Source organism: Herpailurus yagouaroundi, unplaced genomic scaffold, assembly GCF_014898765.1.
Source record: "Herpailurus yagouaroundi ecotype Mexico unplaced genomic scaffold, PumYag 161, whole genome shotgun sequence".
Taxonomy (NCBI): domain Eukaryota; kingdom Metazoa; phylum Chordata; class Mammalia; order Carnivora; family Felidae; genus Herpailurus; species Herpailurus yagouaroundi.
Window position 1 is genome coordinate 9559231 of NW_024412402.1, and position 140923 is coordinate 9700153.

The window sequence follows — 140923 nt, forward strand, 5'->3', positions numbered from 1 at the left end:
CGGACCACTCCCCTTCTCATATACTCAGAGGGACTCCCGACTGCCTGCAAAGCACAACCCAACCTCCACTCAGCCTCCCAGCACCCCTGCCATACAACTTTCAGCTTCTCGGCCCAGCTCATCGCCTCTCTCCATGAAGCGTCCCCCCCACCCACCCCTCGCCACCCCATCTCCAAATAGCAAAGCTTTCTCATCTTTCTAGGCCATACTCAAATGCTCCCTTTTCCAGCAAGCCTTTCCCAACACCCTGTCAGTAGTAGCCGCTTCTTCCTTTGCACCTTCTATGCCTCCCTGTTCTTCTCTTTGTACCAAATGCGTTCAGTCTCATATGCTGTTCAGCTGTTTATATGTCTGTGTCTCACACTGGATTGCAAGTTCTCCAAGGGCTAAGACCATGACATTATTTTTCTCTCCTGCTCACAGTAGGTGCTCAAGAAACATTTGTTAAACTGCACCGACTACCACCAGATCTCAATCCTCACAAGTATTATCCTGGGCTTGGACACTGATGCTCATCCCATTGTAATGAGATGATATCCTTTCACTTAAGCGAAAAGGATGAATGGGCTTCTTTCTCCACAGGCTCCTGTTCTGCACTTATAAGCACCCATCGAGAGTTCTATTAGTCTGTCCTACACTTTATTCACTCACTCAATGTTTTTTAGGTGCGTGTTCTGAATCTGGCACTATCATAGATATTAGATAAGAGAAATAAGACATTGCAAAAAAAAAATTTTTTTTTCCAGAAGACCTTGTCCTCAAGAGCTTGATGTTCTGAGAGGGAAACAAACACAAAAACGCCATAATATGTTCTTATAAGTGTAACTAGGGAGACAGGAGAGGGTGTCCCGGCAGAATGAAAAGAAATGGTTGGCTAAGCCCTCTCTTCTCCCCCAGGATACCCGGCCAGGTGGCATGGCAGAGTAGAAAGATCCAGGTGAGAGAGGGTCTCAGCTTACTGGCCTGTCTTCTGGCCAATTGTTTAAATTTTCAGTCCCCATTTCTTTTGCTGGAACTTGTGAGTGAGAGGACCATTTTTATATATTGCCGGAAGGACTGTCAAGAAGAAAATAACCTATACAGAATATATTTGAAAACTTTACATAAACGACAACCATAAAGACAAGTGTACATTTGTCCACCATTACTGAATAAACCAGCCCCTCCTGCCCACCTTCCTGGTCCCTCAAATGGTCTCGTATCCTCCCAGATCAGAATCCTGAAATCACCCCTGATGTCTTCTTCCTCACCCTTCATGCCAGTGTCACCAAGTCCTGTCCGGCTGTCCTGGAATGTCCCTGCATCCTGGTCTTCTCTTCCCTTTCCACCTTATCATGGCCACATGCTGCCCTTGCCACAGTGCCTCACACCCAGACTGTTGTGACAGAGCCTCCTGCCCTTGTACCTCTCAGTTCTATTCTTCCTAAAATTCAGATGTCTCTTCCTAAAAGATTGCTTTTTCTATGTCATTCCCCTGTACAAATAAACTCAAGCTTCCCTCTATACCTGCAGACTGAAGTCTGAACCTTATAGCTTCATGTTGAAGGCTTTTGGCAATTCGGCTCTATCCTGTTTACCCAAACCTGTAGCATTAACCAGACTGGCTTTCTCACTGCCTACTGAACAAACATGCATGAGCCCAGACACACGTCTCATTTTCTCATTCGTTGCGGCTTCTTCTGGTCTCAGGGACCCAGGCTAAGGATGGGAAGAAGTGGACATTCAAGTTAAGTGCAGTTACAGTTGTGTGGGACAGGTACCATTTCCCCACCGGGAACAGCTTCCCCTCTCCTAGCCATCCTTCAAGACCATGCTCACAGCACACCTCCTCCAGGAGGCTTTCCTTGATTTTACCTCCTGAACACCTAAAGCACTCACTCTTCGAACTGCTGCGGATCAGTGCTTCTCGAGCTTGAGCCAGGGCCCCTGAAATTCCAACTCAGTAAGTCTGGGGTGGGACCCGAGAAGTTATGTTTGTAATAGGCTCTGGTGGCAAAGGTGTCAGTGCTGCTTTGAATTACCTTGTACTGGCACTTAACGCTTTTACGCTCTATACTCCTCGTGGGCAGCAAACCTAATCCCCTGTCTCCCTGAGGATCAGCTCTCAACCCCCCCACCTAATCACCTGGCATACGGAAAGTGCTCCCCAAGTCCCACTTCTCCTTGTTCAGAGCACCCCGCCAACCACATTCTCATCTGCTCACAACAGCCCCACCAGGCGAGGGGAAAGGGCCTCCTTCTCGAAACTGCCGGGGAGGGAATCAAAGTCCCCACAGAGCACAGACCGGCTGGCATTGGCTCGTGTTCACAGCCATAGGGCAACCCAGAGTGTCTCTAACTGTGGGCTCCCCGGCAATGGTTCCTTGGGCCGGTGTTCAACTGTAGGCCCACCTTCCCTTTCTAGGAAGGAGCGGGAAGGAACTGACATTCGTCGGGCAATTACTCTCTGCCAATTTCTGGACTGGGGGATGTACACACTATCTCAGGGGGCCGGGGAAGTACAGTAACTGGTCCCTCAGTCCTATGTGTGTAAAAGATGGTGGCCCAGAGCTCCCAAGTTCTTGTGCTTCCTTGCATAGCACAGAAGAGAGAGATGTGGCCAGAGAGGTTAGCAGAAAGTGACTTCTATTTACTGGAGGTCACCTGGGTCTGCGTGCATTGTCCAGGGTGATTTCCCCTACAAGGTCCCATGTAACCCTTGCAAAGGGGATCTCCTTTCACCCGTTTTGAAGAACAAGGCAATAGCCTCAGAGAGGTTGCTTAATTTGCCCCAGGACACACAGCTGAGGAAAGGAAAGGCTGCAGGCTGTACAGCTGGAATTCCTGGTCTGTCTGGTGGATCCAAAGCCCCCTCCGTCGTGTGTCCATGCCCCAGGCTGTAACAGGGCTTGCACAGCGTATCAGTAGCAGATCAGGGAGTGGGTTGCAGGTCTCTACACCCCCCCTGCTACCTGAGAGTACCTGCCCAGGCTGCTAGGGGCCTATCCTCACACGGATTTGAGACTGTTTCTGGGGAAGTTATCATGCACCGGAAAGAGAAGGGGTCCGTAGGGGAGACCGGAGCCTTGGATGAGCTGGGGAGGTAGGAGGTAGGCCTGGGTGGCAGGGACCTAGGAAGAATTGCTTCCATCAGGTAACTGGGGGGCAGAGGTTTGCGTCTCTCCCAGATCCAGTGTAAGAGCTGTCTGAGAAGTTCAAGAGAAGTGTGGCTGTTCCCTCTAAACACACTCCCACCTTCACGGACCCTCCCAAGGACAGGCCTCCCGACAGCGGATCTCACAGATCCGTGGCGGGGGTGGGGGGGGGGGGTTGCCTCACAGAAATGTGCAGGCTCGGGTTCAAGGTGACACACACCAGCACATGCAGAACCATCCCGCCACCCGTGCCCAGGCCCACCCCCGGAGGAGGCAAATGTGCACAGAGGGCAGCAGCCACGACACCCCACCCACACAGGCACAGAGGGTGCAACCTCCCCCAGCCACCTTGGAGGTGCCGCGAAGGACTGGAAGGATGGGGAGAGCTGGCAGTGTTTTCTCCACCGCCGCCGGGCTGCCTTCACCCCTCCTCCCGCGCCTATCAGCTTGTGGAAGGAGTGTCATTCTTAGAAGGGGGCTCTGGCTCCAGGGCTGCGGTTTGTCCTTTCCCCTGGCTCGGTTCAGTCCCCTCTGGCCTGTGCTGCACGCGTGGCTTTAGGGGGAGGAGGAGGGACCGGAGTGCAGGAAGCACAGGGGGAAGGGGAGGGAGGGCCCGGGGAAGCCAGAGTCTGTCTGGGGCTTCTGAGCTGGAGTGGCAGTCAGGAGGAGCTGGGAAACCCCGCTTTGCTGTCCCTGTGGCTGCCCAGACTTTGGGAGCAAGGGGTTTATTCAGCTCGTGTCAGGGTTCCTGGGTCCTCAAGGTGCTGGGAATCATGATCAGAACCCCAGGTTCCCAGAACACCAGAGGAGGGGAGAGGGTTGGGTGACCAAGATCCAGAGTGCCGGGGTGGGGAGACTCAGGCTTGGCAGGGCTGACACCTGTTCACAGCGTCCCTATTGCCTGGACCCTTCCCCGGGCCAGCCCCCCCTCCCCGCCCCCGAGTCTTTCTCTTGCCCCACATCCTTACTGAGGGGTGTGCATGTGGGATTGGGGGCGAGGGGAAGACAGTCAGATGAGGGAGCCCGGGGAAGCCTGTGAGGGGAAGGGAGGTGGGAAAGGGGAACTTCGGGGTGACTGCTGCCAATAGGATCCCAGAGGGAATATCTGGGGGGAGGTCCCTCCTGCCCACACCATCCGGCCCATTTTAGCGGGGCCCAGCATGCTGCACCCCCCTCTCTCCCCTCTGCTCCTGCAGGGGTGGGGGGAGGGCTGGCCTGGAGACCTTACCGTCTGTGGGGGGCTGCCCACGGTCATCTCCACGTAGTAGCCCTGACCGGACTTGCCCCTCAGGTTGTCCACCATCTCCACAAAGCTGCCCCTCCGGCCCGGCTCCTCTTGTTCCTCGTCGGTCTCCCGGGGCAGCCGCAGCCCCAGGGGGGCCCCCCCTAGCCCGCTTCGCAGGGGCAGCCGGATGCCAGGCTGGGTGCAGTGGGCAGGCAGCATTCCCGAGCTCATCCACAGCAGGAGCCAGGGCAGTGTTTGGGCCATGGTGGGCCTGGCCTTTGGGGCCCTCTGGGCTCACCCTGGGACCACGTCCGGCTCTGTTGCCTGCCCCCAACTCTGGGTGCTGGTGGTGGCTGCTCAGGAGAGTGAGCTGCGAGGCATCGGGGCTCCAGAGCCTGCAGGCCCCTCGGCCGGCCCCCCCGGTGCCGTGTGTGTGGGGGGATCGGGCAGGAGAAATCCGCAGACGGAGAGAGGAGGAGACGGATCCGAAGCCGGCTACATCTGGCCAGCGGCGCCCAGCCTCAGCAGAGGTCTGGGAGAGGACGGCTCAGGCTCGGCGGGAGGCGGGGAGGGGCGGGCATGGCAGGTCGGCGGCCGCTGGCTTCTCGATCCTCCCCCTGGGTGGGCGGCGGGGCAAGGCTCAGGGGGCTCCGGGGGCGCCCGCAGCTGCGTGTGCTGCTCAGGCCACCATAATCCGGCTCTCAGCTCCCAGGCAGCCCGGGGAGGCGGAAAGACTTGTGGCGGCGGCTGTCAAAGCCAAAGGGTTTTCACTCTTCCCTGGGACCGCTGGGAAGTGTAGTCTTCCCATGGCTGGCAGCCCAGCTTCCGGGGTTGGTGAGGGGTCTGGGATGCCCTCTGCCGAGATGGAGTCCACCCTGCAGGACCCTGGCAGGGCGGGCCGGGCCATCTCGAGAGAGCGAGAGCGGCGGCAGACTTCGCAGTCCGTCAGTCCTTCATTCTGCATTTATTGAGCGCCCACTGCATGCCAGACGTTCTTCCAGGCACTGGGGCTACACAGAGAAATAAAATGCACGTGCACCATACAAACTGATGTGGCATTAATGAATAGGGATTTGGGGGGTACCTCTGGGGGATCTGGGTGACTCAGTGGGAGGAGGTGGAGTTTGATTCGCACTGTAAAGAACGGGTGGGATTTCCACAGGCAGATATTGCGGGAGAAAGAGGAAGGGGGGCAGACGGATATTCTAGGCAGCCAGCTGCATAAACAAGGTCCAAAGGGGAAAGCCCAGGGGCACTTTGTCCCCACTGGAGCCTGCAGTCTGTGGTCTTCTCTCACCTGAATCTTGTTGTGCCTTTGATACTCTACCTGCCCTCACCTCCACCCCAGAGGCTGTGAGTCCCCAAGATCCTCCTCATTTCTGTGCTGTCAGTCAGACTCAGGGTAAATGGCCACTGTCAGCTTCCAAGTGTTACCGCTCCAAGGGGTGTCTGTATACTGACTGGTCAGAGCCGAAAACAAAAATCTTCATAGCCCTGATAGCTTCATGGAGAAAAGCTATGTGATTACATCAACATATTATTTAACAAGTGTGGAAAGCTGTTGTTAAAATTCAGTAGTTCTGATAAAAGCGAAGGTGGAACTGCTTAAACACGATGACAGAAAATCGTAGAAAACATGAGAGGGACGGGCTGAAACTATCCGCGTCAAAGGCAGGTGTAGCAAAGGGAAGGTCCCTATCACTATTCTTCTCCCGCATAGTTTTAGATCAGCCTAGCTAATTGAATAAGATGAGAACATGAAACACATTCTGTAAATATGAGAAAGCAGGCAGGGTGCAGCAGTCCCCGGAGACGCCTGATGGTCTGTTTGATCGAGTGTGCCAGGGACAGCTTACACCTGGGATGGACTGCAGAAGAGCAGGTACCCGACTTGGAAGTCCAAGTCGCACGTAGAAGGACAGCCTTACTGAGCAACCAAGAGTCAGCTGTGTCCAAGGCGATCTCAGCAGCAGCAAGTCCCTGTGATGGTTTTCCAGGGGGAACCGAGACTGGCATTCTTAGCCGAGACACCAAGAGGTGGTTAAACCAGTGCTGGAAAATCCAGGGAGCTGATTTCCAAGTGAAAAGCCAGGCTCCATCTACTGTTTGAAGCTTCCGCCCCAAGCTTGCGTTGTTTGTAAGAGGACCTGCATCACACCTTAATCCGTAGCCTTCCTTTAGGTCTTAGGGATCCTGAAACGCTACCACAGACATTGGATTTGGTGGAACAGCAGCCACGACTGAGGGGAAGAGCAGCAAGATGCTGCAGCACATTGACTATGGAACGAGACGTATCCCGCAAGGTGGCCAAATCCTCGCTGGCACCTGTAAGGCTTTTGACGAGCATATGAACTTGATCCTCTGTGATTGTGATGAATTCAGGAAGATCAAGCCAAGGAATGTGAGGCAGCCAGACCATGAAGACAAGCGGGTTTGGGGTCCAGTTTTGCTCCAGGGGGACAACTTGGTTTCCATGGCTGCGGAAAGACCCGAAGATACTGGCATTGCTCGGGTACCACATGCTGGGCTTGCAGGAGGCCCTGGGGTTGGCAGGGCAGCGGGCAGAAGAGTGCCAGCTGGTGTTCCAATTCCCCGGGGCTCCTGCTGGATTAGCAGGCGCTGTCCGAGGGGTTGGGGGGCCATCCCAACAGGAAATGGCCCCACAGGGAAGAGGTGCTGTGGCAGCTTCCACAGTTGCTGCTGCTGCCAGCATCGCTGGAGCCTCAACTCCATGCCCACCAAGATGAGGGACCCCACCCACGCGTGTGGGCTGAACACCACCCCCTCCAGGGATTGAGGCTCCTCCTCCTGGTGTGACGCCACCTGTGGGCCCACCGGTTGGGTCTCCCCCCCGCTTGAAGGTTGCCAACAGGCATGCCTTGTCCAGGAAGGAGACCCCCCTCTACCAGAAATTAGAGGTGCACCCCCCCCCCAGGAATGTATCCGCCAAGATCCTGGGATGCCATTGACCCTTCTTAAGTCACTTTTCTCCCTGCAGTTCGTCTTGTGAAACCGTGTATAGTGTTTTGGGAGATTTGTTCCCTTGTTGCTGCATTAATATTGGTTAATAAAATCACAGAGCAATTTAAAAACATATAGGAAAGCAAAGGAATGTTTGTTTGCAGATTATATGATATGAACAGGGAATCCTAACCAACAGGGTCATTGGACGCATGTTTGAAAAGAAAAGTCAATTTAGGGGCATCTGAATGCCTCAGTCGGTTAGATTGAGTGTTTGACTTCAGCTCAAACCATGATCTCCCTGTTTGTGAATTCGAACCCACCTCAGACTCACTGCTGTCAGCGCCGAGCCTGCTTCAGATCCTCTGCCCCCTCTCCCTCCCCCTCCCCCACTTGCGCTCTATCAAAAATAAACAACTATTAAAAAATAAGTAAATAAAAATCAATTAAAAATCAGGAGATCAATGCATGTGTGGGAATTCTGTATATGATAAAGATGACATTCATCTCAAAAGGAGATAGATCTATTATTCAATAACTGTTTGGGGGACAATTGGCTATCCATTTAGAAGGAAAGAAAACTAAATCTCTATCTCATGTAAAAATTAACTTCAGATAGATCAAATGGCTTAACATGAAAAATAAAACTACAGAAAAAAATAGAGGAGTATTTAATAATTTTATGTTAGCAAAGGTCTCTCTAACAAAACTCAGTTTTGTTTTATTTTAATGGGGAGGCTTGGCTACTTAAATTTGTTTTTTTCGTGTTTATTTTTGAAAGACAGAGAGAGGGAGACAATGAGAACTAGTAGTAGAGGGGAAGAGGGAGAGGGAGACACAGAACCTGAAGCAGGGGCCAGGCTCTGCACTGTCAGTACAGAGCCCAACGTGGGGCTTGAACTCACGAACCACGAGATCATGGCCCGAGCTGAAGTCAGATGCTTCGCTGACTGAACCACCCAGGCGACCCTTGACTGCTTAAATTTTTAAATCTTCTACAGAGTCAGACTGGTGGTATTTCAAGTGTGGTTCTTCCGCTTAGAAACTGGGAGACTCCAGGTTAGTTACTTATCCTTTCTAGTCGTCAGTTTTCTCATTTGTAAAATGGGGATAGCAGTAGTACATTCCTTGTGATGTAAGATTTATTTATTTATTTATTTTAAGATATTTTATTTTTAAGGGCCCCTGGGTGGCTCAGTTGGTTAAGCGTTTGACTTTGGCTCAAGTCATGATCTCACGGTGCTAACAACCTCAGAGCCTGGAACCTGCTTTGGATTCTGTGTCTCCCTCTCTCTGCCCCTCCCCACTTGTACTCTGTCCGTCTCTCTCTTAACATGAATAAACATTAAAAAGTAATAAAATATTTTATTTTTAAGTATTCTCCATACCTAACATGGGGCTTGAACTCACAACCCTGGAATCAAGAGTCACTTGCTCTACTGACTGAGCCAGCCAAGGGCCCCTTATAGCATGAGATTTAAATGAGATAATTCACATAAAGCCCTTAGAATGGCATCTGGTATATTGTATATGCTTAATAAAGCCTAGCTATTAGTGTTATCACTGCACCATTTACAAAATTAAAAATAACATTTATAAAGTTAAAACATAAGTTACAGACTAGGAAACAACATTTGTCACATAATAAAGAAACAAAGGCTTAATGTCTATAATATACAAAGAGCTTCTACAAGTCAATAAACCCCCCAGTCAACCTAGTAGAAAAATGAACAAAGAATGTGAATAGATAACTAAGAGAAGAAATTCAATGGCCGGTGAACACGTGGAAAAAAGTTCAACTTCATTAACAGTGAAAGAATGCAGTCACAGCAATATTTAGATACCATCACCATTTTTTTTTTTTTTTTTTGCCTCACATTGGAAATATTTGGTGTTGGTGAAAGTGTTGGTTGGATTAAAATTATTCTATTTTAAATTTTTTTTCAACGTTTATTTATTTTTGGGACAGAGAGAGACAGAGCATGAATGGGGGAGGGGCAGAGAGAGAGGGAGAGAGAGAGGGAAACAGGCTCCAGGCTCTGAGCCATCAGCCCAGAGCCCGACGCGGGGCTCGAACTCACGGACCGCGAGATCGTGACCTGGCTGAAGTCAGACGCTTAACCGACTGCGCCACCCAGGCGCCCCAAAAATTATTCTATTTTAGAGAGAAATTTGGCAATTTCTATTGAAATGTAAAAAATGTAAACTCTTTGAGCAATGTCACTTCTAGGATCCTATCCAACAAATGTAACTGTATTTCAGCATGTGTCCAACACAAACACTTTGGAAACAAAAATAAACGGTTATCAGTAGGGGAAGGAGACACTCATTTAATGGACTCCTACTGAACCTTTATAAAGAATGAAGTAACTCATTATGAACTCACCTTGAAAGATGTTAAGTGAAAAAAGCACATTGTAGAATAACATATACATTATGATCTCATTTATGCAAAAATTAAAAAGTATGCACATGTGCATATATATGTATGCATATACATTTACATCTGCATAAACATTAAAAAGTCTGGAAGGTAGGAACCCAAATGTCAACAGTGGTTTCCTCCGAAGTGTGAAATTCCCTCCTTCATTCAGCTTATTTATTCATTCAGCAAATGTGTATTGAGAACTTACTACATGTTAAGCACTGTTTTAGGCACTGTGGATACAGCAATGCTAAAATGGACAAAATCCCTGTCCTCATGCACTTTACATTCTATACAGGGAGAATGATGGTAAAGAAATAAAATATACAGTATTACAGATGGTGATATATACTATGGGGGAAGGTAAAGCAGAGGAGGGAGAAAGAAGGGAAGTTTGCAATTTTAAATATGGTGGATTAAGGGGCTCCTGGGTGGCTCAGTTGGTTAAATGTCTGACTCTTGGTTTCTGCTAGGGTCATGACCTTGCAGTTTCTTGAGATGGAGCCCCGTGTTGGGCTCTGTGCTTATAGCTTGAAACCTGCTTGAGATTCTCTCTCTCTCTCCCCCGCTCATGCTTTCTCTCTCTCTCAAAATAAATAAATAAACATTTTTTAAAAATATGTGGTGGATTCAAAGAGTAGAGGGAACATTTCACATCTTTATATACTTAAAAAATGGTAGGATTAACAAATGTTGTTACTTCTTATTATGTGGGTGATTTTCTGTATATTACAAGTAAACAGTATGAAAAGAGAAGAAAAAGTTCTAACTGAAATTTCTGACTTGGGGGTATGGCATAAATTTGGGGCCAGTTTAGCTTTATTCCTCCCACATCTTTGAGTACAGAAGATAACATATGCGTATGAACTTCTCAGTCTCTCTTCCTTATTCACTGGGTATATTACTGGCATATCAATTGGTGTGTCATTTTTGTTATTTCCCCCCAAAGATTTGTTTTCTTAATTATGTTTGCCTAAGGGTATTTTATAAATTGGTTTGCACTTTGAAGAACAAACCAACAGGGAAACCTGATAAAATGCAAATTGTTTATCTGTGCGGGGTAATCCCATTAGTCCCTTGGTGACCCTGATTTTATTAGCTCTCCCCACGAGACAGAAAGGGATTCATGCTAAGGAATGAAAGTTAAGAATTTTGACGGCAATCGAAGTCAACCAGATTGATTACAAGTTCTTGGACACAGGGACCAAGTCTGCCAATAGTTTTTTGAATATTGTTTTGTATGAGGTCTGTGGAGGATGAGCTTGTGAACCCTTGGAGTCCCATCCCAGTCTGTCCCCCTGACCCCTCAGTGAGACTTTTAAGGAGTGTGAGGAGGAAGGGGGAGCACGGTTGGGTCGGCTGCAGGCAGAATAAAGGAAGTACAGGCAGAGCTGCCGCAGAAAGAGCCGGACTTAAACAAGAGGAATACATTCTAGCTATCTGGTTTGGATCTACAGAGACAACAATCTGAGTTTTGCATTCTGCGATCGGGGGCACTGGTACTCGTTTTGGGAGATGGTAGGAGCCAGATCCACCTCTACAACAGAACCAGTCAGCAGCTGCTCCAGGGGACTCAATGTCTTCAACCCCTAAGTTCACTTTTCAGTCCCCCAGTTCCGCAAGGATGTAAACTGGCCCTGAGGTTGAGGACACTTGAGAGAAAAGAAGATTTGCCTTCCACGTAAGCAAAATGAAGCTCTTTGGAATTATATTAGTAGCAACCTTTCTGCCAGACAGAGCTTGTAGAACGGCTCTACATTGCATCACTTGTTTCTTCTTAAACAGACTCTTTGAAACAGGTATGACAGATGTTATCCTCACCGATGTTGCAAACTGAGCCCTGTGCTCTGGTTGAAAAGACAAACAACGGAAACCAGGGTTCTTAAGTCCTGGTCAGGCGCTATTTAATCATAGCACGGGAAAGCCAGTTCTTTTGCAGGGGGTGGGGGTGGGGTGGTCTCCTCTCCCCTTACATTCACGTTTCTTTTGTTTATTAAAGCCTTAATGGGTTACTGATGATCAATGTATTATTCACCTGCCATTAATCACACTACTTAAAAAATGATGACGGGTTGTGGGGGGAGCACCTGGGTGGCTCAGTCAGTTGAGCATTGACTTTAGCTCAGGTCATGATCTCACGGTTCGTGAATTTGAGCCCCACTGCTCACTGCTGAGCAGTGCAGAGCCTGCTTCTGATCCTCTGTTCCCCTCTCTCTGCCCCTCCCCCTTTTGCTCTCTCTCTCAAAAAAAAAAAAAAAAAAGTGATGACAGGGTGGCAGGGTGCCTGGCTGGCTCGGTGGGTGTACCATCCGACTCTTGATCTCAGGGTGGGGAGTTCAAGCCCCACGTGGGCGTGGAGCCTATGTTAAAAAATGATGAGGGATAGATTGCCTTAGTTAATTCACCTTACTATTAATACTGTGAATGCCCCTTTCCTGCCCAGGAAGAAATTCCCCTCATAACCAAATTCAGAGCTCTCTTATGACCCCTTGTGGCCCCGCTATCAACTATCTTGGACTACATCTCCCATCGTGCAACGGGAAACGTGCTGCACTCCTCCGTTACCCGACGGGACCTCTAACCAATCCAGTGTCACAGCCCTTGTTCAGCGACCTATTGGCTCTGTGTAGAGGCGGGACTCTTAGTTGCTAGGTTGGTACTCTTTCCGGAAGTGGTTGTTGGCTGCTGCAGAGCAACACCCCGGCGTCCCTGGAAGCGGGGAGCCGGGGTGGTACTGCGGAAGCTGAGCGGACCCGGGAGCGGTCGTCCAGTGCCTCCCGGGGCGGGGGGGGCAGGTGAGGACCTCCTCGAGGGAGGGGGCAGGGGAAAGAGGGAAGCCGGAGAGTTGGGGCACACTCGTGTGCCCGCGAGCGGGATGAGCACGAGTGTGGGCGGGAACTGGAGGGAGAAGTGAAGAAGGAGCGGCCGGACTAGAGTGCATCCATCCAGAATCTCCCCGAGTGGCGGAAGGGACGCCGGGCTGGGCCGGGGTGCGGGCGAGGGGCGAGCGCGAGTGACAGCGGGCGCCGGGCTACGCCTGTCAGCTGGCCGGGGCGCCCCTTCACTTGTCCTGTCTGTGGTTGGAGTGTGAGGCCCGGCCTCCGAAGCCCGCTCGGATATCTGTCTTCTGGGGAGGCTTCCCCGGTGTCCGAATCCAGGGCTAGCCCGACCTTCTGACGTCTTTGGGTCAGCTGGGGAAGTCAGGAAGTTTTGGGGTTTTGTTTTTTTCCTTTCCTTGCATTGATTGAAAAATCTACCTCCTCCACTTGGAACCGCAGCCCTCACTTGGCTTCCACGACTCCTCGCTCCTGGGTCTCCTAACTGAGCTGTCTGTGCAGGCCTCTCCCCTTTCTACTCACCGTAGCCCATCTCTGGGTGATTTCGCCCAGACGTTCATTTAACTAGAGTGGGCTCAAGTCCAGACCTCTTTCCTGAGCTCAGGCCTGCCTACTGACCATCTCCACCTACATGCCTCCCCCACCGTCCTGGCGCCCCTGATCTGTGCCTCCTCCTTGTATTCCTGTGTCAGTGAAGGACTCCCCTGTTCACTCAGCCAGGTCTGCACCTGGAATTCATTCAGCTGCTATAGGCAGCAGACATTTGATGGGCATTTCCTATATTCTAGGGAGCATGCTAGGTGGGGCTGTTGGGCAAGGCATGGAAGAGTACAGATAATCAGACCGGCGGAAGTGCCCTGATTTCCCTCCTCCCTGCCCTTCACTTGCTGCAGACTTCAGGTCCTCTAATTCCGCCTCCTAATACCCTGAGCGTCTGGTCCTTCCTTTCCATTCTCACAGCCGCTGGCTTCGTTCGTAATTTCTTGCCTGTGCTTTCAGGAAAGCTTCCTAACTGGTCCCTCCGCTTCTATTCTTGCCCTCCTCGAAGTAGTTCCTATGCAGCGGTCAGAGTATCTTTCTAAACTGCAGATCTGACCATGCCAGTCTCCTTTGTGAAGTCCTGTGATGGCTTCTCACCATGTGCAGGATACAACCTCAGTCCTTCCCAGCCCTTTAGACTGTGCTGCTTGCCTTCCACTGTAGATCTCTCTCCTGCCGCTCCTCCCTTTGCCCCTTGTGTTCTGGTCACGTCCGAGTGGTTAAGAGCTCACGCTTTGGGGTCCCACAGACGCGGGCGCATGCATGTTCTGCTGTGCCTTTAACCTTTGGAAACTTGCCAAGTTCTTTTTTATTTAACCTTGCAGAGCTTCACTTTCCTTATTTGAAAATGGGGAAAATAATTTCCTTTTTTTATTTTTAAACTTTTTTTTTTAAAAAAAAGTTCATTTTGAGAGAGGGAGAGAATCTCAAGCAGGCTCTGACCTGCCAGCACAGAGCCCGATGAGGGGCTTGAACTCAGACACCGCGGATCACGACCTGAGCCGAAACGAGTCGGGCGCTTAACTGACTGAGCCACCGAGGCGCCCCTGGGAAAACAATTTCTACCTATTTGAGAGGAGGAGGTGAGATGATGTATGTGCTGTATTAGTACAGTTCTTGGAACGTAGGAAGTGTTCAGTGAATCTAAGCTTTTGTTGCAAAATGAATTCTCTGCACCCACCACATTCTTTCCTGCCTCTTTACCTTTGTCCAGGCTGTTTCTTCTGCCTTATATTCCCTTATTCCCTCGTCTTGGTGAGCTCCTGCTTATTCTTTAAGAGCCATCTCGTTGGTCCTGGACTCTGTGATGCTTTCCCTGATCTTCCAAAGTAACATTTGCAATCCTTACCTTAGTTTCCCGTTGTATTCCCTGTTACTTCCCTTAATGTGCTTAACACATTATATAATCATGTTTGGCTTCTCAGCTAGGGTCAGCTGGAGTTCAGGACCTTGTGTAATCACGTCTGTAGCCCCTAATAGCACAGTGCCAGCCCATGGTAGGTGTTCAGTAAGTGGTCCTTGAATGTCCGAATGGCTTTCACTTATGTTCCCTGGTATTAGATCTGTCCTCTGGAACGATGTAGAATAAGCCTTTCACGTATGTAAATAGTAATAACAACAGCAACTCACATTTATTGAGATTATACTGTGTTTTAAGTATTTTACATATACTGGATAATTTAATTCTCCCGTCAATGGCGGTAGACATCATTCTCTCCATTTTACAGGTGAGAAAACTGAGGTGCCTTGCCCAGCCGGTAAGTGGCAGAGCTGGGATTCAAAGCCAGTAATGTTCCCAAACCTATGCTCAGTTCCCACTACCTAATCACTTACAGTGTCTTCCACCTTCTCCCCAGTGCCATCTCCAGGAAATCTTTTCTTTCCTTTATACTTTCTTTATAACTGTTGAGGCAGACTGGAAGCAGTAATTATACAGGGAACCCTAATTGTGCAAATGTGCATGTATGTGTGCTCTGCTAGTGTGCAGGTGTTTTTACTCTTCATTGCATCCCTAGTGCCCAGCCAAAGGTACACTTAGAGGCATCTGGGTGGCTCAGTCGGTTGAGTGTCAGACTTCGGCTCAGGTCGTGATCTTGTGGTTCGTGAGTTCAAGCCCAACATCAGGCTCGCTGCTGTCAGCACGGAGCCCACCTCAGATCCTCTGTCCGCCTCTCTCTCTGCACCTCCTCCACTCTCTCTCTCTCTCAAAAATAAATGAACATTTGAAAAAAGGTAAACTTAGGTGCTCAATAAACATTTCTCGAATGAATAAATGATCTCTAGTAGCCACTAAATGCAAATGATTTCTCTTCCCACCACCTCCTCCTTCCTGTGGTTCCTGCCCTTTTGGTCCTGTCCTTACCCACAGAAGATCTTTTTCGGTGGAAGATTTGTGTGAAATTCGAGTGACCCATGATTCTGGGTTTTCCAGATTCTTCCTGACATTTCGATATAGCTAAGTGGGCATCCTGCCACAGAGAGATTTCACCTGCCCGATGCTTTCCGGAGACGGGGTGTATCTAGGGATGTGAAACATTTCTCGAATGCTCCGGGATGGTTGCTACAGTGCCTTGTGACAGGTCGCAGCCTGTTGGACTGAACATCGGCTAGCTCCGGTGTTCAGGCCGCTAGGGATTCCTCCTTCCCCAGGGATTCTTTCCCTTTCTCCTTCCCTCTCCTCCCTAACTTAGAGAATTCAAGATTCCTGTGGCTCATTAAGCCACATCAGCTGCCCTGGTTCCTGGTGCTTCTCTGCTCTGCTTTTTAAGAGTCTGTGGCCCTGCTTATCTCTGTGTGTGTGGAGGAAACATTATGGGCTCCTAGGGTGTTAGCGGTTCTTAGGGTAGGGCACAGATCCCCACTTGGGTTTACGTACCGTAGAGGAGAATGCTTCTTCCATTAGCCTTTCTTCTTAAGGCATGAAATTGCTGCTTGGAGGTGTCATGGTGGGAATGAGAGGGGGCATAGCCTCACTCCCTTGGCTCCGTTGGACTGACAGAGGGAGCCGTTCCTTGTGAGTCGTAAGGCAAGATACCTTCCTGGCCCATCTGTCAATTCTCAGGGTACAGAGAGGGCCACAGTAACGATCCCTCATATATCCTTTGCTGTTTATCAGGCAACAGCAATCTTGGAACAGATTCAGAGCCACCGGACCTGGCCATTTCCTGAGCACTCATTACAGGACACATCCCAACTTCCTTTAACAAAAATTTTTTTTCAACGTTTATTTATTTTTTTGAGAGATAGACAGAGCCTGAGCAGCGGAGGGGCAGAGAGAGAGGGAGACAGAATCCGAAGCAGGCTCCGGGCTCTGAGCTGTCAGCACAGAGCCCAACACGGAGCTCGAACTCAGGGACCGCGAGATCATGACCTGAGTGGAAGTCGGCCGCCAACCCAACTGAGCCACCCAGGCACCCTCCCCCCCGCAACCTCCTTTTTTGATGACAGGGTCTTTCTGTTCACTTCCCCTGCTGTAAGAGGGCTGTATTTCGCTTGCTGTTCCAGGTGGAACAGTGACAGCTTCTGAAGAGGTCAGGCTTGTTTCTCTAGACTCCCGTCAGTCATACCAGCGAGGTGATGCCTTCTCAGGTGGGGCACGCACTCCAGCAGCCACCTTACAGGGGGACCTTCCTCTGCGTCACTGGGAGCCTCAGTGTGGGAGGTGCAAGAACGGGAGAGTTGTGACCTGGGAGGGAGGAGCAGGGAACGGCATGAGCTTGTCAGTTGAAGAATTTGAATTCGACGCTGTGCCATCCCCGGAGCTAGAAACCTTGGACTCAAGTTGGACTCTTTTCCACCCTGCATCCCATCCCGCTCCTATTAACCCTGCCATCACAGCATCTGCCCCTTCTCCATTCTCTCTGCTTCTGCCCTAGTTTAAGCCCTCATCGTCTTTCACCTGGATGGCAGCCGCCTCCGTGGTTTTCCTGACACCAGTCTTACTTCTCCCGTCCTGACATCCATCCCTGCCGGAGTTCACATCCTGAAAAAAGGCCGCCGTGTGCCACTTTCTCTCACCAAAGCCCTCAGTGGCTCCCCTTTGCCGCAGGGGAGAGTGGAGACTCTTTCACACGGTCTACAAGGCTCTCCGTGACCTAGCTTTCCACGCCAGCCCCTGCCCCGCGTTCTGTATCCCGTACTCCAGAGCGCCTTGTCTGCACCCGACATCCCCTCTGCCAGCTTCGCTCTCTCCACCAACGTGACTCTTGTCTGCCTTTGGTACCCAGCTCCGTACAAAGCCTTCCTTCCCCCTTCAGCGGGAATATATTTCTTCTCTCTTAGTACTTCTGGAGCAGGATGGTTATTTTTCCCCTTCTGCCTTCTGCTGTTGAAGTTGTGTGTGCTACTTCCCCTAGACTGTAAGCTCCTTGAGGGCATCATTGGGTGTAAACAGGGACGTGTGTTGAAGGTAGTGTGGCTGCACTGGGATACGTTGCCATCAGGGGGGATGAGGGTGTGCCGCCCTTTTGGTGTCACTAGGGTTTTCTTGCTGGGGGTCCTATACTGTGAGTTGTTTCTCCCCTGGTGGTGGGGGGCGGGATATGAGGTCACACTCTTGAGAGAGAGACCTGGGTTTCCAGCTCTTTTGTGACACGCTGAGTACTCAGCAAGCGTTTGGGAGATGCGTCTCAGGGAACTTTATGAGGTGCAGAGTCTGTGAGGCCTGAGTTCTGAGCCATTGTTCCAGCCTCCGCTGTCCCTGGAGTCTGGAAGATTTGCTAAGTTGGCTTGCAGGGTCTGGTCTGACCCAGGGGCTCCGTGACCGGGCTCCAGTTTTTCTCCTTTTAAGGTGGGTCATTGATTGTCTCTTTGGATGGGGGTCTCCAGGACGTAGGTGTTCGAGCCCATACCAGTCATGGCCGGGAGACCCATCCGCATAGGAGACCAGCTGGTTCTGGAGGAGGATTATGATGAGACCTACATCCCCAGTGAGCAAGGTAAGAGGCCTGGGGTGTACTATAATAGTTCTTTGAGGGCAGGAATGGTCTCTGATTTAATTTTGTTCTGATACAAATCTGGTACATGTACAGGGCTGTTTGGTATATTTGGTTGGATCAGGGGTTGGGAAACTAACTCATGGGCCTCCCCTGGCCTGTTGCCTTCTTGTAAATAAGGTTTGATTGGAAAATAGCCATGCTTATTTGCTTATGTATTGTCTGTGGCCGCTTTCGTGGTACAAGGGCAGTGCTGAGTAGTTGTGAGAGAAACCGTATCACCCACAAAGCCTAAAATATTTACTGTCTGGCCCTTTACAGAGAAAGCTTGCTGGCCTTGGGTTAGATCAATGATTTATTTATTTATTTATTTATTTATTTTTAACGTTTATTTATTTTTGAGACAGAGAGAGACAGAGCATGAACGGGGGAGGGGCAGAGAGAGAGGGAGACACAGAATCGGAAGCAGGCTCCAGGCTCTGAGCCATCAGCCCATAGCCCGACGCGGGGCTCGAACTCGCGGACTGCGAGATCGTGACCTGAGCTGAAGTCGGACGCTCAACCGACTGAGCCACCCAGGCGCCCCGTATTTTTAAATGTTTATCTATGTTGAGAGAGAGAAAGAGAGAGCGCGTGTGTGTGCATGCGGGAGGGACAGAGAGAGGGAGAGAGAGAATTCCAAGCAGGCTCCTCACTGTCAGTGCAGAGCCGGACATGGGGCTTAATCCCACGAACTGTGAGATTGTGACCTGAGCTGAAATCAAGAGACAGATGCTTAACTGACTGAGCCACCCAGGCACCCCGATGATTAACTTTAAATGAAAATATAGCGGCTTCAGGCTGGCTCAGTTGGTGGAGCGTGTGACTCTTGATCTCAGGGTTGTGAGTTCGAGCTCCATGTTAGGTATAGAGATGACTCAGAAATAAAATCTTAAAAAAAGGTCCGTCTTTAAAAAATATACACGAAAATATGTTAGAAGATACCATGAAATACATTGTGTCCTGAGGCCAGGGGTAACCCAGTGTCTTAAGAAAAAATACCTAAAGCAGTGTTTTTTTTAAACAACAACAATAACTTTATTAACAATAATAACGGAATTTATTGAGTGCTCCTACGTGCCATTCTCTGTGCTAAGAACTTCACCCGTATTTCCTTTTCAACCTCACGGCAACTCCATGAGTTAGGTACTATTATCATTCCCGTTCTACAGATGAGGAAACTGAGGCACAGAAAGGTTAAATCATTTCCCTCCAGTCACAGGTGTACTGAGTGGCACAGCTGGGACCCACACCTAGGTATCCTGACAAAAGGGCCTGCACTTTGAAGCTCTGTGCTGTGTTGAGGGGTGAAGATTCCTCTGAAATTGTCATGTGTCAGGGACCTGGGCACATAATTCAGGAGGTTTGCAGGCCTGTTAGAGAGAGGGAAGGAATCTTGCACTCCCAGAGCCCCCGCACTTTGTATAAAGCATAGGATTTTTATTTGTTTGCTGTATGAAAATTCAACATTTTTACATTAAATGTATCAGTCCGTTCTCACATGACCTCGGAATGTTGTACCATAGTCAGAAAAGCATTCCTTCGCTACTGCACAGATAAATACTTCTCTCATGTTTTCCTCTGGGTTTGTCCCCACACCATGCACGGTTCGGCCATCTTTCCCCCACTGAGTAGGTGCCAGCGTGTGTATTTTGCCTACTTATCTCCCATAGTACTGTCCGTTCACACGTCAGCACCATACTCTTAATTACTGAGGCTCGGTAATAAATTCTCTTTTTCAGGAGGGCTGATATGCCCTTGTGGCTTTCCCCACACCTCCTACCCAAGTTTTCGTGCTTATCTTGTCTTACCTCCCTGGGAACTTGCGAATCACCTTGTCTGGTTCTGGGGAGGGCTCTGTGTGGGAGAACGGTTGGCATTTTGGAGAAAATTGTGTTCAGTTTATGAAAGAACCTAGGGAGGATTGGCATCTTTATGAAGTCTCCCCCTGCCCAAGAACATGGTATTCCTTCCCATTTGTGTTTTGTTTGTGTTTTTCAGGAGTGACTTAAAGTTTTCTTCACGCAGGTTTTTACACATTTCTTGCTCAGTGTATTTCTTAATTTTTTTTTTTTTGTTTTCTCTTGTGAATGGGGACCTAATGATCTAAGGATGTTTAGAAAAACTCTCTTCTGCTCAGTTCAGGGTTAGACGGTCTAAGCTCAAGCCACCATCTCTCTCCTGAGACTGTCAGTAGCTTCCTATTAGCCTCCCTGTGTACACCCTTGCCCTTCGCAGGGGTGCTCCATCTCGCACCGGAGTGTTCTTCTTACAGCGTAAAGCAGATCACATCAGGACTCTGCTTTTAGTAGTATTCGTTATACTCAGCATAACACTCTTAATGGGGTGTGCAGGGCTCTGCGTGACTCTGCCCTGTCACCTGGCCAGGTTCACGTGGTGCCACTCTCCCTTCCTTGCTGCCAGTCCCATGGCGTTTCTGACAGTCCCCAGATGGGCCAAGCTGTTGCTTGCCACAGGCCCTTTGCACCTGCTTTTCTGCCTCAGTGCTCTTTCCTCAGTGCTCTGCATGGCCAGATCCCTTGTCTCCTACAGGTTTCAGTTGTGTTCCGTTCTGAGAGTTTTCCCTTGACCCTTTCTAAACGAGTGCCCCCTTCACCTTGAGGTTCTCTCTCTTATATGTCATTTACTTCCTTTATTGCCTTTATCAGAAGCTATCATTTTTTGTATATTTATCTGTTCTTTTTTTTTTTTTTTTTTTGAGAGAGAGCGAGCAAGAGAGTATGGGGGAGAGGGAGAGAGGGAATCTCAAGCAGGCTCCATGCCCAGCACAGAGCCTGATGCAGGGCTTGATCTCACCACCTTGAGATCGTGACCTGAGCCAAAATCAAGAGTCAGACGCTTAACCGTTTACAGGTGCCCTGTTTACTTCTTTACTGGTTGTTCTACTAGAAGAGACCATTTCTCTTACTCACAGCACATAGGAAGCACTCAAGAACTATTTGTGAAATCAGTGAATAAGTCTCTGGCTAGCCAAATTTCAGCTGGTCCTTTGAAAAAGTGCTTTTTCTTTTCTAGTCCCCAGGTATGCCAGCCTCCACATTCTCTATTGAGAGAACCCATACTGGTTTTGCCTTTCTGGCCAGGGGTATTATCAGCTGGAGCATTGATGCCCCTGGGGTATTTATTTCGTTATTCCTGGTGGCTCTGGTGACCTATTCCAGCAGTTAGCTCATCTGCCTTTTCCCCTGTAGGTGAGGTTGCTCTTAGCTCAGTATGTATCTCTCCTCTGTTCCTCCAGATCTCTGGCGAAAGAGCTTTCTATGCTTGGTTCCCAGAGAGTATTAGAGTCCATAGGACGTCACAGAAGTGGAAAAGAAACAAATCCCTTCATGGAGTAGAGTCTTCAGAGAGTGGAGAACAAGGCTGATGGAGTATCATCTCACTTTCTCAGCTCAGCTCTCCCCTCGCCTCGGGCGCTTTCCCTCTGCTCCCGGGGCGCACAGTGCACATCTCCATTAAAAGCACATATCCCTCGGTTTGTACTCTGTTCATGTGTTGGTAAGGTCCCCGAGGGGCTTAGTGTTCTCTGGTTGTTCAGTCCATGCTTGTTGACTGAGTGACGGGCACTTTTGCACCAGGGTTTTGGAGCTTGTGTCCTGGTAAGGCTGCCCTCATTCAGGATGCTTCTGGCTGCGGCCGTGGGGGGTCTTCCTGAGGCCCCTGCCACACGGACGTCTTGGTCTTATTGTTTTGCCTTTGTCATACTCCGCTTCGCATTACGTTCTTGGAGTATGGCAATAGCATGCCTGGATTCGGGTGTGTCATTTGTAATTTAAGAAGACAGAATTATTTATGTTTATTATTTATATTTAGAGACATAACACCTGCTCACTTAAGGAAACTTGGAAAGTAAAGGTGAAGGAGAAAAAAAGTTGTCTAGGAAAAAAACCTGTTTTTCCTTTATTCTCACACTCAAAATGCTGGCACCAGGTGTGTGTGTGTGTGTGTGTGTGTGTGTGTGTGTGTGTGTTTCTGACACTAGCTGTGTGTCCTACAATTCCACTTCAGTTCCTGGAGAGAGCATCAGATCCCACAGGTTAGGGGCTTGGTCATAGTCTGAAGACTGTCCCCAACTTCAGACATCAGTTGCAAGTCCCAGGTTGTCCCTGGTACTTCTGACCAACGATCTATACACCAGAGTCCCTGTCCCCCTCCTTGGGTTTGATAATTTGCTAGGACAGGTCCCAGAACTCAGGGAAACACTTATACGATAAGGGATAGAGCTGAAGAGCCAGATGAAGACATACGTAGGGTGAGGTCACGTGGATGTATTCACCAACCCAGAAGCTCTCTGAGCCCTGTAGTCTAGGGATTTTTATAGAGCCTTTTTCACCAAGTCATGATCGATCGTCAACTCACTTTTCCAGCCCCTCTCCCCTCTCCAGAGAATTGGGGTGAAACTGCAAGTTCCAAGCTTCTAATCACGGCTCGGGTTTTCTGGTGACCAGCCCCCATCCAGGAGCCCACCCAGAGTCACCTGATTGGAAGAAAAGAGGCTTCTGTTACTCAGGAAATTCCGAGGGTTTTAGGAGCTCTGTGTCAGCACCTCGGGTCAAAGACCAAATAGTAACAGGAACTGGGGGCGGAGACCGACACTTGTATTTCTTATTATTTCACAAGGTTGACTGTGATTCTTTTTCTCTTTTCCATCCACATCCCCCACTTTGTTACTTTCTCGTCATCCCGCCTCTTCCTGCAGAAATTCTTGAATTTGCCAGAGAGATTGGTATTGATCCCGTCAAGGAGCCGGAACTGATGTGGCTGGCCCGGGAGGGCATTGTGGCCCCACTGCCTGTGGAGTGGAAGCCCTGGTAAGTCAGCACGGATGTAGCCCGCGCCTGGCACTGGAAGTCAGCTTTAATTTGCCACCTTTGTTATTTAAAAAAAATTTTTTTTAATGTTTATTTTTGAGAGGGAGATACAGAGCCCAAGCAGGGGAGGGGCAGAGAGAGAGGGAGACACAGAATCCGAAGCAGGCTCCAGGCTCCGAGCTGTCAGCACAGAGCCCGATGTGGGGCTCGAACTCAGGACCCGTGAGATCATGACCTGAGCCAAAGTCGGATCCTTAACCAACTGAGCCACCCAGGCACCCTGATTTGTCCTGCGCAGAGTTGGGGACAGCTATGGGCCATTCCTCTGCTGTGCTGCCTGACACTTTGGGCCTGAGCCCAGGCCAACTTGACGGTCCCTGTGAGGGGTTCAGCACCAATATCCAGGGTCCTGGGAGCTGCTGCCTCGTGTCAGGTCTTGCAGCACCAGCATCTGCTTTGGGCCTGGTGGGGAAGTGTCACTGTTGCCCTTTGCCGACTGATACCGAGAGTGACGATATTGAAACCCCTCAGTGGGTCCAAAATGGATGCTGGTGCTAAAGAGGTTTGTGGTGAGGCTACACAGACTGGCAGAGGGTTTCGTCCCTCTTGGCAGCCCATCCTGAATTTGAGTCCCGTGCTCATGAATAGGTTCCCGTCTGTGGATTCGGTCACCTGTGCAGTTTCGCTTTGAGCTCTCTGCACGTACGGAGTGGACTGGCTCGGGTTGTCTCAGTGAAACAGAGGCTGATGGGGAGGAGGCTGACGGGGTCTCGGCATCCTCTCCCACCCTCGGGGGCGGGGGTGCGTGTTCGCTGTTGTGCACGCTGGCTCCAGCTCGGCTCCCTAAAGTGAGTGCCAGAAGTTTACTTCCCGCTCTGGCGTGAAGTCCCCAGTTAGTCCCCACGGTCTCCAGAGTCCTCCCTTTTGCTGCTGTTGTACAGTTTTGCACGCAAGGTATAATATTCCGTTCTTACCCACGCCTTTTAATGCGTTGGCCATGCTTCAAAATGACCGCAAGTGTGGCCTCACTCGTCCGTGCTGAAGAATCGTAAGTTATCCTTTCAGCTTCTCACATGGCGGGCTCCCCGCTCTCCTGATCTCTGTAGCAGCGTTTTCCTTGGATCTCCTCCAGTTTCGTGACACCTCTCGTAATCCGTCCGCACTCTACACTCTTCCAGGTGCTGAGCACTCGTGGTTGTGTTTGTAGGATAAGTTTGTAGGATAGCGGTTTCTGTTCTGTTTCTCCTATCCACCCCGATGCCCACATTTGCCTTATCTAATCATCTCTATCTTCTTTGCCTTCGTTTTTAAGTTTGTATATATGTGTGCTGTTTGCTTTTGGATACATTTTCTCATTAGAAACCACATGAGAGGGGCGCCTGGGTGGCCCAGTCTGTTAAGCGTCCGACTTCAGCTCAGGTCATGATCTCACGGTTCATGAGTTCAAGCCCTGCCTTGGGCTCTGTGCTCAGAGCCTAGAGCCTGTTTCAGATTCTGTGTCTCCTTCCCTCTCTGCCCCTCTCCCACTCACGCTCTGTCTCTCTCTCTCTCTCTCTCTCTCTCTCTCTTGAAAATTAAACATTAAAAAATGAAGTTCTTATTAAAAAAAAACCACATGAGAAATAGAATCAGTATAGTAACCTCTTAATGTACACATACTCAATAAATAAATGGCTTCAGTGTTTGTAAAAAATAAAATGGTGAGTGGAAGGTGGGAAGCTGTCTTTGGTTATTGAGCCAGCCATGTGCCAGGGTCACACCTACCACCTTCATGTCCCTGCTGGGGGTGGTCAGCACTTCTTTTCCAAATTGACTATTAGGTCTATGGACGGGTTATTTCTGGATTCTCTGCTCTCTTCCATTGATCTGTTTGTCTGTCTTAATACCAATACTGCACATATTGTCTTGATAACTGTAGCTTTATTATAGACGTTGAAATCACGTAGGGTAAATCCTCCCATTTTGTTGTCCATTCGCAGAGTAGTAGTGTAGGTCCTCTGCGCTTCCATATGAATTTTAGAATCAGCTTGTCATTTTCTACAAAAAAAAAATCCTGTGGAGATTTTGATCGGAATTGCACCAAATCTAGAAATCACTTTAGGAAGAATTGACCTCTAGAACTTTATGGAGTCTTCCAACCCCTGAGCAAGGGTCTGTCTCCTTTTATTTGGGTGGTTCTTTGGGTGGTTTTTTTCTCTAAGAAACGTTTTGTAGTTTTTAGGGTACGTGCATTACCCATATTTTGTTAGATTTACTAAGTGGTCTATTTTAAATCGTATATGTAAAAATTTCCTATTGCTTGTTGCTTTTATATAGAAATAAAATTCGTTTTTGTATATTGATCTCATAGCTGGCAACCTTGCTAAACTCATTTCCGTCAGTTCTAATAATTTTGTAGATTCCATAGGATTTCCTACATGCATGATCACATCTTCTGTGAAAAAGACATTTTTACTTCTTCCTTTCCAATCTGAATACCTTTTATTTTTATGTCTTTCCTTACTGCACTGACTAGACCCTCTAACAATAGAAGTGGTGACAGTGGACATTTTTGCTTTTCTCCTCATCTTAAGGAATTGAGTATGATGGGAGCTGTAGGTTTTTGTAAATGCCTTTTGTCAGGATGAGGAAGTTCCCTTCTATTCCTGGCTTGCTGAGGGTCTAAATCAGAAAGGATATTGGATTTTGCCAAATGTTTTTCTGTACCTATTAATAGGATCATGTGATTTTTTTTCTATTTCGGTCTTACTAGGGTCAGTTGTATTGATTGATTTTCAAATGGTAATCTGACCTTACATTCCTTGGATAAAGTCCACTTGGTCATGATTATATACTATCGGATTTGATTTTGTAAAATTGTGTTAAGTATCTTTGTTCTAAAAAAATAGTTTGAAGGGGATGAGGTAGATAGAGTTTGGGCATTTTATTATTCCTGATTTCCAATTTTATTTATTCATTCTATTTTGTGTTACAAGTTGAGACCTCGTTTCTGGCTCAGTAAGTGATCCTGTTTATGTAAATGTTCTAGGGATGCTCGATAAGAATGTAGTGTCTCATTTTTGGATATAGGGTTCTGTAGATGTCCTTTATATCAATGTGTTTTCATATATAGATGTGTTTATGTCTTCTGTGTCCCGGTCCCTTTTGTCTGGTCTAACTCTGAATAACAGTATAGTTGAGTACAGAATTGTATGTTGAGTACGAACAGCCCTTGGACAATATTATGCACCCTTATCTTCTGACTTCTGGTTTTGCTAAAAAGACATGTTTTCTTGGTCTCATCAGTTATTTCTTTGTGGGTAGTAAAATTCCCCCCTCTCCCCCCTCCCCAAACTGGATGTTTTTATTATTTTGTTTTTATCTTTGGTGTTTTGTAATTTCACTGCTGTGCCACGTTTGGATTTATTTTTGTTTCCCCCTTTCCGTCCCTAATTTAATGATTCTACCGATTCCTACAAGTTCTGCTCTTTTCAATATGTCTGTTTTATTTTCTTTTCTTTTTTTTAGAGTTCTGTTCTTTCATTATGGATTCTACTCTTTTTGTCCCTACAGTAATTTTAGATGTAGTTAATTTTAGTCTTCTTTTGATTATTATACTATGCCAGGTTTCCTTGCGTGCCAATGTTTCTCTTTACTGGCACTGATTTCCTTTCGCGGTGAACTGTCCCCCCATGGGGTTTAATTATTTATTGTGAGTTTTGTGAATCTATCTTCTGTAGAGTTATTTTCTGTGTCTCATTCCTGGGTTGTTGAGTGACTTTATGATAGCTTGTGCCACGGATTTTTCAGTGGGTTTAGTACTAAATTTTTACATTAATTTTCTGACTTGGGATTTCCTTACCACAGTTTGGATTCTATGTCTACATGTATCTTGGAGTTTTAATTTTTTGTGAAAGTTGATTTCGCCTGCCTAGACCTGGATTGCTTCTTTGCCTGCTAGGTTCTTCTATTCACGGAGCCAGCAGCCTTAAGGGCCCAGTGATACGCAAGGGTCTTGCCCCTGGTTTCCCAATTCATGAAGGTCTAAGGCCGTATTTTGTGCCTTTCAACCGGTATTAAAACTCGGGTTTTGGGGAGCCTGGGTGGCTCAGTCGGTTGAGTATTGGACTCTTGATTTCAGCTCAGGTCATGATCCCAGGTTCATGGGATCGGGCCCCATGTCAGGCTCTGTGCTGAGCGTGGAGCCTGCTTAAGATTCTCTCTGTCTCTCTGTTTCTGTCTGTCTCTCTCTCAAAACAAAGCAAAACAAACAAATAAATAAACAAACAGCTTTTGAGGGTCTCTGTCCAGGTCAGACACCAGCCTTGGCCTATCCGTTCACATCCTTGTTATTCAGATTTCACATTTTCTTTCTGTTTCTGGCATCTGAGAATTTGGCACTAGGTGAGGAGAAGCCAGACGTCTTCTTCAGTTTGGGTAAACATGTTGCCTGAGGTTTTGTATGTGTGTCTTTATTTATTTTTAAATGTTTATTTATTTATTTTGAGAGAGAGAGAGGGAGGGGCAGAGAAAGAGGGGGAGAGAATCCCAGCAGGCTACACGCTGTCAGCAGAGCCTGATGTGGGTCTCAAACCCATGAACCGTGAGATCATGACATGATCCAAAATCAAGAATCTGATGCTCATGTGGATGGAACTGGAGGGTATTATGCTGAGTGAAATAAGTCAGTCAGAGAAAGACAGATATCATGTTTTCCCTCATATGTGGAACTTGAGAAACTTGACAGAAGACCATGGGGGAGGGGAAGGGGAAAATAGTTGCAAACAGGGAGGCAAGACGTAAGAGACTCGGAAATACAGGGAACAAACTGAGGGTTGATGGGGGGCTCTGGGGAAGAGGGGGAAATGGGTGATGGGCATTGAGGAGGGCACTTGTTGGGGTGAGCACTGGGTGTTGTATGTAAGTGATGCATCACGGGAATCTACCCCCAAAACCAAGAGCACACTGTATACATTGTATGTTAGCCAACTTGACGATAATTTATATTAAAAAAAAAAAAAATCTGATGCTCAACTGACTAAGCTACCCAGGCATCCCTGTATGTGTGTCTTTAGAAAAAATTTCTAGGATTTGCAGTGGTGTGTTAAAAGATGTACAGAATTTAAATATTGTTAATCATACATTACCTTCCTTTATAGTTTAATAATTCCTCCAATAATGGTACATATGGTTGTTCATTTAATAATATTATCAATTAGGGGTGCCTGGATGGCTCATTTGGTTAGGCATCTGACTCGATCTCAACTTAGGTCTTGATCTCAAGGTTGTGAGTTCAAGCCCTGCGTTGGGTTTGAAGCCTTTTTTAAAAAAAATTATCAATTAAAAAATTGTCGATTCCTCCAAAATGATGAGTACAAAAAAATTGTTGATCCAAGGACAGGAAATTATGCCTGATCATTTAAATTTGCATTTCTCAAATCATTCATAGAGTTGAGCTGGCCATCTGTTGGCCATTTGCTTATTTATATTCTTTGCCGTTTTGTCTGTTGGGTTGCTTATTATTATTTTTGTTGAGAAGGTAAAAGTGATTTTTCTGTGGGTTTTATTTTCATTTAAGCATTAAAAAAATTTTTTTTTAATGTTTATTTGTTTTTGAAAGACAGAGACAGAGCACAAGCAGGGGTGGGACGGCGGGGTGGGTGGGGCGGGGAACACAGAATCTGAAGCAGGCTCCAGGCTCTGAGCTGTCACACAGAGCCCGACACAGGGCTCAAACTCACGAACTGTGAGATCATGACCTGAGCCGAAGTCGGATTCTAAACCGACTGAGCCACCCAGGTGCCCCAAAGCATTTTTTTAAAAATTTACATCCAAGTTAGTTAGCATATGGTGCAACAATGATTTCAGGGGTAGATTCCTTAATGCCCCTTACCCATTTAGCCCATCCCCCCTCCCACAACCCCTTCAGTAACCCTCTGTTTATTCTCCATATTTAAGAGTCTCTTATGTTTTGTATTTATATTATTTTTGCTTCCCGTCCCTTGTGTTCATCTATTCTGTGTTTTAAAGTCCTCATATGAGTGAAGTCACATGATATTTGTCTTTCTCTAATTTCGCTTAGCATAATACCCTCTAGTTCCATCCACGTAATTGCAAATGGCAAGATTTCGTTCTTGTTGATTGCCAAGTAATACTCCATTGTATATATGTACCACATCTTCTTTATCCATTCATCCATCGATGGACATTTGGCTATTTCCATACTTTCCATACTTTGGCTATTGTTGATGGTGCTGCTATAAACATGGGGGTGCATGTGTCCCTTCGAAACAGCACACCTGTATCCCTTGGATAAATACCTAGTAGTGCAATTGCTGGTTCGTAGGATAGTTCTATTTTTTTAATTTTTTGAGGAACCTCCATACTGTTTTCCAGAGTGGCTGCACCAGCTTGCAGTCCCACCAGCAGCAAAAGAGATCCTCTTTCTCTGCATCCTCGCCAACATCTGTTGTTGCCTGAGTTGTTCATGTTAGCCATTCTGATGGGTGTGAGGTGGTATCTCATTGTGGGTTTGATTTGTATTTCCCTGAGGATGAGTGATGTGGAGCATTTTTTCCTGTGTCGGTTGGCATCTGGATGTCTTCTTTGGAGAAGTGTCTATTCATGTCTTTTGCCCATTTCTTCCCTGGATTGGTTTTTTTTGGGTGTTGAGTTTGATAAGTTCTTTATAGATTTTGGATACTAGCTCTTTATCTGATATGTCATTTGCTAATATCTTCTCCCATTCCGTCAGTTGTCTTTTATTTATTTTTTTTATTTTATCATAATATATTTTATTATTCAAAATAAAGTGAGCTATTTTAAAACTGTCTATTTAATTATAATTTGTTAAATATTTATTTTTTTTATTTTTTATTTTTTTTATTTATATATGAAATTTATTGTCAAATTGGTTTCCATACAACACCCAGTGCTCATCCCAAAAGGTGCCCTCCTCAATACCCATCACCCACCCTCTCCTCCCTCCCACCCCCCATCAACCCTTAGTTTGTTCTCAGTTCTCAACAGTCTCTTATGCTTTGGCTCTCTCCCACTCTAACCTCTTTTTTTTTTTTCCTTCCCCTCCCCCATGGGTTCCTGTTAAGTTTCTCAGGATCCACATAAGAGTGAAACCATATGGTATCTGTCTTTCTCTGTATGGCTTATTTCACTTAGCATCACACTCTCCAGTTCCATCCACGTTGCTACAAAAGGCCATATTTCATTTTTTCTCATTGCCACGTAGTATTCCATTGTGTATATAAACCACAATTTCTTTATCCATTCATCAGTTGATGGACATTTAGGCTCTTTCCATAATTTGGCTATTGTTGAGAGTGCTGCTATGAACATTGGGGTACAAGTGCCCCTATGCATCAGTACTCCTGTGTCCCTTGGATAAATTCCTAGCAGTGCTATTGCTGGGTCATAGGGTAGGTCTATTTTTAATTTTCTGAGGAACCTCCACACTGCTTTCCAGAGCGGCTGCACCAATTTGCATTCCCACCAACAGTGCAAGAGGGTTCCCGTTTCTCCACATCCTCTCCAGCATCTATAGTCTCCTGATTTGTTCATTTTGGCCACTCTGACTGGCGTGAGGTGATACCTGAGTGTGGTTTTGATTTGTATTTCCCTGATAAGGAGCGACGCTGAACATCTTTTCATGTGCCTGTTGGCCATCCGGATGTCTTCTTTAGAGAAGTGTCTATTCATGTTTTCTGCCCATTTCTTCACTGGGTTATTTGCTTTTCGGGTGTGGAGTTTGGTGAGCTCTTTATAGATTTTGGATACTAGCCCTTTGTCCGATATGTCATTTGCAAATATCTTTTCCCATTCCGTTGGTTGCCTTTTAGTTTTGTTGGTTGTTTCCTTTGCTGTGCAGAAGCTTTTTATCTTCATAAGGTCCCAGTAATTCACTTTTGCTTTTAATTCCCTTGCCTTTGGGGATGTGTCGAGTAAGAGATTGCTACGGCTGAGGTCAGAGAGGTCTTTTCCTGCTTTCTCCTCTAGGGTTTTGATGGTTTCCTGTCTCACATTCAGGTCCTTGATCCATTTTGAGTTTATTTTTGTGAATGGTGTGAGAAAGTGGTCTAGTTTCAACCTTCTGCATGTTGCTGTCCAGTTCTCCCAGCACCATTTGTTAAAGAGACTGTCTTTTTTCCATTGGATGTTCTTTCCTGCTTTGTCAAAGATTAGTTGGCCATAAGTTTGTGGGTCTAATTCTGGGGTTTCTATTCTATTCCATTGGTCTATGTGTCTGTTTTTGTGCCAATACCATGCTGTCTTGATGATGACAGCTTTGTAGTAGAGGCTAAAGTCTGGGATTGTGATGCCTCCTGCTTTGGTCTTCTTCTTCAAAATTACTTTGGCTATTCGGGGCCTTTTGTGGTTCCATATGAATTTTAGGATTGCTTGTTCTAGTTTCGAGAAGAATGCTGGTGCAATTTTGATTGGGATTGCATTGAATGTGTAGATAGCTTTGGGTAGTATTGACATTTTGACAATATTTATTCTTCCAATCCATGAGCAGGGAATGTCTTTCCATTTCTTTAAATCTTCTTCAATTACCTTCATAAGCTTTCTATAGTTTTCAGCATACAGATCCTTTACATCTTTCGTTAGATTTATTCCTAGGTATTTTATGCTTCTTGGTGCAATTGTGAATGGGATCAGTTTCTTTATTTGTCTTTCTGTTGCTTCATTGTTAGTGTATAAGAATGCAACTGATTTCTGTACATTGATTTTGTATCCTGCAACTTTGCTGAATTCATGTATCAGTTCTAGCAGACTTTTGGTGGAGTCTATCGGATTTTCCATGTATAATATCATGTCATCTGCAAAAAGTGAAAGCTTGACTTCATCTTTGCCAATTTTGATGCCTTTGATTTCCTTTTGTTGTCTGATTGCTGATGCTAGAACTTCCAGCACTATGTTAAACAACAGCGGTGAGAGTGGGCATCCCTGTCGTGTCCTGATCTCAGGGAAAAAGCTTTTTTCCCCATTGAGGATGATGTTAGCTGTGGGCTTTTCATAAATGGCTTTTATGATCTTTAAGTATGTTCCTTCTATCCCGACTTTCTCAAGGGTTTTTATTAAGAAAGGGTGCTGGATTTTGTCAAAGGCCTTTTCTGCATCGATTGACAGGATCATATGGTTTTTCTCTTTTTTTTTGTTAATGTGATGTATCACGTTGATTGATTTGCGAATGTTGAACCAGCCCTGCATCCCAGGAATGAATCCCACTTGATCATGGTGAATAATTCTTTTTATATGCCGTTGAATTCGATCTGCTAGTATCTTATTGAGAATTTTTGCATCCATATTCATCAGGGATATTGGCCTGTAGTTCTCTTTTTTTACTGGGTCTCTGTCTGGTTTAGGAATCAAAGTAATACTGGCTTCATAGAATGAGTCTGGAAGTTTTCCTTCCCTTTCTATTTCTTGGAATAGCTTGAGAAGGATAGGTATTATCTCTGCTTTAAACGTCTGGTAGAACTCCCCTGGGAAGCCATCTGGTCCTGGACTCTTATTTGTTGGGAGATTTTTGATAACCGATTCAATTTCTTCGCTGGTTATGGGTCTGTTCAAGCTTTCTATTTCCTCCTGATTGAGTTTTGGAAGAGTGTGGGTGTTCAGGAATTTGTCCATTTCTTCCAGGCTGTCCAATTTGTTGGCATATAATTTTTCATAGTATTCCCTGATAATTGTTTGTATCTCTGAGGGATTGGTTGTAATAATTCCATTTTCATTCATGATTTTATCTATTTGGGTCATCTCCCTTTTCTTTTTGAGAAGCCTGGCTAGAGGTTTGTCAATTTTGTTTATTTTTTCAAAAAACCAACTCTTGGTTTCGTTGATCTGCTCTACAGTTTTTTTAGATTCTATATTGTTTATTTCTGCTCTGATCTTTATTATTTCTCTTCTGCTGGGTTTAGGCTGCCTTTGCTGTTCTGCTTCTATTTCCTTTAGGTGTGCTGTTAGATTTTGTATTTGGGATTTTTCTTGTTTCTTGAGATAGGCCTGGATTGCAATGTATTTTCCTCTCAGGACTGCCTTCGCTGCGTCCCAAAGCGTTTGGATTGTTGTATTTTCATTTTCGTTTGTTTCCATATATTTTTTAATTTCTTCTCGAATTGCCTGGTTGACCCACTCATTCGTTAGTAGGGTGTTCTTTAACCTCCATGCTTTTGGAGGTTTTCCAGACTTTTTTCTGTGGTTGATTTCAAGCTTCATAGCATTGTGGTCTGAAAGTATGCATGGTATGATTTCAATTCTTGTAAACTTATGAAGGGCTGTTTTGTGACCCAGTATATGATCTATCTTGGAGAATGTTCCATGTGCACTCGAGAAGAAAGTATATTCTGTTGCTTTGGGATGCAGAGTTCTAAATAGATCTGTCAAGTCCATCTGATCCAATGTCTCATTCAGGGCCCTTGTTTCTTTATTGACCGTGTGTCTAGATGATCTATCCATTTCTGTAAGTGGGGTGTTAAAGTCCCCTGCAATTACCACATTCTTATCAATAAGGTTGCTTATGTTTATGAGTAATTGTTTTATCTATTTGGGCGCTCCGGTATTCGGCGCATAGACATTTATAATTGTTAGCTTTTCCTGATGGATAGACCCTGTCACTATTATATAATGTCCTTCTTCATCTCTTGTTACAGCCTTTAATTTAAAGTCTAGTTTGTCTGATATAAGTATGGCTACTCCAGCTTTCTTTTGGCTTCCAGTAGCATGATAAATAGTTCTCCATCCCCTCACTCTCAATCTAAAGGTGTCCTCAGGCCTAAAATGAGTCTCTTGTAGACAGCCAATAGATGGGTCTTGTTTTTTTATCCATTCTGATACCCTATGTCTTTTGGTTGGCGCATTTAATCCATTTACATTCAGTGTTATTATAGAAAGATATGGGTTTAGAGTCATTGTGATGTCTGTATGTTTTATGCTTGTAGTGATGTCTCTGGTACTTTGTCTCACAGGGTCCCCCTTAGGATCTCTTGTAGGGCTGGTTTAGTGGTGACAAATTCCTTCAGTTTTTGTTTGTTTGGGAAGACCTTTATCTCTCCTTCTATTCTAAATGACAGACTTGCTGAATAAAGGATTCTCGGCTGCATATTTTTTCTGTCTAGCACACTGAAAATCTCGTGCCAATTCTTTCTGGCCTGCCAAGTTTCAAAAGAGAGATCAGTCACAAGTCTTATAGGTCTCCCTTTATATGTGAGGGCACGTTTACCCCTTGCTGCTTTCAGAATTTTCTCTTTATCCTTGTATTTTGCCAGTTTCACTATGATATGTCGTGCAGAAGATCGATTCAAGTTACGTCTGAAGGGAGTTCTCTGTGCCTCTTGGATTTCAATGCCTTTTTCCTTCCCCAGTTCAGGGAAGTTCTCAGCTATTATTTCTTCAAGTACCCCTTCAGCACCTTTCCCTCTCTCTTCCTCCTCTGGGATACCAATTATGCGTATATTATTTCTTTTTAGTGTATCACTTAGTTCTCTAATTTTCCCCTCATACTCCTGGATTTTTTTATCTCTCTTTTTCTCAGCTTCCTCTTTTTCCATAACTTTATCTTCTAGTTCACCTGTTCTCTCCTCTGCCTCTTCAATCCGAGCCGTGGTGGTTTCCATTTTGTTATGCATTTCGTTTAAAGCGTTTTTCAGCTCCTCGTGACTGTTCCTTAGTCCCTTGATCTCTGTAGCAAGAGATTCTCTGCTGTCAGCTATACTGTTTTCAAGCCCAGCGATTAATTTTATGACTATTATTCTAAATTCACTTTCTGTTATATTATTTAAATCCTTTTTGATCAGCTCATTAGTTGTTGTTATTTCCTGGAGATTCTTCTGAGGGGAATTCTTCCGCTTGGTCATTTTGGAAAGTCCCTGGCGTGGTGAGGACCTGCAGGGCACTTCCCCTGTGCTGTGGTGTATAACTGGAGTTGGTGGGCAGAGCCGCAGTCAGACCTGATGTCTGCCCCCAGCCCACCGCTGGGGCCACAGTCAGACTGGTGCGTGCCTTCTCTTCCCCTCTCCTAGGGGCGGGATTCACTGTGGGGTGGGGTGGCCTGTCTGGGCTACTTGCACACTGCCAGGCTTGTGATGCTGGGGATCTGGCGTCTTAGCTGGGGTGGGTAGGCAAGGTGCACAGGGGCAGGAGGGGCAGGCTTAGCTTGCTTCTCCTTAGGTGATCCACTTCAGGAGGGGCCCTGTGGCAGCAGGAGGGAGTCAGATCCGCTGCCGGAGGTTTGGCTCCGCAGAAGCGCAGAGTTGGGTGTTTGCTCGGAGCGAGCAAGTTCCCTGGCAGGAACTGGTTCTCTTTGGGATTTTGGCTGGGAGATGGGTGGGGGAGATGGCGCTGGCGAGCGCCTTTGTTCCCCACCAAACTGAGCTCTGTCGTCAGGGGCTCAGCAGCTCTCCTTCCCTTTGTCCTCCAGCCTTCCCGCTTTCTGAGCAGAGCTGTTAACTTATGACCTCCCAGATGCTAAGTCGCGCTTGCTGTCGGAACACAGTCCGTCAGGCCCCTCCGCTTTTTGCAAGCCAGACTCGGGGGCTCTGCTTGGCCGGCGAGCCGCCCCTCCGCCCCGGCTCCCTCCCGCCAGTCCGTGGAGCGCGCACCGCCTCGCCGCCCTTCCTACCCTCTTCCGTGGGCCTCTCGTCTGCGCTTGGCTATGGCGACTCCGTTCTGCTAATCCTCTGGCGGTTTTCTGGGTTATTTAGGCAGGTGTAGGTGGAACCTAAGTGATCAGCAGGACGTGTGGTGAGCCCAGCGTCCTCCTACGCCGGCATCTTCCCTCTCAAATCCCGTCAGTTGTCTTTTAGTTTTGCTGATTGTTTCCTTGCTGTGCAGAAGCTTTTTATTTTGGTGAGGTCCCAATACATTTTTGCTTTTGTTTCCCTTGCCTCTGGAGACGTGTTGAGTAAGAAGTTGCTGCGGCCGGGATCCAAGAGATTTTTGCCTGCTTTCTCCTCGAGGATTTTGATGGCTTTCTGTCTTACATTGAGGTCTTTCATCCATTTTCAGTTTATTTTTGTGTGTGGTGTAAGAAAGTGGTCCGGGTTCATTTCTCTGCATGTCACTGTCCAGTTTTCCCAGCACCACTTGCTGAAGAGGCTGTCTTTATTACATTGGATATTCTTTCCTGCTTTGTCAAAGATTAGTTGGTCATACATTTGTGGGTCCCTTTCCGGGTTCTCTATTCTGTTCCATTGATCTGAGTGTCTCTTCTTGTGCCAGATTTTTCTGTGTATTAATCTTATACTACTGTTTCTACTATTTTCTCCCCACCTCCTGTCTTTTAATTTTCTTTGCGCTTTCTTTTTTCACACTGAAATTACACATTTTTTTTCCAGGTGAAACATTTTTTTTTTTTTGTACTTTTTTTTTCCAGGTGAAACATACATAATGTAAAATGTACTGTTTCAGCCAGTTTTAGATATACAGCTCAGTGGCGTGAAGTAAATTCACAGTGTTGTGCAAGCATCACCACCACCCATTTCCAGAACTTTTTCATCTTCCCAAACAGAAAGTCTGTCTCCATTCTGCCCTTCCCCCCCAGCTCCTGGTAACATCGAATCTACTTTCCATCTCTGTTAATTAACCTATTCAAGGTCAAATCAGTGGGCCCACGATATTCAGCCTTTTGTGTGTGGCTTATTTTACTTGATATAATGTCTGTGAGTTTCATTCATGTTGTAGCAGGTGTCAGTAGTTCATTCGTTGCCAAGACTGAATACAGTTCTAGTGTATGTATGTACTACCTTTTGTTTATTCATTCGTCAATGGATATTTGGGCTGTTTGCACCCTTTGACTTTTATGAGTAATGCTGCTGTGAACATGGGTGGACAAATAATCTGCTTGAATCCCTGCTTTCCTTTTTGGTATATATCCAGCGGTGGAATTGCTGTGCTATATGGTCTCTCTGTTTTTAATTTTTAGGAAACTAGTGTTTCTCACAGCGGCCACACCCTTTTCCATCCCCACCGACAGTGCTCGAGATGTCCAATTTCCCCACATCCTCCCCAGCACTTGTTATTTCTGCTTGTTTGGTAATAGCCGTGCTAGTGGGTGGGAAGTGATATCTCCCTGTGGTTGTAAATTTCACTTTCCCTGATGTTTAGTGATACTGGGCATCTTCTCATGCACTTATCTGTCATTTATTATCTGTCTGTCTTTCATCCCTAATATTTTTCCTGCTTACTTCTGCATGTTTTCTCTTTTATTAGAATTGAGATTGAGCTTGAACTCACGACCCCAAGATCAAGAGTTGCATGTTCCACTGACTGAGCCAACCAGGTGCCGCCAGACTTGAGTCTTTCTATTGAGGAACATGGGCTGTCTCTCCAACAGCTTTTTCTTTTTTTCTTTTTCCTGACTTTTCAGTGAAGCTTTATAAAGATTTTGTACACGTTGGATTTATTCCTGGGTATCGTGTTTTTTGTATTGCTATGGTGAATTTTGTTTGTTTGTTTTCTGTAGCTGTCCCAATGAATTTTTGATAATGGTGGCTGGAATGCATGGCTTATTTTGGACTTGTCCATGTTGAAACACAGGTTCATGAAATGCACCTTTACAGTAGTTTCTTTTGTTGATCTCCACTGGCTTGGATCGTTATTTCTTAGGAGATCGGAGTCTTGTGTAAGACCAGAGCTATCACAATGCCTTTTTCTTCCTTGGACCATTTATGAAAATATTAAGGAAGGTCAATCCTAGAATTTATCTTTAAGATCCCATAGCATCTGTACTTATCCATCTCAAACCAAGTTTATTCCTAGGAACCCCAATGATTGTACATTTTCTTCTAGAGAAGTCCTTAGCTATCCCAGTCCTTTGTTCCTATCTAAGTTAACTCCTATATTAGCCAGAAGGTACCCTTTCCTTCTGTGTTAATCCTCTCCTGCGTCCCCCGTGTCTTCTCTCTCCTTCTGTCCCTCTCACCCAGTTCTTCCTTCTTTTCTGTCTCCTGGCCACTTTTATTCTCTTCCTTTTTTTCCTAAGTAGCTTTGGACCTGAGCAGGGACTAACTTCTGACCTCCACTCTCTATAGCCAGGACATCACAGGTGATATTTACTATTTCAACTTTGCCAATGGGCAGTCCACGTGGGACCATCCCTGTGACGAGCACTATCGGAACTTGGTGATCCAAGAGCGAAGGAAGCTGTCAACTCCAGGAGCCGTTAACAAGAAAGACAAGAAAAAGAAGAAGGAAAAGAAAGACAAGAAGGACAAAGAGACCTCCAAAAGTCTGCTGGTGAGTCCATGGATGCCAGCCCCCAGAGAGCCGGGGCTGAAACCTCAGGGGATATTGGGAACCCCTAGGTGTTTACAGCTGGGAAGTTCAGAACAACACCAATAACACATTGATTGCTTGATACTACATCATCTCAGTTATGCCTGTCTTCTGGCAGATTTTCCTTTAGCTTCTGGAAGTTCTTATCGTCTCTGGAAAATTCTTTTCTCCTCCCCCTTCCCCCTGGGAAGCACATGTTATGTAGGAGGATTATCGAGAAAGCGCACTTCCCTGAGGATGTTGCTTTGCAGCAGTCTGAGAAGGGATACCGTCTGCCCCTCTGGAGAGTGGGGGGCGGGGGGGCAATTGACAGAGAACCTAGATGAGTGGAGTGTCTTTCTTCTTTCAGAGCCAGGCCTTCCAAGTGTGGTGCAAATTCATAGATGTCAGGTGTAGCCATAATTCAGTTGTCAGAAAGCCAGTGCCTTCAAAGTCGAAAAACAAAAGCTTTGGGCTTTATCCACTTTTGTGGATTGTTCTTTTTTGCCATTGTCCTTTGGTAGGGGTGCGTAACTGAAATCTGATTGCAGCGTGAGCATCTTGGTCTCAGGTAGCTTTTTCACTCTGAGTTGAAAGTGCTCTTTCCCCTTATTTTTATTTGTCCTTCCAGTATGTCTGAACTTAAGAAGCAGAGTTATTGCCCTGGGTTTATAGGTAGAGAAGCTAAGACTTGGAGCCATGCTGATGTGAGGGCCAGGCTCTCCCAGAGCGCTCTGCCGGTGCAGGGGATCCTTCACCAAGGTGGGGCGCAGGTGGGGCATGTTGAGGAGAGGGAGGCACATAGGAGCTCAGACCAGCCAGGTGGGGGGCATGAGAATATCTTTTCAACCCTCTCACTTGTCCAGTTGATTTGCTCTCTGTCTGCAGTCTGTTTCCCACCAGTGCCTGTGTTTCAGTGAAGATTTCCATCCCCCTTTCTTCCTTCCTTCTCAGGGTGTCAAGTCTGGCATCGGATGGTTGGTGATGAATTAATCTTTTTCAACACTTCCAAGCTCCACAGATACTCTTCCCTCCCCTGCCCTCCCCCACCTATCACTACTCATGATTCCAAGAAATAAGATAACAAGCCCGTCCCTCCAGATAAAGAGAACAAGTCATTTCCAAATCGGTTGAATTTTCTAATGTTATGTGTTTCAAAGGCAGAAGGTGGATAACGGGCTTTTCACTAACCCAGGACTACCTAGTGTCTGGGCAGGCTCTGGCATGAGTAACGGTGAGAGAGGGGACCAAGCAAGGGTTCTGGGGTGGAGGGTCAGGTGACAGAGTTCTGGGTGTGTGACTGAGCGCGTGGAACTCCCTGTTAAAAAGGATTCCTTCTGTGGAGCTGAGGACGATTGGGAAGTCCTGGGCTGCCAGTCTGGCTCTCAGGCTCAGGACAGTGCCTCAGACCTGGGTTTGTCCAGAGGGCAGGCCTGAGCCAGGTGGGTGACCTGGGCACAGGTGGCTTGGGCTCTCCGGAGGTATGCGTGCACAGGCCGGCTGGAGCCTACTGTGAGTGTTTGCAGGGTGAGGTTTATCGTTCAGAGTTTCTTCTAGACTCAAGGTTTTCTGTCTTTGTGGACCTCTCTTGAGCAGTGCCAGTTCGTGTCTTTGCCAGAAGACCTTGACGGAATCCCCAGGGCTCCCCTCTTTGGCTGTTTCCCTTCTTCTTTCCCTTCTTAGACAATTTCTGGTAGTCCTTGGTAAGGCTGGTGGGTTTTATAAACTTAACCAGTCACAGAACTGAGAGCTTGATGATCCTTTAGAGATAATCTGGTTGGTGATTCTGACAGTTGTTAGTAGTGAAGCCCTGTCTTCCAATCATTCCTCTATGGAGGTCCAGCATGTCCAGAAGTGGAGCTACCCCAGCTGAACCTGGGGGTGTAGGTCTTAGTGACGCCCGTTCCCCGTGACATGTACACTCTTGTGGCCTCCAGGGCACCATGTGCAACGAACCTGAAGTTTCCATGAAGCAAGGTTTGTAAGCCACTGATCTGGTCCAGCCTCCCCTTTATAGATAAGGAAACTAGGGCCCAGAAAACAAAGAAGTCAGAGGGGGTTTCTGGCTTCTTTTCCCCCTCCTGGTTTGTGTTTTACTTTAATTAGAGGGTGGGTTTCTGCTAAGGGCTTGCCGAGGGCTGAGGTAGCAAGTGTAAGTCAGAAGTGCTCTGTCTCAGTTTTTCTTGCCTGTTTATATACCCATCTAGGAGACACAGCCTGAGCAGGGACTTCTGTCGCCTCCTTCCTTTCTCCGTGGCCCATCCCCTCTCCCAGCACCTGGCCTTGCTGATCTGGACCTAGACCAAGAGATGCAGGCTAGAAGCGAGGGCTCCTTTAAGAAAGGGAAGAGCCCATGCATGCTGGGTGACATCCCCTCGCCTCTCATGGGCACCCTGCCCAGCAAGCTTCAGCCACTCTCCACGGGCCAAGCTTCCCGAACCCACCACATCTTTGCTGGCGTGGAGAAAATCTTAGGCAGGGCCCGAGCCCAGTGCAGAACAGAATTGGGTGATCAGCAGGGTCTGGGGAAACCCCAGAAGCCGACAGAGAAAATCTACCTGGGGTTTTCAGACCCTGAAATAGAAGATCTGGAACTGAGGACCAGACAGCAGAAGCCCAGTGCTCTGGGCCCTGAGAATACCCGGCCCCTCCAGAATGGGCAGGATGTGCTGAAGAGCAGGTGCCAGGCCTCTGTCCACTCAGAGCTTTCTGAAACCATCAGAGGTTTGGGCCACATGGCCAAACGGGGCTCCACTGGCCCCGGTGGGGACAAGAGCCACAGCCCCGTTCGCTCACCATCCCCTGAGGAGGAGCCCTCCGCGTCCCCCTGTTCCTCTGACCACATGCTGCCTACCAGGAAGAACCCGCTGCTCTTGTTAGATCATGGCCCAGCTGAAGGCCTGAGCTGGCAGGGAGTCTCTGGAGAAGGTGGGAGTAGGGGCAGGGGGAGGAGGAGAAAAGAGCCCCCAGGACTGTGGATGGGACAGGTGTCCAAGCTTGTCGACAAGGAGACCCCCGGCAGCTGCAAGGAGACAGAACCCAGTGACCCTGAGGCTCCAGGGGCCTCAGCTAAAGATCCACCTCGGGAACTCTTCCTATTGCCACCTGATCGGCTGGCGTTAGAGCCGGCCCAGAGTGCCCCTTCAGGGAGTTCCCCTGGAGGGTACCCTACCAGTGAGAAGAGACAACCCCCGGGGTCAACAGACCCCCCCGAAGAAGACAGGAAGCCTAGTGGGTCTGAGCCTGACTTGGAGAGCAGCAGCCTGGCTTCTCACCTTGGCTCTCAGATCCTGGGTGAGGTGCATAACCTCCTTTGGGACCTGCAGAGCTCTCAGGGATCTGGGCGGGGCATGGGTCAGGCGGGTCCCGGCCTGAGAGATCAGCACTCCAGCCCCTTTCTAGAGTTCCAGGTGTCCCCCATGCAGGGGTCTACTGATGAGTGTTCTGAGAGCGAAGACTACTTTGAGGATCAGAGGTTCTACCAGCACATCCTGCATATGGTCAAGATCTCCAGGCAGCTGGAGGGCCTGGGGCTGCCCGAGAGCACGCAGGAGATGCCACGTAAAGACATTGCCAGCAGGGTCTGTTGCATGGCAGCTGAGTCTTCCACGATATCTAGTGAGGGTGAGCACGAGGCCATCAGAACCATGGAGAGGGACGCGAGTTTTCTGACTTGTGGCCCGGAGGTGCTGGCGTGTCCTCTGGAGGCGGCTCTTGCCCCTGCTGGGCAGGAGGCCCGTCAGCAAGCCGGTTTCCAGCCAAGCAGCAGCCCCCTCAGGCAGGGGCTAGTCGAGCTGAGTTCCAACAGAGGGCTTGCTGCAGAGTCAGGCACGACGCAGCTTCTCAACCAGGTAGGCTTCTTAGCAAGCATGGCCCGTGGGCCTCAGTGAACTTGGCAGGGAGGGAGCCCGTCAAGTTGACGTTGGACTTGAACTCGGTGAACTTGGCAGGGAGGCAGCAGGTTGGGTTGACCCGGCCATCAGGCCTGCTTTCCTGTTATTTGCTCTCCCCTCGTAACCACTGATCCCTGAACTACCCAGGCTGGCCATCTTGTGGGGTAACGTGTATTTCATGTTTCTTGTACCCATCACCTGCGAGACGGCGGCTCGGGGTATCTAGACTTCCCTTCCCTGGAGCTAACTGTATTTCACAGATGGGTCATAGGCTTTGCAGATGATCAGTTTTGAGGGTAAGGTGGCCCTGATCTTGGCACTCACGCAGGATCTACGTACCTTCCCAGGATTTGGGAAGACTTTCTCTTCGGGTGATTATGGACAGAGGCTTCCCAAGTGGACACCGCACCCCTAAGCTCTGAATTTAGTCCCTTGTGGGAATCCCACGGAACTGGAGTGTGAATCCAGTCATGAGGGGCTGAAACCCAGCATCTCCGTACCATCCCGCGAGCTGCTGTTGCTCCTGGCTTCCCAGGGCTCCCAGAAGCCATGTGAACAACCTGTGTCAGGCTTGTACAGACCTCGTTGGTACCGTCACTTCCTCCGCTGCTGGGATTTGCCAAAGGACGGTGCTGTCCCTATCATCCCGACCCCTTTGTCCCTTTAAAGAGTCACACCATATTCTTCATTCAGAAGAAGTCAAGTTGGATCAGAGACCACAGGGGTCGCTCTGAATTTCCCCAGCTATTCTTTTGCTGTTGCCCAGCTGTGGCTTTACCCAGTTGTTCCCTCTGGTTTCTAATTGCTGGCGTGCCCTGGTTCTCTGTTAGCTTTAATAACTACTGTAGCACTATAAATATCGGATAAGCTGCAGATGATCCTGAAAGTTTTAATTAGCCCAACGGCAGCAAGTTTATCCGCTCCGAAGGACAACACCACGTACAGCCCATAGTCAGAGTTAATGGCCAGCTATAGAAGATGATCAGCTAGGAGCTAGGAATGTGTAATTTCCCTGCTAACCACTGATTTGGTAAAGGCCTGGGAGAACAAAGCCCTCAGCATGCCTGTCTCCCTCCCTCCAGCCCCCAGCACGTTAGCAAATTAGCTATGGTGGGAGTCTGTACTTTTCCATAAATACAGTGTGGGAGGAACTTTGGTTGCTGATCTGCTGGGGCTGGTTGGGAGGGCTGAAGTCAGGACGAGCGGGCCCACTTTGCCCCCAGTTTACCTTAGAGAAGCCTTTCTGGGCTCTTCTCTGCCACAGCCAGACGGTGGCGTAAAATAGCAGCTTAGAGACAGCCCTGGGCTCAGTCCCATATCTGCGCCCCCCTTGCTGGCCCTGTGACTTTGGGCAGGGCTCTCGATCTCCCCAATCTCCATTTGTGGGGACTGTGGCCTCGGGTTGTTGTGAGAGCGGAATGAGAGGTGGTGCAGAAGGGGCTTAGCCCGGTACCTGATGCTGGCTTACGTGGGCCAGCCTGAGCGTTATGCGTTCCTTCTCTGCCTAACGGAAGTACTCTGCAGCAGGCCAGGTGGTTGGGCAATGGTTCGGGTGTTCAAAGGTTCGGGACTTCACCCCCCTTTCGGAGGAGTGTCCGATCCCCTTCCCACACAGAAAGGGGCCCCGCTGAGACCCTGCCCGGTGGTCTGGCTCTTTGAGCCGACGCTGTGGATGAGAGACGGTGGGCCACTTGTGCTTCCTCAGCCTGACCTCTTCTGGCCTCCCCTTTCTCACCTTGGTCTCCTTGGGGTTAGAGAGGAATGGTTTCCTGTTGTTTGATGCGTCTTAAGTTTGAGTAATGAATTTTAAAGAGGTCTTTGTAAGTTGTCCCCAGAATGCTCTCCTTGTCCGTTCTCCTAAGCCCGGGCTCCAGCTGCGTGAGTCCTATATGAGTCCCTCTAATAACAGCCCTTTCACAACATCGGTGTAGCCCCGGCCCCCTCACATGTGCTCCTCACATTCATGAGCCCTTTTGAACTTCCCAGCACACCTTGCTTTTTAAGCGGCAAGGCACTCATCATCTCCATCTTGCAGATGAGTAAGTTGAGAATTCAGGAGTCTGTGAGTGCGCTGAGGCCTTGCCAGTTCTGACTCCCAGCCTGGTTTCTTTCCCTGTCCTCGTTAGCCCGAAGCCTTCGTTTGGCCAGCATGAGAACAGGGAAACTGGGGGCCAGGCTCCTTTTAGCCACCTTCCTCATCAGTGGAGCAGGGCAAGAAAGTTCTTCTTTTGCCATTAATGTATTTTTTTTCATAGTTGCTGTTTATTTTAATCAAAGTAATACATGCCCATATCAAACAAAGTCAAGTAGTACCAAAAGGTGGGTAACGAAACCCAGCAGTTCTCTGGGCGCACATACCCCTCCCCAGAGACAACTGCTTTCTTCTCGTGCCTACTTCCATATTTGTAAATAATACGCTTCGACTGCTTTTGCTTGGTTCATCAGTTTTAAACTTCATCTATTGAGACTTCTCCCTCTGGTAGATGAGGCTTTTGTCTCTGCCCTCCCTCTGCCCCCCCCACTTCCTACGTGGCTTCTGAAAGGGGAGCAGAACCCTCCGCGGCATCTGCCAGATGTGAGACGACCGTTAGCTGTGCACTAGCAGCAAAGTTAGGGGAATCAGCAAGCCAGCCTGTGATTTCTCACACAGTTGGCACAATGGTAATTTCTGGATGTTGTGTTTCATTAGCAGCCTCTGAACGGAGGTGGTTTAAATTCGAGCGGGCAGGATTTAGATGTTTTATTTTTATATCTGCTTCTGACACTCCGAGGGCCACGTGGTTTCTTGTAACAAGATGTTTTGTGTTGCCCAGGCCCCGGGCTCCTCATTAGCCCCAGTCCACGTCCCTCTTGGGGGCCTGGCTCCCTTAAGAGGCCTTGTGGATGCCCCGGCCTCTGCTCTTCGTGGATCGCAAAGCGTGAGCCTGGGGAGCTCAGTGGAATCTGGTCAGCTTGGAGAACTCACGCTGGTAAATGGTTTTTTTGTGTGTGTGTTCAGTGTATTTAGTTCCTGTGGGGCCTTCGTGTGTCTTGCTAGGATCTGTGGCCCGCGGATGATAAAGAGAGGGCATGGGCTGAGCCCTCAAGGTTCATAATCAAGTTGGGAGGGCAAATCACACTTGTGTGATGCTGAACGTGGACTCTGGGCTGCAGAGGACAGGCCCACGCCATGGGGACTGCAGTGCTAACTTTCCCATCCTGGTAGCCGGGGTGGTAGGAGTTGGAAAAGGGAGGGATCCGTGTGAGCTGGGTTTGCCGGGGTCGGCTTCCTGGCCGTGGCAGACTCGTGCTGGGAGACAACCAAACCGAAAGAGAGTCGGGCAGACATTCTGCAGGTCTTTCTGGTGTGTCCCTTGACTTTTCTTCTCTGCTTTGGAGCCTCCACAGGGTCTCAAGACTTCTGCTTACACAAAGGGTCTCTTGGGCTCCATCCATGAGGACAAGAAAGCCCTCAGCCTCTTGGCTTTAGGGGAGGAGAGCAACGAGGAGGATGAGGCAGAGAGTGACAACCAGGTAATGATGAATCCTCTTCCTGGCCTGGGAACCCTTTGTCCTGTTTAGAAAAGTTTTTTTTTTATTGTGGTCAAATATATATAACATGAAAGTTACCATTGTGATCGCTTTTAAGCGTGTAATTCAGTGTGATACATCACCACTCTCCATCTCCAGGACTCGCTCAAAATCCCGAACTGCAACTCTCTACGCATTGAACCGTAACTCCTCAGCGTCCGGTCTCCTCTCGTCTATGTTCTGTCTTTAATTTGCCTATTCTGGGTATCTCATTTAAGTGGAATCATACAATATTTGCCACTTTATGCCTGCCCGTCTTTTACATAGCATGTTTTCAGGGATCGTCATGTAGCACATATGGCTGGGCAATTCGTTGTCTGAATGTGCCACATTTTGTTAATCCATTCATCTGTTGATAGACGCTTGGGTTGTTTCCACCTTTTGGCTGACCTCTGCTGCTTTAAAAATAAGTCAAGTGGTTTTCTAGCCCACAGCTTCATTTCTTGCCCAATCTATGTACCTCCTAGGTCTGACCCAGAAAGCAACAAACAAGGAGCTTCTTGGCCTGCATCCTGGGCTGACCAGCTTCCTTGACTTACCCCCTGTAATTGTGTTTGTTTTCAGAGTGTCCGCAGCTCAAGTGAGCTTCTTAAGAACCTGCACCTGGACATTGGGGCGCTGGGGGGTGATTTTGAGTATGAGGTAAGAGCCTGAAGCCCTGTAGACAATGCCTCAGCCTGGTATGCTCCTCCTTCCTTCTTAAGCCTTTCTCCTTGTGGGATGTGGATTTAGAAGGAGAACCATCTTGCCCCAAAGCTGTCTAGATGGGATTTCTGGGATTTGGGGAAGCACAAAGGGGGAAAGGAATTAATCTGTTCACTCATTTGTCAGGTAACCACCACTGGTTGAATGTTTCCGCATGAGGCACTTTGCTGGGCGCCGTAGGTCACGCAGGCCTAAGTTAGATGTAATTACTGCCCTCTAAGGGTTTACAGCCTCACAGAAGAGAGACTTAAATTATTGGAAAACAGAATAGAGTGCAGTGAGGCTGTAAGGAAGGTGAGAGGGGCCTTGAGGGTCTCCAAGGCACGTGGATCAACCAGGAAAAGGCTCTGTTGGGAAACTGACCTGTGAGGTGTGCCGGGGGGAGGACGACACACAAGGCTGGCCAGGCAGAGGTGAGTGGGGAGGGAGAAGCCCACACGCAGGACACTGCGCAGGCAGAGGGTGCAGGGTGAGTTTGGGGAAGGTGAGGGCGTCTCTTTCGGCTGGCGTACAGAACGCACATAAGAGGTGGCCCATGGAGGTAGCTTGGGCTGGGTCACGGGGGACCTGAACGCCACCTGAGGAGTTTGAATGGGGTTACCCAGGCACTGGGAGCCAGCAGAGGTTTTGTAACAGAGGCATTTCGTCCAGAGTCTTAACAGTGGTTGAATGTCGGCCACTGTACTGGGCCCGGTGGAGATACAGGTGTCGGTAAGATGGGTTTGGGCTGGCCTCGCGGAGTTTGCAGCTGGAGAGAGAAAGAACACTTGGTACTTGGTGTTTAGTGAGTGCTCAGAGTTGAGTAAATGACTGTCCCAGGCAACTGTGAAGCAGGGCAGTATGTGCAAAGGGCTTGGGTGCAGGTGCCTGCTTGGGGGGAGCTCTGCGGGGGAAGAAGTTACTTGTCTGGAGATCAGGAAAAACTTGAATAGATGACATTTAACCTGGCTCTTGAAGAGTAGGTAGGTTTTAGACATGGGGGTGTAAGGGATATTTTAGGCAAGTGAACAGCTTGAGCAAAGGCGCGGGGCCTGGGAAATGCAGACTTGACGGGAATAGCTTCCAGACTCTCCCCACAGTAGTCCTGTCGCTTCTGATCTCTGTCCCCTGGTCTGTCCTCTGTTGCCACCAGAATGTTCTTTAAAACAAACAAAACCCAAAACTCAGCATGGTGTTGTAATACTTACAACCCCCCATTGTGTTTTTCTACTTGAAAAGGAACATTCCCTACTGGATACCCTTTGTCTAATAACTAATATTTATTAGTTTTTAAACAGTTAGGATTTCTCCCCATATTCCCTAGGCATTCACACAGCCAGTAAATGATCAAGTCAACAGCTCAGATTTCCCCAAACTTTTAAATACTGATAGCAGGCTGAATTATGCTGTTCACAAGTCTAACATATAAAACTCTTTGACAGGGGTGCCTGGGTGGCTCATTCGGGTAAGCGTCCAACTTCATCTCAGGTCATGATCTCACAGTTCATGGGTTGGAGCCCTGCGTCAGGCTCTGTGCTGACCGCTCAGGGCCTGGAGCCTGCTTCGGATTCTGTGTCTTCCTCTGTCTCTGCCCCTCCCCTGCTCGTGCTCTGTCTCTCTCTCTCTCAGAAATGAACTTTAGTTAAAAAAAAAAACAAAACAAAAGAAAAAACGAGTGGCTGGGTAGCTCAGTCAGTTAAGCGTCAGACTTCGGCTCAGGTCATGATCTCACAGTTCGTGGGTTCGAGCCCCGAATCGGGCTCTGTGCTGACAGCTCAGAGCCTGGAGCCTGTTTCAGATTCTGTGTCTCCCTCTCTCTCTGCCCCTCCCCCACTCGCACTCTGTCTCCCTCTGTCTCAAAAATAAATAAATGTTAAAAAAAAAACAGAAAACAAAAACAAAAACTCTTTGACATACTTGAAACACTTTCAAGACACTGACCACTCACATTCTGTTAGAATGGTCACAAAGCTGACCGGTAAAGCAGCACTGCCTGTATCAGAGATTTAAGTTTGTTTTCTTGTTATCTCTTACTATGTCCTCATCATCCTTTATCATAACTCTTATTGTTTCTGACTCTTGCTTCTTGATCTTCAGCTCACCTCAAGAGCCAGAGTTAATGTCTTGGTGGGCGGAGATTGCAGATGCTGGCTGACAGGCCCTGGGTTGTAGGGATGCCTTCCCTGGGTGGTTCAGCTCTAGCCATTGGGCAGACCCTGTTTTTATTGGTCCTCTATTACCCCAGAAACTGTCCAGATTTTTGGCTGTGCACAATCAGATGGTTTTTAAAAAAAAAATTTTTTTTTAATGTTTATTTTTGAGAAACAGAGACAGAGTGCAAGTGGACAGGGGCAGAGAGAGAGGGAGACACAGAATCCAAAGCAGGCTCCAGGCTCTGAGCCGTCAGCACAGAGCCTGACACAGGGCTCGAACTCACAAACCATGAGATCATGATCTGAGCCAAAGTCGGACGCTTAAGCAACCGAGCTACCCAGGCACCCCTAAAAAATTTTTTTTGATTTATTTTTGAGAGAGAGAGAGAGAGAGAGAGAGAGAGAGAGAGAGAGAGACACAAAGGATCCAAAGCAGGCTGTCAGCACAAAGCCTGATGTGGGGCTCAAACCCCAGCTGTTAGATCATGACCTGAGCCGAAGTCAGTTGCTCAACTGACTGAACCACCCAAGTGCCCCTCAGATAGGTTTTGATGGTGACTTTAACACTTTCTGTGAAATGTGACACTTCCCTCCTGCCCACCCCCCATCTTTATCATCAACCTGATCTGTGTTTACTTTGAAACTGTTCCCTGTGAGTGGGGCCTGGTCTGTTTGCACTGCATCCAAAGCCTTCTCGGTGTGTTTGATTCCCTGAAATGACAACTTTGTTTCCTCTTGCCTGCCACTAAGACCTTACACTGCTGATGTGAGCAGTAGCTCACGTGTGGAGCCTAGAAGGATGACCATGAACTGAAGAGGGGCATCAGGGGGACCTACTGGCTTTTGGAGGAAGTAGAAGAAAGTCTCCAGGAGACTGAGCACATTGGGAGTAGAGACTCTGCCCTATTCATGTGTACATGGCCGGCTCTGGCCCACTGCTTGGAACCTAGGAAGCATGTGGGTATGTTTTGCTGAGTGGTTGAGAGAATGAATAGGTTAATGAATGAGAGTGAGCCCTGCCAGAACAAGGAGGGGATCCCTTCAGGTTGTATGGTGCTTTTTTCTTCCCTTGGCTGTCCCAGGTCCTGACCAGAGTGGATACTCCTGCTGTCAGCGGGTGGATTGAAGATCCCACTGTGGATCAGTCATGGTGCACTTAGACTTTGGGCTGATTTTTGCTTCCTAAATGTCAACAAAAAGGGGATCTTTGACATGTCCTGGATTTCCAAAAGCTTCCTTCTGATGATTATATGCTCCTTTGGGGGGAATGGGAGCCTTTAAACATATTTTTTATGACCTCTTTAATAGAAATAGACAACTCAGCAGGGGAAGTGTCTGTAGCATCTCAGCAGATTTCCTTCTTTCGTCACATGGAGTGTTGGGTTCCTGTGGTCTAACCCTGGGAGGAGGTAGGGGTTTCCAGGCAGAGAAAGAAGGGCAGGGCTGAGGATGAACAGGGGTTTCAGGAGAGACAAAGCTGCCTCTGTTTGGACCACCCCCTTTGAAAATGGCGTTTGTCCCAGTTTATAGACCCTGGATCCTCTGAGCTGCCCCTTTCTTCCCGCTCTTGGGCAGCACCCCAGACAGCCCTGGGTGGAAGTGTCCTGCCAAGCTTTGTGCTCCCCTGTCTCTGTGCCATCAACAGTCACTTTGCTCGTGATTCCATGAGAGGGCAGTAGGATGGCGAGAATGTCTGCTTCTCTCTCTCTCTCTCCTTCCCCCTCCTCTCCTGCTTTCAGTGTAAACCCATTTCTAGTCTATTACAGAATCAAAGGGGATAGGTTCATGGAACAGACTCTGAGAATGGGTGAGAGTGAGGAGGGGAGGCAGAGGGGTGGGTGAGCAGGCAGCGTGTGGCCTCGTGGGGCTGGTAAGAACCCATCATTGGATCAAAGGAGAGGGAGGGAGCTGGGCTTAGAAATAACAGGATGATGTCAGTGTGATTGGGAAGTGCTAACAACATGGGGTGGGGGACAATGCGAAGACTTGAGACCAGCTGGGTGGGAATGAGACGTGGCAAATAACCTAACTGATGGTTGGCTTAGGAGGTTCAGCTCCCCCGGCCCCCACTCTCTCCCTCCCAAGCCATGTGGATTATAGTAGCCCCTGCCTTTTGGGGGGTATGTTAAATATTCATGAAATCTCTGGCACCGCCTTCCTCATGCAGATGACAAGGTTGTTTTTGAAAAGGCAGCAGATATTTGCCTTGAGATACTCAGGGGCCTGGGGCCGTGACAGGAGGAGGCAGAGCACAGATCAGCTCAGAGCAAAGCGATGCTGAGGGGGCAGCGCTCGCCCTGGTCTGTGTACCCCACAGAACCCCGATGTGGGAGGCAGTACGCCGGGGCCTGGAATGTGCGTCCTGGGCGGGTCTCGGCCCACGGGGTGGCGACGAGCAGGGCTGTGAAGGGTGAGGGGTCTGGAGTCAGGTGGATTTTCCCAGCACTCTGTCACGCACTGCGTGTAATCTGCAACCAGTGTCCAGTCTCCCTTGGACGTTACCTCTGACTGTTGAATTGCTGCACTTGGTTGACACGGGCTCAGGGGATGCGAGCTCCTTTATTTTAGTATTAGCCAGGTTTTAATATCTTAATATTCAGGGCCTCTGCACTGGCAGTGTGGAGCCTGCTTGGAATTTTCTCTCTCTCTGCCTCTCTCTCTGCCCCTCCCCCCACTCCCCCTCCCCCATATGTACGTGTGTGCATGTGCTCTCTCTCTCTCTCTCAAAAATAAATAAATAAACGTTAGGGACCCCTGTGTGGCTCAGTTGGTTAAGCATCTGACTTTGGCTCAGGTCATGATCTCTCGGTCTGTGGGTTCAAGACCTGTGTTGGACTCTGCTGGCAGCTTGGAGCCTGGAGCCTCCTTCAGATTTTGTATCTCCCTCTCTCTCTGCCCCTCCCCCCACTCGTACTCTGTCTCTCTGTCTCTCTCTCTCAAAAATAAACATTAAAAAATACATAAAAGTAAACTTTAAAAAAATCTTTTAAGTTTTTTAATGTTTATTTACTTTTGAGAGACAGACAGACAGACAGTGTGTGAGCAGGGGAGGGGCAGAGAGAGAGTAAGACACAGAATCCCAAGCAGGCTCCGGGCTCCGAGCTGTCATCACAAAGCCCAATGTGGGGCTTGAACCCACAAACCATGAGATCATGACCTGAACACAAAGTCGGATGCTTAACCGACTGAGCCACCCAGGCAATCCTAAAACGGTATCTTACTGTTTAGGTAGACAGGATAGCATACACCCCTTGATGGGAAAGTCTTTTGAAGAATTTGAGCTTGAGAAGGGCATAGACTGGACGTCACAGCCTTGCGGCCTGACTACATTCTCTCATGTATACAAATGGGAGTCTCCGTCTGTGCCAGGTGTCCTCGGATTTTGGATAGGCTACTTGTTTTTCCATCATCTTGAATATTCATAGTTAACATTGTTTAGCTATTTTCCGTTTAATAAGCACCGTATTAAATAGAGTCTAATCCCTGCGTAACCTTGTAAAATAAATTGTACATCTGACTTTTACAGAGTAGGAACTCCTGTATCTGCATGACACCCCCATTTTGAAAAATCCGGTCAACAGGTATTCACTGCGCACTTATTACGTGCCAGATACTAGGCCCTGAGGATAGCACGGAGCTGATCTGGTGAGGGAAACCCATAGGAAGTCAGCAGTGACGATACGGTAGATGTTGTGACAGGACGGAAAGGCTCATCTCAGGACAGCTGCCCCAGGGATCAAGGAGGGCTTCCTGGAAGATGTGATACCGTGAGGACCAGAGGGAGTTTGTTAGGGTAGATCGCGCACGCGCGCGTGTGTGTGTCGAATGTGCATGGCATCTCAGGAGCAGGGAGGGGTCTTCCTGGAGCTGGGCCCTGGCAGGTGGCTCTTGAACACTGGGGGGCCCCCCAGCCACATTGGGGTGGGTGCTGAGGATGCAAGCAGTGACCTTGTCCTGTGCTGTGCGGAGGGTGTTGGTGGAAGAGGAGGCTGATTGGGGCCGTCCTGATTGCCCTTTGAGCTTCTTCCCGCGGCAGGCCCTCGAGGGAGGCAGGGGAGGCAACTTGGTGGGGCTCAGAGGGTTGACCGTTTGCTAAATGAAGTGAAGTAACCAACTTAAAAAAAAAAAAGGTGCATGGCAAAGAGGAAAGTGGCACAGTGTTTATCCATAGGAGGAGAGGACGCCTGCAGGGTGTGGCTGCCTGTGCCCTGTGAGAAGCGGGCAGGGGCTGGGCGAGGAGCCGTGGGCCATGTGGGGAGATGCAGACTTTATCCTGAAGGCCACGGGTGCTGCTGTGGTCTGACCCTCCTTTGTCCCCTAACCCGAGGCCTGTTGCCTTTTTCTCTTCACGAGATGACCGCGGCCAGGGTGGATTGGCTCTGCTTGCTTGTGGTAGAGTGTGGCTGGCCAGACACCCCTCTCTCATCCTCAGGAACTCCCACCTGCTGGGAGTCCGTGGAGGCCCCTCAGACTGGGCACCGAACTCCTGCTGAGTGTCGGCCGCGGTTGCGGTATCGGGAGGGGGAGACCTGGCCCCGCTCTGCACGCGTTTCTCTTGAAGGGGAGCTGTTCCTCTTGGCCCTTTCTCTTAGCCCGGAGACCTTGGCGAGGCTACGGATGTCGGGAGGATGGGCAGCACCAGAGGGTGCCCTGCCCCGGCCTGAGGGAAGCCGCCCCCTCCTCCCTTTCACCTTCTGCTTTTCTCCCTGGGACGGGCCTGGGGCTGATGACGGGATCACCACTGGGTCCCCGGTCCCTCGCTTTGAGCAGCAGAGGCTCAAAACCAGGGCTCTCTGGGACATTGCCCTTTTCTCCATTCTCAGCTGAATTCCTTGAGGGCAGGATCTACGTCTTGTTAATGTGTGGGTCCCCGGGCAGTGTCTGGCACATAGAAGGCACCCGGTGAATGACTGTGTGCATCTCACAGTAAAACATTACTTAACATTTATGGAACACCGAGTGTCTTCCAGGCACCGTTCTCAGTTCTTGAGCTCACTTAGTGTTAACTCAATTAACCTTCCCCAAACCCAGTGAGATAGGCCCTCTTGCGTCTCCATATTTTAGAGGAAGAAACTGAGGCACAGGGAAGTTAAATCATTTGTCTAAGGTCACTGTAAGTGTGGGGCCAGGATTTGAACCTAAGTAGTCCATCTCCAAAGCTGAGCTCTGAACCGCCCTGCTTTCCTGCCTCTCAGTCATCCTTGGAAAGTTTGGGTTGACTTGTCCTTAGGCTGCTAGACCTGCCGGCGGATGGTTGTGTCTTTGTGTTCAGTAGATGCTTTGACAGACAGACAGCATCTGAATGCTGCGCTTAGGGCTTCTCCGGGGACCACTGAATTCTAGTCGTCAGGTCCCTTGTTTGAGTTTCCAGGTTGAGGAAACGGGAAGTCTCAAAAATCCCTGCTCAGAAGTTACTCACCCTGGCAGCCCCAGTGATGTTTTCTGGGAGGAAGGCTTTTCTGTATTTCAAGGAAGGATTTGCTTTTTCTATGTTGGCCGGCTTGAAAGGTTTTTCCTAGTCTTCCGAAAAAATATTTTTTTTAACGTTTGTTTATTTTTGAGAGAGAGCGAGACGCAGAGTGCGAGCACGGGAGGAGCAGAGGGACAGGGAGACACAGAATCCGAAGCAGGCTCCGGGCTCCGAGCTGTCAGCACAGAGCCCGATGTGGGGCTCGAACTCACGAACCGTGAGATCATGACCTGAGCTGAATCAGTTGCTTAACCGACTGAGTTACCCAGGCGTCCTGGTTTTTCCTAGTCTTTAAAGTGAGGTTTGCGTGTGAGAAACAGGGTGTGGCAGCTGGAGAGGGTGCTCCTTTTGAGAGACCCTGCTAAGGGCACCACAGCAATGATCAGCCTCCAGCTACAGCACTTTGATCCACCCTGGCTCATGCCAAGGCCATGCTTGTTGATGGAGAGCAACAGACCCCAGAGCAGGACCTTTCCTGCCAGATGTGGGACTGCTGCGCAGGCCAAGACTTTCTCAGAACTGGGCCCTTCCTGAGGCCACGCCTGTTCCGGCCCGTGTCCTACTCTCCCTGTCATAGGTCAGACCTGTGTTCTGAAGGTCTCCCGACCCCTTTATCCTTCATAGCCACTTCCCCCGGTAAATCTTACCTTGGCTTCTTTCTGCTTCTCAGAGCGTGCAGTTGACAGTGCCCCAGACTTGCTTGTACAGGGGAGGCTTTAGGAAGAGAGCCACCCTCATTGCTATTGAGGAAGGTCTGTTTTTTTTCCCTGCTGCTTTTTAAAAATGAACAAATCGGAATTGTACACTTTGGTACTTTTTTTTCTCCCATGTGATTTTCCATCATCATCACCATAAATACATATTGACTTTTTAAAAAATAAATATTGACTTCTGAGTCTGCAGTCTTATGATTTGGCTAATGGGGCTGGGACGAGGCATTTCTTCCTTGAGAACATAATAGCTGGTGATGGAGTTCAGTGCACTGGTTTCTGAGCCTGCCAGTCGTCGGGTCCGGTTGGGTGTATGCAAATCACCATAGACTTTTAGATTCAGTAGATCTGGAGTGGAACAGGGAATCTCTGTTTTAAATAGCTGTTAGGGTGTTTGATAACGGGAGCGCTGGCCCGTACGGGTCAAGGAATGACAGTTCCATCTTGTTGCAAGTCTCTGAAATCATTTGATTAATTCTGATGCCTCCTTGTCTGACATGGTCTGCTGCCACCCAGGAGTCTCCAAGAACAAGCCAGCCAGAGGAGAAGAAGGATGCCTCTCTGGATTCAGAGGCTGCCGGGCCCCCCACTCCCGGCAAGCTCTTCAGCCAGGATGCAGACAGCAGTCTGAGCAGTGCCGATGGCACAGGGCAGCAGGGAAGAGGGGCGAGTGCGTGGCTCCTGGAGAAAGAAAAGGATGAGAAGAGTGATTCAGGAATACCCAGGAGTGGGGTGGACCCTGGGGGCAGTCAGCCTGCCAAAGCCAACAGAAAGGAGGCCCCAGAGGCCCCAGCGGATGTAGGAGAGGAGGGTTCCAGGAAGGGAGAGGTGGAAGGAGGCGCCGAAGGAGGAAGGAGGCGGAAGGAGGCGCCGAAGGAGGAAGCCTCTGTCCAGAAAGAGAGCAGATCGGACGCCAGCGAGGTAAAGCCCCTGTCCCCTGGGAAGTTGCCCCTCCTTCCCTGAGCTGCTCTCTTAAGCCCCGTGCAGATCCCCATCCCCACATCTTCATTACTGAGATGGGGAGCTTCATTTGCAGTCCCTGCAGCGGGCTGTCAATGTGGCTAGAACCCTTCATTGTGACAGATTTGCCCAGACCCAGCAGGCAGCCAGATCCTGAATGAAACTCCAAACCTGCTGGCGTTAGAAATTCAGGGTAGAAATTGGCCTTTCCGTTGGCACCCTCCCGGGACGTTTGTGTTCTTCTGTTCTACCTACTTGCTCTTTCTGCCTCCTCCTTGTACTTCTCGACACCAGTCAAGGGTCGCTGCTGTCTGTGTTTCAGTAGAGAGGGGAGGCTATGGGTGAGGGTGGCAACCATTGGGAGCATTTTGCCCCAGGATCGGTCAGTTGGGCTACCAGAGGCTCCTCTCATTGATGGCCCGGCGGTCTTGCTTTGGCAAGACCAGGCAGTGACACGGAAGTAGTTCCCGGTGCCTGAGGCATCTTAGGTCATCCGACCCTTAGTCCTGCTCCTCTTCCAGCCAAATGGGGAGGGGGTTCATTTAAAGGGTGTTAAGCTACTTCTTGGAGAAGACAGTCCCGTTCTGTTTTCTAGGACAGCAAGAAGCCTCCCTGCTGCCCGCTTTCCAACCGTCTCCTCTCCACTTCACTTGGCTTTCCTTCCAGGTGTAAACCCTTGTTGACCCGAGTCAGAGAGTAGCTGTCCCTAGGTAGCTGGGCTGGGCTGTTCAGCCTGAGTGGGGTGGGCACTGCTGCGTGTGTCCAGAAAGAAGGGGAGGGTCCACAGCCCCCTTTCAGGTTTTCTAGAAGAGGTGGGCTTTGGTTAGGTCTCGAGCTGCGTTGGCACCTTGGCCTGAGCGGAATTCCCTGGGAAGTGATCCCAGCCCTCTGTGCTCCGCTCTGGGTGACGTCTCTATGGGTCTGTTTCCCCAGGAGTTGGAGATCAGCGAGCAGGTGAAGGAGCTGCAGCTGTCAGACTCCGCGGCCTCTGACCCCAAGTCCTTCCTGGAACTGGTGAGTCTGAGGGGGGTGGGGCAGCAGCATGGGGTAAAGCCCGTGGTTTTGTGAGCCCCTGCGGTTTGTTTTGCCTGGCATCACACAGCTTGTAGATGGGAAGTCAGGACTCAAACCTGGATCTTGTCTAACTCTGGTCTCTCAGCCCGTTAGCCAAGAGTAAACGCTACCTACTTCACAGGTTTGCTATGAGAAGAAGGTGAGGCAAAGAATGTAAAACGTTAGCCTATAAGCATCAAATAACTATAAGCTGTTATTACTGTTTCTTGTTTCTGCAGTGGGAATTGTCTGGGAGATAGGTGATCTAGAGCCTCTGGGCTGTCGCTGAGACATTGCATGAATCTAGGAGGTTAGAGACTGGTTGTGTGTGTGGGTGTGTATCTGTATTTGTGGGACCACTGAGCAATGGCACGGCCCGGTCCTCAGGCTAGGAGGGCTGCTGCAATTACTGTTCCAAAGAGAAGACGGCGTCCTGGAATGTCACCGGGCGTGGTTGCTTTGTCCCGGGCCTTCCACGCAGCCTGCTGTATCCTGGCCCCCTCTGCCAGGTCTGTACCTACAGGGAGTAGTCGAGGGTGCTTTTTGGCAGCGCATCACCTCTGGAAAGTGTGCTCCATCTGTTTGGAGGAGGCGGATCAAAGGGAAGGGATTAGCGGGAGAGGGTCAGGGATGAGCGGTAATGATAGGAGGGGGTGCAGAGGAATTAGGAGGCTGCGTGCTCTAGCCCCTCGCTGAGCCACGGGCTTAGGAGGCAGATGGCAGCTGCATTAAGTGGAGTAGAACTCGAACCGAAAGGAAAATGTCACCAAAAAAGAAAGCCCCTAAGCTAGGAAGGGAAGGCAGAAAGTCGTTGTTGGCAAAAACCATCGTGAAGAACAGGCACGTCTCAGGACTCTTGGAAGCCAGGGCTCCATCCCTTCTGAGGGAGTCACTGTGTGGACAAATGTGCCCATGAATCTTTTTCTCCTCTATGGGAGTGGGTGGAGGAAGCCATGGACAGCAGGACCAGACCTCGGCTGGGCATCCTGCCATGTATCAGGGCTGATGACAGAACTGTCCCTATTAGCGTGCTGTCAGGTAGCAATCCTTCACTGGATTCAGCAGGGCTCTTGGGCTTGGAGGGGGCAGGATCAGGGTCCTGTGGCAGCCAAAGGGTGACGGGGAGCTGGCACCTGTGTGGGTACTTGCCGCCTGTCCCAAAGAGAAGCCTGTGGACAGAGCACCGCTAATTAAGCCCCATTGTCCAGAAGGGCAGTGGGGGAAGGGAAAGAGAAAGCTGAGAACGGCCATCATGCCTCGTTTCAGTGCTGCCCACAGGTCTTGTGGGCACTTTGACCTCTCTCCTGGTACCCTGGTTGGCTCTCTCCTGGTGCCCAACTGGTGCCCTGGTTGGGCACCAGGAGGGAGAGACGACGGGAAAGTGACATGATTGGCAAAGAGCTTGGACTTTGGAGTCAGCCCAGGGCACATCTGACCACCAACCAGCCCCGTTGTTTATCAGCTACTTGGGCTTGGGTGAATTACATGTCCCCTAAACCTGCTTCCTTATCTGTGAGATGGAGATAAGGGTGTCAGTCTCACGGTTATTTTTCCCTCCATGGTTTTATTATGGAAAAAAAAAAAGTTTTTTTAAAATATTTGAGAGACAGAGACTGTGTGGGTGGGGGAGGAGCAGAGAGAGAGAGAGAGGGAGACACAGAATCCGAAGCAGGTTCCAGGCTCTGAGCTGTCAGCCCAGAGGCCAACCCGGGGCTCAAACCCACAAACTGTGAGATCATGACCTGAGCTGAAGTTGGACGCTTAACCCACTGAGCCACCTAGGTGCCCTGGAAAATTTCAAATATACAGAAAAAGTAAAAGGATTTTAGAGTGAATACACACATGCTCACCACCTAGGGTCTTCAGTGAACATTTTACCATACTTGCTGTATCACATGTCTTTCCAGATTAGTCACAGTGTGATTTTGAAGATGAGAATAATCGGTAGATGTGAAAACCTTTAGCGCGGTGCCTGACCCGTAGCGGGCCCCTTTCTGGAAGGTGGGGGGTGGAGGAGAGGCCGTGACACGGACGATGCCGACCGTGACAGGGGCAGCACTGACCTCCCCCTCCACTCCCTCTAGGACTTGGGTTTTCGCAGCCGGATCTCAGAGCACCTGATGGATGTTGACGTGCTTTCCCCAGTCCGCCGGGAGGGGAGTCTCTCTGGATGCTGGGTAACCCGAGCTGAGCCCTGCTTGTCCCGGGCTGTGTTTCTGGGAGTCCCCTTGCTTCTAACTCAGTAAGGCATGGCCCGGGCTGTGTCTGTGAAGGCCTCCCAATCGTTTCTGCTCTTTGCTGCTCTGAATTGAGTCATCCTCCCTGCCGCCTGCAACAGACATTTATCTGTTCATTCGTTTATTTAGCAACGACCAATTTGACCAATTGGTCAAAGGTTGACCCATTTGCTCATGTGCAAAGCTCTGTATAGACTGTGTGTTTCAAGGCACTTGCCAACCTGGCCCACTCAGCCTCTTGCAGCCTCATCCTCAGAGCACCTGCCACACACCGGCCGTGCCCACCGAGCACTCGCCGTTCCCGGGGCACACGATCCACCTCCTTCACTGCCCTGCCTGCCGTTTGGTTTCCCCTTTTGTTCCGAGCCCCTTCTTGGTCTTGGAGGCCCACCTCTGACACCACCTCCTCCAGGCAGGGTGAATTGTTCTGTCCTTTTGCTACCCTTAGTGCTGCTCCTTTTGGTTGACAGGTCTTGGGTCTGTCTCCCTCCTGGATATAAGCTCTGTGTGGGCGTGGGAAATGTCTGCCCCACAGAAGGGTAGGAATAGATAGATGACTCAGACACACGTCCTGTCCTTAAGGAGCTTGAAGACAAGAAAGTCATTTTTTTTCCCCCTCCGTGGGCTTGTTTAAGAGAAGATTTTGGCACATGGTGTCTGTAGGTTGAAGGGAGCATTTGGTTTGGGTGAATGGAAGTTTGCCGGGTGGAACAAACAAGGTGTCCGATGTGAATCAGGTCTGGGAGCCCTTGGAGGACTAAGTGCTGAGTCAGGGTAGAGCTTTTAGGCCAGTGGCACTTGAGGTCACGTGCTCCTCTCAGCTCTGGCTGGTAAGCCTTGCCGTGCTACTGCCCAGCCAGCAGATCGAGGCCGGACCTTGGTCACACCTGTTTGTAGCACTGGACGAAGGGTGTAAAGGCACACACAGGGCGGGATTAGTGAGGAAGGGTTGGGAGCAGGGAGTTGGTAGGCCCTTTTGGCAGTAGGTAAGTGGGAAAGTCGGCGGGCAGGATGGATTTGCATAGCTCTGGCTCCAAACTCTAGCCAATATCCGAATCCTTGGAGGCTTTAAAAAAGAAAGATTTCTAGGTCCTGCCTAAGACCCAACGAGGCCAGCAGCCCTTTTTTGGGATATGCCAGTTGGCATGTAGGAGTAGCAGGGCCTGGCCTGGATCCGGTTCTCACGAGGCACTCTCTGAGGCAGACAGCCCCGGCACAGGAAGTCCTAAGCTGGACCTCATGACCAGGGTGTTGGGGCACCGAGCAGCGCCAGGCACTCAGGTGGGCTGACCACACAGAGCCCCTCGTGGGCCTTAGTTACTCCAGCTGTCTCCTGTCTTCAGGCCATGCAGAGGGTTGAGCCAGGAGGTAGAGCTGAGGAGACAGGGGCAGCCCTTTGTGGCTCTGACAGCACCACAGGTGTGGTCCCCTTTGTCTTCGGCTCCTCCGGCCAGGGCCAAGGCAGCGGCTTAGAACTGAACTGAAGTTCTAAAAATTTCATGAAAAGTTCATAAAAATTTTTATGCAGATTTTTTTTTTTAATGTTTATTTATGTTTGAGAGAGAGACAGACAGAGCATGAAAAGGGGAGGGGCAGAGAGAGAGGGAGACACAGGATCCGAAGCAGGCCCCAGGCTCTGAGCTGTCAGCACAGAGCCCGACGCAGGGCTTGAACTCATGAACTGCGAGATCATGGCCTGAGTTGAAGTCGGATGCTTAACTGACTGACCCACCCAGGTGCCCCTATAATTTTTTTAATGTTTATTTGTTTTTGAGACAGAAAGAGCATGAGTGGGGGAGGGACAGAGAGAGAGGGAGACACAGAATCCGAAGCAGGCTCCAGGCTCCAAGCTGTCAACCCAGAGCCCAATGCAGGGCTTGAAACTCACGAACTGCGAGATCATGACCTCAGTTGAAGTTGGATGCTTAACCGATTGAGCCCCCCAGGCGCCCCTGACGCAGCTTTATCCAGATGCCGTGGACATATGATAAACTGGACTTACTTCACATGTGCCACTGGATAAGTTTTACCATATGTGTGTGCCTTTCAAACCATCACCGTAGTCAAGATAATGATTATAATGAATTAGGAACATGAGTTTTATACTAAATTACAAAAGTGACCATGAAGTTGTTTCAAATAATCCAGAAGGTCAAAGCCTTCCACTTCCTGCAGGCTTACTGCCACAGGTGGGGACTATTCACGGTTTCCATGAACACTTTCGTGTGCCTTTCCAGAAAGGTTTCAGTGTACATGTAAGTCTGTGTCTGTTTTCTGTTTATCTTTTCCCTCCCCACAGACATTGGGACTGTGTCACAAAAAGTGCTTGGCGATGTGCTCTTTAACTTAGAGAGCAGCTAGGCAATAGGCCCTTGACTTATTTCTCAGTAATTTCAGATCTCCCTTACTCTCCTTACTAGTCGTGTAGCAGTGTGCTTTCTGAATGTACCGGGATTTATTTAGCTGGGGACCAGGTCATGAACACAAAACCCTGGAGCCGAGTTAAGGGTGGGCAAGCGGTGTCTTGAGCACAGTTGGGCCAGAGGTGTCGGGTGTGCTGGCCGTGTCCCCTTTCTGAAGAGTTCTTTTCTGGGGCAAAAGGGTCTGGGGATCAACTGCTGCTCTACTCCAAGGCCCTCTGTCCGGGCGCTTTCCCAAGGTGGCCCCTTCTGTCCGGCAGAGGGGCTCGTGTGTTTCCGGCAGCAATAGAGATGAAACAAGTAGGAAGCAGACAGACTTGGTAGCTCATTCTTTCCGACCCACGGCTCAAGCCCCCCATTTTTATCACGATCACCCCACTTTGCTGTCCATGTCCCATTGGGGTCCATGTCCCGTAGAGTGTCCTGTGTGATTTTTTTTTTTTTCCTCGCAAGTGACAGAGGGAGCCGTCTGCCGAGCTCGGTGTGATCCGTGGGGGAAGAAGGCTGGAAGGGACGGGCGGGGCGGGGCCGTTATCTGCAGGCTCTGGCCAGGCTGACGTGATGCAAAGTGGCAGTGCTGGCAGGCAGCCTCGTGCTGCAGGCATCGGCAGGTACTCACAGGCAGCATCTCGATTTTTAATGTAATTTGGGGGAGCTGGCTCCTAGCTCAGGCCCTGCCCTTCCTCGCCCATCCAGATGGTAGAGTCGGCCACAGCTGCTGGGGCTCCGGCTGCCAGCGGAGAGGCGTGGGAGGCCGTGTGCACGGGGCTGGGGACACGGCAGTGTGCCAGCCCGGCCGGAACCCCACTGGGGAAGACAGAGTGAGTTGTCTCCTGCCCTGCCTCTCCCGTTAACCCTCACGTCCCGGAACCGACAGGGCGCCTGTCATTGTGACAGAAGGGGTACGGGCCCTCGAATGGAGACGGGCACCGGCAGAGCTGAGGTTTTATGCCTTAGGCTGGGGAGAGGGGTGGAGCGGGGACACAGGCGCTGGCATTTGCGGCACGCCTTCCCTGGGCCACGAGTCAGGCTTTATGTACGTGATCGAATTTAATCGTCACCTCGAGCCCCGTGAGCTGAGCTTTACTGTCCCGTTTTATGTATTTGCTTTTTAAAAATGTTTGTTTATGTATTTGGAGAGGGAGAGAGAGAGCATGAGCAGGGGAGCAGCAGAGAGAGGTGGGAAGAGAGAATCCCAGGCAGGCTCTGCTCTGTCAGCACAGAGCCCGGTGTGGTGCTCGATCCCACACACCATGAGATCATGACCTGAGTTGAAATCAAGGGACGGATGTTCGACCGACTGGGTGACCCATTTTAGAGTGGAGGAGATAGACTCCCCAGCTGGGAACTGATGGAGCCCCCCCGGCACTCCTTGGGCAGCTTTTTCGAGATGCAGTGGACATTTGATAAACTGGACTTACTTCAAAGGTGCCACTGGATAAGTGAAGTGGAAAAAGAAGAGCTTGAGTCCAGGCCGGCTACACTGTTAGCCCCCTGGGGCCCCCCCTCGCGGAAAATGATTGAACTTACAAAGAACAGCCCTCTTTTTCACCCACTTGCTAAATTGGCCCAGATTCCCAAGCTTGAAAATGAGATTTTGGGATTTATTTTTTGGATGGGTGGAGTAATCAGTCCCTGACTGTGAAGGGGGCATCATCGTCTACTGATGGGACCTGGGTGCTTCGGGGAGCCCAGAATGGGGACAGAAATGGTGCTCTTTCTGTCTCGTTTCAGCACGTCCCCATCTCTCCAGGGTCCTTCCTTGTTAATGTGCTTGGCCGCTGCCCCACTTCTGCCCGCTTGACTTTGCCGTCCCTGTACATCACCGATACTGGAGGTCCAGGCCTCCGTGGATTCGGGGTGTTCACGGACGTCTCGGCCTTCTCTTGGCAACTGTCAGTGAAGGCTTCCAGTGACGGGAGGAAGGGTTTTCTTTCTTGTACGTGTTCGCCTTTAGCTTCTGGCTCTGCACGCAGTGACTGTGGCATCTGGCTCATCGTCCCTAGGCCAGCAAGGCCGGCCCTGGAAGCAGCTGCGAGCCTGGGGGCTTAGCCAGAGCTAAGTAGATGGGCCTCCTCTTCTGTGTCCCGAGTGGTCCTCATCCACTCAAGAGCCACCTCTCAGTATGTCCTCCTAGGCCCGAGAGTTGGTTGGACGGTTGAGGGACCCATATGCAGACCTCTTCAGTAGGCACTTGCCACTGCTGCTTGCCCACAGGCCCAGAGGTTGGGAAGAGAAGACAAGGATGGCAGCCAGTCCAGCCAAGATGAGCCACAGAGCAAGCGGTGCAAAGGCTCGGAGAGGTACGGTACGTGGGAGGCCGCCCTCAGGGGCTGTTGGGATGGTGTGGACCGGGGCAGAACCCCTGGGTTTGGTGTGCGTGGCTCATTGTGCTCCTGCCTGCGGGCAGACGGTGAGCGGACTGGATGGCCTCGCAAAGTCTCTGCGTGTGTGCACGCGTGTGTACATGAGCATGCCCTCTGACTCTGCACCGAGACAGGAGTGTGGGTGCATGTGGTGGGACTTTGTACACCGCTGTGGGCCAAGGCTCTGTGCTCTTCACTGGAATGGGTTAAGCTGTGTGTGTGCCTGGTCATGGGCCAGGGCTGGAGGAACTTTCTAGAGGGTCAGTACTACAGCTACAGGTGATTTGGAGAGAGAGAGTGACAGACAGACTAGGAGGGAGAGCGGCGAGACTAGGAGGGAGAGACCAAGGTTTCCCGCTTCTGAGGCTGGAGCCTGAAATGAGAGAGGGAAGGGCTGCTACCCTGGAAGAGGAGGCGGGGCAGTGCTCCTGCTTCTTGGACCTTGAAGAGCTGTCCGCATTCCTTCTTGCCTTTGTGCATTTTCTGCAGTCTGACCATTCGAGTCTGGCTCCTCTTTTTCTCCCTACTTTCCGCTCGGCTCTTGCATCCCTGCCTGGCCTCAGTGATGGTGAACGCTGGGAACGGGTGCACCCATGAGGGGGCCCAGCTCTCGCCCCTGGGCCAAGCGGATGCAGTGCAGGGACCCGGGAGGGCTGAGTCTAGTCCAGGCAAAGGGAGAGCTCAGTGGGGAGTCTCCCCCTCTTGCTTCTCTGGCTGCCTTGCCCTCCGTGGCTCCCCATGGATGTAGGGCCAGGACTGGAGCCCTGCCTGGAAGGAGGAGTGGACCCAGGTCCACGTACCACACTCGCCCGTTCTCTCCCTGCTCTCCAAATGGTGGGGCCTGACTCTGCTGCTCTGGCTGCTCTGACCAGGTCCTCTCCCCCACTTGTGCCTGGGAGGCGGCTCCAGAGTCCCCTTCAGAGCCAGGCCACCGAAGAAGGGCCTCCGGAGGCCTCTGAGGGGCAGCCTGAGCAGAAGCGGGCAGAGGAGCCCGGGGAGGACTCTGCAGGCAGCTCCATCCCTGCCGGTTCCCTGAGGAGGTAAGGGGGACCTGGAAGTCTTCCAGGTGTGTAGTTGTGTGTGCGGGGGTGCCTGGGGAAGTGAGAAGCCGGGGACGGTTTGCAGCCTAAGCAGCGACCTCAGGTTTCCACTTAGTGTCCCCCGTGAGCTGGAAAATGAGGAAATGTGCTTCTTCCTAGTCCTCAGTCTACAGCTAAAATTGGGGTGCCCCCTCTAGTTAGGGGAGCCTGGAAACTCCTGAACCAGGAAGCATCTCTTCTGATCCAGCTGTCTTCCTGCCGGGGGCCTGGGTCAGAGACTGTCCCCCACCTGAGCTGTGCTGTGCCTACGCCCAGTCCCCACCTGCCAGTGCTCCTCACCCCTCCCGGCGGTCCTTCAGCAAACCCAAGTAGGGCCCCGTTGTATGCTGGGCCCCTGGGGGAGGGAGGTGCAGAGTCCTAGGCTTCCCTGAGGCCAGCCGAGAGGGCCTTCGTGCCCCAGCCTGGCCCAGAGCCTGGCGTACATCGGCCAGATCTTCTGTTCCCCCGGTGAGAGGAAGATGCTGGTGTCAGAGCTGGTTCCAGAGCACATCCAGATGGGATGAGTCACTGAGAGAAGCCAAGCAGAGCGATGTTCAGTCAACAGCATCCGCTGCCTACCCCGCTGTGTGCAGAGCGGCTCCTTTCGGAGCCGTAACCGTGCACGGCCCACGTGGACGGGCCTCTGGTCTTCAGTGTAAACGGCCTGGGAAGAGGCAGGTGGGGGAGAGTGAGGCCTGAGATCAGGAAACTCAGCTGGGGCTACTTCCCTTGTCCTCATCACAGCTCTCTGACCCCAGATGGGTGCACTGGGGGCCCCTCGCCTTCCTACCGCTTTTAACACCGTTGCTTCCTCAATGCTCTCAAGGGAAGAGACCCCAAGCCCACCTGCCGCCCCCGCGAGGGGCAGGGAGCAGCGCTCCGGGGCCGAGGAGCCTGAGGAGGGGGCGGCCAGCCCTGCCGCACCAGCCTCTCCAGAGGTGTAAGGGCCGGTGTTCGTGTCTGTCCCCGTCCTCCTTTGTGTCTGTGTGGTGTGAGTGCCCACCACTCCTGGGTGGTTGGGAGGGGATGCTGTGGCCCCTGCCCAGGGGGAGCGGCGGGGGAAGGTTGCGTGTGCCCCTCATCGTGTGCAGCCGTGGTCACCGATCTGAGTGTGGGGTTGGCCAGGTCCCCGGGGCTCCTGGTCAGGGCCTGAGGTATGGAGGTGGAGGGGCGGGGGGCACCTCCCGGCGTAGCACTTTTTCCCGATTTCCCCTCCACCTCGCACTATTTTTCGCTTTCTTAAAAACATTTTATTGAGGTGTTTACATACACGAAAGCACATAAATGTGAACTGTACAAGTCAGTGCACATTTACACGCAGATCAGATGTGGAACATTCCCGTCCCTTCAGGAAATTTCCTCACGCCCCTTTCCTCTCAGTCCGCCACCCCAGGACACCGCTCTTCTGGCTTCTGTCCTGTAGATTCGTTTTTCCCGTTCTCCAACGGGATGTAGACGGAGTTATGCAGTATCCGGTATATGTGTTTTGGGCCTGGCTTCAAAGCTCACCAGCACTTCTAAGACTTGGAGATCAGTGAGCTTTCCTCCTCCCATTTCCCTTTCCCCTCCCAGCCCTTTTACAGATGAGGAGACTGAGGCTCACGTGAAGGGATCTGCCCAATGTCACGTTGCCGGTCGGTTGCATAACTAGGACGAGGCTCTGGTCCCTGGAGCCCTAGACTTCCGACTCAGCGTGCAGCCACGGCTCCTTTTCTCTACAGGGACAGAGAGGAGCCAGGGTTATGCAAATTTTCCCATCTGTGAACCGAGCGGTACAAAAGGATCCTGAGCTCTTGGGACTCGGGCCGTTGACTAGAGACGGGTTCACGCACTGGTTACTCACAGGCAGTGCCGCCGAGAGCTGGCAGTGCACGTGAGCTCATGACTTTTGTCCTCACCACAGCACTGCAGAGTGCTGTAGGGAAGGGACAGCCCCACTTTTCAGGTGGTGACAGCTCTGACCCTGAGGAACGACCTGGCTTTCCCAAGTCTCCTTGGGGGCTGTGCACAGCAGGTCAGGGTGTTTTCTACGAGGACAGGAGGCGAGTGTGGTTCAGAGACAGGACCCTCTGGGCAGAGGTCAGAAGGTGTCTTCCTGGCGCCTCTGGGAGGGAAGCTGGGCAGTGAGGCTCCTCCCCCCTGTCTTGCTGATGAGTCCCCTTGCTTTGTGTTTCTCCTCCCAAACCAACAAGGCCGCCCCTTCTGGGCCTCAGAGAGACATTCCTTGACCACACAGTTTACACAGAACCCTTAGGAAGTATCTTCCGTTCCTTTGCGGAGTCTTTTCAGGCCCCGTAACGTCCTTGTCATTCATGTTCACAGCTACGTGTCTGTGTTTTGTGAGGAGTGGCCCTGTGTCTGTGTTTCATTTGTTTGTACCTGCGGGGTTCTGATTTATGGAGGTGACTGAGTGACAACAACAGGCCGGTGCCATTAAGGAAGAACTTATTACTTACGCTTCCAGAGAGAAGAGGGCCTGCCACACCATGCCAGGCCACCTGGGGGATGACCAGGGTGTGTCAGGAGGCAGAAGAGGCGAGAAGGGAGAGCACAGCCTAGAGCCTTTGTTGGGGTTTCCCTGGGAAGGAATAGGCGAGGCAGGGTAAGTACCTTGAGTGAGTGTAGGATTTGACAGTATGAATGATTTTGGTGGGCTTTGGGCTATGGGGGTGGCCCTCCAGTTGCCTGGTGTGAGTTATGTAAGGAGATGCTTGTGGTCTAGCCTCCCTGGGGGATCGGTTGGTTTGCATATGAAAGACATGTTCTTTCATATACATATTTCATATACATATATATATTTTCATATACATGAAAGACATGTTCTTTCACATAGAGTTGGCTAATCCTTGGAGGGCCAGTCTCTCTGCCAGCAAACTTTTAAAGATGTCAAAACGTCATCATCATAAAATAACACCAAATAAAAAACCATGATTCATAGAATCCGTCACCTTTCACAGATGCTGTCAAGCCACTCAGGAGGAGTTAGGGGCAGAGGGCCGGCCAGCAAGCGCTGTGAGGCCAGAAGGCCTGGGTCTGGGACACAGGGATTGCCTCCCCTTGGTGATCCCGGCGTCTTTCCTGAGGTGCTCGTAGAAAGGGGGCCCGGGGGGGGGGTGAATGAATGAAAACCCCTGGGTTGAGCCCGAGAGGGGACAGGATCTCTTCGCGGTTGTAGTGGTGGCACAGCCATTTCCGAATGTCCTGGGTGCCACAGCCTCCCTCCTCCCCACTGCCTGTCCTCCTTGCGTCTTCTCTTTCTTGTCTCGCAATGACTTGGTGGCCGGCCTGAGGTGATTATGCCCGCACAGAGCCTCCCTCTTGGCCACCGACTGTCGGAAACTGGGTCTCACTGATGCTGACACCCGAGGAGCGGCCTAGAAATCAGACCTGCCTCTTCCTCTGGAGGCTTCATCTTCCCAGTTGTCTCCTCAGTCATTCAGGGCATCGTTGACTGCCTTGGACCTAAGCTGGGCGTTTGGGATCGTAGAGCTTTAAAACGGGGACACGGAGAAGAGGCCCGCGTGCCAGGTGTGCGGGCGTGCTCGCCAGGGCTTGTGGCCCGGGCACGTGCTGCCACGCCGTCTGAGGCCCCATCTTTCCACAGCATCTATCCCTGGGGCTCCACATAGCTCCGCAGCCCACAGGGGAGAGAGACATTAAAAGGTACCGTCTCAGGGAGAAAAGATGTTTTCAGCCAAGGCTGGAAATGAGTTGGAGGGTTGATGAGGCGGAGAGCTGGCGGGGGGGAGGTCCTTTCCGAGAGCAGGACTCTCAGAGGAGGTGGCGGCCACATCTCTCACTTCTGCATCGGTTGGGCTATGTCAGGGGGTCTGGAGGAGAGCCGGGAACTGGAAGGGGGGCCGGGGCGGCGTTGAGAGCAGAAGACAGTCGAAGGCACGGCTCAAGGCCATTTCCAGGCTGAGTTATGATTTTAGGAAAGGGGGGAGGAAAGAGCTTTCTTGGTATTTCAGAGATGTCAGTAGCCTTTTATGTCTTCCTTCTCTCTCTGGTCTCGAGGGGCTGAGATGGAATTCCAAAGCCCGCGTTTTCTTCTGCCGTTCTAATCTGATCCCGCCTGCTGCCTTCCATCTGCTGCAGCGAGGGGAAAGGGGGTCCCGCGTCCCCAGTCGGGGGCCGGTTCCCCTCTGCAGCCCCTGCCCCACTGCTCCCCAGTGGACCGTGTCCACGCGCTGCTGAGGCTGACGGGGCCAGCGTGCCTGGCCTGCCGCCCGTGCACCATCGGGGCGGGTGGGGGGTGGTGGTTGTGAGGCGAGACCAGTCAGGTTGAGGGAGCGGGGGCTGCAAACTCGCACTGGCCTTTAGGACGAAGCTGCTCTGGGGTGTGCAGTACTTTTAGCCCCTGATGCTTTCATGGCCTTGAATGTTCTTGGGTTTCTCTCTGGGCATTTCCTTCAAGAACCAGAATACAAGCAATATAGCAACCTTCACACAGCCATCTTTTTAACCTTTATTCCTCATCTCACCACCCACCTTGTGCATCCACGTCGGCTCTGAATTTCTGTTACCCGTTTCCAAATATTGAGTTAACTCCAAGCAGATGCAAACGTGGCGTCATCAAGGAGATGGGAGCGTGGCATTCTTGGTGCACTCTTGCTACACTCTTTGGCTTAGGGAGCAGTCTCCTGCCTGGCTGTTGAGGCAGCGTGGGAGGAGATTTCCTGTTCCTGGACCTCCACGGACTGTTGGGGGTCTCAGGGCTCGGAGACATGCTGCGGCTTCTCCTGCTGGCTCATGAGCATTGGCCTGTGTTCAGTTTGGGAGGCAGAGAGTAGCCTCTGGGGGTGTCCCAAGGTGCTGGCGTGAGCCTCAAGGAGCAGGCAGAGCCCTAGTGGGGAGACGGAAACGGCCGTGAACCGTCCTGGGGAAGAACCCACTGGGGACAGAGCTTCAGTCTTTCCCTATCGCTGTCAGCTCTTGAGCCACATCTTCAGGTTTGTACTTCGGGCTACAACCTACCAGGTCCACTGAGAGCCCAGTATGGGCCACCCTTCTTCCTGGACCGCCACAGTGAGGCTTGCCCTGTGAACAAATACTGCCCGGATCCTTGAGGGGGTAGCCTTCCTGCCTGCCCCTTGCGTGAGCTGATTTGCGTATGTGATTCCTGACCCTGGGCCCTCCCCCCATTAGGATTGCGTGTGTGCTGTTCTGTGTGTGTGTAAAAGGTGGGATAGTAAAGCTAGTGAGTGTTGTTCCACCCTTGGCAGGCGAGCTGCGGAGCCTGCAACTCTCCCAAAGCAGGCTTCCCTGAGGGCCATGGAGGAGGCCGTGGCCCACGACCTGGAGCAAGACCAGAGGCGGCTTCTGGAATCGAAACGAGAGAAGATTCAGCAGCTCCGGGAGAAGCTGTGGCAGGAGGAGGAAGAGGAGGTCCTCCAGCTTCACCAGCAGAAAGAGAAGTCTCTCAGGTCCTGTCCCTCCCCTTACGCAAGCTGCCTGGGTCTCGAGGTGACATGGGGAGGAAGGGAAGCCCTCCTCCCACCCCGGACACTCATGGCCCCACCAACACTCCTCCTCGGTGGCCTCTGTGGAGGAATGGGCTTCCTGGTTCCTCTCTTTGGGAGGGAGTTGGGAGGCGTGATAACAGCGGGACCAGCTGACAGTTTTTGAGAGATTACACGGGTCCACGTGCCTCATAGCTGCTAATTGGTTTCGTCCTGAGAGTGGGTCCCATGAGGTGTTGCTAGCAACCCTATCATGTTAAAGGATCTACCAGACAGATGAAGAAACTGAGGCGCAGAATGGTTATGTAACATGTCCAAGGTATTGAAGTTAATAAGCAGAGCCGGGGGCGCCTGGGCAGCTCAGTCAGTTGAGCATCCGACCCTTGATTTCTGCTCAGGTCACGATCCCAGCGTCGTGGGGTTGAGCCTCATGTCGAGCTCCATGCTGAACGTGGAGCCTGCTTAAGATTGTTTCTCTCCCTCTGCCCCTCTCCCCTGTTCATGCTGTCTCTCTCACGTAAATAAGAAAATAAATTTAAAAAATGCAGCAGAGCCAGTAGAACCCAGGCACTTTGTCCCTGGGGCCCATTCTTGGTAGTCATTGCCCCCTTTCTTGGTAGTCAGGGCCCTGTTGGGACCCAGCGAGATTGGTAGGGACCACACAATATGGTGTGAGGTGCTATTTCCCAGGATCCAGAAGTTTCATTTGGGTTCCTACTCTTTGTGGTGTTGGCTGGGAGGCCCTCAACAAGCAAGACACTTAAGGCTGGGCCGGGCCTGTGTGGATGAGATCGTGTGTATACTTCATAAATAAGCTGGAGGTTACTTTCATAAGAAAAGGCTGTCCAGGGCTGGCACAGCGGCTTCAGAGTCACCAGGTCCCTGGTGGTCCTTTAATCTCTCTGCACTTGAGTGCTTGTTACTCTCAGGGCCTCTTCGTCCTGCTGAATCCCCAGTCATCGTGTCTGTGCTGCCAGCAGGGAGAATAGGGATAGAGTACAAAACTGGTACCTTCTAGCTCATTCGGTCCCTTTTAAGGCTCTTTCTTGGAAACTTCACCTAATAACTGCTGCTTATTCTTGTAAGGAGTTTTCCTGGAAATTTTACTCAATAATTTCCACTCACATCTCATTGGTTACTTCTGGCTGCAAAGGAAACTGGGAAATGTCCTCCTTCAGCTGGGCCTCTTTACCTGATGGAATAAAATCAGGGCCCCTTTAGGAAGGGAGCTTGGGAGAAGGGCCACCAACAAGGTGATCGGCAATCTGCCATAGGCCCAGGAGGGGACAGGTACGACAAAAAGGTGTTAACAGACTCTGCACTTACTCAACCATGTAACTGAAGGCTAAATCTTTTCCTCTTGGACAGAACATCCCAAAGTGGTAGACTTACTTTTATAGCATACATAGCAAAGAGTGTAGAAAATGCTTATGCTCAGAGAAACTAATAGAAAACCAACCCCCAGCCACCCAGGGGTTGGGGACAACCCTCTCATTAGCCCAACACAGGACCTGCTGACCCAGGTTCCATCCTTCTATCACCCCTCCTGTGTCCCCTGCCAGGCAGCATCCTCCTCTTCCAGCCAAATGAAAATTCGGGCAGGAGCCTGCCCAAACAGGGTAAGACTTAGCTGATGTTGACAGGCAGAGCCTTGGATGAAATCCTGGCTGTGTTTCCCTGCCAGCCGTCTAAGCTTCTCCTCTCTTCCTGGCCACCCTGGGCCTGGCTGACTGTGCTTTCCGTCCCTCGCCAAACCCCCAGCTCCAGAGGGGCGTCCGAGAGCCCTCTCAGGTCGTGGTGAAGACTCCACGTGCCAAAAGTATCTGACTCAGGGCCCGAAACACAGTAGTTGCTCAGTAAATGGCAGCTCTTGGTTTTCAGTTGAAATCAGTGATGGCCATGGCCTCCACGAAGTGATTTTTCTGCAGGCAGCGCCTTGTCGGACTCGCTATGAAATAGTTGATTGCGAGAACCCGGTTTCTGCTCACGCATGAGCCTTTCTGAGGGGTGGGGCCGCCTCTGCTGGGAAACTTCAGTTGGTATAAATTTCTGGAAGCCATAGCTGACCTTGTAGCAAATAGTTCTTGAATCAGAAGGCAGGCAGGAAGACAGGCAGTCTGACCCTTAGTTTCTTTAGTCATAAAATGAAGAAATTGAATTTAGTTGTGAGATGAAGAGAGACAGTTATAAAATGAAGGCCTTCACCTGCCAAGACCCTTCCGGCTCTAACATTCTGTGGTGCTACGTGTGAAATGGAGCCATGGGACAGAGAAGAAAAAGGGTTTCTGGGGGGATCTAGAAGGGAGGATTTTTATTTAACTCAAATTTTCTATCAGGATGGAAGAGAGCAGTGGTGTAGATAACTTGAAATTGAAGATGACCTTTGGAATTCACTAGGAAGCTTTTCTAAGAAATTGTCTTCTGAATCGTATTTCTCTTAGGCTTGAATTCCCTGAGTGCACAGCACACAGCCCCTGGTCATGTAGGGGCTGCGTGGGCAGGGGGATGTCTGCCTGGGATGAAATGCTTACTGTCGTTTGGCTGTAAATAAGGCATCCCTCATGGGTCATCGGCACTTGCTTCTGAGTTTGGGGCTGGGCGATGCTGTTCAAATTTGACAGACACGTACGGAGCACCTGCTTCATGTTAGCTACTGTTGTTCAACACCTCGGATATAACCAAGTGGAAGACCTGATTCTGCCTGGAACAGCTCCCAGACTTGTCAGGAAAGCAGACCTACAAAAGATGAATTGTGATGCGTGGGATAAGGAAGGTCTTTCATATACAGGGCGATGGGAACAGAAAGGCTAGTCGATGAACTTGGAAAGGCTTCTTGGAGAGGAGGGAGCCGGGCGTTGAGTGGCAAATATGGGTTTGTCAGGTAGAAGAGGGGATTCTGGGGAGAGGCGCCCACATGAACAAAGGCCCGGAGGCGAGGAGGATCGTGGTGGAGTTGAGAGGCGGTGTCTCCTCTGATGTGGCTGCCAACAGTGGATCGGGGGCAGTGAGGGGATGTGACCCACCCCGGGGCTGGGGTCAGACTGCGTCTGTCCTGGAGCGAATGCTGCGCTGAGGTGCATTTACAGGCAAGGGGAAACCTCTGGCAGAAATCCTGTCCTGGGATCAAGCAGCCTGTCCCTCTGCTTGCTGCAGCAAAGAGTGGATAGAGTTCACGCCCCCCTCTTTATATGGGATGTATTACAGGGAGGCAGCAGGACCCAGATTTAGGAAACTTCGCAGGCAACCTGCAGGCTTGTGGAGGCCGGGAGTCAGGGCTGATGACTAGAAGAGCGGTTCCTCCAACAAACTTGCCTTTCTTTTCCTTCCCAGTTCCCTGAAGGCGCAGCTGCGGAAAGCCACCGAAGAAGAGGAGACTCGGATGAGAGAGGAGGAAAGCCGGCGGCTGTCCCAGCTCCTGGCCCAGGTGCAGTCCCATGTGGAAGCAGATGAGAGCCAGATCAGGTGAGGGTGCGCCGTGAGCCTCCTGCCCCACGCGGTGCCCCCCGAGTGCCCGGGCCTGGCCCATTCTGTCTGTCTGCACAGGGCCGAGCAGGAGGCTTCCCTGCAGAGGCTGAGAGAAGAGTCGGAGTCTCTCCAGAAGGCCGAGAGGGCCAGCTTGGAGCAGAGGAACAGACAGATGCTGGAGCAGCTCAAGGAAGAGATGGAGGCCTCGGAGGAGAGAGAGCGGGCTTCCCTGAAGGCCGAGAAGGAGAGGGCTCTGCAGCAGCTCAGGGAACAGCTGGAGGGCGAGAGGAAAGAAGTGAGCCAGCGGCGTGGGGCTCCCGTCTGACGTGCCCCGGCGCTGCCTGGGAAGGGGCTGGGCGCCGGGCTGGGCGTGCGGGGTGGGGGACCGGGCACAGAGGAGGTGTCCACACAGCCGGCACGGGAGGTGGTAGACGGCAGGTGGGCTGTCCGGGCCCACTGCCCCGTGTGGACCCGGCCGTCTCGGGGCAGGTGCTAGCCCGGGTCTGCCTGGTGCAGGAGGGGAAAGAGCAGGTATCCAGGGCTCCATCTGGGGCCAGCAGTAGCCACAGTGAAGAAGCTTGAGGGGAAATGGCCCCTGGATTTGGGCAGATTTCATGACCGAAAGAACCCGGGCCAGACCAGAGGTTCTGAGACAAAGGGGCCCTGTCCCCGAGGGGCAGCTGTGATGAACTTTGATCTCTCCTTCGCGAGGTTGGCACATGTAGAGGAGGATTTTCTCCTTTGCCCTTACTCCCTGGGCCTCCAATCCTCTGTCTCCTGAGGGTCCGTCTCTAGATGAGAGGCGGAAGTAGGGCACAGCCAGGCCACGTCGACCTTCTTTCTTTGGGCGACGGTGAGCTTCAGCTCTTAGACCAGGAGCAGCCACACAAGGTGGGGGAGGATGTCACTGTACTGTCCTCTGGGTGCTCAGGCAGTTAGTGCTGGACCTCCAGCCCTCACCGCCTTGGGCCCTTGTTCACAGGCACAAGTGTCACCTGTGTACCTGTGGCCTAGCCCAGGGGCTGGGGGATGGAAGCAGTGACCCGAGGCTTACCGAAAAGCCCCTCCACTCTGGCCTTCATGTTCCTGTTCATTTGCTAGTCGCAGACTTTAGGGACTGTGTTATTTTGGGGCAGCAAAGCTGTGCCTGTGGTTCCCCTTGGCCCTTTGGCTTGACGGGAGTCAGGCACGGTTCTCCTGGCTATTCCTTCCTCCCTCCGGGGTCAGTGCCTGGTCCGCCTTCCCCGCCCTGCATCCCTCACAGGCCCCTTGTTGCTCCTCAGGCAGTGGCAGCACTGGAGAGTGAGCACCGAGCTGAGCTGGAGCGGCTCTCTTCCTCGCTGGAGGCCAAGCACAGAGAGGTGAGAGGCAGCTGGCCTTGGCCTGCAAGGTGGAGTGGCCATCCTGGTCCCTGAGCGTGAGCCTCAGGGCCCCTTCGCGAACTCCACCCCGTGCCTGTCGCTAGGGTGGGAGTCTCCCTCCGCCTGAAACCCCCCCACCCCAGTGGGGCTGGCTGCTGGGCCCCTGGCAAGCGAGTCCCTGAAGTCGCTCTGCAGTGCTGAGTGTCATGTCCCCTGGGCTGGGACCTCCTCAGGTTGTCTCCAGCCTCCAGAAGAAGATGGAGGAGGCCCAGCAGAGGGAGGAGGCCCAGCTGCAGGAGAGCCTTGGTCGGGCAGAGCAGAGGGCTCATCTGAAGGCTCACCAAGTGTTCCAGTACGAGCGAGAGGTAAATGCTGGTCTGCTCCTTTGACTTCGTGTATCCCTGTCACGGGCACTCCATCCCGGCCCCAGGGGCCCTGCTTTGCCTTGGATGGCTCGGCTGGGGCTAGAACGTCTGGTTCTACCTCTGTGCCTCAGTTCCCTGGAGGCTGGGCACTTACCCCCCCCCCCCGCACCCCCCACCCCCACCCCCGTACACGAGTGGGGAAGGGGCGCGGGGGCGGTGCGTGTGCACGTCATGTGTCATGCGTGCGCGGAGGTCGTGTTTGTGTATACCACGTGCCGGCCCACCCTCGGGCCTACGAGTTGCATCCCTGCTGCCTGCCCCACAGCTCAGCGACCTCCTGCGAGAGAAGCGCCAGCAGGTGGAGAGGGAACACGAGAGGAAGATGGACAGGATGAAGGAGGAGCACCAGCAGGTGCTGGCTGAGGCCAGAGAGCAGTACGAAGCCGAGGTGAATTTCCCCGGCGCACATGCGCGGCGCACGCACTCACACGCACCGCGCGTCCTCGGCAGCCGGCGGCTTGCACCCTGCAGAGGTGGCATCGCGGCCCCGTCCTGCCTGTTCGCCCCGCAGCGGGCAGGCTGCATCCCCTCCCAGAGGGGTAGCGGCTCACAGATTCGGAACTCCTACCCCTGCCGGCGCTGGTCTCAGCCCCTTGATGTGTGCAGACTCATTTAGCACCCCCAAGGAGGTGGGGACTATTGTGACCTCCAGTTTAGAACCGAGGAGACAGAAGTGTAAGCATCTTTCCCAAGTGTTCCAGGCCAATAAGTCAAGGAGCTAAGATTCAAGCCCAGCTGTCTGACTCCAGAGCCTTCAACTTTTGCTACCCTGACGACACTAGGCCATCAGGGTTAATTGCAATCCCAGGACACTAAGAAGTAGTCTAGCAAGAGCCAAATAATACTTAGATCTCTGCCCATCCTCAGCCTTTGCCCTTGGGTGAGAGAATGGACCCAGCCAGCTCGGCTTGCTCACACTAGGGATGAGCAGGGGCCACAGGGCCTCTGCCCCAGGACTTTTAGGCCACTACCCCACTGACCGGAACTCATATCCCAGCTCTTCTGTACAGTCTTTTCCACAGAGGAATGACCAGCGTGTGATAAAATGTAGTTGATTCCCTCCCCAGGCCAATTCTGAACTTGCTCAAGAGCAGTGGCCTCTCTTCCCTTAAGGAAGGAAGCTGCACATGGAGGGACAGCAGGAGAGGCAGACTCCGCGGATGGGGCCGGGGTCCTCCTAATGGCATCCGCGGCAGAGAGTGGTGCGGGCTTTCTGGGGGACGAGAGCAGTGTTCTCCTTGAAGAGCCAACCCCAGGGAGCTGATGGGGTCCCTGACCTTGCTGACCCGAGGCTGTGGGGGGGGGGGGGGCGCTGCAGTTTCCCCGCCCACAGCCTCACTTTCTGGGCAGGAGAGGAAGCAGCGGGCTGAACTCCTGGGACACCTGACCTGTGAGCTGGAGCGCCTTCGAAGGTCGCACGAGCGTGAACTAGAGGCCGTGAGGCAGACGCAGGATAGGCAGCTGGAGGACTTACGGCGGCGGCACCGGGAGCAGGTAGGGGCTCTGGGCTGCCACTGGGGACTGGGGAGGGTGAACCCACTCTGATACCTCTGTGCAGGAGGAGGAGTGCTGGAGGCAGGCATCTGTGGCAGCAGCGGATCTGAGCCTTGACAGCTTCTGGAGTGGGGGTCTCATGGCGATCCCCAAGCCAGGGCATGTTAGTGCCTTCGTCTTCCAGGCCAGGGCCCATCCCCAGGGTTAGAGGAGGTCAGCCCCCCTGGGGGTTTGGGGTTGGCACCTTTGCCTCTCCTTGCCCCCCGTAGGAAGAAACAAGGTGTGGCGCTTTCCCGGGAGCCTGCAAGGGCAAATGGGAGGAGGCCCGAGCCCAGCTTGGAGGGCGTGCTATGGAATCTGGCTCTGGGACTCCCTCCTGCACCCCCAGCTAATGCCTTGCACTCTTTCTACACTTACATCTTTCACTCCACCTATTTCTGTGCAGGAAAGGAAACTCCAAAATTTAGAGGTGGAACTGGAAACCAGAACCAAAGATGTCAAGGCCCGATTGGCTCAGCTGGACATCCAGGTGAGAGAGCGGGAGTTGAGGACAGGATCTCCAGGTGCCCTTGACCGTGGGGTCATAGCTCCCATAGGAGAGCATGGGTCCTCCTGCCCCTTAGACCTGGGGCCTGGGGATGGCCAAGGGTCCCATGTCCTTCCCTCCCCCACAGGAGGAGACTGCCCGAGTGGAGAGGCAGCAGCTCCTTGAAGTGCAGAGGCAGGTGGCACTGGAGAGCGAGGTGTGTCCACCTGTCTTGTCCTCCCTCCTCTCTCCCCCATTCCTTCTCCCTTCCCTTCTCTCCCTCTTGCCCCACATCCCACCTTGTGCTCACCTGATCTGTCCAGGTCATTAGGGTCCCCAACTATGGTGGCAGCATCCCGCAGATAGCCCGGCCGTGTGGGGTCCTGAGCGGACCCCAGGGGTGGGGCTGTGGAGGGTGGATGGAGCCTGCACGGCTCCTGACAGTGGGCACAGCGACCACCCTCTCCCCGCCGTGCTCCTCGAGTTTTCCTGTCCTCTTGCTCCCTGCCTTTGCCCCACGTGGCTCTAGGTGCTTCTAGCTTTTCTTCTGCCCCCAGGAAGCCACAGCCAACCATCATCACCTGGAGGAGGCAAAGAAGGAGCACACCCATCTGTTGGAGACAAACCAACAGCTCCGAAGAATTCTCGATGAGCTTCGGGCCCACAAGTTGGAGCTAGAGTCCCAGGTGGATGTGCTGCAGATCCAGAGGCGGAGGCTGCAGAAACAAGTCAGGTAGGGTGGGCACCCTGCACTTGGCCACTCCTGCTGCCTCTTGCCTGCCCTCTGATGCTCCTGGGCCCTGTCTTCTCAGTTGAACAGCAGGGGTGGAGCCTGGCAGAGGGGCTTTTGCTGCATTTTGTAGGGAGTGGGGGCTCAGAGGCTGTGAACAGCTGTTGTTGGGGGGGGTGGTGGTGGGTGGCGGTCCCTGGTCTACTGGTCATGGCCCAGCCCTGCCTCCGGGGCTTTGATGGAAGTGAAGGGATGGAGACGGTCCTGCTGTCTCCCTGAGATGGGGGCTTGACGCCCACACTAGCAGTCCTGACAGTGTGCCACCTATCCTGTTCCATCATGGGAGCCTGCCTCTCCCCCACCCCCAATCCCCTTTCCCATCACAGTGACCTGGAGGCTGAAACTCAGAGGAAGCAGGAGGTGTTGAATGAGCTGGCAGCTAAGGAGAGCAATGCCTCCTCACGTGTTGAGCCAGATCTCCACATTGAGGACCTGAGGAAATCCCTTGGGACAGTGAGTTCTCTGTGCCTTGCAAGGGACAGGGTGGCCGGGCTGGGGCTCCAGGAGGGGGTCTGGCTCCGCTCTATATGCATCCTCGGTCTCCGGGCCTTGTTGTTCCTAGTCCCCCGTCCCCGTCGGTCCGATGGTAACTGTAAGCGGGCAGTGCGAAGCAGCTGACGGAGCCATTTCTGTGTTCGGGCCCTTGGGAGGGGCTCGGGGGTCCCTTGAGCTGGCAGTGTGTCTAATATTCAGTGGGTCTTTTCTACTGTGTGTCCTTAGAACCAGACCAAAGAGGTATCCTCTTCTCTCCCCCAGAGCAAGGAGGAGACCGACTTATCCTTGGACAGGTGAGTCCTGATAGCCTTAGTTTGGGTCCAGCATTTGCTGAAGGGATGCCTTCACAGATCCGGGGCTAACTGAAATGAGGTGGCTGTGGTCACCGGTGGGGCTTGGGTCCAGGGACCAAGGGAATCCCTTTGGCCAGCCCAGAAGGTGCCCTTGGGGCCATTGATACCGCCTGCTGGCATCCGCTGCTTTCTGGTTGAGGGTCAGGCTGATGGGAGTGTCTGGCCATCTGTCTGGAGGCCCCCAGCCCCCTCCCTTTCAGAGACAGGGCAGGACGACTCTGCAGCATGCTGCACACTGTAGGTATCTAATGGCGGCATCCACTCACTGCCCAGCCCGGCATAGTCTGTGCTCCCCTCGAGCCTCTCCTGGGGAAGTGGTCTACTGACCCACAGCAGGGGGTTCTCGGAGCGTTCGCTTCCCTCTCCAACCCCTCTGCCCTGGCCTCCCACAGCGTCCGACACTACCTCTCTGCCGAGGGGCTAGCCCTCCGCAGTGCCAAGGAGTTCCTGGTGCGGCAGACGCGCTCCATGCGGAGGCGGCAGACGGCTCTGAAAGCCGCCCAGCAGCACTGGCGCCAGGAGCTGGCCGGTGCTCAGGAAGCCGCCCAAGATCCACCGGGCACCAAGGCCCTGGAAGACGTGCGCAAGGACTTGGAGGAGGTCAGGAGCTTCGAGGGGACCCTGCCAGTCCTGGGGGGGGTGCTGGGGGACGCGGGGCAACATCCACCTTTGGTGGATTTGGTGGATTCTGGGGACTCCACAACAGTGGCCACGCAGGCCCTGGGGTCACCGGATGAGTCTTTTAGGGAGATGGGGCAGGTGATGCAGGTTGTCTATCTCCACGACGAGGAAGCACCTTACGTTTGCATGTCGATATGCACGTGCAGAATGCTTTCTCCAGTGGCCATTTGCTCTTCATGTGACCGTAGATGATGCGCAAAGTAGTGGCTACTCTCATTTTCTAGATGAGAAGTACAAGTCAGGTTTTTAAAACTTCACAGCCAGTGCTTTGCTTGTCCATTCCATCACATTAAAGACTCGGTTCCTAAGTGAGTCTTTGGAGCACCCTGGGCAGAAGACTGAACTGCTTCTCTGACGCCCTACCTTCCAATGAAAGGAGAGAAACTTCATTGTTACTCTGTGTTAGGATCACAGATCTCTGGGCCATCAAGAGGGGTCTTGGCAGAAGCTCCCTTAGCGTTGTGTGGGTGCTCAGAGCTGGAGAGGGGCAGGCTTCCCGGGGCGTCTGCATGCAGCCCCCGGCCCTGTCCTTGCTCTGCTCAGTGCTGATAGGGGAGTTGGAGCATGGCAGGGACCCCTTGAGAGCGTGTCAGGTGCGGGCACAGCGCTAAGCACGTAACACGCACTGTGTCGTTTCATTCTCACGACCTCATGAAAACTAGTATTTCTCAGGTGAATTTGTAGGTGGGCCTCCCGCATCCGCGCGTAGCCCCATTTGCGTCCTCCCCCTTCTCTCTGGCTGCAGGAGACCCGGCACCTGGATGAGATGAAGTCGGCCATGCGGAAGGGCCACGACCTGCTGAAGAAGAAAGAGGAGAAGCTGAATCAGCTGGAGTCCTCTCTTCTGGAAGAGGTGCGGCCCCATGGCCATGGCCGCCTCCTGCCGTTCCTGGGATGTGGTTGGGTTCTTTGGTCTCTTGCTGCGGGGTGCTGGGCCTTTGGGGCTCCCGAGCTGGTGAAAAGGGCAGCGGCTTCGACTTTGCATTTGTTGAACAGATCTGTGCGGGCGGGGGGGGAGGGGGGGGGGGTCCCGAGCAGACCCAGAGCCTCTTGCTGCAGGTTCTTGAGAGAGGGACTGGCCCCTCCCCTGCCCTCCCCCTGCCATGGTTCCTGAGGAAAAGTGTGCCCCTCGTGTAAGGAATGGACGTACTTAGTGGCCTGGTCGACTTTCCCCCGGATGCCAGAGGTGTGGGTGAGGCAGGAGGGAAGCCTGGGTGAACAGTCCCTGTAGGGGGAGTTTGCCAGGGAGAAGGGGCTGTGGTCCCAGCTGCCTGTGTTTCAGGCCGTTGTGACCTTTTAGCCTCCACCTCCCTCCCCCTGTGATGCAAGACAGCCCGTGCCAGAACCTGGGGTCCCAGAGAGCCCCCAAACCTCAACATGTCGCAAGAGCGGCGGGCAGAACGCACAGGGCAGGGGTCAGCACTAACTACTGCTTGTATCTCTCAGGTCCCAGATGAGGACATTCTGAGAGGCGCCCCCCCCAAGAAGGTGGTGACTTTCGATCTCAGCGACACTGAAGACATGAGCAGCGCAAGTTCTGAATCCTGCCCTCTGCCTCACCGTGAGTGGTGGCATCAGCCCAGAGGGGGACCACAGTATCCATGGAGAGGGAGGGGCTTGGGGGCCTGAGGGGCAGCCTCCCTCCTTCAGCTCGGTGTGCGCAGGCCTTTGGGAGCCAGGGTCTGGGGCAGGTACTCAGGGTTGGTCAGGAGGAGGGACCCGTCGGGGTTTGCCAGCACCCAGGGCAGAAAGAATCAGGGGCCCCCTGACTGTGCAGGGACCTTCCAATGCCACCTTCTGGGAGGGGTTCTCTCTGCTGCTCTGGTCTGCAAAGGGGCAGAGGACCGTCTCCTGTTCCTTCCTTGCCCAAACCCTGGAAGGCTTTTTCCCCTGGCCAGCTTCCGCTCTGCACCTTCTGGACCACTGAAGCCCTGCCGTCCCCCTTGTTCCCCATGAGCCGAGGGGCTGTGGTCTGGCAGACGGGGCGAGGAGGGGCCGTTCTGGGCCCTGAGGTCGAGTCCCTGCCTTTCAGTGAACCTGACCACAAGTGCCACCTTCCCCAACAAGATCTACTACTTGAGCAGCTCGCTGCAGCGCATCAGCAGCCAGCTGAATGGTGTCCTCAGCATGCTGGGCAGCCTCAACCCGCAGCCGCCACTGCCTCTCTTCACTTCCACGCCAGCGCACGTCCCGCCCCGGGCCGCTGGGAGCACCTCCATTCCTGCCTGCCCCTCCCGGCTCTCACCCTCGCCGCTGGTTACACCCTCATCCACCCAGTGGGCCTGGGACCCGGGGCTGGGCCCCAGGCTCTCCTCCTCCGCGGCTCAAACAGTGGATGACTTCCTGGTGGAGAAGTGGCGCAAATATTTTCCAGGTAAGCCTCCCTCCCTTCCTCCCCTGCCTGCCCCTTGCCACCCCCAGCTTTGGCACGGTCTGTTGATTACGGCCGTGGGTCACCTTGCGGCCACAGGCTCTGTGGGTCATGATGATTTACTGGAGCCTTTTAAAAATTTTTTTTTAATGTTGACTTTCGAGAGACACACACACACACACACACACACACAGGTGAGTGGGGGAGGGGCAGAGAGAAAGAGGAAGACACAGAATCCGAAGCAGGCTCTAGTCTTTGAGCTGTCAGCACAGAGCCTGATGCAAGGCTCGAGCTCACAAACTGAGAGATCATGACCGGAGCTGAAGTCAGACGCTTAACTGACCGAGCCACCCAGGCGCCTCTGATTGGAGCTTTTCTGATGGGATCCAGAGCTCAGCAGACCCTCAGAGCTCCTCCTCCTCCTCACTAGATGCCATCTTGTACACTGTATGATGGGCCGGCAGGAGTCTAATAACGCTCTGAGGTAGTATTAATTTATCCCCACTTTACAGATGAGAAAACTAACTCAGGTTAAGGGAGATGCTTCAGGGTACCCGGGGAGTAAGTAACACACTGGGTCTTGACCCCATGTTTCTCTGACTTCAAGATTCTGCTCCTTACCGCTTGGCCATCCAGCTTCCCAGTGCTTCTGGGCCGGGGGAGGGGGGGTGGCGGGCAGTGCTCACCTGGTCTCTCAGTCCTGCTGAAGAATGTGAAAAGCAGATTAAGTTTTAGAAATAATAGGACAATTCCTATTATCTGTCTCTCCCCTGCAACCACTGAAACTGGCCCTGTTTTGGTGTGTTTGTGCGAGGCAGGAGGTGCCTATGAGCCGGGAGGCAGCCTGCTGGGGCTGCTTTCCAGTGCCCGTTTCTGAACGATTTGCCCCCACTTTTCCAGCTGGAGTACCGTTCCTCAGCACCGGCCCTGCCCCCTTGGAGAACAGGCTGGGGTATGTGTCGGCCAGGTAAGCATCCCTCGGGGCTCAGGTGAACCACACAGCCCTGCTGCTTTGCTGTGCCTCCCGCCAGGGGAGAACTCTGGTCATGGAGAGCGAGCCTGGATGGGCCTCCAAGTCACGCAGTTGCCCGGGTCTGAGGTGCCTCTCCACGCTGAGAGAAAAGGCCAAAACACTGGGGTCCCGTGGCAGCTGTCCTCACCTGGCTTGGCTCTGTGAAGAAGCTGCCTGGTAGCATCTCTGCAGGGAGAAATCAGCCCCTGTTGGGACCCTGCTCCTTCCCCAGGCCCCTCCTGCCCTTGAGTGTGGCTTTTGTCTTTGCCATCAAGCTCGTTGTCTGCTTCATGGGCTCCTTTCTTCCCTCAGCCCTGCTGAGCAACATCTGGCACGAGAGGGGCACCCAGTGGGAAGGACAGATGGGCAATTATTTAAACCTGTTGTTAACTTCCCATTCATCTTCTGCCTTGCCAAGTTGTCCTCTGCGTCCCCACCCCACAGGCCCCCAACCCTAAGCACTGTCATTTACCCTTTGGCCCGCTTGGGAGCTGAGGCTGGGTGGGTATTTGAGTCAAGAGAGGGGAAAGCTTTGGCTGCTGAGAGTGACCGGGACCAGGCTGACGTCGGGAGTGTTCACCAGAGGAGGGGCTCACCACCGCCTCTCTGGGGACCTGATGCTCGCCCTCCCCGAGGGGCATTCTCCCCAGCAGAGGAAGCTTTGAGCTGCTAAAGCAGGCAGAGGCTGGCGTGTAGAGGGGAGGAGGGAGAAGTGCTGGCCTGTGGGCTCTTCCACACAGCCCCTTCCTCCCCTCCTCCCCACGCTGTGCTCCTCCTTCCCAGCGAGCAGCTGCGGCTCCTGCAGCGGGCCCATCCCCAGGTGTCCGAGGTGGGCAGCACCGACGTCCAGGGCCTGATCGAGGCTAACCGAAAGTGGCTACAGCGTTACAAGAATGACCCCAAGTCGTATCCTTTGACTGGTCCCTGAGCCTTGCTCCGTTCCTGCTGTAGCTGCTAGGATGGCTGAGCTGGGCCCCGGGGGTCCAAGGACGGCCCCGTTTGGCCTCTGGCCCTTCGCTGGACGCACTTAACTGACCGCGGAGTTTTCCTTCACCTCGCCGCCAGACGTCTCTTCTCTTCAGGGCCCAGGCTGGCAGCCTCTTCTGACTTCCTGCAGCTGGGCCTGGATGAGAACAATAGGCTGAAGGTGTATCACTACTGAGGCCCTGAGCCTCTCCTGCACCCAGACCAAGTGCCTGAGGAGCTGCCTGTGCTTTCTTCCTTCTGAGAAAGCATCGTCCTCCCCTGTTTGCCAGCTTCCCCACTCAGAGGAGCCACGGGGGCCGGGGCTGGATGGAAAGGATGGTGGGGCCCGAAACTGTGAGCTGCCCCCCTGAGACCATGTCTCTCAGGCTGCAAAGTGTGGACTTCTGTGAGCTCCTGTGTGGACGAGGAACACTGGTCGGGGGGTCATCGGCCCCAAGGGCCCCTCCAGGGGAGGAGGAGGGATTAAAGGAGTTGCCTTCCAAGGCCAAGGGCCTCCCTTGGGAGCGGAGTTGATCCCTTGGACCCGCAGGGCACTCAGTGCTGGGACTCCCGTGGTTCTGTGTGTATGGTCCTTAATTTACCAGAACAAAGCTTCCCCACCCCCCGCATGTCTGTACCTTCGGACCAGGCTCTAATACCTCAGCGTCATAGAGATCAGACCTCTCTCTTTTTTTAAATGTCTCCTTTCTTGAGCACTTGGTCTCTCCTTTCGACTATCTCAGGATCGGGCCCAGAGCCCTGCCAGAGGTTGCTGGAAGCTGTCCCTCCTCCACCCCCAGCCCCTGGAAGCTCTGCTGCTCATCCTCTCTCTCCTGGGACTCGACTGTCCTCAGGAGGGCTCCCTTCCCTCCGGCTCCTCCCCAGAGCCCTCCCTGCTAGAGTCTCAGGGTCGCAAGCACACAACTTTCAAGAAGCCATCAAGCCATACAAAAAGTCTGGGATGGCTTCTGGTCCTCATCTTGGTTTTCTCTTCTTGTTTCTACCCCCGCCACCCTTCCTCGGAGCTGGGAGGCTGCACCTGGCATTGGCAGTGAGGATTCTGAGCTCCCTGCAGACCCCGCTTCCCAACAGAGGGGATGTACTCTGACATCTGTCCCACTGTTAAATAAAATGCCCCCCTGTTTGTCTCGAAAGCTATGGGGTAGCCCTTGCCTCTCTCCTATATAGACACCAAATTTCTGCCAGCCCTCCGTGCATTTGTCAGGGACTAAGAAACTGTTTACTCCTCCCACGTGCTTTGTAGGCATCAGTCTGCCATGGGGGAAAAAAGTCTGTTTTGTTGTTTAGCTCATTCTGTGTGCTTCGGGGCTAGCTCACGTGTTATAACCAACTCTGGTGACAAGCCTGTATTTTCTACATCAATTAAATCTCTGCAGGCCCATTTGCTACAAGGCAGTTGTGTGAATGTCTCCTCTTTGAAGGCCTTTGCCTCCTTGCTCTTAAAGAATGAAGGAAGGAAAAATTAACATTCACAGACCACTTCCGAGGTGTCTAATCTAATCACGGCAAACCTGTAATGTGGGTGTAATGGTTTAACCAAAGGCTCAGAGACCTGGAGGAGCCCAAGGTCCTCCATGAAATGGCAGAGAACCCTCACGCCCCGAGCTCCCAGTCCTGCTGCATTGGGAAGCCTCAGGAAGTGCTGACGTTCTCCATCTCTCCCTTCCCCCTCTCCCTACTCTGCCCCCTCCCAGCTGGAGACTCATTGTGCCATTTCCCAGAGGCCACTTGGCATTGTTTTCTCCATGCAGACAAATGAAAACTAAGCCCCCTGAAGTCCTAAGCTGGCAAAGTCGGGTGGGTTTTGTTTTCTGCTCCAGTGGTGTGAGCAGCCTACATAGGTTTGGGTGTGTAGCAACAAAATTGCTAGGAGAACCAATTGAGAAGTCTGTGTTTCATGGATTTGCATAAGAAAACCAACCGAAAGACAAAACAGCCTCCTCTGTGTCCCAGTGTTTTTGCTGCTCTGATGAAGGGACCGAGAAAAGATGGTAACATTTGTTTACTACCTTCTATGTGCAGGTGCTTTTCAAATATTATCTCATGCAACCCTCTTAACCCACGAAGTTGATATTATTTTATAGATGAGGAACTTTGGGCTCAGAGTTTAAATGACTACCGCTCAAGGTCAGGATTTGAACCTAGATAGACACGTCTCCAAAAGCTGAGGGTGTTCCATCTGCTCCCTTACATCAGCACCTTCTGTCCTCCTGACTCACACAACAGTCCTGGTCCGCTTGGTCTGAAGACCTGAGTCCCAGGGAGGGAGTGGCGTCTAGCTGGGTGGGGCGAATGCCCCCGGGCCAAGCCGTCTCTCCCCTTAGAGAATCTAGCTGAGGAGTCTCAAACGATAGACCTTTATAACTAAATGGAACCTTGTGGATGACTATGTGTGAGTTACCCAAAGTTACAGTCAGTGTGTGGGCGAGGCGGGACCAGAACCTGAGTCCTGACTCCCAGCCTGGGGCTTCAGGAAAGAGTGTTTTTAAAGGGATCTGTATTTTGAATAGGCTCTAAGTTCACGTGGCTCAGTATTCAAAAGAGGTGAATGTCAGGCCACCCTTGGGCCAGTCTTGTCCTTGGAAGTTCCTTCTGGACATTGTATGCAAGTACAAGAAAAGAAGGGACAGGGTTTTGGTTTTCTTCCTTTAACTGGTGGGGTAAAGGTCATTCCTAACCTGGGATCAGACACTCTCCTAAAGCTCTTTTGTGAGATGTTCACGGACTGTTTTCTTAAGGGAGCAGCGTTGGGAAGGGTAGCCCTCCTGCTGTGAGGAGACTTCACACAGAATGGCAGCCCCTGGAGTGGAGAAAGAACCCTGGCCTCAGGACCCCTGGGTTCGCCCTGGGCTCTGACACCTGCAAGCCATGCGACCTGAAAAAGTCCTTTCTAAGCCTGTGTCTCCCCTGGTTAAAAGCTCAAAGCCTAAACCCACATTTTAGGGAAGCAGCAGGGTGACCTCCTCGGGTGGGGGAGCTGCTCTCATCCAGAGGGAGGCTGGAAAGCCCCCAGTGGCCCAAGGTAGGCTCTGGTGGGGAAGGGGACTGATGTGGGTTTCCAGTCCCACCACCAGCTTTTTTTGGCGGGGAGGTCCTGGGGAAGTGGTGGTTAACAAATGGAGTCCTGCTATCACCAGTGTCCAAAGAATCGGAAAGTCCCTTTGTTCCTCCTTTCCCCTTGCATCTCCTACCTCCTCCACTGAATTTGCCATCTCTAGCAGAAAGGTTACACAGAGGGCCCAACAAAGGGCAGTAGAACACTGTCTGCCGTGTTGGAGGAGAGGGATGCCTGCTCTTGGGAGGTAGGAAGCAGAGGGACAGTGTGAGGAGTTCCACTGTCACGATCAAAAGCAGACGGGACGTGAGTCAGATAAGGGTTCCCGTGTTGTCCTCTCTGTGCCTCAATTGTCACGTCTGTAGAATGGGATGAATAGTAGTACCTATCCGCAGATTGCATTGGAAGAGTGAGAGAAGCAGCTCTGTGCTGACTTGGCCTTGCCTTTCCCCGGGCCAGTAGAGCCCCACAGAGAGGTCCCCTTAAGCCTGCGGTTCCTCCTGAGGGACAAGAGTTCAGAGTAGACATCCAGCACCACCGCCAGCATCGTGGGTCGCTTTGTGGGAGCCCCTACCGTGGTTTCACCCCAAGGGGATTGCAAGGGAATCTGCAATGTAAGTGGGGAGGGACTTCCAACGACCAGCACTTGGATTTTGGCCAACCATGTTTGTGCTTGGAGGGCCCAAGTATTGTCTCAACCAGTGGCTTTACTCATCTGCAAAACCAAGGCAGTGGTACGTGCTGACCAGGACTGGGTAGGGTGCAGGCCTACCTGATCCGGGTCCTCAAATGAGTTTGTAGGCTCTGTAGCCTGCTCTGCCCGCACCCAGGCAGAAGAGCTGGGTTGTAGCCCCACCAACTGTGGAGTGTGGCTCCCAGTCCCTCCTGACCAGAAAGCCAGTTTGGGAAGATTTGAGAGTTGCCGGAAGGGGGCCCTCCAAGTCCCACTGAGGCTGGACATCCCAATCATGGCCCCACTTGTTACGGAGCATGGTCCTTGGCTAACCCAGCATCACTTGAGCCAAGAGGCAACCGTAGAACTGACCACCCCTAGAGTAAAGCCAGGGGCCCTGTTTGATGGGGGAAGTTGGGGCATGGGTCAGCTTGACCCAAGACCACCAAGAGCCTTCATGGCCCTGGAGCTGCTTCTCCCACTGCACCTCAACAGAGAAACTAATTCATAGTCCCACTTATAGCTGAATACAGCCATCAGCCCACCTGACCAAGGAGCCTTACCAAAACACAGAGGAAGCTGCATAGTCCACCCACTGTTTACAGTGGCACTTGAACAGAAAGCAGAGCCTATGGCTTTCCCTATCTGCAGAGCAAAATTGGTGGCTTCATCTGATCAGAATATTCAGTGCACACTCTCGCCTGATTTGAGTCCCCAAACCGTGAGCCATGCAGACCCTGGGTTCCGTCTTGCTGCCCAGCCAGGGCAGGAAAGCTAATTCATAGTCTCACCTACTGCTAAGTATAGTACCCAGTTCTAGTAAGCCTGATTAGAGAATTCAGGCAACCATGGAGCTCATCCTACAGCCTCACTTGGACACGGGAACAAACCGGCAGTCCTATCTAGCTGTTTTCAGCCAGTGGTGTATGTACCACCTTTGGCCTCAGAGCTTAAAGAGTTGCCTTGTCCAAAAACAGACCCTAAGAGGAGACTTCACATGCCGAAGTCACTACCAGCAGACCTGTCCAGAAGCCCAAACTGAGCTGACTCGTGAAATACTGTCTCTGCCAAAGCAAACCTGCAAAGTCTGGAAGAAGAGACCACTTACTCAAATGCAGATACCAACATAAGGAATCAAGGATCACGAAAAGTCAGACAATGTGATACCACTAAAGGAAACTAATAAAGCTTAATAACTTACCCTACAGAAATAGAGATCTATGCACTGTCAAAGAATTCAGAAGAATCCTTTGAAGGAGTTTAATAGTCTATAAGAATACCCAGACAACTAAATAAAACTAGGAAAACAATTCATGAACAAAATGAGAAGTTCAACAAAGAAACATAAACCATCAAACCCAAACAGAAATCCTAGAGCTGGAAAAATACAATCACCACACTGAAGAATTCAGTTAAAGCTTCAAAAGTGGATCCAACCAGGCAGAAGAAAGAATCAGCGACCTGGAAGGTAGGACGTTTGAAATTACCCAGTCAGAGGAGCGAAAAGAAAAAAGAATGAAAAAGAGTGAAGAAAACCTGTGGGGGTTATTAGGATATAATGAAAAGAAATAATATTCACATTATGGGAATTCCAGAAGAGAAAGGTCCAGAAACTGTATTTAAAGCAATAATGGCTGAAAAGTTCCTAAACCTGGGGAAAAAAATAGACCTCCAGATCCAAGAGGTCCAAAGGACCCCAAATAGGAACCCAAACAGGGCTACAGCGAGACACGTTATAAATTACTAAAAGTGAAACACAAAATTTTAAAAGCAGCAAGGTATATACAAGTGACCTTCCATAAGACTTGCAGATTTCTCAACAAAATTTTTAGGCCAGAAGAGAACTGGATGGTATATTCAAAACATTGAAAGGGAAAAATTGTGAACCCGAAATACTGTAACCAATAAAGCCGTTCTTCACAAATCAAGTAGGGATAAAGACTTTCCCTTATGAAAATTGAGATAATTCATCACCAATAGACTTGCCTAACAAGTGGAAATAAAAGGACACTAGTATCATAAAAACATAAGGCAATGTAAAATTCAGTGATAGTGGCAAATATGTAGTCAAATTTAGATTCTGTAATATGGTAATGGTGGTGAATAATTAACTTTTAAACCCTAGTTGTGGGTGAACAACAGAGTTCTGGTCCAGGATGGCAATGTTGGAAGACCCTGAACCCACCTCCTCCAGGGACGCAACAAATCTACACCTATTTATAGAGCAATTCCTTTTGAAGAAGAACTAAGGGCTGACTAAACAGCTTCTGCAAAACAAGAGAGAGACCATATAGGAATGGCAAGAGAGGAGACACAGTTACAAAGGGAGCCCCCAATCCCTATGTTGTGAACTGCAAAGGGGAGGGATAGGACTGAAGGACCTGGAGCAGATTCATCTGCCCTGAGGCACAGAAAAAAAAAAAAAAAGCCACAGTTTAAAAGGGCAACTGGAATAAAGGAACCACCCCTACGACCCTGCCAAATGGCTGGGAGCTATTGGATCTCTCCTTGGGTGGGGAGGGGCTTGTGATGCCAGTGTACACATTCCCTCTCAATCTTGATAGCATGGATGGGAGCAAGATCTAAATGGCCTACCGCTGCAGCAAGCACCAGGGCCCTGGCCCACACTTAGCCCCAGCCATCCTACTAAGGTGGCCCCAGTGTACCACACACCAGGACACCTGTGATCAGTGCTCACTACAGCTCTAGCCATTGCACCAAAGTTACATTGGCACAAAGCATCCAAGAGCACTCCAGGCCTGTAGCATTTTAGCACCAGTTGCCCTGAGAGGTCACCCTCTGTGCTCATCGCCTGGGACATCCTGCCACTTCAGCTTCATCCCCTGTCCTCCCAGGGTCCCCTCTCTGCAGAGAGCTCCAGAACCTCCCTGACCTGTACCTACATCAACTACAGTTGTCCTGTCAGGTCTCTTCTTGCACAGCCTATGCCCACTTCAGCTCTGGCCATCCCACCAGTGCAGTCCCAGCACAAGTGCCCCAGAATCCCCAGCCTATACTGGCTCCAGTGGCAGCCAGCCAGAGTCACCATGCACACAGTCTACACAGGAACGACCACACACAGGACCATTCTTTCAAGTTTAGAAGTGGCTGTTCTACCTAATTCAGAAAGAAAAACAGAAAAGCAAAACGAGACAGGAATATGCTCCACATGAAAGAATAAGACAAAACCTCAGAAACAACCCTAAATGAAACAGATAAGCAATGTTTTAGGAGTCATAAGGAGTTTAAGGTCATGATCATAAAGATCATATCAGACTGGAGAGAAGGGTGGAATAACACAGAACCGTAACAGCAAGATAGAAAATATATTAAAAAAAAAAAAAAAAAGAACCAATCAGAGTTGAAGAATACAATCACAGAAATGAAAAGTACACTAGAGGTAAATCAGTGTTAGATTAGTGGAGGTACAAGAATGGATCAGTGATCTGGAAGGCAGGATAATGGAAAGCGCCCAAGTTGAACATCACAAAGAAAAAAAAGTTAAGGTTAAGGGATGTCTTGGACAACATCAAGCAAACCAACATTTGCATTATCAGGGTCTCAGAAAAAGAAAGAGAAGGGCAGAACACTGATTTGAAGAAATAATAGCTGAAAACTTCCCTAGCCTGGGGAAGGAAGCAGACATCCAAGTTCAGGAAGAACAGAGTTGCAGACAAGATGAACCCAAGGAGATCCATACCATGACATATAATAATTAAGATTTCAAAGGTTAAAGATGAAGAATTTTAAAAGCAAGAGAGAAACAAAAAGTACATATAAGGGAAACTCCATAAGGCCATCAGCTGATTTTACAGCACAAACTTTGTAGGTCAGAAGGAAGTGGCATGATATATTCAAAGTGCGGAAAGGAAAAGACCTACAACCAAGGATACTCTACTTAGCAAGGTTATTCAGAATTGCAGGAGAGACCTTTTTCCAGACAAAAGTTAAAGGAGTTCATCATCACTAACCTGGCCTTACAAGAAATGTTAGAGGGATTTCTTTAACTGGAAAAGACAAGACCATAATTAGAAGAAAATTATGAATTAAAAGATCTAAATATGACAATATATGTATAAAATGCAGAGGGATGATTAAAGTTTTTTTTATAATGTGTTCAAACTTAAATGACCATCAACTTAATACAGACTACTATATACCTAGGATGTTATATATGCATTCATAGTAACCACAAAACGAAAAACTATAATAGTTACACAAAAAATAAACAGGATTCAAGCATAACACTAAAGAAAATCATCAATTACAAGGGAAGAGAGCAAGAGAAGACACAGGAACAGAGAAAAACGACACAAGAAGCAATTAACAAGATGAAAATAAGTAGATACATATCAATAATTACTTTTTATTTTTTTAAAGATTTTATTTTTAAGTAATTTCTACACCCAATGTGGCACTCAAACCCACAACCCCAAGATCAAGAGTTGCATGCTCCACTGACCAAGCCGCCAGGTGCCCCAATAATTAAATGTAAATGGTCTAAATGTTCCAATCAAAAGACATAGGGTGGCAGAATGGATTTAAAAAAATAAGCCCCTTATATATGCTGCCTACAACCATTTCAGACCCAAAGACACACAGACTGAGAGCACAAGAATGGAAGAAGATATTCCATGCAAATGGAATTGAGGGGGAAAAAAAGCTGGGTAGCATTCTTATATCAGACAAAATAGTCTTTAAAACACAGACTGTAATAAGAGACATAGAAGGGCATGCATACAATTAGAGGGTCAATCGAACAAGATCCAAAAATTGTAAATATCTGCCCCAAATTGTAGTACCTAAAGCCAATATTCACAGACAAAAAGGGAGAAATGGACACTAATACAATAATAGTAGGGAACTTTAACACACCACTTACATCAATGGCTAGATCATCCATGCAGAAAACTAATAAGGAAACTGTCTTTCAATGACACAGCAGACCAGATGGACTTGATATTTATAGAACATTCCATCTACAAACAACAAAATACACATTCTTTTCAAATGCACATGAAACACTCTGCAGGACAGATCACATGTTAGGCCACAAAACAAGTCTCAATAAATTGAAGAAGACTGAAATCAGATCATGCATATATTTTGACCATGAGGTTATGAAACTAGATACCAATCACAAGAAAACAATTGGAAAAAAACACAAACACATGGAGACAAAACAGTATGCTACTAAAGAACCAATGTATCAACAAGAAATCAAAGAGGAAATTAAAAAATACATGAAGGCAAATGAAAGTGAAAACATAATGGTTCAAAATCTTTGTGATGCAGAGAAATTAGTAGTTTTAAGAAACAAATTTATAGCAATACAGGACTACCAAAAAAAAAATCTCAATTAAACAATGTAAGCTTATATCTAAAAGGATCTAGAAAAAGAACAATCAAAGCCCAGTCTTAGAAGAAGGAAGGAAATGAAGATCAGAGTAGAAATGAATACAATAGAGTAAAAAAAAAAAAAAAAAAAAAAAAAAAAAAAAAAAAAAAAAAGGGAAAGATAAATGAAACCGAGAGTTGGTTCTTTGAAAAGATAACCAAAATTGATAAGCCTTTAGCTAGATTCATCAAGAAAAAAATAAAGAGGACCCTGGTAAATAAAATCAGAAATGAAAGAGAAGTAACAGTTTACACCACAGAAATACAATAGATTATAAGAAACAACTACAAGAAATTATATGCCAACAAATTGGAACTAGAAGAAGTGGATAAGTTCCTAGAAACATACAACTTCCTAAAACTGAATCAGGAAGAAATAGAAAAACAGAATGGATAAATTATTAGTAATGAAACTGAATTGGTAATCAAAAAACTCCCAACAAACAAAAGTTCAGGAACAGGTGAATATACAGATGAATTCTGTCAAAAATTTAAAGAAGAGTTATTACCTATTCTTCTCAAACTATTCCAAAAAAGAAGAGGAAGGAAAGCTTCCAAATATATCCTATAAGGCTAGCATTACCCTGATACCAAAATCCGACAAGGTTACTGAAAGAAAGAAAAGACAGGAAGGAAGTAAACTATAGGCCAATATTTCTTTAAAAATTTTTTTTAATGTTTATTTATTTTTGAGAGCAGCAGAGACAGAGTGTCAGTGGGGCAGGGCCAGAGAGAAAGGGAGACAGAATCCGGAGCAGACTCCAGGTTCTGAGCAAGCTGTCAGCACAGAGCCTGACTCAGGGCTTGAACCCACAAACTGCGAGATCATGACCTGAGCTGAAGTTGGACGCTTAACCAACTGAGCTATCCAAGTGCCCCTATAGGCCAATATTTCTGACAAACAGATGCAAAAATCCTCAACAAAAAAGGTTAGCGAACTGCATTCACAGTACATTGAAAGGATCATTTATCAAGTGCAATTTATTGTGGGGAATGCAAGGATTGTTCGATATTTGCAAATCTATCAATGTGATACACCAAATTAACAAAACGAAGGTAAAAATCATGTGATCACCTCAACAGATCCATAAAAAGCATTTGGCAAAAATCAACATTGTTTCATGACCAAAACTCTCAATAAAGTCAATTTAGAGGGAACATACCTTAATATAATAAAGACCATTTATGAAGAAACCACAGTTAACATACTCAATGGGAAAAAACAAATGAGAGCTTTCCTTTTAAGACCAGCTTTCCCACTAAGAACAAGACAAGGATATTCACGCTAGCCACTTTTATTCAGTGTATTACTAGAAGTCCTAGCCACAGCAATCAGATAAGAAAAAAGAAATGAAGCATCAAAATTGGTAAGAAAGAAATTAAACTGTCACTATTTGCACATAATGTAATACTATGCATAGAAAACCCTAAAACTCCACCAAAAACTATTAGAAGTAATACATGAATTCAGCAATGTTGCAGTATACAAAATTAATACACAGAAATGGGTTGAATTTATATACACTAACAATGAAGTAGCAGAAAGTGAAATTAAGAAAAACAATTTCACTTACAATTGAACCGAAAGGAATAAAATACCTAGGAATAAACTTGACCAAGGAGGGGAAAGACCTATATCCTGAAAAAATATAAAATATTGATAAAAGAAATTGAAAATGGCACAAATGGAAAGGTATTCCATACTCATGAATTGGGAGGATATTGTTAAAATGCCCTTATTACCCAAAATTATCTATAGATTCAATGCAATCCCCATCAAAATGCCAACAGCATTTTTCATAGTACTAAAACAAATAATACTAAAATTTGTATACAGACCCAAAATAGCCAAAGCAATCTTGAGAAAGAACAAAGCTGGGGGTAGCACAATCCCAGATTTCAAACTACATTACAAAGCTACAGTAATTGAAACAGTATGGTACTGGCACAAAAACAGACACATAAATCAATGGAACAGAATAGAGCCCAGAAGTAAACCCAAAATTATATGGTCAATTAATCTACAACAAAGGAGGCAAGAATATACAATGGGAAAAAGTCTTTTTTTTTTTTTTTTAAACTTTTTTTTTTCAACGTTTATTTATTTTGGGGACAGAGAGAGACAGAGCATGAACGGGGGAGGGGCAGAGAGAGAGGGAGACACAGAATCGGAAACAGGCTCCAGGCTCCGAGCCATCAGCCCAGAGCCCGACGTGGGGCTCGAACTCACGGACTGCGAGATCGTGACCTGGCTGAAGTCGGACGCTTAACCGACTGCGCCACCCAGGCGCCCCGGGAAAAAGTCTTTTTAATAAATGATGCTGGGGAAACTGGACAGCTATATGCAAAAGAATGAAACTGGACCACTTTCTTACACTACACACAAAAATAAAGTCAAAATATATTAAAGACCTAACTGTGAGACAAGAAATCACAAAACTCCTAGAAGAAAACATAGGCAGTAATTTCTTAGACATTGACCTTAGCCACATTTCTGTAGATATGTTTCCTCAGGCAAGGGAAAGAAGCAGAGAAATAAACTATTGGGACTACACCAAAGTAAAACAAACAAAAACAAAAACAAACAACTTTTGCACTGCAAAGGAAGCCATCAACAAAACAAGAAGACAACCTACTGAATGGGGGAAGACATTTTGCAAATGATATATCCAATAAGGGGTTAGTATCCAAAATATATAAAGAACTTATACAACTCAGCACCAAACCCCCTTGCCAAATATTCTGATTATAAAGTGGGCATAGGACCTGAATAGACATTTTTCCAAAAAGACATACAAATGGCCAACAGAAATATGAAAAGATGCTCGAAATCACTAATCATCAGGGAAATGCAAATAAAACCTTACACCTGTCAGAATGGCTTGAATCCAAAAACACAAGAAATAACAAGTGTTGGCAAGGATGTGGAAAAAATAAACCCTTGTGTACTATTGGTGGGAGGGCAAATTGATGCAGCCATTGTGCAAAACAGTATAGAGGTTCCTCAAAAAATTAAAACTATAAATACCATAGGATCCAGTAATTCCACTACTGGGTATTTATTTACCCAAGGGAAATGGAAATACTAATTTGAAAAGATATATGCACCCTATGTTTATTATAGCATTATTTACAATAGCCAAGATAGGCAAGCAATCCAAGTGTCTATCAATAGAGGTATGGATAAAGAACATGTAGTCTTATATACAATGGAATACTACTCAGCCATAAATAAGAATGAGCTCTTGCAATTTGTGACAACATGGATAGACTGAGAGGGTATTATGCTAAGTGGAATAGACAGAGAAAGACAAATGCCATACGATTTCATTTGTGAACAACAAATCTAAACAACAAAACAAAATCTAAACAACAAAAGAATGAACAAACAAAAAGCAGAAAAAGACCCATAAATACAGAGAACACATCGATGGTTGCCAGAGGGGAGGGTGGTAGGGGAGTAGGCAAAATGGGTGAGGGGAGTGGGAGATATAGACTTCCATTTATGGAATAAGTCACTAGGATAAAAGGTACATCCTAGGAAATATAGATAGTGGTATTTTAAAAAATTTTTAATGTTTACTTATTTTTGAGAGAAAGAGTGAGTGAGAGCAGGAGAGGGGCAGAGAGAGAGGGAGACACAGAATTGGAAGGAGGCTCTAGGCTCTGAGCTCTCTGCACAGCCCAACATGGGGCTCGAACTCACGAACCATGAGATCATGAACTGAGCCAAAGTTGGACGCTTAACCAACTGAGCCACCCAGGCTCCCTGTTAGTGGTATTATAATAGTGTTGTATGGTGATAGATGGTAGCTACACTTGTCATAAACATAGCATAACAATATACTTGTTGAATTGCTACGTTATATGCTTAAAACTAATGTAACATTGTGCACCAACTATACTTCAATAAAAAATAAATAGAAGTTAAGAAACAGATTTGGTAAAAATAACCGTAACTATAATAATCTGTTATTAGTGAACACAATGTAAAAATATGTAAGTTACAACATCAATAACCTAAAATGTGAGGAGAAGAGGTAAAAGTATAAAGCTTAGACATTCTATTGAAGTTGTCATTAGTTTAAAATAGGGTGTTACAATTTTAAGACATTTTATGCAAGCCTTATGGTATTCACCAGGGAAAACCTGTAATTACACAAAAGAACATGACAAAGAAGTCAAAGCATATTGATACAAGACATAAGAACATCAAAACAAACCAAAAAGCAGGATAAAATACAAGAAACAATGAACAAAATGGCAAGAGTGAGTCCTTACTGTCAGTGATTATTTTACTTTAAAAAAAATTTTTTTTTCAACTTTTATTTATTTTTGGGGCAGAGAGAGACAGAGCATGAACAGGGGAGGCGCAGAGAGAGAGGGAGACACAGAATCGGAAACAGGTTCCAGGCTCCGAGCCATCAGCCCAGAGCCCGACGCGGGGCTCAAACTCACGGACCGCAAGATCGTGACCTAGCTGAAGTCGGACGCTTAACCGACTGCGCCACCCAGGCGCCCCTGTCAGTGATTATTTTAAATGAAAACAATAAATTCTGCAGTCAAAAGTCATAGAATGACTGATTGGATACACAAACAACAAAAACAAGGTCCAATGATACACTGTATAAGAAACTCACTTTAGCTTTAAAGACACACATAGACTGAGAGTGAAGGGATGGAAAAAGATATTTCAAACAAACTGTAACCCTCCAAAAGGCAGGGGTAGGTATATGCATACCGGATGAAATAGACTTTAAAAATGGTAAAAGGTGACAAGATCATTAAATAATGACAAAGGAGTCAATATATCAAGAAGATACAACTAATATGTCCAACACCAGAGCATCTAAATACATAAAGCAAAAACTAAGAGCCACAAGGAGAAACAAAGAGCAACACAATAATAATTGGGGACCTTAATGCCCCACTCTCAACAACAGATAAATCAGACGGAAAATCAATGAAGATACAACAGAATGAACAACACTATACACTAAATGGATCTAACAGATATATATATATATATATAACATTCTGTCCAACAGCAGGATACATATTCTTCTCCATTGCACAGGGAACATTTTCTAGGACAGACCATAGGTCACAAAACAAGTTTTAGCAAATTCAAGAAGATCGAAATCAAGCCAAATATCTTCTCTTACCACAGTGGTATGAAACTGGAAATCAGTAACAAGGGGAAAAGTGGAAGATTCATGAATACATGGAAATTAAACAACACTTCCTGAATGGATCAAAGAAGAAATTAAAGGAGAATTAAAAAGTATCTTAAGACAAACATAAATGTAAACAACATACTAAGACTTATGGTATGCAGCAGAAGCTGTTTTATGAGAGAATTTCATAGCAATAAGTTCCTACCTTAAGAAGCTAGAAAGCTCCTACATAAACAGCCTAGATCTATGCCTTAAACAACTGGACAAAGAACTGAGCTCAAAGTTAGCAGAAAAAAAGATAATAATAAAGATTAGAGCAGAAATAAATGAAACAGAGAATGGAAAAACAATCAAAAATATTAATGAGACTAACAGTTGCTTCTTTGAGAAGATAAACAAAATTGACAAACCTTTAGTTAGACTACCCAAGGAAAAGAGAGGACCTTAGTGAACAAAACTATAAATGTAACAGCACACATTACAACTGATACCACAGAAATACAAGGATCATAAGAGGCAACTATTAACAACCATACGTCAACAATCTGGACAACGAAAAAGAAATGCAAAAATTCTAGAAATGTACAAACTGCTAAGACTTAATCAGGAAGAAACAGAAAGTCTGTACAACTAATCACTAGTAAAGAGATTAAATCAGTATATGTGCTGCCGAAGCGAGCACGGAGATTAAATCAGTAATAAAAAAAATCTCCCAATGATGAAAAGCCCAGGGCCAGTTGGCTTCACTGGTGAATTTTATCAAACATTTAAAGAATTAATGCTTTCTCAAACTTTTTAAAAAAACTGAAGAGTTGGGAACACTTTCAAACTCATGAGAAATAGGATTCATCACATTAATAGAATAAAGAAAAAAAAAGTCAAATGATCATCTCATTAGGTGCATAAAAAGCATTTGATAACATTTAACATCCATTCATGATAAATTAGGTAGGGAAGGAATGTCCTTAAGTATACCATAGGCCATATATGATAAGCCCATAGCTAACAACATGGTCAATGGTGAGAGGCTCAAAGCTTTCCCAATAAGATCAGGAATAAGAAAAGGGTACCCACTCCCACCACTCCTTTTCAATACAGTACTGGAAATCCTTGTCAGAGCCATCAGGTATGAAAAATAAAAGGCATCAACATTGTTAAGGAAGAGGTAGAACTGTCTCTGTTTGCAGATGACATGATTTTATATAGATAAAATCCTAAAGACTCCACCAAAAAACTGTCAGATCTAACCAATAAATTCATTCAGTAAACTTGCAGGATACAAAATTAACATATGAAAATCAGTAGCATTTATATACAATAACAAATTCTGTGAAAAAGGAAGAAAATGACCCATTTACGATAACATCTACACAGTACTTATCAATAAATTTAACCAGAGAAGTGAAAAATCTCTACTGTAAGACACTGATGAAAGAAACTGAAGAAGAAACAAATAAATTCAAAGGCATTCCATGTTCATGGATTGGAAAAATTAATGTTAAAATGTCAATCCTACCTAAAGACATCTATAGATTCATTGTAATCCCTATCAAGATTCCAAGAACATTTTTACAGAAGTAGAAAAAAAATCCTAAAACTGATGGAACCACAAAAACCTCTGAATAGCCAAAGCAGTCCTGATAAAGTGGGAGGCATCCCACTTCTTGAATTTCAAACTATACTATAAAGCTATAGCAATCAAATCGTCAAGTGAGATTCACTGTGGAGGATGCCAAGATGGTTCAATATTTGTCAATCTATCAACGTGATACACCACATTAACAAAATGAAGGACAAAAATCATGATCATTTCAACGATGCATAAAAAGCATTTGGCAAAATTCAACATTGTTTCATAACCAAAACTCTCAATAAAGTGGGTTTAGAGGGAACATACCTCAACATAATAAAGGCCATTTATGAAAACCCGCAACTAACATTCTACCCAATGAAGAAAAACAACTAATAATGTTCCCTTTAATATCAGCAACAAGACAAGGATGTCCACTTTAGCCATTTTTATTCAACATAGTACTGGAAGTCCTAGCCACAGCAATCAGACAAGAAATAAAAGTCATCCAAATGGGTAAGAAAGAAGTATAACTTTCACTATTTGCAAATGACATAATACTATATATAGAAAACCCTCAGGACTCCACCAAAACACTATTAGAACTGGTAAGTGAATTAAGGTTGCAGAATGCAAAATCAATAAAGAGAAATCCAATCCATTTATATACACTAATAATGAAGTAGCAGAAAGAGAGATTAAGTAAACAATATCATTTCCAATTTTACCAATAATAATAAAATACATATGAATAAAGTTAACCAAGGAGGGGAAAGAGTTGTATTCTGAAAACTATAAAACCTTGATGGAGGAAACTGAAGACAATACAAATGGAAAGATATTCTATGCTCATGGATTGGTATTGTTAAAATGTCCATACTACCCAGAGCAATCTACAGATTTAATGCAACCTCTATCAAAATAACAGCAGCATTTCCTGCAGAACTGGAACAAATAATCCTAACATTTTTATGGAACCACAAAAGACCCCAAACACCCAAAGCAGTCTTGAAAAAGAAGAACAAAAGTGGCGGTCTCACAATCCCACCTGTCAATGTGTATTACAAAGCTGTAGCACGAAAACAGTAACTAGCACAAAAGTAGACACATAAATCAGTGGAACAGAATAGAACACAGAAATAAACTCATGACTATATGGTCAGTTAATCTTTGACAAGGAGGCAAGAATATACAATGGGAAAAAAAATCTCTTCAACAAATGGTGCTGCGAAAACTGGACAGCTAACATGCAAAGAATGAAATCGGACCACTTTTTAACACTATACGCAAAATAAACACAAAATGGATTAAAGACCTAACTGTGAGACCTGAAACCATAAAAACCCTAGAAGAGAGTACGGGCAGCTATTTCTTTGACATTGGCCATAGTAGCATCTCCTGAGGCAATGGGAACAAAAGCAAAAATAAACTATTTGGACTCCATCAAAATAAAAAGCTTCTGCATAGCATAGCCAACAATCAACAAAACTGAAAGACAGCCTACTGAATGGGAGCAAATATTTGCAAGTGACATATCTGATAAAGGGTTAGTATCCAAAATATATAAAGAACTTATACAAATCAACACCAAAAAACCAAGTAGTCCAATTAAAAATGGGCAGAAGATGGGGCACCTGGGTGGCTCAGTCAGTTAAGCATTCGACTCTTGATTTTGGCTCAGGTCATGATCTCACGGTTCATGGGTTCAATCCCCATATTGGGCTCCATGCTGGCAGTGTGGAGCCTGCTTGAGATTCTCTCTCTCCTCCTCTCTCCCTGCGCCCCACCCCCCCCCGCTCCCGTGTGCATGTACTCTCTCAAGAATAAAACAAAAAGTACAGTGAGATATCACTTCACACCTGTCAGAATGGCTAAAATGAAAAACATGGGAAATAACAGGTGTTGGCAAGGGTGTGGAGGGAAAGGAACCCTCGTGTACTGTTGGTGGGAATGCAATCTGGTGCAGCCACTGTGGAAAACGGTATGAAAGTTTCTCAAAACATTAAAAATGGAATTCTCATATGATCCAGTAATTCCACTAGTGGGTATTTACCTAAACAAGACGAAAACACTAATTCAAAAAGAGACATGCACCCATGTTTATTGCTGCATTATTTAAAATAGCCAAGATATGGAAACAGCCCAAGTGTCCCTCAAAAGATGAATGGATAATAGTACACACACACACCCACACACATACAGGAATATTACTCAGCTATAAGAAAAAATGAAATCTTGCCATTTGCAATGACATGGCTGAATCTAGACAGTATAATGCTAAGTGAAATGAATCAGTAAGAGAGAGACAAATACCATGATTTCACTCATCTTGGACTTTAAGAAACAAAGCAAATGAACCAAGAAAATAAAAGAGACAAACCAAAAAAAAAAAAGACTCTCTTTTTTTCAAAAAATGTTTATTTATTTGGGGGGAGGAGGGGCAGAGAGCCTGAGAGAGAATCCCAAGCAGGCTCTGGGTTCAGTGTGGAGCCTGATACGGGCCTTGATCTCACAACTGTGAGATCCCAAGCTGAAATCAAGAGTCGGACACTTAACTGACTGAGCCACCCAGGTGCCCCCCCCCCCCCCCAGAAACAGACTGTTAATTACAGAGAACAAACTAATCATTGCCAGAAGGGAGGTGGGGGGGGATGAGTGAAATAGGTGAAAAGGATTAAAAGCACACTTATGGTGATGAACACTGAGCAATGTACACAATTGTTGAATGACTATATTGTACACCGGAAACTAATACAACACTGTATGTTAACTACACTGGAATTTAAAATATTATCTTATTCCAAACAATTGAAAGATATCAATATAAGGCTTGAAACCATGAAAATCCTTGAAGAAAACATAGCAAAAAAGCCCCTTGATGGGAGTCTTGGCAATGATGTTTTGGGTAGGGCACCTAAAGCACAAGAAACAAGACTCAAGAATAGGTCAAGCTAAAAGTATGCACAGCAAAGGTACAGTCACCAACATCAAAAGAAAATATTTGTAAATGATATATCTGATAAAGGGTCAAAATCTAAGGTATATAAAGAACTCCTACAACTCAACAGCAAAACCCCCAAAAAATCCAATTTAAAAAGGAACAAAAGACCTTACTAGACATTTTCCCAAAAGAAGATATAATGAATGGCCAAGAGGTAACTGAAGAGATACTCACCATCACTAATGATCGGGGAAATGTAAACCAAAAGCACAATGAAGTATCACCTCACACCTGTTAGAATGGCCATCAAAAAGATAAGAGATAACAAATGCTGTGAGGATGTGGGAAAAAGGGAACCCTGTGCATTTGCTGGTGGGACCTTAAGCTGGTACAGCCACTATGGGAAGTGTGAAGCCTTGAAACCATGAAAATCACAAAAATTCCCCCCAAAATTACAGACAGAACTACCATATGATCCAGCAATTCCACTTCTGGGAATATATCCAAAGGAAATGAAAACACTAACTTGAAAAGATACCAGCACCCCTAGGTTCATAGCAATGGGGTTTATAATAGCCAACATACGGAACTGTCCACTGGCGGGTGAGCGGATGAAGAAGTTGTGATTATATGCACACACTGGAATATTATTCATCCATAAAAAAATGAGGACATCCTGCCATTTGCAACAACATGGATGGATCTTGACGGCATTATGCTAAGTGATATTAAATCAAACAGAGAAAGACAAAATATCTTTTGTTCTCACTTACATGTGGAATAAAAAAAAATCCAACTCCTAGAAAAAGAGATCAGATTTGTGGTTACCAGAGTGGGGGGGGGGGGTGGGTGGAACTGGAAGAAAGTGGTCGAAATGTACAAACTCCCAGTTATAGGATAAATAAGTCCTAGGGACGTCTTGCCCAGCATGGTGCCTATAATTAGCACTGCTGTATGATATATAGGAAAGTAGATCCTAAAAGTTCTCATCACAAAGAAAAAATTCTTTTGCTTTTTTCTTTTTATATCTATGAGATAAATGGATGTGAAGTAAACTTACTGTGGTAATCATTTCACTATACATATATTGTAAATCAAACCATTATGCTGTTAACCTTAAATTTATAGATGTGTGTCAATTATATCTCAATAAAACCGGAACAAAATAAATAAGAGGGATTCAATAGATGTTAGCTATTATTGTCACCCCTGCAGGGAAGTCAGGAACCATAACTGGGATTCTGTAACTTGTAGGACTTGCTGTGATCAAGGTTAAGTCCTGGACACAAAGGGCAACACAGAAGGCAAGGAAGAAGTTTGCTGGGGGATTCCATTCTCATCCGTGGCCAGTTGTGTGCAAACGAGAACCCTAAGGAAGACTGAGAGACAGACCTCAGATGACAAAGAGAAGCAAGCCCAGGCTACAAGGGAGGCAGGCAGGCAGGAAGGCAAGACCAGAGGGGAGCCAGTCTGGCTTGAGGAGACACCCTGGGATGGAACGGAAGACTGGCTCCTTGGTTTCCCCACTAGGAGCCAGGGCCTGCCAAGGCCTGAATGACACAGACTTAGCCACTCTCTCTCCTGGAGACCAGTCTACCTGTAGAGCCACTGCCAGGGCAGCTGTGGCCACTTTAGCATATGATGGGAAAGGGGAAGAGGTAGGGAATGGGGACAGAACTTTTTCTGGACACCTATTATTGTAGACTAAAGTTGGGACCAATGTCTGGCTCCAAGGCTCTACATTAGGCCTCAAAAAAAGACCTGGGTTCAAATTCTGGTTGCTATTCACTAGCGAGGCATCTTTGGGAAAGGATTCTTCTCTTTACACCTCAGTTTCCCCATTTGTATGACGGTGCTGAAAATAACCTCACACTGAGAAGATTAAAGAAACAGCCTGTGTCGCTGGAGAAATGTAAGCCATTATCAAGCATCTGCTGAATGCATCTAAGGGCAAGGCGGCCCAATCCTGTTGGCCACCTGCAGGCGACTATCAGGGAGACTTCTCTCCCCATTCTGCCCTGGAGCCACACAGAACAAATGCCCCCTCTGTTCCTTCCACGTGGTGGGGACACAGGGTGGTTTCAGACCCCTCCCCTGTCTCCGTACGAACACACACTTGTGTGTTCATTTGGGAGTTCATGGGCAGTACACGCATGTTCTCCTGGGCCCTCTTATGGACAATAGCCTCAGTTTCCTTACTTTGAGCCAGCACTCAGTGCTTTACCTACCTACAGAGTTCACTGCGTCCGCACAACGGTCCCATTGGTAGGTCGCTTCTTTATTAAGATGGAAAACAAAAACAGAGGGTCTTGGAGAGGCTAAGCTAGTAGGTGGCAGGATCAGAATGTGCAAGTCTGGATTGGAATAAGTCGCTCTGACTTGTTGGCCTGCTGATGCATGTGGGCACATACCTCCGGTCACGGCATTAGAGGGCAAGTATCAGCGGGTGGGGAGAGGTTGTGAGCAACTCTTCATCGGAGCAGGGAAAGTCTCAGAGAAAAGGCCTGTGGTCCACCCTTCCTCCTTCCCCATGCCTTCCCCTGCCTCGCGGCCAGTGAGGTCTCCGCCACAAGATGCATATGCCTCCAATTAAGTAGCTGGTCTCCTTCCTGCGCCCCGTTTCCCTACAGAGAAAGCCAGTAGTTTCCGGACCACAACTGCCTTCCCTTAGTTGTAGCCAGAAGGAGAGGTTGAGGGGGGTGCAGTGTTGCCCATTCCCCAGAAATCTCTTGCTGCAGCTGCAGGTTGGGGAAGAATCGGACTGGCCCTCCAGCTGCCACTTACCACCTCTCGCTCTGGCCAAGTGACTACCCAGAAGCTGGGCCTCAGTGTCTCCACCTGAGGATAGGATGGTTACACTCACTCCGGGGAAGTCACAGACTCCCTGTCCTCACCCCATTCTGCTGGAGCAGGTGCCTCCTGAGCTTTCCTCCAGGGAAGGCCTCTCCCAGTGTTGGGGACCTCTCCCTGAGGTCCGGCTGCCCATGGACCTGCTGTGATGCTCCTGCAGCCCCATGAAGCCCTGCTCGGCCGGGTGTGCTGCTCACCTCTTGGCTCAAGACTAATCAGACCCCAGTGTTCCTCCTGCCTGTTCCCCCAGTGTCTTGTTCCTGTCCTTGTTCCCCAAGAGGGGTCTCCAGAACCTGAGAGGCAGGGACCCCGGAGTCCTCCTGGGGAAGAGGGTGCAGCAGGACCCAGGGTGGTGGTGGTGGTGGTGGTGGGGTGGATGGATGCTATAGAAATGTGGGATGCAGGGCAAAGTGAAGGGCTTGCCAGTGCCCAGATGTCAGGGGCCCTATGCCCAGGGTTCTGGCTCATTCATGTGCTCTGGGACCCCAGGACTGGCTTTGGCACGGAGCGTTTGCTGAGGCTGGCCTAGATGCACGTGGCTCCCAGGTGGCTGTAGCAGTGGCTGCTGGTGGCCGCTGCTACTAGGCCCAGATCACATGCTCAGAGCTGTCGTGGGGACGCCACATGTTGAAGAGGAAGTGGCAGGGCAGGTGTGGCCATTCCAGGCAGCTGTGGACACAATGGCCCAGAACCGTGCCATCTACCTCCGTCCAACAACCGAGGGAAAGGTCAAACTAGAGACAAAGACCATGACCAACAGCAGCAGGAGGGCTTCAGGCACAGCTCACCACACTGCTGAGTCTTCCCGGAGGATAGTCAGGGCATTAACATGGTGGGGGCAGGATGGTGCTTAATCACATGTTGTCCCCTCTGCTTCGGTGACTCCTGTTTGGAGTCAGGGGCCAAGTGCCAGCTTTGGTTGCAACCGATGGTGGTGGGTTTGAGGATATCCACCCCCCACCTTTGAGCTTCCCTTCTGGACAGCAGATGTTGTAAGGTCCTCATGGTGACTTTCAGTAGGTTCTCTAGGGCAGCAAGTGACCTTCATATCCCCCCCCTGCTCCTTTGGGCACAGCAAACCTGACTGAGCAGATTTTGGCTTCCCTGGGATCTGGCCCCTGATAGGAGGATCTTCATCTTGCCAATCAATCCTCACTTTACAGTTAGAAGCATCTTTACCCACATTATGGCCTTCCAGTCTCACCAACCTGGTGGTACACAGACTATTTCCCTATTTCACAGAAAACAAAATTGAGGCCCATGAGGGTAAAGCTACTTTGCCAGGGTTATGGAGTTGGAACAGGAGCAGTGAGCTTTGATTCCCCATTCGCTGCTCTCCCCTCACCGGGCTTAGCACAATTCCTGCTGCGTAATAAGTGTGGAACAAATGTTACCTTATGGGTGTCACTTGGGTTTCCGTAAGGGGTCCCAAGAGGCTCGGTGAATTCTGGCTTTGGAATTCAAGTCCTGGCTGTGTCTATTGCTGAGCGACTTTGTGCAACAAACCCAATCTGTTGACTTTTTTCTTAGCCAGTAACACGGAGACACCTCTTAAGGGCAAAAATTATGAACAAGTTTTGTTTTCTACCCTTAGCCCCTTCCCACACACAACCAAAGAGGGTTCCTGCCTTGCTTTCCATTTCTCCCACCTCCCCTGGTGCCCCTGGACCTGGCCTTTGCTGTTCTGTAATGCGAACTCAGGAGAAAGGGGAGCACAGGGAGCAATGGAGCCCAAGGACTTGATAGTGAGTTTTGCAGCATGCGAGGACTTGGGTTGGAAACGCAGGGTTTCTGTCTCTTTCTACTTCCATTTCTGACACCAAATATGTGGGGTTTTCCCACACCAACAACCAGTTCTCTAACTGGGTGCCCAAAGGTTCAATTCAATTCTGACACTAACTCCCTGGAGTTAACAGACCTCACAGGTTAAGAGCTCAGTGCCACAAGACTGCCCCCCACTTCAGATGCAACTCCCAGGGCTCCTGCACTTCTGATTGACAAACTATAAATTAGGGGTTTCCTCTTCGGGCTAGAAAACTTGCTAGAATGGTTCATGGAACTCAGGGAAAACACTTTACAATATCATTCACGACACACCATAATAGTGAAGGGTAAAAATGAACACCAGATGAAGAGTTACACAGGGTTAGGTCTGGAAAGGTTCTGAGCGCAGGAACTTCTGTTCCTGTGGACTTGAGATGCACCCCCCTCTCAGCACACAGATGGCCTTACCAGCCTGGAAGCTCTCTGAATCCTGTTGTTTAGGGTTTTTATGGTGGTTGCACTACTCAGGCATAACTGATTAGGTCATTGTTCCTTAGTGATTTACTCAATCTCCAGCCCCACTCTCTTCCCTGGGTTGAGGGGTTGTGTTCAAAGTTCCAACCCTCTGCTCACGGGGTTGGTTTCTTTGAAAACCAGTCCTTATCCTAAAGCTATCTAGTGACTGAGAGTTACTCCCTTAAGCATAAATTCAGGAGTGGTTGAAAGGGGTTTATTATCAACAACAAGAGATGCTCCTCTCACACCTATCACTCAGGAAACATCAAAGGTTTTAGGAGCTCTGTGCCTGCAACTGAAGACAAAGACCAAATATACAATTCTTATTATATCACAATATTGCAAAGGTATCAACGGGTATTACTTTCAACTGTTCATTTGGATCCCCTTCAGGGTCACAAAACCAAAGCAGATAATGAGTTAAAATTTTTTTTCCTTGGGGGCACTGTCCATTGAGTGTCTGACTTGATTTTGGCTCAGGTCACGATCTCATGGTTCGTGGGATCAAGCCCCATGTGGGGCTCTACGCTGACAGCGTGGAGCCTGCTTGGGATTCTCTGTCTCCCCCTCCCTCAGCCCCTTCCTCCCTTGCATGTGCTCTCTCTCTCTCTCTCAAAATAAGTAAACTTTAAAAATAAAAATAAAACTTTTCTTTTGTTTTCTGGCCAGTTCTTTGGTCGGCACCGCTGGTCTGAGATTGAACCACATGGATTTTTGTGTCCATAGGAGTCACACTTTCTTATAGGATCGTTGTAAAGGTAGGAGACTCTTTTGTTAAGTGATTAACAGAGTGCTTACCATAAAGTCTCAGTAAAGCAGCACTTCTGACTGTATTCTGTTGTACTGTTTTCTTGTAGCCTGGGACAGCAAGCTGAGAGAGCCAACAGTTCATGAAAACTCAGTATCCACTGACCGTCTATTCCCTGTCCATTTCTCCCCCTCTTTACCCTTCACGAGTCTAACACATGATAGAGTCAGGCATAGTCCTGGGTGTGACTGGGAAGGAATGGGACCATTCTATTCCATTGGGGGAGCTTATTAGCTAGCTATGAACAACGCTCAAGCACCACATGTGGACAGCTGCCATGCTTGAGGAGGAATAAGGCCTGTTCTGTGGGGACCCCACGGAAGGGTGGTACCAGGCTTTTGGGTGAGAGGGGCAGACTAAGCTTAGTGTCGGGGAGGCTTTGCCAGCAGAGATGTCCAAGGGTGAAGTATGCTGGCTTGGGAATTGAGGAGTTGTCCATCAGGGGGTATAGATGTGAAGGACGGGCAACCCTTGCTGACTGCAGAAAGGATTCAAAATTAGGATGGGAGCCTGGACTAGGGGACCCTGAAGGCTTTGACTCCTGGGATTCTCTGATTCTTGTAGACACTACAACCAAACGTGGACAACCTCTAGCGTAATGAACACACAGCCAGCAGCTGTTCCCCCTTCTGCCTAAGAGCATTGCTTCCACTGCCCAGAAGACGTGAATTCTAGGAGGAAGGACAGAGCCCTGATTGGTCCTCCTAGCCTTCTGTCCTGTTCACACAACTGTCCCCCACCTTTGTGAACTCATCAGCTGCTGTTCCCCAACCTTTTGCTTATACAGATACGGGGGAAGGGAAGGTGGCATGGGTGGGAGGTTTACCCTGGACCTAGGTGATGGAGGGAGGGTTTCCATGGGGAGCCAGTTTCCCCCTCATCTCCTACATAAGACAAGATGATGCTAGCTGTTAAGACAAACTTCCAAATCTCAATTGTCTAATTCATTACATGTTTATTTCTTGCTCAGATAAAATGCAGTTGACATCAGTGGGGTAGAGGGGCTTCTGATCTGCACAGATGTACAAGAACCCAGGCTAACACAAGCACTGACATCTTTGGTCAGTGGCTTCTAAACTCACCTTGGGCACGGACAGGCAGTTAGAGAGGAGGGTGGTCAAGGAGATTTTGTAAGCCAGGCCTGAAAGTAGCATGCCTCACTTCTACCACATTCCAAGTGGGAACTTGGTCTTAGGGCCCTATCTACAAGTCAAGGGGCTAGGAACTGTAGTCATTGTCAGGGCAGATGCTTCCCGGGAACAATTGCACTGCGGAGGGGGAGCATGAGGCACTGGCAGACAGCTAGCTGTCCCTGACATATCCCTTTACCACAGACCTCCCTCCTCAGGCTCTGCCAATTTGCACACTCACCAGGTAATGAGCCCCTTGAGCTCAAGGACATCCTTTGCATCCCCAGTGCTTAGCTCAATGGCAGGTCACAGGCAGAGCTTCGGCGATCTGGTGGGTGAACAAGGGCTTCAGTAGCATTTTGCTTGTTAAACATACAGACGCCTAGTAGAAAACACTTTGGTAGTCCCTCAGAAAGTTAAACCTAAGTTATATCCTTCTGTTGGATTGACCCTTTTATCATTATGTAACGCCCTTGCCTCATTATAGTCTGTGTTAAAGTCTGTTTTGTCTGGTAGAAGTATAGCTATCCCAGCTTTTTTTTGGTTTTCATTTGCATGGAACATCTTTATTCATCCCTTCACTTCTCGTCCGTGTGTGCCCTGACATCTGAAGTGAGTCACTTTTGGGAGGCATATAAATGGGTCTTGTCTCGTGGTTGGTTGTTTGTTTTGTTTGTTTCATCTACTTAGCTAGTCTGTCTTTGGGAGAATTTAGGCCACTTACATCAAAAGCAATTATTAATAGGTATGTACTTAAAGTCATTTTGTTCATTGTTTTCTGGCTCTGTTGTACTTCTTCTCTGCTCCTTTCTACTTCTTTTGCACTCTTCCTTTGCGGTTTGAGGACTTCTTTAGTTGTATGCTTAGATTTTATTCCAGTTGTCTTCTGTGTATCTGCTGTAAGTTTTTGATTTTATTGTTACCATAAGGTTTACATATAACAACCTATGTTTATAACTATTTTAAATTGATAAGTTTGAATGCGTTCTATAGCTATACATTTTTACTCTATCCCCACCCACATTTTATGTTTTTGATGTCACATTTTACATTTTTTAAAAGTAGGCTCCATGCCCAATATGGGGCTTGAACTCATGACCCAGAGTTCAAGAGTTGCATGTTCTACCGACTGAGGTGGCCAGGTGCCCCCATATTTTACATTTTTATCTTGTGTATCCTTTAACTAATTTTTGCAGCTACAGTTATTTTTACTGCATTTGTCTTTTAACCTTTGTACTAGCATATTTATGCACCAAACATAGTTGCACCTAAATACGTAAAGCAAATATTAACAGACCTGAAAGAAATGGACAGCAATACAGTAATAGTGGGGGACTTTAATACCTCACATCAATGGATAGATCATCCAGACAGAAAATCAATAAGGAAACATCCACCTTAAACATATTAGACAGGAAGAGCTTAACAGGTATATACAGAACATTCCATCTAAAAGCAGGAGAGTAAGCATTCTTCTCAAGTGCGCACGGAATATTCTACAGGATAGATCATTTGTTAGGCCACAAAACAAGTCTTAGTAAGTTTAAGACTGAAGTCATATCAAGCAGCTTTTCCAACCACAATGATATGAAACTAGAAATCAGTTTCACGAAGAGAATCACAAATATGTGGAGATTACAGAACAATTGGTAAATAAATTTAAAAAAATCAAGACAAATGAAAATGGAAATACAACATACTAAAATTTATGGGATGCTGATCATAATGACATATGCCTACCTCAAGTTCATAGTGATACATGCCTACCTTAAGAAACAAGAAAAACCTCAAACATCCTAACTTTACACTCAAGGAACTAAAGAAATAAGAACAAATGAAGTCCAGTTAGTAGAAGGAAGAAAACAACAAATATTGGAGTGAAAAATAAATGAAATAAAGACAATAGAAAAGATCAGTCAAACTAAGAACTGGCTCTTTGAGGAGCTATAATTGACATACTTTGACATACTTTGAACTCGTCCAGAAAAAAAAAGATGGCTCAAAAAATAAAATCAGAAATGAAAAAGGAGGCACTGATACCAAAGAAATGCAAAGGATCATAACAGACTGCCATGAGCAATTATATCTACAAATTAAACAACCAGTAAGAAATGGATAAAGTCTTAGAAACATACAACTTTCTAAGACTAAATCATGAAGAAATAGAGAATATGAATAGACTGGTTTTCAGTAAGGAGATTTAATCAGTAATCAAAAACCTCCTCCCCACCCTCCCCCGCAAAACAATAGTCCAGGACCAGATGGCTTCTCTGGTGAATTCTACCGAATATTTGAAGAATTAATACCAATCCTTTTCAAACAGTTCCAAAAAAATAGAAACACCCCCAAACTCATTTTACAAGGCTAGCATTACCTGGATTCCAAAACCCAACAAGGACACAACAAAAGAACATTACAGACTAACATCACTGATGAACATAGATGCTAAAATCCTGAACAAAATGTTAGCAAACCCAATTCAACAATACATTAACTCTTTTTAAAATTTTTTTTAAATGTGTATTTATTTGAGAGAGAGAAAAAGAGAGACAGAGACAGAGACAGAGAGAGGGAGAGGGGCAGAAAAAGAGAGGGAGACACAGAATCTGAAGCAGGCCCCAGGCTCTGAGCTGTTGGCACAGTGCCTGATACAGGGCTTGAACTCAAGAGCTGTGAGATCATGACCTGAGCTGAAGTTGGACACTTAGCTGACTGAGCCACCCAGGCGCCTCAACAATATGTTAAAGGGAGCATATACCATGATCAAGTGCAATTTATTTCAAGGATGCAAGGATAGTTCAATATTTTCACAAAGCCAATGTGTTACAGCACATTAACAAGAGGCTAAAAGTCATATGATGATCTCAGCAGATGCAAAAAAAAGCATCTGACAAAAATCAAAATCCATTTATGAAAAAAGAATTCAACCACGTGGGTATAGAAGGAACTTACCTCAACATAATAAAGGCCTTTTATGCCAAGCCCATATCTAACATCATCCTCAATGATGAAAACCCAGAAGCCTTTTCTCTAAGATCAGGAATAAGACAACGATGTCCACTCTTGTCACTTTTACTCAACATAGTATTGGAAGTCCTAGCCAGAGCAATTAGGGAAGAAATAAAAGGTTTTGTATGGAACCAAAAAAGACCCTGAATACTCAAAGCAATCTTGAAAGAACAAAACTGGAGGGTCATATCCCACAAATCAAGATATGCTACAAAGCTGGTGTAATCAAAACAGAATGGTACCAGCACAAAAATAGACACATAGATCAATGGAACAGAATAGAGCCCAGAAATAAACCCACGATTATATGGTCAATTAATCTGCAACAAAGGTGGCAAGAATATCCAGTGTGAAAAGGACAGTCTTTTCAATAAATGGTGCTGGGGAAACTGGACAGCCACATGCAAAAGAATGAAACTGGACCACTTTCTTACACCATACACAAAATAAACTCAAAATGGATTAAAGGCCTAAACATGAGACCTGAAACCATAAAATTCCTATAAGCAAGCACAGGCAGTAATTTTTCTCACATTGGCCATAGCAACATTTTTCGACGTTTATCTCCTGTGGTAAGGGAAAGAAAAGCAAAAATAATCTATTGGGACTCCATCAAAATAAGAAGCTTCTGCACAGCAAAGGAAACCATCAACAGAACTAAAAGACAACCTACTGAATGGGAGAAGATATTTGCAAATGACACATATGATAAAAGGTTAGTATCCAAAATATATAAACAAATTATACAACTCAACACCAAAACCCCAAATAGTCCATTTAAAAATGGGCAGAAGACGTGAACAGACATTTCTCCAAAGAGGACTTGCACATGGCCAACAGACACATGAAAAGATGCTGAACATCACTCATCATCAGGGAAATACAAATCAAAACCACAAGGGGATATCACTTCACCCCTGTCAGAATGGCTAAAATAAAAAACAAGAGACGTTGGCAAGGATGTGGAAAAAAGGAACTCTGGTGTACTATTGTTAGAAATGCAAACTGGTGCAGCCACTGTGGAAAACAGTATGGAGGTTCCTCAAAAAGTTAAAAATAGAATTATCATATGATCCAGTAATTTCATTGGTGAAAACACTAATTTAAAAAGAGATATACACGCTTATGTCTATTGCAGCATTATTTACAATCGCCAAATTATGGAAGAAACACAGTGTTCACTGATGGATGAAGTATACACACTCACACACACATACTCACACACATAGAATGGACTATTACTCAGCCATATAAAAGAATGAAATCCTGCCTTGTGCAATGACATGGGTGAATCTAGAGAGTATAATGCTAAGTGAAACAAGCCAGTCAGAGAAAGACAAATACCATGATTTCATTCATTTTGGGAATTTAAGAAAAAAAACCCCAAAGAACAAAGAAAAAAAAAAAAAAGAGACAAACCAAAAAACAGACTCAACTATAGAGAACAAATTGGTGGCTGTGATGAGCAATGAGGAAGGTATAGAATTGTTGAATGACTATCTTGTACATCTGAAACTAATATAACACTGTTTATTATATAGGAATAAAACAAAAAAATAAAACTAATAAAAGACATCCAAATTGTAATGGAAGAAGTGAAACTGTCACTTTGGCAGATGGCAGGTTATTATATACAGAAAACCCTAGACTCTACCATAAAATTGTCAGAACTAATCAGTGAATTTGATAAAATACAAAATCAATATATGAAAATGTTTTGTGTTTCTATACACTAATACTAGAAAGAGAAATTAAGAAAGCAATCCCATTTAAAACCACATCAGAGAGAATAAAATACCTAGGAATAAATTCAACTAAGGAAATCAAAGACCTGTACACTGAAAACTGTAACACTGATAAAAGAAATTGATAAGGACACAAATAAATAGAAAGGTATTCCATACTCATAGATTGCAAGAATTAATATTGTTAAACTGTCCCTATTGCTCAGAGCCGTCTATAGAGTCATTGTAATCCTAATCAAAATTCCAATGGCATTTTCACAGAAACAGAACGAAGAATCCTAATCTTGGAATTGAACTACAAATGACCTGGAATAGCCAAAGCAATCTTGAGAAAGAACAAAGCTAGAGGCATTATGCTCTCTGATTCCAAACTATATTACAAAGCTACAGTCATCCAAAGGGTATGGTATTGGCATAAAAACAGACACACAGATCAATGGGACAGAACAGAGAATCGAGAAATAAACCCACACATATATGGTCAATTAACTCACAACAAGGAGACATAAATATAAAATGGGGACAAGACAGTCTCTTCAATAAACGTTGGGAAAACTAGACAGCCACATGCAAAAGAATGAAACTAGACCACTATCTTACACCTTGCACAAATGTTAACTCAAAATGGATAGACTTGAACATAAGACCTGCAACCACAAAACTCCTAGAACGAAACAAAGGGGGTAAGCTTCTTGATGTTGGTCTTGGTGAGGAGTTTTTAGATCTGACTCCAAACACAAAAATAAGTGGGATTACATCAAACTAAAAAGCTTTTGCACAGCCAAAGAAATTGTCAACAAAATGAAGAGGCAACGTGCTGAAAAGGAGAAAATATTTGCCAAGTATGTATCTGATAAGGGGCTAATATTCAAAATACATGAAGAACACATACAACTCAATAGCAAAAAAAAAAAAAAAAAAAATCCAATTAAAAAATGGGCAGAGGACCTGAATAGACATTTTTCCAAAGTAGGTATACAAATGGCCAACAGACACATGAAAAGATGCTCAGCATCACTCATCAGAGAAATACAAATCAAAGCTACAGTGAGGTATCAACTCACACCTGTCAGAATGGCTACCAAAAAGACAAGATAAACAGGTGTTGGCAAGCATTTGGAGAAAAGGGAACCCTTATGCACTGTTGGCGGGAATATAAATTTGTGCGGCCACTCTGGAAAAGAGTACGGAGGCTCCTCAAAAAGTTAAAAATAGAACTACCACGTGATGTAGCAATTCTACTTCTGGGTATCTATTCAAAGAAGACCAAGACATTAATTTGGAAAGCTATATGTGCCTTTATGTTCGTTGTAGCATTATTTACAATAGCCAAGATATGGAAACAACTAAGCGTCCACTGATGGATGAGTGGATAAAGATGTGGTACAATGCACAATGGGATTCTACTGGAATACAACGGAATACTACTCAGCCATAAAACAGAGTGGTATCTTGCCATTTGTGACAACCTGGATAGATCTCGACGGCATTGTGTGCTAAACCAACTTGGTCAAAGACAAAAACTGTACGGCCTCACTTCTATGTGGATTCTAAACAAACAAAAAACCAAGCTCATAGATACAGAGAACAGATTGGTGGTTGACAGGTTGACAGGGGTGTGGTCTGGGGTAGGTGAAATGGCTGAAGGGGATCAAAAGGAAAAAAAAAAAACAAACTACCAGTTATAGTTAACAGGGATGCAATATGCATGGGGACTATAGCTAAAACTACTTTGTGGCATATTTGAAAGTTGCTAAGAGAGTAAATCTTAAAAGTTTTCACTAGAAGAACAAAAACTTGTAACTATGTACCATGAAGGATATTAACTAGACTTATTGTGGGGATCATATTGCAATGTATACAAATACCAAATCATTACATCATACACCTGAAACTAGTATAATGTTATATGTCAATTATACCTCAGTGAAAATATTTTTCTTCATAAACATGTTAAACATAGAATTATCATTTGATTTAGAAATTGTACTGCTAGTTATATATCCAAAGACTTGAAAACAGGGATTCAAACGGGAACTTACGTACTGATGTTTATGCATTAGTATTCATAATAGCCGAAGGAAACAACTCAAGGGTCCATCAATAATGGGATTAAGGGGCACCTGGGTGGCTTGGTTGGCTAAACATCAGACTTCGGCTCGGGTCATGATCTCACGGTTCCTGAGTCTGAGCCCCACGTCGGGCTCTGTGCTGACAGCTCAGAGCCTGGAGCCTGCTTTGGATTCTGTGTCTCCCTCTCTGCCCCCGCCCCCCACCCCTACCCCACTCAAGCTCTGTCTCTCTCTCAAGAATACATAAACATTAAAAAAAATTTAAAAAAGTAATGGGATTAAAAATGTGGTCTATACCTATAATGGAATACCATTCAGCCTTAAAAAGGAACAAAATTCTCATACGGGCTACAACATGGATTATACTTGCAAACATACTAAGTGAAAGAAGCCAACAGAAAGGACAAAGACCCTATGAGTGATCATGGAGTAGTTAGCTTAATAGAGACAGAAAGTAGAATGGTGGTTGTCAGGGCTGGGAGGAAGGCAGTATGGGTGTTTAATGAATATAGAGTTTTTGTTTGCAGACCTGGCAAAGTTCTGGAAACGGGTAGTGGCGGTGGTGGCACAAAGTGAATGTTCTTAGCGCCACCGAACTGTCAACTTAAAAATGGTTAAAATGGTAAATTTCCCTGTGGCTCTCTTATCACACACACACACACACACACACACACACACACACACACAAAATACAAATGCCTGGAGTCCAGGCCCACAAATGGTGATTCAGCTGGGATTGAACAAGCTCTTCAGGTGAATCTGATGCTTAACTAGGTTTGAGCCCCACTACTCTAGCTCTCTCTGATTGTTGCCAGGAGAGAGCAGGGCAGAGGTCTCTCTGAATCCTTCCAGTGCTCTAGGGTACATGTGAGTCCTCTGGGGAGTCTGTTAAACTACAGATTCTGATCCAGTGGGTCTGGAGTGAGGCCTAAGAATGTGCATTTCTAGCAAGGTCCTGGGCGATGCTGACGCTGCATGTCTGTGGCCTGTGCTTTGACTACCAGTGTTCTAGAGACAGACAGTGGCCTCATCTGTGGTGGACAGAGTGGAGGTCTGGAAAGGAGCAAGGAGGTGTGTGGGATGATTACTCCAGACAGTTTCGTGGTAACTAACTGGGGGTTTGGCTGACTTAGGAACTCGCTTCCGGGGACAGTTCAGACAGGTGGGTCTGCAGTTTACCTAAAGGACATACCGAGGCCAGAGATGATCAGCACACAACACTGTGGATTCTGCACAAGTCTGTTTGAATTTCTGCCCCTTGTGTTTGAGAGTTAAGGATCCAGAGCTAGGTTGACCACAAGTGAAACTGGCTCATTCACCTTTGATGCTCTGTTGCCTCTCCAAATCCGTCTCATCCTGCCTGGCCCACCGCGGCCCCCAGAGCTGAGTCCGTCCCTCCCTCCCTATCACCACCTCGTGACAGAATGAGATACATCATGCTCCCCGTTCCATCCAGCCCCGGCATATTGGCTCACCTCTCGGAGTCGGTCACTCACGGCTCCACACTGACCGCCTTCCGGACAGTCAGTCCAGCTGGTCTCCCTCGTCCTGGCAGACGCCTCGCCTGCAACGTCCTGGGGACAGAACTGCAGCTCAGCCTCTGAACGAACACAACCCCGGGCAGTGTGACTCTACGGTTAAGGAATCAGACACCCTGGGGCTCGGATCTAAGTGCACCTTTTCCTGCCCCTCTGACCTTGGATGAGTTACTTAAGTCCCCACACCACAGCTTCTCACCAGTCAGACGGAGACTGTGACACCTGCCTCCCCAAACTGCTTTGAGGTCACATGGGCCGACACGAGAAAAGCCTTCTGCCCAATACCTGGCACATGGTGGAGAACTTGGTAATGTACGGTCACGACAGGGTTTCCCTCTGCAACCTTAAGCAGGTGCCTCTATTCTGCTCTAGATTTGTTCATTCCCTCATGCTGGTCCGGGTTGGGTCCATTCGTGTTTCCCCAGTGTCCAGCGCAGGTGGGGGCAGGGCGCAGAATGGGGGCTCTCAGCCCCCATCTAGAACTCCCAGGCTGGATCATTGTGCTTGCAGTTCGGGAGGTGACCTGCAGATGGCGCACGCAGCCATGGGAGGAAGCTGGGCTATCAGCCGGTGTCTGGAATGCAGGCCCTTCGCATTATTCTCATTATTGCTGTTGGCTGGTTCTCTTGGTTGGGTCCTTGGCGTGGGGGCTGAAATGGAGTTTCCCCTGGGCCTAGGAGTCACCAAGGAGAACAAGGCCTCTGCCCCTGCCCCTGTCATGGTGCCTACCCCCTTACCTTGTACCGGGGACACTCACAGGGACAGCTCCTCTGTTTCCCACACTCCCTGGGTGCTCCATGGAGTGTTTGAGGAAGGAGTTGCTTTTCGGAAAGTGCTTCCATTAAAGGTCATGCATCCCAGGCAGGGTCTTGCTGTGGCCCAGACGGGCAGGGACAGCTCACCTGCGTCCTGCACAAAGCCCTCCGTTCTTCTCCAGCCCTCTGGGCCCCTTCCCAGTCCCTCCTCTCAGCTTCCGGGGGTACGGCAGGTCTCAGAGACTCACCTTCCTTCCAGATTCCCGATCCAGAGCTCAGCCTTCACTTGGGGGCACTGAACCCCCTATATGCTTCTTAGGTGCACTGTCTTTTCACCCAGGGGTTCCTGGCCGTGCTGGAGGGAGGAGGGAAATGGCCACCTGCCGACTTTCCCTCTCCTCGGCCTACTCAAACCTGAACGTCCTTGGAGGCCCCGCCCCCACGTCCTTTCATCAGATAAGGACCCTCTGGCACATCTGCCTGTGCCCCCATTCCCTTCCACCTGGCAACCTGATGCCAACTCCTCCAAAACCAGGCAAGGTCCCCGGCATGCCTGCTGGCCCATCCTCTTTGGTGGAGCTCCATTTCCCTCCTCCATGAGCCCCTTTCACCTCTCCAAACTCTGATGGCCTCACTCCTTCTCCTTGGCCTCACTTTGCCTTAACAGCCTAGAACTTCCGGCTCTGTCCCAACCCCCAGGATACATAGAATCTCTTCCTCCCCCTCCCAGTTTATAGGCACCTCTTATATGACTTAAGTGGGCACTTGTGGTTTGCCTAGCTTTATTTCCCTGGGCACGGTCATGTTCTCCTGGAGGAGAGAAGCCAGCACTTACCCTCCCCACCCCCACCCCCCATTCCAAGCTCCCCAAGCTCTCAGCAACGTTGCCTCGTTTTATAGATAAGGAAACTGGCCCAGAGGGGTTTAGGAGCGTGCTCAAAGCCACACAGCTGGCCCCCTTTAGGGGCCGGCCCAGATCTGAGAACAGAACAGGTGCTCAAGAATGCACCCGGGCTAATTAAAAGCCTTTTAAAAAGTTTAACCTGCTGAGCTAAAACCCGCGCTTCTCACAGTGTCCCCATGAGAGATAGCCAGCTAGGCATAGGGGCCTTTCCTTCCGCCCCCCCCTCCCCACTGGCCCTTGCCAGATGGGAAAGAAGCTACCACGTAGAAACATAACCTTTATTGCACACGGCGCTGGGTTTTTTTTCATAGAAAAAGGTATTAACACATAAGCATCTGCAAATTGAAGCAAGTCCTGGTTTTCTTGGAACAGTAAAATCGCATGCAGTGTCTCTGAGTTGGGAGTTTGGTCTTTGTCAAAACCGCCTAGATTGAAAGGAGGGTTGAGTGAGTAGGAGGGAAAAATTGCTGAGTCTTTGTGCCTCTGTCTCAAAATAAGGGGAGAGAAATATATAGATACGTAGCTTGTCGACATGTTCCCATCTCCCTACATATGTATATAGATCTCTCCACGCATATTTTGTGGGGTTGGAGGGGTTGATTTGTACTGTTAAATTCTTTGTGCCCTGGCTTCACGGAGAAGAAAATAGTTTCATTTGTACAAAAGAGTTCTATGTACAAGCGTCGATGACTCGGGGGGGGTTTCTTTTCGTTGTCGGTTGGTTTCTGTCTGTCAGTTTAATATAAATAATGCAGGAAAACAGCCAAGTTGGTGTGTGAGGGCTGGAGGTGCAGACAGGTCCGAGCGTGGGGCCGCTTTTCTCACCGTGCCCCTACACCAGGGTATAGGATTTCGAGTAGGCCCCTGCCCCCTGCTTCTGGGATCTCCCTACCCCCGATGTGCTCATCTCGAGAAGTGAGTCCCTGGAGCCCCCCATTTTGGTGTGTGGGCCCCCGGCCCGCGGAGGCTCGGTGCTGGGGGCCGGAGGGGCGGCACTGGGTGCCGCGGGGGGCTCGGCAGGGGTGGGGCCGGGAGCTGGGGGGGCCGCGCCGGCTGGGGGTGCTGGCATGGCCAGGGTCCTCTGAGGTAAAGTGGCTGTGGAGGCGGCAGCAGGGGCCCCTGGGTGCGGGAGGCCCAAGGGCTTGCTGGCAGGGTCCAAGGTCAGGTGGCGAGCCTGGGTGTGGTAGGTTCGAGCCAGGTTCCGGATGGAAGCCTCTCGGGGTGGGACCACCGGACAGGGCTCGCGCCCATCTGCCTTTCGAAAGAAGGCCTCCGACTTGGCATACAGGGGCAGGTTACAGTAGTCACCTGGAATCACAGAGCCAGAAAAGGTTGGAGGCAGAGGCCTCTGGGAGCCAGCTTGCTCGTGCCACCCCCTACTCCCCAATCTTTCCCCCCATCTGACCTGGGAGTCCCTCCACAAGCCGGGCAATCGTCAGTTACTTGACCTCTCTGAGCCTCGGTTTCCTTATCGGTGAGATGTGGACAATCGCACTTCCCTATAGGATTACCGTCAGTAGTGAATGAGATCAAATATGGAAAGTGCTTCAGTTACCATGGCTAGCACATATAGTAGTTGCTCAATAAATTGATACTTGTTGCTAAATGGCCGATATACGCTGTTCAGCTTCAGCTGGGGGAGAGCTCATTTCTGAAAACGACGACTCCCCACGCTGAGCCTGATTCTGCCTTCTGCCACATATTCTGCCACATAGCAAGCGCCCCCACACCTCCACCTTTCCCACGGCTGTCGTCCAGAGGTCTGAAGTCAGCTACGTTTCCTCACCCTTCTCCTTTCTCACAGGTGGGATCTTCCTGATTTCTCAAACCACCCCCGTATGACACGCTTCCGGGACCCCTGCGCCCTGATCCCTCAGCTCAATAAGCATCCTCACCTGTAAATGTGCCTCTGTCCTGTGCCTGTGCCAGGAACTTTCCTTACATGATCTCATTTAGTCCCTGTAGCCCCCTGGATACAGGTTAATACCTGCCCACATTTTGCAAATGAGGAAACTGAGGTTCAGAGAGGTTAAGTAATTTGCCCCGTTTCTCCCAGCTAGAAGGGGTAGGGGTGTCATTCAGGGCTGCGAATCTCCAAAGCCTTTGTACTTCGTTACCCTGGGCTCTTCTCTAGATGGTCCCGAGGGCCCCGATCAGTATGGCCACTGAGCAAGGCCAGTAGCGAGCAGACCAGACTGTGCATGATTTGCACGGTATAGTGTGGTCCAGTGCCCGTTGATGGACCCCCCCCTCCGGTTATCCTACGGCTGTCCCACCAACCCCAACGGGCATATGCTCTGGCCAGGCCCCTGGGTCAGACAGTTCCCAGTCAGGCTAGGTCACTGCCCACCGTGAGGTTTGGTCACCACGGGCTGAGCTGCCAGGATTGTTCCTTCACGTCTGGATTGATTTGAAAGGCACTGAGACCCACGGCCGTTGGGCAGCTGCGTCCCCACACTGGCACAGCCTCGGGGTAAGTGGAGGATCACTACATCCTGAGAACCTGCCCTGCGTTGGGCACGTCCAGAACTTCCGGTGTCTGCTACGACAACGCAGAGTATATGCTGTCACTTGCATTTTACAAACGAGAAAAGGAAGGCCAGAGAGGCTAAGTGACTTCCCAAGGCCACGGAGGTATTAAGCGGCTGAGCCAGGATATGGACCCTGACCTGGACTCTCCCGAGTCCTTGCTTTGCGCTGCCCACGCCGCCAAGGAGCCCTGCCCAGGCGGGCCGGCCCCACGTGGTGGCAGGGCAGGGGACACAGCAGGGGAGGGGGGGCCGAGCACTCACTCTTGTTGGCCCGGTGCGGGATGGGCACAGCCACGTTCTTGCCTCTGTCGGCATCCTGGGGCTTGGGCGGGGAGGCGGTAAAGCGGCAAATGCCGGGCTCTGAGGGTGTGCTCATGGACGTCATGCTGTCCGCGTTCTCGTTGGTGCCTGTGGTCATCTGGTCAGAGGAGCTGTCGGAGATGAAGCACTCGGTGATCTCGAACTTGGCGTGCTGAAGCTGTTCTTCCAGCTTGGCGTGCTCGTAGGCCCGAGCCAGCTCTTCGTACGTGGACGAGGCACTCTCGGTGGACACCATGCTGTTCCGCCCTTTGTCTGGGGAGATGGAAAGCGTGGAGGTAAGAAGAAATGGGGGGCGGGTCATGGGGAGAAGGGTCTCATTTACCAATGAGACCAGAGCTCACTTTGGATTCTGTGTCTCCCTCTCTCTGCCCCTCCCCTGCTCGCGCGCTCTCTCTCTCTCTCAAAAATAAACATTAAAAAATAAAAACAAAAACGAGACCAGACTGAGCAGTGCCCCTACCCTTGACCCCAGTGGTCATCTCTGAGGACCCTGATCGCCCCCTGGGAAGGTAGCAGTGGTGGCCGAAGTGGGGTCTTTGGTGAATAAAGGGCAGAATGTCTTCCATTCTTGAAAATAAGCACCCACCCCCTGGAACACTCCGTTCTTTCTCCAACAAACATCACACATACCATTTTCTCTGACATCTTCTGGGATAGCAAAGTGAAATCCTTGACTAAGCAGAGCTCAGCGAGGTCAAGTGTTTTTGCGCCAGCCACACAGTAAGTCAGTGGCCAGCTGGCAATGAAGCGGACTTGTGTCTTGGCCCCCATGAGCTGGTGGGTAGAGGCTGGGAAAACGGAAGGGGGAGCTGGAAGGTAGGGGAAGTGAAGAACAGAGAGCAAGACGCGGGCAGGGCCCTGGGCTCACCTGTGTCCTGGGAGAGGCTGGCACTGTAGCTGTCACTCTCAGTGACAGTGACACCATGCTGGGATCCCACGGTGCGCCAGTCAGAGGTGAGGGTGCGGGCAGGTGTGGAGGCCTGGCACTTGGTCAGCGTCCACTGGCTTGAGTACCGGTTCCGGGTGCTGTGGGCTGACTTGACGTTCTTCCTAGACACTGGATCTGCAAACAGGAAGCGATGGCTAGCACGTCCGCTGAGGGCACTGAGGCCTGGGCAGCTGGCACTTACCAGAAGGGCAGTGCAGAGCCAGGGAAGAGGCACAAGCAGCCACAGAAGCTCCCGTGGGGAGGCTGAGCATGTTGCCTTTCCCAACCACATAGCTGGCCCCAGAGGAACAGAGCTACGGTGGTGAGGTGTGGGGGCAGTGGGTGGCATCCTGGTCCTCCCCACCCACCCCATCTTTTCCTTCCGCGGGGGGAGGAATGTCGTCTCCTCTCCTGCTGCCTCCTGTGCACTCATTCCCCATAGCCCTTGATGTGTTCTATCCTGATGTCCAGAGCTGCAGCGCTAGAGGCAGAAGGCCTTTGGAGAGCAAGAACACCCAACCCTCAAATGTCTAGGCAAGGCAACGGAGGCCCCGAGAGACAAAGTTAGCAATATACCCAAGGTCACAGCTAAGTAAGTCTTCAGTCAAGGTCTGTAGACTCTAACTCCAGTGTTCTTTGCATTCTTCCATGCTGTTCCTCTCCCACCTTTTTTTTTTTTTTATTGCCTGTGCCCCATGCTGTTCCCAAGACACCCTGTGTGGGAAGAGGTCTGTCTCCCTGGGGATAAGGCATACTGGTGCCTGGCCGGATGTCAGACATGTCGATGAGGGGTCCTGTGCTCTGGATGAGGGCTGGGTGGTGCAAGGAGACACCAGTGCAGAAACTCTGCGGGTTGACAGCTTGGCTGAACTCAGCATCCGTCACAGGAATGGTGGCTTTGTCATCTCCTGGGGGAAGAAGGACGGACAATGAGTAGGAGTCCTTCTCTCTGGACGTTGCAAATGTCTTTTTGTCTTTATCCCACGTTGAGACCCAGAAAGGACAGAATAATTCTTTCGGCTAGAGGAGGAAACTTAGCCCTTGAGAGAAGCTTCAGTGAGTTCTGAGGTTGCTGAGTTGTTGGTGGGGCTGCTGCTAGAGCTCTGGGCACTGCTGGGAGGGCTGGTGGCTGCCCTTTGTGGGTTGTGGCCTGGGGGAGAGCGGGACAGAGAGCCTGTGGCTCTTGTCACTCACCCAGCTGCTTGATGCCCTCCTTGTCCTCGATGAGCAGCTGGACCCTGGGGATGTCAATGTGTAGCCGCGGGCCTTGGGGAGGCCCCTTCACAGGGGTGTCAAAACTTCGGTTGTTCTTGCTGTGGAGAGAAGGGCCAGCGGTGGGTGACTCAGCAGCCATGAGGGGCTGGAGGAGAGGGTTTAGCAGGACAGTGGGGTCTTAGAAGCCTGTCCTCTGCAGGGGAGGAAGCAGCCATGTGACACCTACCTTATCAACATTTCTGCCAAACTCTTTGCATCTGCAAAAGAGTAGAGAGAGGGGCTCGGTGAGAATAGAGTCTGAGCAGGATGAAAACTGGCAGAGGCATGGGGGAAAAGGTGGGGGAGTTCCCTAAAATGGGACCAGAGCTGGTCTCCTGGGAAGAAGAGGGAGAAGTGAAAGGGCTTCCAAAATGGTCCAAAACACAATAAGGTCTGACTGCTCCTGGTGTGAGGTTTGGCTCAGGTCTGTTTTCCTTTCCTCAGGTTTTTATCTAATATGGAGGTCCTTCCCAAAGGAGAGGGTATGTAAACTGCTCCATCTGTTTCTTGAATCGACTCTAATTAAACAAGACAACATAGCAGGCTGGGAATGGGTACCAGTGGAGGGTCCATCCTCAGTTGTCTGCTGAGAAGAGAAGAGAGTGAAGTTGAGGTGGTCAGTGGGCATCCCTAAATGACTATCAACCAAGAGACTTCATTTCTTCCTCTTGGGCACCTGTCCCCAAGAAGTCCATGGATGAATTGACAAAAAAAAAAAAAAAAAAAAAAAAAAAAAAAGAGTGAGAGAAGCAAAGGGCCTACTTAATCCATTAAACCTCTGAGGAGAATGAGAATCATGAAACTAATCTGTCAGAATGAATCTAGCTCCATGTATATATCCAACCATCTACTCATCCATCCATCCATCCATCCATCCATCCACCATTGATCCATTTACCTATCAGTCTATTTATTTCTCCACCCACCCATCCAGTCATTCATCCATCATCTACCCATTCAACAATCCACTTGTTCAACCATCCATCCATCCATCTATCCATCCAATTATCCATTCATCTACTCAACCATTCATTCAATCACCTATCCATACATCCATAAAATCATACAATCATCTGTCCATCTTATCATCCATCTATCTATCCATCCATCTATCCATCCTCCAGCCATCCAAACATCCATTCAACTATCTACCCATCTACCTAATCATTCATCTATTATCCATCCATTCAAATATACATCCATCCATCCACCTACCCATGGATCCACACATTAATCCCTTCAACCATTAATCTATCCATCTATCTAATCGTTCATCCATCCACTCCTCCATCTATCTACACAGCCACCTATCCATTAAACCACCTATACATTGAGCCTTTCATTTAACTACCTATCCAGCCATCCTTCCATCTATATATCTTTCCATCCAACCATCCAATTAATCATCCAACCATTCATCCAATCATCCAATCATCCATCCGTCCATCCATCCATCCATCCATCCATCCATCCACCCATCCATCCAATCGACTCCTAAACATGCAAGGCAGTGTTAGTAATTCCTCTTTTGTACTACTGTTGTGCCCTGGCTTCTCACGTTAGACTGTAAACTCTATGAGGACTAGACTCATAGGAGTCCTCTATGAAGACTATGGACTCTTCCTTCTTCATTTGTCTTTATATCTCCAATGTATGGAAGTATCTACAATACAGCAGATATTCAATAAATGTTTTCCAAATGAATGAATGACCATCTGTTAAGCAACTACTAGGTGCCAGACACTGTACTAGGCCCTGGGGAAATCAAGGTAAATCAGACCCATTCATGCCAGTCTATGGTATCATGTATTAGGATAGGGGTGATATTCAAACTATTTAACATCAGACACATTCTGGAAGCAACACAGTCAGAACTGAGCAAGGTCCTCAGAGACCACCTGCAGGTCTATGCTTTAGTGGCCAGCTCCTAGAAGAATTGCAGGGATCCTGTGTGAGAGAAGGAAGATCCAGGGTGGAAGGGAACAACACAGAAATGTTTATTCTTTATTTTTTTTTTAACATTTATTCATTTTTGAGAGACAGAGAGAGAGAGAGAGAGAGAGATAGAGCACAAGCAGGGGAGGGGCAGAGAGAGAGGGAGACACAGAACCGGAAGCAGGCTCCAGGCTCTCAGATGTCAGCACAGAGCCCGACAAGAGGCTCGAACTCATGAATCACGAGATCATGACCTGAGCCGAAGTCAGATGCTTAACCGACTGAGCCACCCAGGTGCCCCTAACATGGAAATGTTTAAATATTTAAACCAATATGGCTTTGCCAGTGTGCACCTCTAAAATTCAGCCCTGGTTAGGTCAGGCACAAAGTCTTGGGGGCACAGAGGAGGAAGCAGTGAGAACTAAAGTTTCAGAAGATTGGAGTAGCAGCTCTCCCTTAAATGAGACACAGGTACACTCTCTTGCCCAGATGGTGCCATGAGCCAATGAAAGGTGGCCAGCGTGGCTGAGGGCCAACACTCCTTCCTGGGAAGCCCGTAGGGAACTTGCCTACCTCGGAGCCGCTTCAGCCGCTTCTCCTTCCTCTTCTTGCGGACGATGAAGAGCAGCGCCACCCCCAGAGTGGCCAGGATGACCGGGCAGCCAATGGTGAACAGCTTCTTCACATCATCCCCCTCACCTTGAGCAGACTTGATGGGAGGGATGGTACCTGAATGGGGTGAGGAAGGGAGTCAGATGTCCCTTATGAGTAGGATCTACATAGAGTCCTCCGGGTGGGGCAGCCCTCGAACCTCTCTTGCTGCCCTTGGTCTCATTCTGACCCCCACTTCCTGGCACAGAGCCCCAGCCTTCCCCTTTTGCCCTCCCCACCACCCCCCAAGGTACATAGGGGGTCAGATCAGGACATCCATGAACAATCATGTCGTTTCTATGCTGCATTATGAAATTGATGACTTCGTGAGGCTGTTTTAGAGTTATCCTGAAGTCTTTCAGAGATAGTCTCCTTCCTGTTGGAGTTCAATGTTCATTTCTAGAGGGGGGGCAGATGAGCTTAGATGCCCTCATCCAGCTCGTAAAATGGGGGAGGGATAGCAGGAATCAGAGAGAGCACTGTCAGAGCAGTGGGATCCCAGGGTCTCTTCCCCAGACGGGAACAAAGCCATTCAATGCTGCATTGTCTCCTTGATCCCCCCCTCCCATGGGCAGTATCTGCTAACTTTGGGTGCCTGCACAGAGGCAGTAAGTTCTGCTGACATAGCCCTCTGCAAAGCCCCTCTTTGGCCTGTTTCAAAGCCTTGAATAAGAGCCATCTCCTTCATGAAGCTTCCATGTTTGAGCCCATCCCTCCTGCTACTGCTTTTCTTCGATTTCCTTAACGCACGGGTCGACTTCATTTACCTTGTGACAATGGATCTCTATGAATTCAGCCTTCTATGTACCTTTAATGTATGCATGCACGTGTGTGTGCGCGCGCATGTGCATGTGTGTGCATGCGTGTGTGTGAGCGTACGCATGTGTACGAAGTGCCCCACATGGCAGACACCAAATACCCACGTGCTCATCTACACCTCCCAGACTTCCTGGCAGTTAGAAGAGAATCAGGTGACTAGTTCCGGACAACAGAGTGTGAACAGAAGTGACGTGCGTCACCTCCTGGCCAAGGCAGTTAAGAACTGGGGTGCCTCTTTTACCCTTCTCTTCTTGGTGACCTTGGAGGCTACCCATTCAAGATGGCAGAGCTAGAAGATGGTGGCCAGCCAACCCTCTCAAGGCGTTATGAGAGCAAGAAGCAGATCTTTACTGGGCTAAGCCCTGGAGCTCTTAGTGTTTATCTGTTACTGCAGCACAGACCATCCCATCCTGGCTAATGCACCATGTTAGCAGAGGGTCCTCCGAGGGCAGGGCCTCAACTACACCTCTACATTCCTCTCCATCTCTCTGAAGCAACAGAGAGCAAGGACTGAACCTTCCAAGGCTGTCTTAGTGTGACCCGTTTGCCTGTCTGCAGGTCTGTATGGTCACGGGCGCACCTGCCCACCGGCCTGCCTGCCTGCCTACCGGTCTGCTGCTCCCTTCCCTGTCTCCAGCTTTTTCCTCCCTGTCTGTTTTTCGATTTGTCTGTCCTGTCTTTATGCGTCTGCCTCTCCGCCAGCTTCCCTGGGGACACCTCCCCGCGGTCCGGGTGCTGCCCCTCCCACCCTCTCCGACTCACTCCCGTCGTAGTCCAGGGTGGCGAACTGGGCAGTCTCGTTGCCGCAGCCGGCGCTGTTGCAGGCCCGCATGCGCAGCTCGTACCACGTGGCCTCGCGCAGCTCGGTCAGAAACACCTCCCCGGAGCTGTTGGCCCGCAGCCCCTGCCAGGCCCAGGTGCCCTTGGGCCGGTACTCCAGGACGATGGCTGTGATAGGGCAGCCCCCGTTGTTCCAGCCCTGCAGGTTAAGCCGAGCATGCGTGGAGTTGATGTGGGTGAACAGGTGCTGGTCTTTGCTGAAGGAGGGCTCTGGGGGGCGGGGGGGGGGGGCCCAGGGGGGGAGCGTGGTTAGAGACCGAGAGAGAGGAGGAGGGTTCGTTCATCCGCGGGGGGAGGAGTACCCTGGGCCAGGGGGGCTGCAGTGGCTCTGGGAACAGCGTTTGGCACAGATGGGACTAGGGATGCCCCAGGGGACAGAGGAGGAGGGAGATGAGGGAAGGACCTAGAGAGAAGGCCTCGGCAGAGGAGGAAGGGATGTGGGGAGAAGGAGGAGGCTGTCACCATCGGCTACCCCGCCAGGGAGGTGGGGCCTGTTTCTCCTACTGTGATTGGTCATGGTGCTATCCATAGGCCGGAACGCGGCTAAGCCCCTCCCCTCAGTCTCCGCTTCCCAGCGCCCTCCTTGCCTACCCCAGCCGTCTTCCATCCCCATGGCCTGGGCCCATCTCTCCCCATCTGGGTGATCGCTAAGCCTCACCCCGCCCGTGGGTCTTTGCCTCGATGATCTCGCTGATGCGCCCGGAGCCCACGCTGTTCTTGGCTGCCAGCTTCACCTTGTACCACGTGCCACACTTGAGGCTGTCCAGCTTGAAGGACCGCTCCCCTGAGCTGATGAACACATCCTTCCACTCTTCGCTGTTGTCCACCGAGTACTGCAGCACGAAGCCTGCCCGGGAGGTTTGCCTGGCTCAGGGCGGGCGTGGCGGGGCCTGGGACACCCCAACAGGCGTCGTGGGGCTGGGCTCCGGCAGGGGCAGAGTGGGGCCTTTGGTGATGGGGGGAGGGCCCATGCAGGTTGGACCCAAAGCTGCAAGGAGTTTTCCCGCTCTCTCTTTAGCAGCTAAGGTGGGGAAGGGAGCAGAATCCAGAGCCTTGAGGCTTAAAAGGGACCCTATTTAGACCCTGCTACTCCAGGGATGGTCCCCCTGACAGAGGTATTAGATCACCTGGGGGCTTTTCAGATCCCATCCCAGACCTCTTGAATCAGAATCTGCATTCTTTAAGATCCTCCTGGTGATTCATGTGCTTATTCAAGGCCGAGAAGCACTCTCTGTCTACTGTTACAGATTTGGGAACTGAGGCCCAGAGAAGAAAACAGATCTCTCCAGGTTCACACAGCTCACCAGCAGCATTTGGGGTGGGCCGTCTAAACGTGGGATACCTAGGCTGGTGACTTTCTGTGGCACTTGGGTAACTTCCTACTGGTCCGAATTGCCCATCCCCCTGGCCATTGATCACTTCTGGGGCATTATGTGGACCAAGTGGTGGGAGTGGGTGAAGCCCTTCCCCTGCTCCTGGGCCCAGAGTTTCTTCCCCTTCCCCCCCCCCCCCTCCTCATCCAGACCCCTCTCACCTCGGATGGAGCTGCCCCCATTGTCACCTGGAATCCAGGTCAGGGTGATGGATGAAGCGGAGGTTTTAGAGACAGTGAGGCGGGGCTGGTCCGGGGGAACTGTGAGGGAAAGCCACCAGCCCTCACCACAAAGCATTAACATCCGATGACGGCGGTGTGGGGTCTCCCAGTTGCAAGTGAGGGCCAAGGCCTGGCTTTCCCACCCTCTTGGAGCCTCCCTGGCTCCCGCTCCTTCTCTCCATCCCTCCTGCCTTCTCTTCCATGTGGCACCTCTGTCCCACTGAGGGTCTGTCGCCCAGGTCGTTGGGGAGGTTGCCGGGCTGCCGGCCTTCCAGGGTCTTACCTTGCACCAGAAGGTTGACGATGATGGTGTCGAAGCCTCCAGTGTTGGTGGCCGTGCAGGTGTAGTAGCCTGAGTCCTCAGCCTTCACAGCACGCAGCAGCAGTGTGCCGTTGGTATGGATGAGCCGGTGCCCGTCCATGGACACAGGGATGGCCGAGTCTTCGCTGCAGGGGTGGGAGGGCAGAGATGGGTTATGGTAAGCACCCCCCTCTTCCCGGGGCCTCCCTCAGGACTGGAGGCACACAGGGCTGGGAGCAGAAGGAGGCTGGCTAGGCGGCCCAGGGCGCTTGGCTCTGCTCAGCACTTCCTGGGGATATCCCGTAACCCTGCCCTCTTCAGGCACCCAGGGAGGGGAGATCCTTAGCCGTCAACGGTGGGGAGCCAGGGAGCCCAGGCCTCCTGGGAGAGCAGTAGCCGTGCACCCGGCAGGGCCTCTGGTCAGCTGGAAGGTAAAGGCACCCGATTCTTTTCTTTATGGCTCATCTACCACCCATCACTTGGGTCACTCAGCCCTCCAGGGTCCCACACATACCTGTCCTTGGTCCACTTCACAGCAGGGGCTGGATCTCCCACTGAATTGCAGGGCAGCCGGACGTCTTTCATCCATGGTGTTGTCACGGTGCCTCCGAATGAGATGATCTTCGCTGGGGCTACGGGGAGGAGAATGTGAGGGCACCCCACTCCTACCCACAATGCTGTACTGGGCGGCCTTTCTTGGGGCTTCCCAAATTTACGCATCAAGCCCCCCGTCTCCTACCTGACCTCTGCTTTGAGCTTGGAGCAGGGGTGGGTGCAGGCAATCTCAGATGGGAGTCATTGGTTCAACAAACATTTATCAAATAAATACTTGCTATGGGCCAGGTCTCCCATGAGGCTCTGAAGACTCACACAGTGAAGAAGATCTATTTCCTGTCCTCGAGTTGCACATCGTCCAGGACAGACACTTAAAAAGGATCATTATGGGGGCAGGGGCACGCCTGGGCGGCTCAGTTGGTAAAGCATCTGACTCTTGCTCTCTCAGCTCAGGTCTTTATCTCAGGGTCATGGGTTCCACGCTGGGCGTGGAGCCCAACTTAAAAACATTTTTTTTCCCCACGGGTCGAGAATACTATGGTAGGGATAGGTACAAGTAACCGTGGGAACCCACAGGAGGAATGGACTCTGCCAGCTTGGTGGTGGTGGAGGTGACAGCCAGGGAGGCTTCTGGAATTGGAAGCTTTACCTTGAATCTTGAAGGCTAAAAAGGAAGGCCCTGTGCAGGGAAGGAGAGTCATGGTGGGAAGAGGCAGCAGCACCGAGTAGAGGCCTGGAGGCCTGGGACCCGTGGGAAGTGTGAGGGTCTGCAAATACTCTGACGTGACCAAAGCCCAGGGTGGTTGAAGGGGGACGGGTGGTGAGCAGGAGCAGAAGCATGGGTGGCAGGGGCGGGGGGGCTCTGTCGGCAGAACAAGGAGGCTGGACTTCCTCTTGGGGTCATGAGCTGATAAGTAAGTAGTGACGTGTTCAAAGTAGAGTTGCAGATAAAGCCCCGGTGCCGGCAGAGGATGGCTTGGCAGAGGACGTGGCTCAGTGGCAAGATGGTGGCCAGAGAGCAAGATGGTGGCTGGAGCTGATGTAAGTGGGGCAAGAGGTTAGGGGCTCCAGGAAGCACCGGCAGGACTCGGGGAAGGACTTGCCTTTGAGGAAGCGATAGAGGGGGAGGGGACGATGACTGCCCGATTCCGGCTGGGTGCTGGTGCCCTCACAGAGACCAGGCACACGGAAGGAGGAGGAGGAGGAGGAACGGGGACACTTCGCTCCCACTGAACCTGGGGTCACCCGCGTGGAGTAACTGGGAAGCACCCAGATACACAAGTGTCCCACAGACACCGATGTGGGAGTCAGCGGCCCAGGGACTGAGTCACCGGGAGCAGGAACGTAGACTGACACAGGGGTGGCGGTAACATACAGCCACAGAGGAGAAAGGAACGTCCCCCGGGGTTGACAGGAGCATGCTCGGAGCACCAGGATGCACAAGCGGCCTCACGGAAAGCAAGAAAGGCAAAGACGTCAAGGGCACCCGGAGAGGGTAGTCGCGTCAGGTCCCTCTCAGACCACCGGGCCGTGTCACAGGTGTTAAGTTAACCAGGCCACCAAACGCTGTAGAGCTCCAGACCTGGTGCTGCCACGTGGCTGGGGTTGGTTCCCAGGGCCCCAGGGCTAGAGACTCAGGTGGCTGAGGGAGGAGGCCGGCCCAAGAGGAAGGTGGCCTTCCCACGGAGGCCCAGAACCAAGGCAGAGGACTGAAGTTGTGGGCTGGCAGCGGGTCGATCCCATGGCCTGCGGTCTGCACAGAGGGCACATCAGCTGCTGTGCGGCTGCCTCTTTGCTCCCGGGCTGGGGCCTCACACCTGTCATTCCCTGTAACGCGGGGGTGCATATGCCCTCATGCCATACTTCTGCCCAGGCCAGGGATTCGATGGGGGTGTTCCCTAAGAACAAACTCCGCGTGCGGCATCTAGCCCAGGGCCTCCTAGGTCTGCGCTCTCTAAGTGTCCGTGCATCGAGTGAATCAGCCATCAGAGGCATTACCTCTACCGGAGACGTCTAGGCTTTCAAACGACGAAGCTCCCTTTATGGCTCTCGGCCCCGTGGAAGCCCAATACCCTGCCACCGCCCCCTCTGGAGGAGCCGAGCCTTGGGACAAAGGCTCTGCCGCGAGCTGGGAGCGAGACTGATGTCCCTTCTTTCGGCCCTGGAGTCGAGTTTGGAGGAGGGACCGGGGCCCTCCATGCCACCCGGCCCTGAGTAGCTGCACGGCCTGGAGCGTGCTGTAAGGCTTTCTGGGAGTCAGGGGGCAGCAGAGGCCCAGTGTTGGCGGATGCCGGGACGGAGGCGGGTGGCCCGCCAGCTCCTCTCGGCCAGGTGGCAGAGAGGGTGGAGAGAGACACCCCCTCTCTTGGGAGAGCCCGAATTCTAGAAGGGGGCTTCTGGCCGCTTCTTCCCCTCCGGCCTGTGCCGCTTACCCTTGCCCGCAGGCTCAATGGTGACCTTCTCGCTGCTGTTGCCCCGGCCGGCAGAGGTGACGGCGGCCACCCACAGCAGGTACTGTTGCCCACGGTTTAGGTGGGCGATCCGGTAGAAGAGCTGCTCTGGACTCGTCTCATACTCGCTCGGAGCCTGCGGGACAGGGGCAGAGAAGTGTAAAACCCAGCCTCCTGGGCCTCCAGCCTCCAACCCCCAACCCCAACCTTCCTCGGGGGACCTGGGCTCAGAGTAGGGGGGTGGGCCAGTCGGGGGGGGTGGGGAGAGGAGGCAGGATCCTGCCTCGTTCGCCCTTTGTGGTTTGGGAGCAACAGTGAGCAGAACCTGCACCGGGCTTGGCCCTGGGGGCTCGTGGGCCTGCTCTGGCGTGGTGCTGGGCCAGCCTCGGTTTACTTCTTTGGCCGACCCAGACCCTGGCAAGTGTGGCTGCGGGTCAGGGGATGGGAGTGTTTCGGGTGAGTGACGGAGGGAGTCCGGAGAAGGGAGAATGGAGGAGGGAGGGTCCCAGGAAGACCCCGGGGAAAGGGAGTCTCTGGGAAGAAACTAAATTACCGCATTTGCCTTATTAGGGCTGTAGACGGGCGCCCCCAGCCCGAGCCCGCTCCGCACCACCTCCCCGCCCCGCCGTCTAATTACCACTCCTTCATTCTGCGGGAGCAAACCGTCTGGGGGAAGAAGGGGTGGGAGATGGAACTCGGAAAGCTTCACGGGACAACACTTTATTAATGATTATTAGTGGTATAGATCACCGTATATATTTGTAGCTTGTATAAATCTATAAATTTTTTTTTTTTTAACCAAATGACAGTTTTGACAAGTTGCCAACAAAACAATATCGGATCCCAGTGGTTTTACCAGTTGCTTTGATGAAAAGATTATGTTGCCTTGGAAACCAGAGGCTCAGATATTGAAATGAATTTGAGAAGGAGCTTTTGATAAGCGCTAGTTTGCAGACCTCCTGTCAGCCCCTTCCCTGGTCCAGGCGGGATGGGGCCGACTTTCATTTTATTTTTTGGTCAGCCGCGGGGAAGGGAAAAGAGGGCGGCACTGGGGCCTCTTTGAAATCAGGGCAGAAGTCTAGGGAGGGGGGAGCAGCCCCCGGAACAGATGGGGGGCCCTGAGGCCAGAGGGAGCTAATAATTAGTTATCTCTGCAGTCACGGGATCGTGCACACACATGCTCACATGCACGCTCGGACACGTGGACGCATTCATCCACATGCTGAGGGACAGACCTGCAGATAGAGATGGGGTCACAGAGGGACATTCTCTGTGCCCCACGGGAGGACTGAGGGGCCCGATGACTTATGGCAGGAGAAACCATCCTTTTTTGGCCCCAGGCCATCTGCAGGGAGATGTTAGGAAGGAGGCACAGGCGTCTCCTCAATACACATAGAGCTGCCTGGCAAAGTCTCCCTCTTGCCTCCCTAATGGAGATTTGGCCTTGAACCCAGGGGCGTCCCTGCTGCAGACAGGTGCAAAGCCACCTTCAGCCCTGGTAGTTGGGAAGTCTTTGCAGGCTATGGCACCCAGGGGACCGTGCGGGTACCTGTAGTTCCTGTCTGTGCACGAAGTGGGTGGTATAGTGGCTCCAACACCCGCCTGCCCTTCTTACCAAGTGTGAGTCTCACAGCTCATACACCTTTCTCTCTCAAGGCTCCTGGGGCCTCGGTTTCCTATTCTGTGAACTAAGAAAGCGATACTGCTCTGCCTACCCCGTGTGGTTACAGAGAGGCACAAATAGGCAAGGGCTGGGCGAGTCCTTTGTAAACTGGGACGCGTTCTTCTCCCGGCTCACTCTTCCATGAGGATTGAGGTGTGCATGTGCACGTGTGGAGAAAAGTCGAATGTGCGTGCTTGTGTGTCAGTGTGTACGCGAGCGTACGTTTGTGTCTACACAGGAAAGGTTTGGCTTTCCTTTGAAGGTGTTAGCATCGTATCCAGATCCCGGGGTCTTCCTTTGAACCTGGGCTCCCCAAGAATCTGAAATCGCTTTTAAAAACACATCACTGGGGGCGCCTGGGTGGCTCAGTCGGTTAAGCATCTGACTTCGGCTCAGGTCATGATCTCGTGGTTCGTGAGTTCAAGCCCCACGTCGGGCTCTGTGCTGACAGCTCAGAGCCTGGAGCCTGTTTCTGATTCTGTGTCTCCCTCTCTCTCTCTGACCCTCCCCTGTTCATGCTCTGTCTCTCTCTGTCTCAAAAATAAACGTTTAAAAAAAAATAAAAAATAAAAACACATCACTGTACTCCCAAATAAAGTCCCAGTGGATCAAAAGTTAAAAAGAAAAAGGTAAAACTATGAACATATTTGTCTTTCTAATCATAAAAATAAAGGCAAAAATCACAAAGGACAGTGATTCATAAATTTGAATTATATAAAAACAAAACCTACGGCACACCAAAAACAGTGTCAAAAGGCAAGCAATGAGCTGGCAAATAATTGCAGCCAATACGATTTTTAAAAAGGTTATTATCCTTCTACGTAAAGAGCACTCACAAATCAATGAGAAAAAACCATGAACCACCCAAATAAAAAATGGATAAAGGACATGAATTGACAATTTTACCCAAAGATGAAAAAAAAAAAAAAAACCAGTCAATAAACATGTAACAATAATCAACCTAAGTAGTAATGAAAGGAATATACCTAAAACAGGACCCCTTTTTTCCAATCCAACTGGCAAAAATGAAACATAATATAATATTTTGGATTAGCATGGGGGTAAGAAACAAGTATGGACTTATTTTGCTGGTGGAAGCATCAATTGGTTCCAACTTTCTGAGGGGTAATTCACAAACACGTATGCACATTTTAAGAATATCCATATTCTTTATGACTCAGGAATTACCATAGAAATTTACCTAAGAAAATGACAAAACACGTGCATAAAGACTTATCTGAAGAATGTTCAATGACATGTTATGTGCGATGTTGAACATTTGAAAATAGATGAAAGAATAATGAGGGCACCAGTTAAATAGATTATATACATACGGGCATTCAAGGTCAGGTTTGAAAAGAGTATGTGATGGTGTGGGAAAGTGCCTAGATATATTACATGGAAAACACAGATTATATAACATTATGTAACAATTCATTTTAATTTTTTATTAAAACCCCCCCCCCCATAATATACGTACAGATCAAAGGCTGGAAGGCCATCTACCAAAACACCGCCAGCGTTTATCTTCAGGGAACGAGTACACGTAATTTCTACTCTCCTGTCTGTTCTTTTATGTATTTACAGAATTTTGTACAATAAAATTGCATCATTTTGAGAATCAGAGAAAAACAACAAGTGTATGGACACGTTTGGTACAATTTCTAACGGGGCTCCCTGCAGTCCTGGTTGCCCCCAAGGGCAGAACTTGCGGGAGCCCACCCCAGATGCGGTTCCCGTCTATTCTCAGGGTTCCACACGTGCGTGTTCTTACACCCTAGCACGTGTGCATACATTAGACTCACGTGCATTGCCTCTAACCTCACACTCACACCCGTGGTTTTGCCCTGTCGCGTGTACACGCCTGTGTCCTCACCCCCAGCGCTCACTCCTAGGTCTCTTTCATAAGCGAATTTGTAGTGCGGTTGTTTGGAATTTGGAGTATATTTGCGCAGAGTGGTAACATCACACATCACACATCACACACCACACATCACACATCACACAGTGTGGTGGTCAGGTGTCTGGGTCCCTCGCTGAGGTGGTTCCTCCTCCATAAGGTGGCTGAACTGAATGAAGTTCTCATCGCACAGGCCCCCTGGCCCCTGTGTGCCACTGTCAGACAGGAACCGTCCCAGGAGAGAGGGGCTTCCTACGTGCTTGTGCTCAGGACATGAAGAGAAGCGGGGAGGGTCCCAGGGTCTCCAGCAGGGCACGGGCCCCAGGAGCTCTGTTCTGGGGGCTCGTGAAGCCTGAGTTAATGAGGAGGCAGCACGCCTTCGAAAGGCTTCATTGTCGGAGGAGGAAATGACCGCACAAAGCCAAGCTGGAGAGTGACTACCCTCTCCCATCAATTCATGAAGGGAAACTTGCCCAATGTCTAAGGCTTTACAATTGCCAGGCTGCTCGTAATTCATTCATCAAACATGCATTTAGTGACAATGATGTTCCAGGCACAGTGTTTGGCAGCTGGGGGACCCAGAGATGAAAAGATGCTGCCCTTGTCCTCACAGGGCCCCACGGACCAGCACAGGAGACAGAAGTGAGCAGCTAATTGCCATCAAATGCATTCAGCGTATGACAGAGGATAAAGACCATGCCACGGCAGGGGTCAGCAGTGGCAGAGGCGTGGGCTGGGAAAAGGCACAGCGGGCATCCAGAATGGTGATAAGCTTAGGATGTGTGTGGGGGGTGGGGGAGCAGGGAGAGAAGGGAAGGAGGGGCAGACAGCACGGCTAAAACATCGAGTGGAAAGTTGGCACAGACACCCAACAATGGCAGCGCATTCTCAACGTCCAGACCCCAGGGCCCCGCATTTCCTCTCCTGGGTACACACCCGACAGGCACACGTACACACGTGTATGGGTGTGCACAGCAGTGCCGCAAGGAACAGCTCCAAACTGGAACCTACCCAAATGCCTATCAATGGGTAGTGAAATGGATAAAACAATTCTATATACGCACCCAGCGGAAACCTATACAGAAGTGAAAGTGAATGATCTATAACCACACCCAACAGTGTGGAGGAAATTCACAAGTTCAAAATAATGTTGAGTAAAAGAAGCCGGATTAATGGTATGAACTTCACTTACATAATGGACATAAACAGGCAACACTAATCTGAAGTCAGCATGGTCGTCACCCTGGCAGGGGAAGGGTGGTGACCGGGAGGGGCACAAGGAGGTCCTCTGGGGTGTCCTGATGTCGTGTTCCCTGCTCTGGGTGCTGCTTACCCAATGTGCTAGGAAATGTCATGGAGCCGTACGCCCACGATATGTGCACTTTTCTGCATATGGGCTGGTGGCCGTGAGGATGGAGGGGAGGGCGCAGAGTCACTAAAAAGCCCACATTTCTGGGCTTCTCCTCTGGCAAAAGAACTCTGGCCTCACTGGTACGGAGCTGGGCCACCTACTGCTCAGAGGGTAACTCAGAAAGACCACAGGAGAGCAGAGCAGAGCTAGAGATGCTTCCTGGCTGCCGGGAGCTCATCCGCAGATGCTCGGGCTGCTGTCCCATCACAAGCTGCTGGCGGAGGGGGAAGCTGGCCACCTCCTGCTCCTTGCTGCCTGCCTGAGATGTCCTGAGCACATCTCCCAGCTACTACTCCCGCACACCCCTGGTGCGCCCCGCCCCCTCCCCACTAGACTGGACACCCCTCGAGGGCAGGTGCACCTGCTCATGTAACTAGAACGGCTGTGCTCCAGAGTAGCCACCCAGCAGAACTCAGTGCTGGAGAGGCTGGAGATCAGGAAAGGCAGAGGGAAGGATGCATACTATGGATATGCTATGGATATGCATAGCATATGGATTTGCATATCCATAGTACTGCACTGTACTCCCAGCTTTGGGCAGATATTGAAGTCTGAGTCCTCTCCCCAGCAGTGAAGCCCAGCCCTGGCCCAGAGAGAGATGCCCTTGGCTTCCTTCTACTGTCTGCCATTTCCCTCCTCCCTCCAGTGGGCTCCAGGCTGACGAGGCCGCTCAGGGCAGAGCTCCAGCAGCCCTCGGAGCCCAGACCATTCACGCTGGAGCGTGATTCATTTCCAGAGGCCATGGACCAGGCAGGCCCCAGTCACCAGCTCTGGGGCCTGATAGAACCTTCCTTGGTCAGCCAGACCAGAAGACCAGAAGAGCCCAGGCCTTGGTCTCCCTTTCACATCTGCTTGGTGGTGACCGCCCGACTCAAAAGAAGCCTCCAGGGGTTGTGACCACCTTGCAGCCCCTGGATCGGAGGACTGACCCAAGACGGGCACCAGGTAAGGCTTCAGCTGCTCTTGGGTGACCAGTGCCCATTCTTATCCATGAATTTAGGTAGAAGCATGGACATAAGCAGCCCCCGGGTTTGACCCGGAAGCCAGCTGGTCTTCGGGGTACTTTTCCCTTTCTCCTGTTCCTCTCATCATTGGGCACTGGGCCCACTTACCGGCTGGCCGGACCCAGGGCTGGAGCAGAAGATGGTGTACTTGCGGATCACCCCATTGGGCTTGGCTGGGGGGAGCCAAGAGACAACCACACTGCTGGCGGACGAAGGGACAGCTTTGATGCCTGCAGGGGGACCTGGAACTAAGTAGGGAGAAGGCCAGGTCAGTTTGGAGAAGGGAGGAGGTTAACCTTTGGGAAAGAATAACATGGTGGGGAGAGTGAGGCAGATCAATCTGGGAGAGCTTCCTGGAGGAGGCATCCTTGAGCCATGGTTTAAACGGGGGAGGTTCCAGCATGGCAAACAGGTAAGGAGAAAGGTGATCATTTGGGGCTTGTAACAAAGTTTCCAAGATGAAGGCATTGGGAAGGGCCAGCTTCAAAACTGTTTGGCCAGAACCAAGGACTTAGGACACTCAAGAGAGAAACAGAACCCATGGGGATTTCACATTGATTCCCTAGGCACTTAACCTGCTTCCTCTCCCAACGTTCAACTACTAGCTTGTATACAGACCAAACATATATACTGGTCACTTTGCTCTTTGGCCTGTGAGCTCCTTGAGGCTGG

General features: G+C 49.5%; 3 protein-coding genes and 2 pseudogenes across 10 annotated transcripts in view; 3 read left to right on the forward strand and 2 right to left on the reverse strand.

The window, feature by feature from the left end:
• Nucleotides 1–4623, reverse strand: part of BACE1 (beta-secretase 1) — a 21478-nt gene extending 16855 nt beyond the window's left edge. Inside the window, exon 1 of the mRNA XM_040483146.1 lies at nt 4363–4623. Coding sequence (XP_040339080.1) covers nt 4363–4623 — 261 coding nt within the window. The remainder of the gene's footprint in view (nt 1–4362) is intronic.
• A 1555-nt stretch (nt 4624–6178) lies between these two features.
• Nucleotides 6179–6508, forward strand: LOC121035315 (SNRPN upstream reading frame protein-like; annotated as a pseudogene).
• Nucleotides 6509–6559: 51 nt separating this feature from the next.
• Nucleotides 6560–7218, forward strand: LOC121035316 (small nuclear ribonucleoprotein-associated protein N-like; annotated as a pseudogene).
• A 5203-nt stretch (nt 7219–12421) lies between these two features.
• CEP164 (centrosomal protein 164) lies at nt 12422–85581 on the forward strand. 7 transcript variants are annotated; one of them, XM_040483131.1, is made up of 34 exons: nt 12422–12536; nt 17947–18059; nt 22816–22927; nt 37951–38155; nt 40381–42024; nt 44880–45035; nt 45445–45579; nt 46201–46278; nt 55170–55574; nt 56547–56627; nt 58751–58843; nt 63541–63626; nt 64562–64729; nt 65595–65708; nt 67233–67370; nt 69994–70194; nt 73561–73692; nt 73774–73990; nt 74979–75056; nt 75290–75421; nt 75747–75869; nt 76832–76975; nt 77421–77504; nt 77650–77718; nt 78059–78234; nt 78618–78744; nt 79012–79079; nt 79532–79739; nt 80566–80673; nt 81267–81381; nt 81853–82194; nt 83092–83158; nt 83987–84109; nt 84269–85581. In XM_040483131.1, exons 2-34 carry the CDS (start codon nt 17978–17980, stop codon nt 84363–84365), a joined length of 6108 nt encoding a protein of 2035 aa, XP_040339065.1. In that variant the 5' UTR covers nt 12422–12536; nt 17947–17977; the 3' UTR covers nt 84366–85581. The 7 variants fall into 7 exon arrangements, with proteins under 7 accessions (XP_040339065.1, XP_040339067.1, XP_040339066.1 ...); XM_040483130.1 differs by lacking the exon at nt 12422–12536 and adding an exon at nt 14066–14204 and having other exon boundaries at nt 17950–18059; nt 84269–84365; XM_040483133.1 differs by lacking the exon at nt 65595–65708 and having other exon boundaries at nt 84269–84365.
• A 34773-nt stretch (nt 85582–120354) lies between these two features.
• DSCAML1 (DS cell adhesion molecule like 1) overlaps nt 120355–140923 on the reverse strand; it is a 350222-nt gene continuing 329653 nt past the window's right edge. For both annotated transcript variants that reach the window (XM_040483149.1, XM_040483150.1), the window contains 14 exons: nt 140360–140499; nt 134256–134409; nt 131783–131900; nt 131251–131414; nt 130908–131006; nt 130032–130220; nt 129296–129583; nt 127637–127792; nt 125316–125346; nt 125069–125187; nt 124630–124782; nt 123815–124009; nt 122887–123198; nt 120355–121402 (listed from right to left, as the gene is read on the reverse strand). In XM_040483149.1, coding sequence (XP_040339083.1) covers nt 120927–121402; nt 122887–123198; nt 123815–124009; nt 124630–124782; nt 125069–125187; nt 125316–125346; nt 127637–127792; nt 129296–129583; nt 130032–130220; nt 130908–131006; nt 131251–131414; nt 131783–131900; nt 134256–134409; nt 140360–140499 — 2594 coding nt within the window. In that variant the 3' untranslated portion in view covers nt 120355–120926. The remainder of the gene's footprint in view (nt 121403–122886; nt 123199–123814; nt 124010–124629; nt 124783–125068; nt 125188–125315; nt 125347–127636; nt 127793–129295; nt 129584–130031; nt 130221–130907; nt 131007–131250; nt 131415–131782; nt 131901–134255; nt 134410–140359; nt 140500–140923) is intronic.

What these genes read in the sequence shown, in the direction of transcription:
- CEP164 (XM_040483131.1), top strand. Translation starts at nt 17,978, where the DNA reads ATGGCCGGGAGACCCATCCGCATAGGAGACCAGCTGGTTCTGGAGGAG. An exon ending in CCAAGTCCTTCCTGGAACTG is followed by an intron (nt 56,628 to 58,750) that starts GTGAGTCTGAGG and finishes CACTCCCTCTAG; the next exon opens with GACTTGGGTTTTCGCAGCCG. An exon ending in ACCGACTTATCCTTGGACAG is followed by an intron (nt 79,080 to 79,531) that starts GTGAGTCCTGAT and finishes GGCCTCCCACAG; the next exon opens with CGTCCGACACTACCTCTCTG.